This window comes from Erinaceus europaeus, chromosome 11, assembly GCF_950295315.1.
Source record: "Erinaceus europaeus chromosome 11, mEriEur2.1, whole genome shotgun sequence".
NCBI lineage: Eukaryota > Metazoa > Chordata > Mammalia > Eulipotyphla > Erinaceidae > Erinaceus > Erinaceus europaeus.
Genome location: NC_080172.1, coordinates 53,131,233 through 53,253,128, shown reverse-complemented (window position 1 = coordinate 53,253,128; position 121,896 = coordinate 53,131,233). Strand labels below are relative to the sequence as shown.

Here is a 121,896-nt window from a genome sequence, read left to right as displayed (position 1 = left end):
TCCCCCTCAGCATCTTGGGTGGGCCTGGTCAGAGCTCCTACACTGTGCCAAAGCCTGAGCCCTAATTGCTTATCCTTTTGCTAGACTGTGTGTTCTCAAGAGCTGTAATAAATAGTGTCTTAATTTTCTTATTTTGATGTCTTGGTCACCTTTTCTTCTAATCTTAATATTTTTTTCAATTTATTCTTTTAACAAAAGAGAGAGAGACTCAGAGAGGGAGCCAGGTGGTGGTACACCTTTTAATTGCACACATTACAAAGTGCAAGGATCCAGGCTCAAGCCCCTGGTCCCCACCTGCAGGGGGAAAGCTTCACAAGTGGTGAAGCAGGGCTGCATGTGTCTCTCTGTCTCTTTCCCTCTATACTTCACCTTCCCCTCTCAATTTCTCTCTGTCTCTACCCAATAATAAATTTAATTCAACTAAATTAAATTAAAAGGTTAAAATTATTTTTAAAAAGAAAAAATCAGAGAGAGAGAGAGAGAGAGAGATGAAAGAGACCACAGCACAGAGGTTTCTTTCAATGTGGTGAGGACTGGGATCAAACCTGGGTTGTACACATGGCAAAGCAGCACACTATCCAAGTGAGCTATTTCACCAGCCTTTTCTAAAGATTTGAAGTATTTATTTACAGTTTAAAAATATTTACTTATTTATTGACATGAGAGAGAGAGGAGAGAGGAGAGAGAGAGAGAGAGAGAGAGAGAGAGAGAGAGAGGGAACTAGAGCATCATTCTAGCACATGCATTGTTAGGGATCGAAATTGGGACTTCCTATGCTTTATGCATACATTACCATGCTTCAGGACCTGAGTTTAAGCCTCAGTTCTCACCTGCAGGGGGAAGCTTCGTGAGTAGTGAAGCAGTGTTTCTTTCTTTCTCCTTTTTATTTTTTATTTTTCTTTTATATTTTAAATAAATCTTTTAAAAATATTTATTTATTTTCCCTTTTGTTTCCCTTGTTTGGTTTTTGTTGTTGTTGTTGTTGTTGTAGTTATTATTGTTGTTGTTATAGATGTCGTCGTTGTTGGATAGGACAGAGAGAAATGGAGAGAGGAGGGGAATACAGAGAGGGGGAGAGAGAGAAAGTTAGACACCCCACCTGCAGACCTGCTTCACCACCTGTGAAGTGACTCTCCTACAGGAGGGGAGCCGGGGGCTCAAACCAGGATCCTTATACCGGTCCTTGCACTTTGCCGCCATGTGCACTTAACCCACTGCGCTACTGCCCGACCCCCCCTTTTTATTTATTTATTTTTATTTTTAATTGTTTAACTTCTATTTTTTAATATTTTATTTATTTACTAATGGGAAATATAGGAGAGAGAAAGAACCAGGCATCACTCTGGTACATGTGCTGCCGGGGACTGAACTCAGGACCTCATGCTTGAGAGTCCAATGCTTTATCCACTGTGCCACCTCCTGGACCACCTTTTTTTTTAATAGTTCTCTTTTTTAACTTTTCTACTTGGTATATTATATTATATTATATTATATTATATTATATTAATTTGATAGGGACAGTGAGAAGTTGAAAGGAAGGGGATATAGAGAGGAAGAGAGAAAGAAAGGCACCTGTAGCCCTGCTTCACCACTTGTGAAGTTCCCCCCTACAAGTGAGGGCTGTGGGCTTGAACCTGGGTCCTTGTGTATTGTAACATATTCGCTCAACCAGATGTACCACCACCGAGCACCTAATATTTTTTTTTTTTTTTTTGTTAAGTATTTTGTTTATTTATTAATGAGAAAGATAGGAGAGAAAGAACCAGACATCACTCTGGTACACATGCTGCTGGGGATTGAACTCAGGACCTCATGCTTGAGAGTCCAATGCTTTATCCACTGCGCCCCCTCCTGGGCTGCATATTTACCTATATTTGAATGGGCAACACATTCATCTGTCTATAAACCACAAGCACCAAAAAGGTATGTACTGAAGAATTTGCCTCTCATCCCTGTCCCTTACTCAGCTATCTGGGCCCACTCCCCAGAGACAGCCAATGCTATCAGTTTTTTTTCTTTCTTTCTTTCTTTTTTTTTTTTTTTAAAGATTTTATTTATTTATTCATGAGAAATGATATGAGAGAGAGAAAGAACTAGACATCACTCTGGTACATGTGCTGCCGGGGATTGAACTTGGGACCTCATGCTTGAGAGTCTGAAGCCCTATCCACTGCACCACCTCCCGGACCACTGCTATCAGTTGCTTATGAATCCTCAACCATGCTCTCAGGCTCATCTTTGACACAGAAATGGCACCATGTTTACAGACTATACAGCTCCTTGTATTCATTAACTCCACACAGTAGCCAGATCATTCCACTTTAGTTACTGAAGAGCCTCTTCATTCAGATGCAGTTATTCTGTTTCCTATTATGGAAGGGTCATAGTGTCACCAATGAACATCAGATCATGACCAGTCTTTTGTCAATACAAGCAGTACGGCAATGACTGATTTTACAAATATATCATTACACACAGATGCCAGTGCCACAGTAGGACAAACTCCTACTAGTGGAGCCTCCATGAGAGCTTTAGATACCTTATTTATTTCAGTATCTCTAGTTACTATTATGGAGTGGAGAAAAGTGTAGGCATTCAAGACCTTTTATTTTACTTTATAGGAGAGGGAGAGAAATTGAGAGAGAGGCGGAGATAGAGATACTTGCAGAATTGCTTCATAGCTTATGAAGCTTCCCTTTGCAGGTGGGGAATGGGGGCTTAAACCTGGATCCTTGCTCATAGTAATGTGTGCACTCAACAGGGTGCACCACTACTCAGGCCCCAAGGAAACTGTCAAGAGGAGAAAAAAAAAAGAGAGGCCCCAGCTATGCAAAATAAAAAAATAAGTTCAATTAAGAGATAGCTCTTTTTGTGAAGACTTCCTTTTTCTCTTACTGAACATCTTGCTTTTTTTGGATAAGTTTCTTCCCAGCTAGTGCTCAGTTCAAGCCAAAAGCTTCAATGTTCAATCCAAATGCCATTATTCTTTCTGAAGTAAAATTCTTCTCCCAACTTCTGTTTATGTGCCTGTATAACTAATGGAGGTTCTTCTTCATTCGCTTGGTTATAAAGGTCACCTTCATTTTTATGTTCTAATATCATAACTTGAAGACCTCATTCCACATTTTTGTGAGATATCTTAATTATTCTACTGGGATTTCCCTCTAAGTAATTACTGGAAACCCTTACAAACTCAACTTTTTTTCTCCCTCCCAGAGCTTGCATATTGCTTTTGAAAGTCACCAGATCTCTGCAAGTTAACTTTTTTTAAAAAAAATTTTATTTATTTATTAATGAGAAAAGACAGGTGGAGAGAGAAAGAACCAGATATCACTCTGGTACATGTGCTGCCGGGGATTGAACTCAGTACCTCATGCTTGAGAGTCCAATGCTTTATCCACTGTGCCACTTCCCGGACCACTTTTTTTTTTTTTGTCACTAGGGTTAGTACTGAGGTTCTGTGCCTGCATGGCTCCACCAGTACCAACAACCACTTTTTCCTTTTTCTTTCTTTGTGAGAGAGGATGAGAGACAGAGATAGACACACAAACAGATAGGAAAGTAGAGCTATATGCAGGAGTGATTCCTTGCTCTTGAAGCTTCCTCCATGGGTGTTGGGACTTATAAATTAACTTTTATAGTCTTTTAATCATATATCCATGCTACTTCTTCTGAATTCATTGTTCACTAATTGTGTGACCTCTCTGTATCTGTCTACTTTAGGGGACAGTATCTGGTTGCAAGGATAAAGTTAGATTATAGATGCAGAATGCACAGAATTGTGTTTGGCAAATAAAAATGTCAAGCAAGACAATCCTTCATGGTCTTACACTCTTCTGGGAATGCCAAGAATGCAAAGTCCTGCCTGCTCCCAACCAGGGTCACTTCACATAGTTGTGTTTATGTAAGCAATACAGAGGGATGAAGAGATGTCTCCTTTCAGGACAAAGAGCAGGTTGGCTTACTGTTTCCTATGAAATGGCAGGTTCCTCAAGCTTAGTGGACCTCTATTGTGGTTGAAATCCATCAAGTGAAATTCTCATTTGAGCGCTTCCTGTCCTCCCAAGGACCTAGGGCGCTAGAGGAATTGGCAGCAGCATGCTGAAGTTTATCTTGCTTCCTATGTTGGAATAAACCTTTATCGTAGACCCAGGAGCCTTGTATCTTCTTTTAAAATCCATGTAACAGAAACAGACTAACCTGTCAGCAGGGTCAAACCAGACATCAGATTTGAGGGTTAAATGCTTAAGTAAGTGATGTATTATTATTGTTCATGATGTCCTTCCTTGCTTTAGCCTGACACTATATAAATTGTCTCTTGTAGCCCAGGAGATGGCACCGGGGATGGGAAACCAAACTCTCAAGCTTGAAGTCCTGAGTTTAACGCCAGCATCACATGTGCCAGAGTGATGCTCTGGTTCTCTCATTGACTAGAAAGAAAATAAATCTTAAAAAAAGAAAAAAAGAAAAAAACAGCGGGGCCAGCTTGAATGCACATGTACAAGGACTGGGTTTCAAGTCCCTGGCCCCTGCCTGCAGGGGGGAAGCTTCACAAAGCAGTGCTGCAGGCAGCTCTTGACACCCAGCTCAGAGGAACAGGGCTTGCTGGCAGAGGGCCCAGGGGCATGAGACTTAATCTTCCCTGCACTGAACACTCCAGTAGCAGTGCAGAGTAGCTGGCTCAAAAGTGACATAACTGCAATAAACAGGCCACTGAAGTCACAGCTAGCTTGCCATGCCCATTCTCAAGCTCTGGGCTCTGTCCTCCCTCCCTAACTGAAGAGCTTACCAAGGCATCTTGTCACCTACAGAATTTCTGCTTATCCCCTGTGGCAGGGCCTGCCTCTTTCAGTGGAGAGATAGCTCTCTCTCTCTCCCTCTTTATCTTCTTCTTTCCTCTCAGTTTCTCTTTGTGTATAGCCAATAAATAAATAAATAAGTAAAATATCACAAAAATAAAACACTGCTAGATTGCTTGGCTAACGTAGTGGCTCTGCACATAGGCCTTCATTCCTGAGGCATCAAGGCTTCAGGTTCAAACCCCAGTCTCACTGTAAACCAGAGGTACACCCCTCTAAGGAAAAACCAAAAACAAAATGACTTTGGGGGTCGGGCAGTGGCACACTGGGTTAAGTGCACATAGTACGAAGTGCAAGGATTAGCTCAAGGACTCTGGTTGGAGCCCCAGACTCCCCAGCTGCAGTGGGTGTTTATCTTTCTCTTCCCCTCTCTCTGTCTTCGCCATCCCTCTCAATTTCTCTATCTTATCCAAAAACAACAGCAGCAGCAACAACAACAATAATAACAACAACACCCAATAAAATGAGAAGAAAAAAAAAGCAGTGGATTCATAGTGCTGGCATCGAGCCCCAGCGATAACCTTGGAGGGGGAAAAAAAACTGCCATTAAAAACATTTCATTTGTTTATTTTGTTGCATTGAGACAGAGAGAAATTGAGAGGGAAGGGTGAGATAGAAAGGCGTTTTTTTTTTTTTTGAAAGGCATCTTTAGTACTCCTTCGGTGCTCATGAAGCTTTCCCCCTGCGGGTGGGGACCAGGGGCTTGAACCTGGATCCTTGTGCAAAAAGCACTGCCGTTTGCAAGGAACCATACCGTGTTGATCGGGGTTAATGAAATGTGGAAGAAAGGGTTACTTCAAAACAATTGCTCAATTGACAGGAACACTTGACTACGCAAATACCCAGTTACAAATCACGGAGACTGCAGTTTTCTCTCTATATGATTTTCCTACTGCTGTGGCATAGTTTTAATGCCCTTGCAATACATGAAAAGAAAAGTTGTGCAACAATAACTTAGTTCCTGTTACTTAATCACCAGATGACTTTGGGCACGCAAAGAGTTCAGTTTCCTAATATGCAAAATGGAGAAAGAAATTCATTTCTGGCTGCCCCACAAAATTGCTAGGGTCCAAAGGCTGCGGGGCGGGAAGAGGGAGAAGGTTATTAGGAGGCTTTGAGGCCCCAGATTCAATTCTCAGCACCAGCATAAGTCAGAGATGAGCAGTGCTCTAATCTCTCTCCTTGCATCTCTCATTAAAATAAATAAAATGTTAAAAAAAAAAAGATTGTTAGGGTCATGGGATAAAAAGAATGTACGTGAACACATAAGGTACTGAAGAAACAAACGAACTGTAATTTAAGACTGTGTGGAATTAGAAACGTCAGTCTGTCCTATTTTTAGAAATTATGAAATGACAGAAGGAACAGAAAAACTAGCTCCACGTCAAGGGCGAAATCGGTCTACCACTCTGGAGCTAGATGAACAGCTCTCAGTCTGACACTTGAAACGCCTCGCAAGGCGACAGCTCGCAAAGTGAACTACAACTCCCAGCAGGCTTTGCTTCTGACACTTCACACAGTCCATTAACCTTCGCGGTCTAGGCATCGCCCCTGAACTACACTTCCCAGGAGGCTCCGCGGCGCCCAACCCTTTGCTTCCCCCTCCCCTCGCCCCCGGCTTCCCCTTCGCCACCGCCCGCTGCTCAGTGGCCGACTGGGAACCCGCGGTCTGCAGAGCGGGCGCGCGCACCAAGGGTCGCGCGGCTGCCGAGCGGGGCGTGCGCGCGCGGGGAGGGAGTGGAGGCGTCAGGGGGGCGGGGGGACGGCTCGCTCGCTTGCTCGCAAGATGGCGGACGAGGACGGGGAAGGAATTCACCCCTCGGCCCCTCACAGGAACGGCGGCGGCGGCGGCGGTGGCGGGAGCTCGGGGCTCCACTGCGCCGGCAACGGCGGCGGGGGCGGCGGCCCTCGGGTCGTGCGCATCGTCAAGTCTGAGTCCGGCTACGGCTTCAACGTGCGGGGCCAAGTGAGCGAGGGCGGGCAGCTGCGGAGCATCAACGGGGAGCTGTACGCGCCGCTGCAGCATGTGAGCGCCGTGCTGCCCGGGGGTGCTGCCGACCGGGCCGGGGTGCGCAAGGGGGACCGCATCCTGGAGGTGTGAGTATCCGGGCAGCCCGCCGCCCTGCCGCGCCCCACACCCCCGCCCCCGGGGCCCGGTTCCACCTGGGGGGGTGACCCCGGCCCTGCCCGCGCCCTGGGTGTCCGCGACCCCCGTCCGCCTCCCGGGCACCTCCGTCCTCTGCCGCTACGCCCCGGCTGCCTGCCCCCCGCCCCCTCCCCGGCTGCTTCCTGCCGCCCAGCACGTTACTTTCCTCCGCCCGCCGCTCGCGTCCCCGCTCCCCGCTCCCCGCTGACAGCACCGGCCCCGGCGGGTCGCCCAAGTTCTCGCGGCCCGGCGCTGCCTCCACGCGGCCCCCCGCCCCCTCCAGGCCCCGGCGGGACCCCGGGTCCGCTCCGCCTGGCCTCGGCAGGGCATCCTCCCGCGCGGCGCCCTGTCGCTCCCCAGTCGCCTTCCCCTGGTGGATGAGCGGCCCCCACCCCCTGCATTATTTTCTATCCTACCGCGTGTCGCTGTCTTCCCTTTTTTTCCTCTCTTTTCTGTATTCGTGCATGTAGTCTACCAGCGTTTCTGACCCTTGCATGCCCCCTCCATTTTTCCTTTTTTTTCCTTTTGCGGGGGGTAGTTGTTTTCAACCCCCCGCAGATTCTCGTAGCCCCCCCCCCCCGCGTTAACACCCCGATTCTCAATGTGCCCCGGCTTCGCCCCTGCACCATGCTCCCACTTCTTTCTCATTAGCTTTACTCGAGGGCTCTTAGCTCCTGGATTTCTCCCATCTACACCCCCGACCCGACCCGACCCGACCCTCCTCTCCTCTCCTTGGGGTCTCTGACTGCCCCACTTTTCCAGGGGAGACTGTTTCCTCGTTCCTCCTTTGCTTGTAAGCCCGCCACTCCCTGACTTTCGCCTCTTCTTTCTCTCCTGTTTTTTCTGTTTCCCCATCCTTCTCTTCATAGGCCCCTTCAGCAGCTGCAACCAACCTCCCGAACTGCTGCAGCCCCTCCCCCCTCCTCCTCCTCCATCCTCCCTTCCCCTCTGCATTCCTTAACGCTCTGGCAGGATGCTACCCGGTCTTGCTATTTCTATGCACCCCCATCTCAGCGCCCCCCCCTCCCCGGTGTTACATTTATGTTCGTAATACTTTGAATTGTGATTATTGGTTACCTGGTAGGTAGTGTATGCTCTTACCTGCATTCCCAGTGATCTTCAGTCCTATTATCACTTTGCTTACTGGATCTGACATATACTTCTTCCCCCACCTCTCAGTGCTTAGGTGTGCTCTCATGAAGCCTTTCTTTTTAAAGTAGATGTTGATTTTTTATCATCATTTCTGCAACCTGAATGACAGTCACCTCTAATAACAGATTTGTGCAAAGTTTCAGACAGGATAGTATCTTGGAGGTCTGACCTGTACAGAAGTCTGTTCCTTTTTATTTATCCTATGCCTCCTGCCTTCTCCTTGATCATCATCATTTCCTCCTCCTCCAGTTTTATTTGTTTGATAGGACAGAAAGAAATTGAGAGGGAAGTGGGAGATAGGGAGAAAGACACCTGCCACACCACTCAGGAAACTTCCCCTTTGCAGGAAGGGGAGGGACTGGAGGCTTGAACCTTCGTTCCTGCATATGGTAGCCTGTATGCTCAACTAGGTGCACCACTACCTAGTCCCATCCTTAATCTTCTTACTATATGCTATCTGCTTATTCTGTTTCTTCCCTTCTCAAGAAAAAGTAGCTTACCGAAGTAAGCATAGGGCATGCTATACCTCTCCTCTCTCTTTACTGTAAATAGACCCACCCTTCTTCCCTGCCTTCTATCTTCTATTTTCTCTCTTTCACATTAAGGTCCTACATAGTCTTTTCTAGAATCTTTCGGCAATACATTCTCAAATCTTTTTTTTGGGGGGGGGCTTAACAGGGCATTCAGAAACAATGCTTTTGCTTTGTATCTGGACACCTAGGGTTTTTTTCTTTTCTAACTCAAAATCTGAGGTCAGTGCTTCCTTCTAATAGAAACTCTGTGGAGTTTTCCTTTCTCTTTGGAAGTTGACTCTAAATCCAGCTGTTTGTTTATTTTAAAATTGGAAACAAAAAGTTTTCACTTAAAATTATGAATTCATCATAATGGTCTCAGCATTTTTCATGGGAGCTAAAAATGCAAATCTAAAGCTTTCTGCAGCTACTATAGTTGGTTGTATTTTTGCTTTTGCTGTTGTACTAGAAAGGAGACCTTCGATGATCTAGGACAGGTAGAAAGTTCCCTGCCCAGATTCCTATCCAGGCCTCCTCCTTCTTCTAGAGACAGTTCTTGCATTTGGGCATTGTCCCTGGTGAGGAGGAACTTTGTATCCTTCAGCAGGCAGGGTGAAAGAACAATCTTTGCTTAGAGGGTGATTCTCTGGAAGCTTGTGATGATGAGACATCTTCCTTGGCATCAGTTTCTCACCTTCCAACTGTATTTTGGTTTCCAAATTACGTGAAGCTTCTCTATACTAGAGTGGAAGTGGTGGTAGTTGCAACAGCGCAGAGCTAATTGGTAAGCTCCCGGAAATCTAAACACTCCAGTTTCTTTTTCTTTCCTTCCACTCTTCTAAAGTCTGTGTCTGTAGGTTTTCAAGTGAAAGGAGGCAGTCAGCAGGCAGACAGACATGATTTTTGATCTGTGTCTGCTGTTTGTTCAGATCCTGGGTAAGTTGATGCTAATTTTCCTAACTCTTTCTTTAGGGAACACTCCCTAGAGTTCTCTTGTCAATTACCCACTTTCATTTATTTATTTTTTAATAGAGACAAGGAGAAATTGAGAGAGGAGGGGGGGATAAAGAAGGGGAAGAGACAGAGACACCTGCAGCTCTGTATCACCACTGGTGAAACTTTTCCCCTGCAGGTGGGGACCAGGGACTTGAACCAGGGTTCATGCGGTGCGCTTAACTGGGTGTGCCACCAGCTAGCCCTTACTCACATTCTTTAACTGTTGTCCCAGGAAAGCTCTGTGTGTTGATGGAAGGGCCAAATGGTGCAGAGTTAGGCATAGGTAGATTATTATCTAGCTAGGGTTTGTATCAAGCACTAGGTGGATGTCTGGACTTGGATACTTGTTTAACTTTTCCCTCCTTTAGATTCTTTCCTCCGAGACTCAAATTATTTTATCCCAATTTTTTTTTTTCAAATTTTTATCTACTGCAGTTGTTTGGACAACTGATAAAAGATGTGAAAGAATGGAGTAACTTTGAGATCTAAAGGGCTATAAGCTTGGACAAAAGTAAAAACATGGATTTCACTGTGTCTCTTTTAAAGTATGCTTACCAAGGCCCAATCCTTAGTAAATCTTGGAACTGGACTCAATGCAGTTGAACTAAATTCAGTGTGGTGCAGTTTGTCTTTCTTCTTCCAAAATGGACTCTTTCTAACTGGCTTGGGAAAGAGCTGCGCTACAGAGCTTGGAACTGCAGTAAAGATGAAGTCCTCTGGGCTGCAAATTCTGCTGCAGATGGAAAGTTTTCTTGACTAACAGTGCTAGTCTCTACCTTGTCTTTTTTTTTTTTCCAGAGTACATTTGAGCGCTTTCCCTTTGATGTGTATATACCTGGAGGCTAATGAGAGAAGGGTGCTTTCAATAAATAAACCAAAATAAACATGCTTCTGCACTAATTATAGAGTATGTGAAGTAACATTTGACTTTAGCTTGATTTTCTTGAGGTTAAAGTAGTTCCAAGGGCTCTTGATTAAATTCTTGAAAGATGACCTGAGGAGGGCTTATGTATGCAGTGAATGGATATGGAACTGCCTGTATTTTTGAGGAATTAGTTTTTAGTAAGTATGACTTTAATAGACATGAACTCTTAAAGATTGCTTGTTAAACGTTCAAAATCACGGTATTTTCACATGGGGCACAAAGTCTGTGTGTTATCTTGATTGTGAAAAGTATTGTACCAATTAAGTTTCTTCTGATTAAGTATATGAAAAAAATCAGCATTTTATAAATGTGCAGGTATGTTGGGATGTCAGGAAAATCATCATGTAATTTTCTTTCTTTTTATCATCTTATTTGATTGGACAGAGAGAAATTGAGAGGGGAGAGGTGGTTAGGAAGAGAGAAAGATGCCTGCAGACCTGCTTCTCCACTTGTGCAGTGTCCCTGTTGCAGGTGGGGAGCAGGGGCTTGAACCCAGGTCTTTTGAGTATAGTACTGTGTATGCTTAATCCGGGGCGCCCTCCACCTGGCCCCCATTTTTCTGTTTCTGTGCAAAAATGTGTCATGACTTTTCCAACAATCCAATATATATACATATAATAGAAAAGTTTATATATATATATATATATATATCAGTTTCATTGAGTGTTAGGAAATTGTGAATATCCCATGAGAATTCTTTTTCACTTTCTGATTTCATTTGATGTGAAAGTTTGGAAGTCATTGAATGAAAAAAGGTCTGCCAAGACCAGCAAGATAGCCCACCTGTATAGTGTGCCTGCTTTGTTATGTGTGCAACCAGCTTCAGACCCGGACCCCACCATATTGGAGGAAACTGTAGTGCTGTAGTGAGTGGCCTTCTCTCTTTTTCTCTTGTCTCCTTCAAAGTTGCCCTGGGGCAGTGATGCCCTTGCTACAACAAGAAGAAAAAGAGATTGATAGTTTTTTTTTTTTTTTTTTGGATAGGACAGAAAAATTGAGAGGACGGGAAGACAGAGATGGGGAGAGAAAGACTTAGTCGGACCTGCTTCACCACTTGTGAAGTGACCCCACCCCCCCCTGCGGGTGGGGAGCTGGGGGCTCAAACCCGGATCCTTGTGCGCTTAATCCGCTATGCTACCACCCAGCCTCTGATATTTATTTATTTTTAAGGTGTGAATCTTCTAACTAAACTAGTATCTTTGCAAGAGCTGCTTTCTCAGTTGTTTCTGAATTCTATTTGGCACACATTTTCGTGGTAGAGTTTGGAAATGGTGTTTGAAATGGTTTTCAATGAAAGGAAAATTTTATGGTACTATTTCTTGGCCATGTGAGTATAAGATTGACTGGGTGTGTTAATGAAAATATGGTTATTTGTGGCTGAGAAATCACTTACCCCCCTGAGTGAGGTTCCCTGCTATGCATGAGGCCCTACTAGGGTCAAGCCCCAACACCATATAGAAACACGTTGGGTAGCACCAGGGGGAGCTCTGTGGTTGGTGGAGCTGTGCTATGATGTCTTTATACAAAAGTGAAGGCAAGAAAATTGGGGCCGGGAGGTCATTCAAGTGTACTCTGCAAAAATAAGGTTTTGAGTTCACTCCCTAGCATAACATTAAAATAAAAAGTATAGGTTTTCAGGCCTACCCTTTAAGAGTTATAATTAGTAGGTCTTAACACGGGCCCCAGAAATCCTTTGTTTCTCACTCTCTTTTCAGATGTAGGGTAATACAACCCACTTACCCACACACCTGGAATGACACTGCAATGACACTACTCTTGAATTCTCAGTTCTGAATTTTAGCTTATATATAATTGCATTTTGAGAGTCCTAAGTGAAGCTCCTCTGTGTCCCAGGAGGTGCTGTGAGGGCAGAGCACCAGACTTGCACGCACGAAGTCCAGAGTTTAAATCGTCTGCCCCTCTTCCTGCTTATACCAGAGTGGTACTCTGGTTTTCTCTCTTCTTCTTCTTCTAGCGTTTGCTCTCCTTCCGTAGCCAGTCAACAGCGTCAGGTTGAGCCTGATGTAGAGTTTCGAGACCTCCTTTGAATCTGGAGAGGTGGCAGTCGTTGACTATGTGGGTCATAGTCTGTCTGTAGCCGCAGGGGCAGTTTTCTCTCTAATTTACAGTAACTCTTTAGGAGAAAAAAGGCCTATACTAATAAGTAGTGACTTGTTTCTTAAATTCCAGCCCTTTGGAAGATCTGTTTAGTAGATTGGGAGCTATTATCTGGTTATTTCTGTTTATTGGTTCTTGCTAAACTATTGTAATAGAGATGAATGGTTAAGAAATAGAACACATTAATAGTAATTATAATTTATCATACCACTGTGATTTATATACTGCATTACAGTTTGTACTGTTTTTACCTCTGATGTTCACAGTAAGTAGCCTTGTGAGAAAGGGGGAAAAATAAACAAACTCTTTGAGTGCAGAGATTATATCGAAGCTTTTTCCCTACTCAGACATCTAATGGCATGTAGGAGATATTAATAAATACTTGCTAAAAGAGTTAATGAGCACTATCTCTACTTTATGGGGGGAAACTGAGTGTTGTGCTAATAATGAATGTTAACTGGAATTAAACCCAGGTCCTGGAATTTGAAAGCTAGTGTCTTTTAGATCTCTTAGTCTCCTCAGCTCTTCTTGACTGTTAATTGTCAGCTATTCTTGACTGTGAATAGTTATTTTTAAAATTCAGTCACATATCTATTAACTTGGATAGCAGTTGAACTTCGGTTTTATTAATGTGAAATTAACTATCTTATATTATTACTATTTTTGGTCTGGGAGGAGTCAGAGGAATAAGGCAGTCATTCTTTGCCTTTTTGCTGGTTTTGCTCTGTTGGTTATTAGTGATGAGAGCACGACAGTCATTAATTTTAACCCCACGAAATACTTTTATTTATTTATTTATTTTTTACCAGAGCACTGGCTTATTGTTTAGTGGTGCTGGGGATTGAACCTGGACATTTGATGCCTCAGGCATGAAAGTCTACCCTATCTCCCCAGCCCAACCCCACGAAATGCTTTAAATTCCACCCATATATAACTGAGAAAGCAAGCAAATAGAAGAACTAAATTTGACAGTTTTACCTTCCTCTTAAAAGTCACTTCTAAAACAGGAAAAACATTTGTTGATAACTTGAAGACTTGTCTAGGGCATATAAGTTATAAATAGTTCCCTTTTCTTTTTTTTTTTTTTTTCCTCCAGGGTTATTGCTGGGCTCGGTGCCTGCACCATGAATCCACCACTCCTGGAGGCCATTTTTTCCCCCTTTTGTTGCCCTTGTTGTTGTAGCCGCTTTGTGGTTATTATTATTGCCATTGTTGATGTTGTTCGTTGTTGGATAGGACAGAGAGAAATGGAGAGAGGAGGGGAAGACAGAGAGGGGGTGAGAAAGACAGACACCTGCAGACCTGCTTCACCGCCTGTGAAACGACTCCCCTGCAGGTGGGGAGCCGGGGGCTCGAACCGGGATCCTTACGCTGGCCCCTGCGCTTTGCGCCACATGCGCTTAACCTACTGCGCCACCACCTGACCCCCTCTTTTTCTTTTTTTTAACCAGAGCACTATTCAGCTCTGGTTTATGGTCGTGGTGGTGGGGGGGGATTGAAGCTGGGACTTTGGAGCCTCAGGCATGAGAGTCTGGTTGCATAACCATTGTGCTATCTACCCTCCACCGGAATAGTTCCCTTTTCAACCACTAACTAGTTTGTTTCAGGTTAGCATTTGTTACCATGCTCTTAAGGATAATTATTTTTCAGACAAGTCTCATGAGAATGATTCTTATGATCTGGTGTATAAGCATAGAGACTCAGTTGGCAAGCAACCACTTACAACTCATGATTACTATACAGTGCTTTGGAAGCATGTGTGGTAAGCTTGTCTGTTATTTGACAGCACTACTGACACAAAGACCGTCTTGGTTTGGGTTGGAGCCAGTTAGAGTCAGTCTGTTCTTCTGCTACTAGCTATATGGATGATTTCTTGTTCTTCTCTTGGGAAGTGAAGAGTCTGTGTATGATATGACTCCTCCATATTTGGAAATTAGTGCTCAGGCAGTTGAAAACAAAAACTTTTTTTTAAAATGCAGTTTAGAGTCAGGAAGATAACAGCTTAAGAGAGTACCAGCTTGTATGAAACTTGCCAGCTTAGCAGCCTAGAGCTGCAACACTGAGGCTGGCTGGCTGAGGCTGGCTGCAGGTTCAGTCGCCAACACCACCTTTTATCAGAGTTGAGCAGTACTATGATCTCTTCTTCCTCCATCCCCCATAGTAAATAACAAACGTCTAATAAGTATACTGAACTACCTGCATTTAAAAAAATGAAACTCACAACAGAGATACATTTTCTATTACAACCCAGTATAAACACCAATAAGAACACCTCATAGACAAGTTGCATGAGACTGTATTTGCTGGTATTATAAACTCTGCTGTTTTTCAGCTCAGTGTTTTGGGTTGTGTTTTTTGAATGCTGATAGTAGCTCGCCATACTCATTTCTTGACTCATTCAGTTGTAATCCACTGCTTGAAAAGCAGTGATTTAGGGTATCGCTTTTCTGATGTTGGCCTCATACTCACGCAGGTTCCATAATTAAACAGAGACTGTGTAAAATACTGTTAGTCTTGTCTGAGTCACAGAATTCCTTCATCCCTGCCCTTGAAGCTCATATTGCAGTGGGGAAGGTCCATGTAAACAGTCTGTGGAGCAAAAATGACATAATGGAGGTCAACTAAACTGAGGAATATGAATGGTTATGAGGAAAGAGTGAATCTGCTTGAAAAGATTGGTGGGTGTGTAGGTAAGTCAGAGAAGGTTTTAAACTGATTGAAGAACAGGTATAATATCAGGAGGCAGAGAAGAGGAAGCTGTTTTTTATAGGCTAAGGAAACAGTGTGACCAAGTGGAAGAAAATGTGAAGAGTTCTCAGGCTAACAATACCTGAGGTTGTTTGTAGATAGTTGTGCTTGAGAAAATGCTAAGAAAATTTGGATTTCATTCTGTTTTGGGGATTAAAATATAGTTGTCTGCATACATAGGACTTCCCATGAATTTAATTCTTTTACTTAATTATTTACCTGAAAAGGTTGAATAACTTTCCCAAGGCCAAAGAGGAAAAATCACTATTAGAAAAAATTTAGAGCACCTAGTCTCTTGTGCTGTCTTGTACTATATAAAGAAGGAGACTAAGAACAACTAAGCTCTGACACCCAGAGCTGGGACTAGCTGGTGGGAATCTGGTTGCCTTAGGTTTGTATATATATTTTATTTCATCGTTTAGTCCAGCTTGTTACATACTTTTTTCTTTTTTGCTGTCTTACATGACTACACTTACTGCTTTACAGTTAAATTTGATTCTAAATGCTTCATGCACACTTGTGTTTTGCCCTACCTATGATATTTGTTTTTCTTTTCTTTTTTTTTGAGAACTGAGAAGGGAATTCTTTTCTTTCTTTCTTTCTTTGCCTCCAGAGTTATTGCTGGGGCTCAGTGCCTGCAGATACTCTGTTTTAACTGTGCTTTCCTCCAATCTGTTCTGTTGATTTGAAAGTACCTTCTTTAATTTAGTTTATTTCCACATACAACATGTTGAAAGTTAAGGGGATTGAAAACAGACAGGGAAAGTAACATATACTAAGCCTTGGGACTCCAGTTGACTTTCAAAATGAAATTGCATACAAAGATCCTTCCAGTAAAGTTTAATGGTTGTGACCACAAGTGAATTTTTGCCTTCTCGCAGTAATGTGAAGAGTTTGCATTTTGTGATATGGTGTTAATCAAATGCTAGGTAGTGTTTCTTTTTGTAGTCTCTTTTGTTTCCTGCTAGTTAAATAGGGATGCCATGATAATCAAGGAAATACACCTATCTTCGTGGTTTTGAAGTTGCAGAGTAAGGAACTGTATTTTGAGTATCCATCTGTGTATCTCCTTCACTGACTTCCATTGCTATGAAAACATCTATTAAAATGCCTTGGTTTTGCTTACGTTATCTGGAACTGCAGATTTTTGTGTCAGATCTCAGAGCAAAAGGAGAATGACACATCTAAGTATTCTGTGGACTTGGAGCGCACAAGTAATTCATGCAGTTCTCTTTGGAAAAGTACAGTTCAGTCTGTAGAGAGTCAGCTTCCTGTGTGGCTATTCTCCCAGAAGCTTGAGAGGCTGATTAGCCTTGCAGAACTGTTTGATGGGATTAACTTGGAAGTTGTCTTGCCTTCATCCCCCAAATGCTGTAGTACTTTATTATGTGTTTGTCTAGTTTTATGTATTATGTGCCTGTCTGTTTTAGTTTCGTTTAAGCATTAACATTAAATTAGCATTTGTAGATCTTGGGAAATCAGTAAAATTTTTGAAAATTTCTTGTACTTATTTCCCATGGTCAGTTTAATCATGTATAAAGTTGGTAATTTTTTTTTTTAATCTTCCCTTTTGTCACCCTTGTTGTCTTTATTGTTGTTGTAGTTATTGTTGTTATTGATGTTGTCATTGTTGGATAGGACAGAGAGAAATCGAGAGAGGAGGGGAAGACAGAAGGGGAGAGAAAGACACCTGCAGACTTGCTTCACCTCTTGTGAAGTGACTCCCCTGTAGGTGGGGAGCTGGGGGCTCTAACCTGGGGGCTCTATCCTTACCCAGGTCCTTGAACTTCGCACCACGTGCGCTTAACCCACTACACTACCACTGGAACCCCAAAGTTGGTAATTTGTAAAGTGTCTGGCTTGTCTTTTGAATGTCTCATGTGGGTATGTACTATATGGGTTACTTAGTTCTTTTTTACTGAATATGTTGGCCATTTTAATTCTGGAAAGCTTAAAAACTCCTTTTCAGATCTGTTTACTCAGTATATGTAACCTGCATCTATCTTTTATTATGTATTTGAGAGTGTTTTGCACGAGATAGACAAGTCTGATCACTATGATACAGGTGGCGCCAGAGACCAAACCTGGAACTTTAGGCATGCAAATCTGATATTCTACCGGTTGAGCTATTTTGCAGTCCACCCGCATATATCTTTACTTAGAAATAGCTATGACTTTTGTTTTCTTTCGTTGGTCTTTTAAGTCCAAGGAAATATGACACTATTAAGCTTCTTTTTTTTTTTTTTAAAGTTTCTTTTGTAAAAAAATTTTTTATCTTTATTTATTTATTGGATAGAGACACCCAGAAATTGAGAGGGAATGGAGGGATAGAGAGGGTGAGAGACAGAGAGACACATGCAATACTGCTTCACCACTTGTGAAGCTTTCCTCCTGTAGGTGGGGACTGGGGACTTGAACCCAGGTCCTTGTGCATTGTAACATGTGCGCTCAACCAGGTGCACCACCACCTGGCCCTACTATTAAGTTTCTTTCATGAGTTATGTGCTGTTAGATTATCTTAGATTTCTCTATCCTACCCAGTTACCCTTTTTTAATTATGCCAATTTTACTTATTATTTCTTTTTTTTCTTTTTTCTTTTTTTTTAACCAGAGCACTGGTCAGCTCTGGCATATGCTGGTGCGGGGGATTGAACCTGGGACTTCCGGAGCCTCAGGCATGACAGTTTGTTTGCATAACCATTATGCTATCTACCCTTGCCCTATTATTTATTTTATTTATATAATTTTTCCAGTTACCCTTTAACTGACTCAGAAAAGATTCAACTGTACTTTTATTCTTGTTCAGTGTGTTAAAATTGACTACATGTTATGTAGTCTGTGGTCCTCAGTTTCCAAAAGGAATTTGGAATTTTTACATTTCCCATCCCCCCAGAACATGCTGTTCAGCTCTGGCTTAAAATGGTACAGGGGATTGAACCTGGGACACATTGGATCATCAGGCATGAGAATCTCTTTGCATAACCATTACGCTGTCTAGCCTTGCTAAATTTGGATTATAAAGTGGTACTTGATTACAGAAAGTAATATCCCTCAGACTTCTATCTCATATTCTTATAAAGGCATTTTAAAATAAATTGTTATCTTTATTTATTTATTGAATAGAGACAGTCATAAATCAAGAGGGAAGGGGGACATAGAGAGGGAGAGAGACAGAGAGATACCTGCAGCACTACTTCACCATTTGCAAAGCTTTCCATCTACAGGTGGGGACTGAGGGCTCAGACCTGGATCCTTGTGCATTGTAACATGTGCACTCAACCATTTGCACCACCACCTGGCCCCCGGCAGTTTTTCATTAATGAAAATATTTGAGTTTTTTTTTTCTTTTTTCTTTTTTATTTAAGAAAGGATTAATTAACAAAACCATAGGGTAGGAGGGGTACAATTCCACACAATTCCCACCACCCAATCTCCATATTTCACCCCCTCCCCTGATAGCTTTCCCATTCTCTATCCCTCAGGGAGCATGGACCCAGGGTCCTTGTGGGTTGCAGAAGGTAGGTCTGGCTTCTGTAATTGCTTCCCCGCTGAACATGGGCGTTGACTAGTCGGTCCATACTCCCAGTCTGCCTCTCTCTTTCCCTAGTTTTTTTAAAAAAAATATTTCTACTAGTGATTTAATAATGGTGCACTGTTGAGAGAGAGGGGTGCAAAGTGGTATTAGTACCATAATAATTACAAAATTAGAAGATTATGGGGGTATAGTTTCATACCACACTCACCACCAAAGTTGTGTACTCCCGGTCCCCCATAATCACCATAGTTTACTGTTTGCAAGACAGTTTGGTTACTTAAAAATTTTTTTTGCAGGTTTGTATGCTTTAATTATTTATTTTTAACCAGAGGACTGCTTAGCTCTGGCTTATGGTTGTGTTGGGAATTGAACCTGGGACTTTGGAGCCTCAGGCATGAGAGTCTCTTTGCATAACCATTATGCTATCTACCCCCACCTATCTATGCTTTTATCTATATTCCACATAGGAGTGAAATCACTTGTTACTTGTCTTATATCCCTTTGTTTCATTAAGCATAATAATCATTGAGAATAATCACCTCCAGCTCCATCCATTTTATCCAGAAGGATACACTATAATCTTTTCAAATTTCAGAGAAGTATTCCATTGAATGTATATTCCATAACTTATTTATCCTGTCATCTGTTGGTGTACATTTAGGTTGCTTTCATACTTTGGCTATTGCAAATAGTGCCACTGTGAACATAGGGGTGCCTATGTCCCTTCAAATTAAGTATTTTCATGTCCTTTGGATTTATGTCCAGGATTAGTATTGATGGATCATAAAGAATTTCTATTTTCATTTGTTTAAGGATTCTTCATACTGTTTTCCACAGGACCCTTTGTACCTCTCCCACAACTTTTTACCAGGATTCCTTTTGTCCACACCCTCATCATTCTTTTCCCGTCCCTTTCCATCTTCCCTTTTTTCTCTTCCCTCTTTTTTCTTCTTCCTTCCCTCTTTTCTTCTTTTTCTTCTGGTCTCTGGCATATGGTATTTCTGGGAATTGAGTCTGAAAATCTTTTTGCAGAACCATTGTGCGATCTTTCTAGTCCAACACTTGTCAATTCTTGTTTTATAAATGTAGGCCATCCTTACAGGTGTGACGTGGAATTTCAATGTGGCTTTAATTTGCATTTCTCTAATGATAAGTGAAATGGGGCATCTTCCAGGTTAGGGTTTTTTTTTTTTTTAAGGAATTTAAATATTTGTAAATATAAAGTTGGATGTGACAATGAGTTACAACTTTAAAATAAAATTTACTTATTGGATAGAGGTAGAAATCAAGAAAGACGGGGAGGTATAGAGAGAGACCTACAGCACTGCTTTACCACTCTTGAAGCTTCCCCCTTCCAGGTGGGGACCAGAGGCTTGAACCTTGGTCCTTGCGCATGGTAACATGTGCACTTAACCAGATGTGCCACCAGCTGACTCCATGAATTATATCTTTATGCTGTGCTAAACCTGGGTAAGAAAGTTGCTGATACTCAAGATGGTTTCCCTATATTAATTCATTTCCCTCTTATGTACACATTTTGTGAGGCTCCTTCATTAAGTTATTCACCAGCAAAACAAACATAATCTGCCCTAAATAATTTTCCAGCACTGACTCTGTCAGAGCTACACTATTGATAATAGCCTCTTTGTCTGGTGTTAAATTTTTGAATGTTAAAATATTGAAAGAGATACTGAAATATTGAAGCTTTTAATACTTTTTAAAAAAATATTTATTTATTCCCATTTGTTGTCCCTGTTGTTTTATTGTTGTATTTATTGTTGCTGTTGATGTCATCATTGTTGGATAGGACAGAGAGAAATGAAGAGAGGAGGGGAAGACAGGGGAGAGAAAGACAGACACCTGCAGACCTGCTTTACCGCCTGTGAAGCGACTCCCCTGTAGGTGGGGAGCCCGGCTCGAACCGGGATCCTTATGCTGGTCCTTGTGCTTGGCGCCACGTGCGCTTAACCCGCTGTGCTACCGCCCGACTCCCCAGATTTTAATACTTAAAAGGCACCAAAGGGTTTGTGAATTAGGGCCCTCCATGGAATGCTAGAAATTATTTAACTTGGTCTCTGTGTAGTTGACATTTGTTTTCTTCTTATTTTCCAAAATTGAAGCTTACAGTGGGCCATTGGATGAGTCAAGATGCTTAGTCTTTTTTTCTAGTAAAACAGCCTGTCAAAATTACTATATTAAAATAAAATGTCATCAAAATGATCTTAAAGATGGAGAAAACTCTTGAGGAGATGAGAGGTTATGCCTGCATGTCAGCAACTGTACTGTAAACCACCCCCCCCCCATAAAATGGGGAAAAAAATCAAGAAAACTGAAGCTGAAATTTTGAGATCCTATAACTTTGATGTTACACCTTTCTTTCTTTCTTTCTTTCTTTCTTTCTTTCTTTCTTTCTTTCTTTCTTTCTTTCTTTCTTTCTTCTTTAGTCTCCAGGGTTATTGCTGGGGCTCAGTGCCTGCACTACAAATCCACTGCTCCTGGAGGCTGTTTTTTCCCTTTTGTTGCCCTTGTTGTTTATTATTGTTGTCATTGTTGGATAGAACAGAGAAATTGAGAAATGGGGAAGACAGAGAAGGGGGGAGAATGAAAGGCACCTGCAGACCAGCTTCACTGCTTGTGAAGCGAGCCCCCTGAAGGTGGGGAGCCAGGGGATTGAACTGGGATCCTTACTCAGGTCCTTGTACTTTGCGCCATGTGTGCTTAACCCGCTACGCTACTGCCCAACCCCCGATGTTACAGCTTTCTTTTTCTTTCCTTCTTTCTTTTCTTTCATTCATTAAAAAAATATATTTTATTTATTTGTTTGTTTGTTTATTTATTTATGAGAGAAATCAGAGGAGAGAACGAAAGGACCAGACATCACTCTGGCACATGTGCTGCTGGGGATTGAACTCAGGACCTCATACTTGAGAGTCCAATGCTTTATCCACTATGCCACCTCCCAGACCACTCCTTCCTTCCTTCCTTCCTTCCTTCCTTCCTTCCTTCCTTCCTTCCTTCCTTCCTTCCTTCCTTCCTCCCTCCCTCCCTCCCTCCCTCCCTTCCTTCCTTCCTTCCTTCCTCTCTTATATTTACTTACTTTTTTTTTTTTTGCATCCAGGGTTATTGCTGGGGGCTTGGTGCCTGCACCATGAATCCACTACTCCTGGAGGCCATTTTTTCCCATCTGTGTTACCCTTGTTGTTGTTATTATTGTTATTACTGCTGTTGTTGTTGGATAGGACAGAGAGAAATCGAGAAAGGAGGGGAAGATGGGAGAGAAAGATAGATACTTGCAGACCTGTTTCACTGCCTGTGAAGCGACTCCCCTGCAGGTGGGGAGCTAGGGATTCGAACTGGCATCCTTAAGCCTGTCCTTGTGCTTTGTGCCACGTACGCTTAACCCACTGAGCTACCACCCAGTCCTCTTGTATTTATTTTTTTATTGGGTAGAGACAGAAAACTCAAGAGGGAAGAGGGGGAGATAGACAGGGGAGAGAAATAGAGTGGGAGAGAGACCTACAGCTCTACTTTGCCACTCCTGAAGCTTTCTTGCAGTTGGGCACCAGGGGGTTGAATCCAGGCCCTTCCACATTGTAACTTGTGCTTAACCAAGTGCACCACTGCCTGGCCCCATCAGTTATTTTTTATATATTTTATTTATTTATTTACATTATTTATTATTGAATAGAGACGGGGAGGAGGAAATAGAGAGATAGACGCCTGCAGCACTTCCTCACCACTTGTGAGGCTTCCCCACTGCAGTTAGGGATCAAGGATTTGAAACCAGGGCTTTGAGCATTTTACATGTGTGATCAACTGGGTGTGTCTCCACCTGGCCCCTGCCCCATCAATTTCCTACTCAGTTTTAACTAGGAAATTGTTTAGGCTGCAGATGGTCATACTAAATCATAAATTAAGGTACATTTTATTTTTTTAATTGCTAGACAGAAATAAATAGGGATACATAACTGATTATTTTGTGGATCTAGCTTGCTAAGCATAAATAAAATGTCTTTTTTTTTCTGATCTGCTTTCGTATCTACGTTTGATCTTTATGGAAGAAAATGATAGCTCACTTCATCCTGTAATTGAATTGATATTCATTTGTCAAGGAGTCATGACTCCTATTTTTCTAATCAGAAAATTTAGTTTCTTATAGTAGGACAGACCCATTTTTTATTTTGTTTTTTATGCCAGTTTTAGATTCACAGCAAAATTGGGAAGAAGTTAGGGATTTCCTACATGGAAAATCCCCCATGAGAGTGGTACATTTGAACTTGCATTGGCACATAATTCTCACACAGAGAATTATACTAAGGTTTTTTTTATTCCCTTTTGTTGCTCTTGTTGTTTTATTGTTGTAGTTATTATTGTTGTTATTGATGTCATTGTTGGATAGGACAGAGAGAAATGGAGAGAGGAGGGGAAGAAAGAGAGGGGGAGAGAAAGATAGATACCTGCAAATCTGCATCACTGCTTATGAAGTGACTCCCCTGTGGGAGCAGGTGGGGACCCAGGGGCTCGAACTGGGATCCTTAAGCTGGTCTTTGCGCTTTGTGCCACATGCGCTTAAACCCGCTGCTCCACCATCCAACTTCCCGGTCATACTAAGTTTAACTCCTGTTGGGGGCACATCCTATGTGTTTGTGGACACATTTTTGATAGCATGTACTTATCATTGTAGTAGTTTCACTGCTCTTAAATTTCTCTTCTGTGTTCTACTTATCCTCCCCAGTCTCAAGTCTGGGCAACTGCTGATCAGTTTATTATCATATAGTTGGAACCATGCAGATTGGCTTCATGTAGTAATAGACATTTGAGTTTCTTTCATGTCTTTTTCATGGCTTATTGTTATGATAGCTCATTTCTTTCTAGTACTGTGTCTGGATCTAACATAGTTTATTCATTCCTCTACTGAAGAATAACTTGCTTGCTTTCAAGTTATGGCAATTATGAATAAAGCTGTCATAAACATCTGTGTGTAGGTTTGTTTGTGGACATACATTTTCAACTTTTTTTGGAAACTGCTGGATTAGATGATGAGAAGATGTTATATAAGAAACTCGGAAATCTCTTCCCACCACACTAGGAATTCTTTTTTTTTTTTAATCAGTAATGTTCTTTTTTTTTTTAAACTTTAAAAAAAAATTTTATTTATTTATTCCCTTTTGTTGCCCTTGTTGTTTTATTGTTGTAGTTATTATTGATGTTTTATTGTTGTAGTTATTATTGTTGTTGTCGTTGGATAGGACAGAGAGAAATGGAGAGAGGAGGGGAAGACAGAGAGGAGGAGAGAAAGATAGACACCTGCAGACCTGCTTCACCGCCTGTGAAGGGACTCCCCTGCAGGTGGGGAGCCAGAGTTCGAACCGGGATCCTTATGCCGGTCCTTGTGCTTTGTGCCACCTGCGCTTAACCCGCTGTGCTACAGCCCGACTCCCAACACACTAGGAATTCTTAAAAGACTTTTTCTTTTTTAGATTTTATTTATTTGTTAATGAGAAAGGTAGAAGGAGAAAGTACCATATATCACCGTGGTATATGAGCTGCTGGGGATTGAACTTGGGACCTCATGCTTAAGAGTTCAATGCTTTATTCATTGCACCACCTCCTGGACCATATGGTAAGAGTTCTTATTACTCCACATACTTGCTAGCATCTGTATATTCTGGATTTTCACAATTCTAGTCATAAAAAATCATTTTGGGGGCTGGGGAGGTAGCCTAATGATTATACAAAAAGACTTTCATGCCTGAGGCTAGGTGGTATTGCACTGGGTTAAATGCACATAGTATGAAGTGCAAGGACCCCTGCAAGGATCCATGTCCGAGCCCCCGGCTCCCCACCTACATGGAGGTCGATTCACAAGTGGTGAAGCAGATCTGTAGATGTTCATCTTTCTCTCCCCTTCTCTATCTTTCCTCTCTCAATTTCTCTCGGTTCTATCCAATAAAATGGAAAAAAGATTTTTATGCCTGAGGCTCTTAAGTCCCAGATTCAATCCCTGCACCATAAGCCAGACCTGATCAATGGCTGGTATTTCTCTCTCTTTCTCTCTCTCTCTTGTTAAAAATAAACAATAAAATGTTTTTCAAAAAATCATTTTTTAACTAACAAAGGGCTGGCAAGATAGCTGGTTTGGATAGTGCACGACCCAGGTTTGAGCCTGGCTCCCATGGCACTGAAAGAAGCTTTCATGCTGTGGTATATTTTACAAAAGATTTTTTGGCAGGGGTAGATAGCATAATGATTATGCAAACAGACTGTTATGCTTGAGGCTCCGAAGTCACAGGTTCAGTCCTCTGCACCACCATAAGCCAGAGATGATCAGTGCTCTGGTTAAAAAAAAAAAAAAAAAAAAGATTTGGAAGCTAAAGAAAAGGAAATCACCTGTCACACTTTTGGTATTTTGGCTGACTTACGTATTTTTATGAAGTTGAAATCACACAACTATACAGCTTGTAATATAAATTTTAAATTAATAGGTTTTATGTTCTAGAACAGTTTTCAGTTTAGAGGAAAATTAAACAGTATGAAATTCCCCTAGATCCTTTTCTATCTCCACCACACAACTCCTCCTGATGAACTGATGTTAGTGATGACACATGGTTAAAATTAATGAAGGGCACTGGGGGAGCACTGGTGAGACAGCGTAGTGGTTATGCAAAGTGACTTCCATGCCTGAGCCTCTGAGTTCCTGGGTTCAGTACCCTGTACCAGCACCATAAGACGGAACTGAGTATAGTACTCTGATAAATTAAGTAAAATAAATAAATATTAGTGAACCAGTGTTGATACATGATTCTCGCCTAAACCCATAGTTTATTCCAGATTTCTTTAGTTTCTACCTAATTTCTTTCTGTTCCAGGGTCTCAGCCAAGATACCACCTTATCTTAAATTGTCTTGTCGTTTTCGTTGCTTCTTGACTGTGACAGTTTCTCCATCTTTGTTTTTGATTACTTTGATAGGCTTGAGGAGTAATCATCAGGTACTTTGTTGAATGTCTGACTATTGGAGTTAGTCTGGATTTCTTTCATTATTAGGCTGTTTTTACTTTATTTTTTAGGAGGAAGACCCTAGAGGTAAAGTACCATTTTTTTAATTGATTTATAGCACGGTACATACTATAGTCATGATTTATGACTATCATGGTTATCACCATGTTTGTCACATTTCTCTGATGTTTTAAAGTTACTCCCTTTTAAAAAATACTTATTTTCCCTTTTGTTGCCCTTGTTTTTATCATCGTTGTGGTTATTATTATTGTTGTTATTGATGTTGTTGTTGTTGGGTAGGACAGAGAGAAATGGAGAGAGGAGGGGAAGACAGAGAGGGGGAGAGAGAGACACCTGCAGACCTGCTTCACCACCCATGAAGTGACTCCCCTGCAGGTGGGGAGCCGGGGGCTCAAACCGGCATCCTTACTCCTGTCCTTACACTTTGCGCCATGTGTGCTTAACCTGCAGCACTACCGCTGACCCCCAAGTTATTCCCATTTTAGAGGACTAATCCTCTCCAAACTTAAGGAGTAGGAAGTGATGTTGTTAGCATTAGAGGCTGTTTCATTTATTTGGAGCTTTCCTGCACAGGAGATTGTCTCTTCTCCATACATTGATCTATTCAGTATAAGCTTGTGGATATTTCATACTTTGGGTTACATAATCAGGTGTCACAACTTTGTTTTGTTGTTCTAGTTGTTCAGGTTTGCCCATTGGTAGTTTTTACAGTTGGTCCTGCGTTCTTTTGCCACACTCCCTCCACCCCGTGTGTGTGTGTGTGTGTGTGTGTGTGTGTGTGTGCGTGTGTGTGTGTGTGTGTTAATATTTTTTTTACTCTCTGGCACTACAAAGTGTTTCAGGCTCATCTTGTGTACTTCCTGCCCCAATACTAGCCTCAGTCTTTTCTTAAAAGGGCCCTGGTTCTTTTTACTGGAGAGCAGCATTTTAAACCAAATCTAGGTACTAAGTGTGTTTCTGTGCTACTAGGGTGTAGTTTGAGTAGCTCCTTTCCACTTTTCCACTTCTCTTAGCCAACAGAGCAGAGAAATACATGTGTACATATTAACCCATGTATTTCTGTATTTTAATATGTAACTATCAGTACTTTATTAAATTAAGCATGAGTTCTTACTGATGTCTCCTGTTTTACTTCATACCATATGGATTGTTGACCTCTGTTTACATTCATGCCAACAGTCACAAAGTTTGTTCTCCACATCCACCATTCATTTATATAACTGTTTCATTCGAGTGTGTATGAAAATATGAGCACTGTTAACCTGTACTCCATGGGAAACAATTTTATTGATAAGAATATAGGACACAGTTGTGTCCCTTTTGCATTTAGTCTTTTTTTTTTCTTAATTTATTCATGAGAAAGATAGAAGAGAAAGAGAAAGAGCCAGACATCACTCTGGTACATGTGCTGCCAGGGATTGAACTCAGTACCTCATGCTTGAGAGTCTAGTGCCTTAGCCACTGCACCACCTCCTGGACCACTAGTCTTTTTTTATTTAAAAAACTTTTTTTTAAGAGTTTGTTAGAGAAGATCAGAGCACCACTCTGGCACATGTAATATCAAGCGCTGGGCTTGAAAGTTCCAACACTGTATCCTCTGTGCCGCCTCCAGAACCACTATTTTAATTTCTTTGCCACCAGCATTATAGCTGGGGCTCGGTATCCATATAACTCCACAGTTCCTGGCAGCCTTTTTTTTTTCCTTCAAGAGAAAGTGAGATAGGGAGAGATACCTGCAATATTACTTCACTTCCTGAAAAACTTCCCCCTAGAGGTGGGGGTTGTGAGGGTTGGGGGGGATGGAACCCAGATCCTGGTCTTGGTAGCATGTGCACTCTACTGTGTGAACCACCACCCAGCCCCCTGCCTTTCCTACTATAGACTTCAATTCAGTTTCTTTAGGTCTGAACCTTTTCCTCCTACTTACTTCAGTGAGATTGTTGAGAAGGTATCAATAAGTTAACTTTTCTTGTCACCCTCTGGAAACCATTCAGTAACTTACTGAATTAAAACATTTTTTTCAGTTTAGGTTTGCTCCTTGTTATAAAGTTCTGTAGATGCTAGCAGTTGTGTTACGCCATGCATACAGTTTACCTGTGCTTCACTTCTCCTCGCTCCCCATTCTAAGTCCCTGGAAGTACACTGACTTCACATTTTCCAGAATGTCATGTAATTGGAATCAGCATTAGATAGCCTTCAGATTGCCTTCCTTCAGCTGTATGCATTTAAGTGTGCACCCCTATGTCTCTTTTTGTGGCTTGATAGAGAGAAAGAAAAAAAGAGAAGAGAAAGATGAGCATATTGCTCTGTTCTAGACTATATGGTGCCAGGGATTGAATCTAAGGACTCAGACATGCAAGGTCTGTGCTCTTACCACTGTGCTATCTCCTAAACACTTGCTTTCTCTCTCCCTCCTTTTTTTTTTTTTTTTAACATTTTATTTACTTATTATTGGATAGGACGGAACTGAAAGGGGAGAGGGGGAGAGGGAGAGAGACAGACACCTGCAGCCCTACTTCACCACTCGCATAGCTTTCCCCCTGCAAGTGGGGACTGGAGGCTCAAATCTGGGTCATAGTAATATGTGCTCAATCAGGTGTGTGACCAACCACCTGCACCCCCCCCTTTTTTTTTTTTAAAGATTTATCTTTTAAGTGAGAGAGAAGGAAAGAGGGGGAACCAGAGCATCACTCTGGCACATATGATACAGGGGATTGAAGTCATATTTGAGAGGCCAGTGCATTTATCCACTGTGCCACCTCCTGGCTGTCAGACCCTCATTTCTTTTCCCTCCCTCTTTCTTTCTTCGTTTCACTCAGGTATATGCAGTGCCAGGTATCAAAGCCAGGACGTGTTGCTTGCACCACTGTTGCCACACACCACCCTTTATTTCTTAACATTATTTATTCTATTTATTCAGAGAAAGTTTTTTTTTTTTTTTTTTGTAGAGAAAGTGAGAGACAGGAGAGAGATAGAGAGGAGGGATACCTGTAGTACTGCTTCACTACTCAAAAAACTTCCCCCTACAGGTGGGGACTTGGGGCTGGAACCCAGATCCTTGGGCATGATAACATATGCACTCTACTACATGAACCTCCACCCAGCCCCCTGCCTTTGCTGCTATATAGCACTATATAGTACCATGTACTATACTTTTATTTATCCATTCACTTAGCAAGGACTTCTTAATTGCTTCCAGTTTTTTTGTGAATTTGTAAGCATTCTTGTATAGGTTTTTTTTTTGTGTGTGTGTGTGTGTGTGTGTGTGTGTGTGTGTGTGTGTGAATATAAGTTTTCAGTTCAGCTGATTAAGTAGATATCTAGGAGTGTGATTGTTGGATCTAATGGTAAGACTATGCTTAGCTTTTTAAAGATAGTGTCTTCCAAAGTGGTTGTATAGTTAGTTTACCAGTGAATAAGTGAGACTGCTTTGTGTCCTTACTATCGTTTGGTTCAGGCTTTGTTTTGTTTTGAATTTTAACCATTCAAATAGGTGGGTAGTGGTAGCATCTTTTGATTTGTGGTTCTCTTGTTGAATCATGTTGAGTTATTTTTCATATTTGTCCTGTGTATCTTTGATTAGGTGTCTGTTAAGATCTTTGTTCACTTATTTTTGGATAGAGACAGAGAAATCCAGAGGAAAAGGAAAGATAGGGAGGGGGAGAGAGAGAGAGAGAGAGACAGACAGACAGACACCAACTGACCGACCAACCAAGAGACCTGCAGCCCTGCTTCACTGCTTGTGAAGCATCCCCTACAGTAGGGACCAGGGGCTTGAAGCCAGGTCATTGTGCATGGTAACTTGTACTCTACTGAATGTGCCACCGCCTAGTCCCGTTTGTAATTTCTTTGTGTTTTGCATTTAACATAAGGACTTTTTTTTTAACTTTATTTATTTTTACTTATTTTATTTGATAGAACAGAGAGAAATTGAGAGGAATGGGGAAGTTAGAGAGGGAGAGACACTTGCAGCTCTGGTCCACTGCTCATGAAGTTTCCCCCTGCAGGTGGGAACAGAGGGCTTGAACCCAGGTCCTTGCACATTGTAATACATGCACTTAACCAGGTGTGCTGCCACCCAGCACCCCCCATAAGAACTTTTTAAAAAAAAATTATTTATTCCCTTTTGTTGCCCTTGTTGTTTTTTTGTTTATTGATGTTGTTGGATAGGACAGAGAAAATGGAGAGAGGAGGGGAAGACGGAGAAAGGGAGAGAAAGACAGACACCTGCAGACCTGCTTCACCTGTGAAGCGACTCCCCTGCAGCAGCAGGTGGGGAGCCGGGGGCTTGAACCAGGATCCTTACACCAGTCCTTGCGCTTTGTGCGGGGTGCACTTAACTCGCTGCGCCACTGCCCGACTCCCCATAAGAACTTTCCTGTGTTTGCGTTTAGTCTTGGTAGTTTTCTTTTTCTCTTTTCTTTTCTTTTCTTTTTCTTTTTTTTACATCTTGATAGTTTTTAAAAGTTGTATTTGTTTGGTGCCCTTAGACGTCTTTGAAGATTTCCCCTGGTGGGGGGGGGGGTTGCGTTGTAGAGCAGTGGGTTGAGTGCATATGGCAAGAAGCACAGGGGACCAGCTTAAGAATCCGAGTTCGAGCCCCCGGCTCCCCACCTGCAGGGGAGTCGCTTCACAGGCGGTGAAGCAGGTCTGCAGGTGTCTACCTTTCTCTCCCCTTCTCTGTCTTCCTATCCTCTCTCAATTTCTTTCTGTCCTATTCAACAACAACAGTGATAAACAAAAAAAGGGGAAAAATAGCCTTCTAGAGCAGTGGATTCATAGTCCCAGCGATAACCCTGGAGGCAAAAAAAAAAAAAAATTTTCCTGACATTAGATATTTGAGCAGATTCTTTTTCAGATTCTTAAGAGAAAAGACCCTAAAGCCGTAAATGCTTATCAGTGCAACAACAGAAATCCAGAGCTCCTAAAACACAAACTCTGGATTCTATTTGTGTAATAATAATAATAATAATAATAATAATAATAATAATAGTAATAGTAATGTAGTCCAGTGTTTGGTGAATTTCACTTTTGTTTCACTTCATGGCTTTAATAAACACAAGGAAGACATTGTTGCTCTTTGACTTCATTTTATAGTCAGTTGCTAAAGTTTTTTTTTTTTAACTATTTATAAGGTTCAGAATACACACCCTGTTGTTTATAGAAGATTAGGACAAAAAGACAATGCAGAAGTGAAGCTCTGGCTTAGTTTCTTTTCATTATTTCCATGAAATAGGCTTGTAGGTCTTGGGAAGTATCAACATTTTAGCTTATTTTTTCACAAAGATATAGGAGGTGAAAGGTAACAGGTGTGTGTTAGTCATTAAAAAAATTCATGTGCAGATAATGTGGTCTTTTTCTTCTCCTTTTGCCTCCAGGGTTTTTTTTTTTCATAGTTTTTTAAAAAATATTTTTTTTTTCAAAGAAAAATGGCAATAGCCAGTTGGAAACCTACTAATTCTTCAACTCCAATAGTTTTCTTTAAATTTAGAAGTGACTTACTGATTACTACTTTAAACAACCCCCCCCTTGCCTCCAGGGTTTTTGCTGAGAGCTCAGTACAGGCACGGTGTATCCACCATTCCTGGCGGCTTCTTTTTTTTTTTTCCCTTCTTTTTTCATTCAATAGGACAGAGAGAAATTCAGAGAGGAGAGAAGATAGAGAGAGAGAGTGAGAGAAAGACACCTGCAGGCCTACTTCACTGCTTGTGAAGTGTCCCTCCTGCAGGTGGAGAGTGGGGGCTTGAACCCAGATCCTTGTGTGGTCCTTGCACATAGCTCCATATGTGCTTAATTTGGTGGGCCACTGCCTGGCCCCCTCAATAATGTGATGTTTGTAATAGCAGAAAATCTAAGTGTAGTTTAAAAGTAGAGTAGAGGTTATTTTTCATTCAAATGATAACCTGCTATTCACATGAATTAGGATATTTTAGAGTGATTTTTATTTTTTACTATTATTTTTACTAGAGTACTGCTTAGCTCTGGCTTGTGGTGCTAGAGATTGAACCTGGGACTTTGTTTTTATTTATTTATTTATTTTTTATTTAAGAAAGGATTAATTAACAAAACCATAGGGTAGGAGGGGTACAATTCCACACAATTCCCACCACCCAATCTCCATATCCCACCCCCTCCCCAGTAGCTTTCCCATTCTCTATCCCTCTGGGAGCATGGACCCAGGGTGAACCTGGGACTTTGGACTCTTAGGCATGAAAGTCTTTTGCATAACCATTATCACTACAGCCCCTTTATTTTGAGATCAATTTTATTGAGGTTTAATTTATATTCAGTTAAATTTACACAGGACTGGGAGTCGGGCTGTAGCGCAGCGGGTTAAGCGCAGGTGGCGCAAAGCACAAGGACTGGCATAAGGATCCCGGTTTGAACCCCGGCTCCCCACCTGCAGGGGAGTCGCTTCACAGGTGGTGAAGCAGGTCTGTAGGTGTCTTATCTTTCTCTCCTCCTCTCTGTCTTCCCCTCCTCTCTCCATTTCTCTCTGCCCTATCCAACAACAACAACAATAAAACAACAAGGGCAACAAAAGGGAATAAATAAATAAAATAAATATTTAAAAAAAAATTTACACAGGACTAATGCACAGTAGAGAGTTTGAGGTTTTTTGGTTTTTTTTGAGGGTTTTTTAAATTTGTTTTTGCCTCCAGGGTTATCACTGGGACTCAGTGCCTGTACTACGAATCCACTGCTCCTGGAGGCCACTTTTTCCCATTTTGTTGCCCTTGTTGTAGTTGTTATTGTTGTTATAGCTGTGTTGTTGGATAGGACAGAGAGAAATCGAAGTCAGAGAGGAGAGAAAGATAGATACCTGTAGGCCTGCGTCACCGCTTGTGAAGCAACCCGCCCTGCAGGTGGGGAGCCCAGGGCTCAAACCAAGATTCTTAGACTGGCCCTTGAGCTTTGTGCCATGTGCACTTAGCACACTGTGCTACCACCCAGCTCCCAAGTTTGAGTTTCAACAAAAGTATTGACTTTTAACCAAATTATAGAATACTTCCACTGCTTCAGAAACCTTTCTTGTGTTCTTTTGTATTCAGTATCTTCTCCCACCCACTACACCTCTTCAAACAGCTACTGATCTGACTCCCACCACTGTAGGACAAGTTGGCTTATTCTAGAACTTCACTTCAATGGAATAAAATCAGATTCCAGTCTCACTGAAGCTCTGTGTATTTGATAATCATCTATACTGTTATGGATATTAGTAATTTGGGCCTTTTTATAGCTTTTTATTTTATAACCCATTGCATCAATATGCCACAATTTTATATCTGTTCACTTTTGAAGGACATTTTGGGCTATTTTCAGTTTTGTACTATTATGAATACAGTTTCCATGGGCATTCATCTACAATTATTTTTTAAAACTTTTTTATTATCTTTATTTATTTATTGGATAGAAACGGTCAGAAATCGAGAGGAAGGCAAAGATAGGGAAAGAGAAAGAAAGACCCTTGCAACCCTGCGTTAGTACTTGCAAAGCTTTCCCGCTACAGGTGGGGACCAGGCCTCAAACTTGGGTCCTTGAACATTGCAACATGTGTGCTCAACCAGATGCACCACCACCCAGTCCCCATCTACAATTGTTTATGTAAACATGTTTCTATTTTTCTTGAAAAATATATCTAGGAGTAGAATTACCGAGTCATGTAGTAAATCTATGTTTAATGTTGTATGAAACTTCCAGATATTTTTTCCTTTATTTTTCCTTTATTTTTTCCATCAGTAGTATATGTGAATTCTAGTTCTTCCACCTTCTTGACAAACTTTGATTTTCCCCTCATTTTTCTTTCAACAATTCTTTTTTTTTTTTTCAACAGTTCTTATGGTGAGCGTCTAGCCGTTGCATTTTAATCTACAAAATGTAAATTATTTATTGCTTTAAAATTTCTTCCCCTTAACTACTTTCTTGCGTGTCAAAGGAGCTCAAAGTAATATTCTGCTTACCACATAGAATGACTCCTTACCCTGGTATATATAGTGATTGGTTTTGTCATAGTTCCATCTATCTATAGTTGTCATCTTACACAGTTTTTATCACAAAGTACATAAGTGCTGACTGTAGAGATGTTTTTCCAGCTTCTGGGAATGTTATATTAGCTTTGGAATTTCCCTAGCTGGCTGACATAATAAAAATCTTACTTGAAACCACACACCCATTAACTAGGTAAAGACCTCTTTGATGGGGTCAAAATTTCATCTTATGTGAAAAATGAGAGTTCTATTATAATTATTAGATGCACCTGTAGGATACATGTGCAGTGGGTATCAGTTTGTTGCCTGAAATATTTATGGATAACTGAAGTTTTGGGTACCCTACCCCCACCATTTTATTTTGAAAATAAATAAATAAGCTTATAGAAAAGTTGAACTGCCACCTAACTACAGACTAGATCACATTTTGCTGTCACTGTTTAATCATATACCTGTTGGAAAGATTGCAGTAATGTATTTTAGCAGCTAGAACCTAGTGAACAATTGGTGCTTTGTGTGGTACAGAACTTGGTGGTTGTCTAAGGCAGTGCTCTCTCTCTCTTTTTTTTTTTTTGAATATTTATTTATTTATTTTCCCTTTTTGTTGCCCTTGTTGTTTTTCATTGTTGTTGTAGTTATTGTTGTTATTGATGTCGTCGTTGTTAGATAGGACAGAGAGAAATAGAGAGAGGAGGGGAAGGCAGAGGGGGAGAGAAAGACACCTGCAGACCTGCTTCATGGCCTGTGAAGCGACTCCCCAGCAGGTGGGGACCCTTACCCGGTCATTGCGCTTTGTGCCACGTGCGCTTAACCCACTACCGCCCGACTCCCGGCAGTGCTGTCTTATGAAGGTAACTCTATCTTATACTGCCTTAATAGGTTGGGAGCTATCATTTATTTTCAAATGAATCCCAGCCAGATTATTAGAGAGAGAGAGAAGGAAGACATGGGAAATTGGTGGAAGCGAGGTTCTCATCAGGAGGCCCAAATTCTACCCAGCTACTAGAAACACTGTCACATGAAATACTGCCATTTATTGAATGGTTACCATGTTCTAGAGTTTTTACCTCATTTTAGTTCTCACAGCCCTGCCAGTTTTTAGTCCTGTTGTATAGATTGGGAAGTTGAGATGAGTAAGGTTAAACAACTTAACCTGAGACTTGGTCTGTTATATAGTACAGTTGATATTCAAAGCAGGTTTGTGACTCCAAAATCCATTTGTGGGACCAGGGATCTTCCATAGTGTCTGGTTTGTCAGGGTAGGGACAACAAAGAATTGGGCAACACAAAACTTTATTTGGGGCGGGGGTGGGGTGGGGAGAAATGACACAGATATGTGCAGGTCATCTGAGAGAAATGGCAAATTGCTGATTTATTTTCTGGCTTTTTATGTCACAACCTTTCTCCTTGGAATGAACTTTTCATTAGTCTGTTTAAACAGCCCAAAACTTTTCTGTTGGTTCTGTCCTCAAGGTGTGCTTTCTCCCAAGGCCTTGCCTTCTTTTTCCTTTCTAAGGCCCTATCTATTCACACACACCCTGAAATTTTGTAGACAAAGACTAAGGCCTGGCAGGTTAGTTTTGTAAAGTCTGTGACTCTAAAATCTTTCCTCTAATGAAAGTTCTTTTTATTGCAGCCTTTATAGTTTGCATTTATTTATATATTCAAAGTGACCAAATTGGGCTCTGCATAATTTGAGCCTAATACAGTCTTATGTGAAAGAAAGGGTGACGTGAACATTTGTGTGACCTCCCCCAAAGACCTCTTAATTCTTGAGGAGGGAGGACTCCTTTACAAAGTCAGATGTCCTGGAGTTGTTACCGACCTCATTTCATTCTCTGAAGAATGAAGGAATTTCCAGCTTTGTAGTAAATTATAGAATGCATAACATTCCTTTTATAGTTGAACCAGATAAAATACTAGCAACTATGTTTAGGCTATGACACTCATAGTCCTTTCTGGTGTTCTTTTTTTAAAGAGATTTTTGGGATGATCACTAATGTGAAGCTTGACCTTCCTTCCATTAATAACAGAAGTGAAACCTAAGCAAGTCCCCTTGCTTCTTGGCTGTTGTTGCAGCACACCCCAAGTAAATTTCCCTGACCGTTTCCAGGGCTTATTTTCTGTGAATGGCTCAGGGAACAGTGAATTCTAACTTGAAGACTGACAGGCTAGAGGTCTGCATTGAAAACAGTAGTTTTTAACTTTTTTTGGAGATTGGACACTCTTTCCTTTTTAAGTTGATGAAACTTTGTCCCCTTTCCCCAGAAGGAAAAAAAAAAAAAAAAAACGTGCACACAAATGCAGTTTCATATACAAGGCCTATGGACAGAGGATACTTGATTAAAAATCCCTTAAGGAAAAATAATGAAGGACTTGAAAAGTAGGAGCTGAGCATCAGTTAAATTTTTGATCTCTAAAGTGTTTTGTAAAGTGTTAGTTTTCCCCATTTTGTGTGGAAAAAAAAAAAAGCCAGGGCTGGGAAAACAGCATAGTGGTTATGCAAAAAACCTTTCATTCCCGAGTTACCAGAGGTCCCACTTTCAATCCCCATCACCACCATATGCCAGAGTAGTGCAGTGCTTTGCTTAAAAAAAAAAATATATATATATATATATATATATATATATAGACACACACACATATAATTATTTGTGAAGAACCTAGTATTCCAGTCCCAAGGATAGAGATTCTCTATGTTGATTTTTCAACCTTTACATTTTTAGTCATATTTCTTTAAAAAATTTTTTTATTATCTTTATTTATTATTGGATAGGGACAGCCAAAAATCGAGAGGGAAGGGGAAAGAGAGGGAGAGAGACACCTGCAACCCTGCTTCACCACTCATAAAGCTTTCCCCCTGCAGGTGGGGAATGGGGATTCAAACCTGGGTCCTTGCACATTGTAACATATGTGCTCAACCAGGTGTGCTACCACCAGATCCCCAATCATATTTTTCTATTATTAGAACTACTAACATAACCAAAGATTTAGATAAAATTCTTTCGCCAGGTTCCAGATTGAGTTTACCATTTTTTCTTTAACCTAAATCTTCTATTCATAACCAGCAGATACATAGTACTTACTAGCTTTTTTTGCCTTCCGATGCAAGTAACAGCCTTTTTTTTTTTAAGTTAACATACTTTACATGACTCTTAACAACAACCTCATTGCATAAGGACTTATTGTTGTCCTTATTTTACAGAAGTGAAAAGCAAGGTGAGAAAAGCTAAATAACTTGATCAGGAACAATTCTTGTACTGATAGGCAAGGCCAGGTTGTTGATCCATATGGACCTGACTTCAGAGTCCATTTTCTTTCTGTTTTACAAACAAAGAATTGATTGTTTAAATTTTAAAAATTATCATCTTTATTTATTTATTGGATAGACAGCCAGAACACAAGAGGGAAGGGGATGATATAAAGGTAGGGAGACTGAGAGACACCTGCAACACTGCTTCACCACTCACAAAGCTTTTCCCCTGCAGGTGGGAACCAGGGGCTCCAACCTGGGTCCTTGCACATCGTAGCATGTGCTCTCAACCAGGTGCACCACCACCCAGCCCCGATCCTTTTTTTTTTTTTAATCAGTATATTAAAAAGTCCCAGATCTGACTATATCTAGATCTCCATTTGCTTAAGAGGCTCTTTATTTTCTTTTCTAACCAACCAGTTATAAAATCACTGAACTCTTAAATGTGTAGGTTAGACTTGGAGTTGGGAAATGTCAGAAATGATCCATTTACTGGCTAGACTGTTAAACTCAAAATCGGGAAGGAGACGCACTAGGCCATCTCCTGCCTGTTGTTTATTTAAATGAATGTTTGAGATACCAGACTCTACAGAGACAGTTCCAGTGATGAGGTCTGTGGGAGACTGGTTACTAAACTTAGCATAATTTTCAGGAAGAGAGAAAGAACCCTAATGGTTTGGGCCTGGGCTAAAAAAAGAGTTCAACTTGAGAAGGTAGATGAGCTTTTATCAAATTGACTAGAGGCCAGGTAGCCATGGGAGGGAACCTCCAGGTCAGCTAGTTGCCTGTTGGGTTTTGCTGGTGCAGCAGACTGGGTCAGCAATCTGGGAAGGAACCTTAGTTTGGCAAGTGAGTTTTGTGAGACTCAGCAACTCTCATAACACATTTTTTTTTTGTTCCCTTAAACCTTATACCTTTCCTGGTTTCACCTCACCCCCAACCCTAGTGAAACGGGAAGGAGAGTGTGCAGGTTGATTTACTGTATAACTTTTGATACAAGTTTGAACAGATCACACAGGACTTCATTTAGCATTTAATTCCTGAGGTGATGAAACCTGGTTTAAAGGAAAATTAAATTGATTAATTTGAGAATGTGGAGCACATCAGATATATGTGTAAAAATATTTTTAAGTCATGCTTTTTGAGGGTATTCAGTCATATTTGTTGAATTACTGGGTTGATGAAAAGTCATGACGTATTTTTCTATTTTCTATGCAAAAATGCATCATGACTTTTCGACAGTTCTATAATTACAAATTAATGGGATGTACTTCGTGAAAATTTTCCTTTAACAGAATTCCCAGGAAGTTTCAAAAGGACAGAGTGCAGTTCAAATGGCAGGATTGTTAAAAGCCACTGTGACTATGTTTGCTTAGTTGGCATGACAAATCTTTAAAAGCTTTGTTTCCTCTTAAGTTTCTCTCTCTCTCTCTCTCTCACTCACCCTTTCCCCCTCCCTCCCTCCCTTCCTCCCTCCTTCTCTCTCATCTTCCTGAAGCTATGCGTAGAGTTCTAGTATAGAGGAGTAGTAGACCCTCTTAACTTGATTCCATTTTTCCCCCTGTCATAAGTACCTTTACTTTTTTTTTCTTCCCTTCATATTATGATCAGTAAAAACAAACAAAAAGCATAGCTTTCCTGGAACCAAATGAATCTTTTGATTTTATGGTCCATTATCTGCATGACCCTGGAGTGGGGCAAGAGGGTGGAGGTGCAAAGTGTTTGGACCCTCCTGGTTTATAGGATTGTCTTTTTCCCTTTTTCCCTGTAGGAACGGCGTGAATGTTGAGGGGGCGACACACAAGCAGGTGGTGGACCTGATCCGAGCAGGAGAGAAGGAATTGATCTTGACAGTGTTATCTGTACCTCCTCATGAGGCAGATAACCTAGATCCCAGTGATGACCCGTTGGGACAGTCATTTTATGATTACACAGAAAAGCAAGCAGTGCCCATATCCGTCCCCACATACAAACATGTGGAGCAGAATGGTGAGAAGTTTGTGGTGAGTGTCAGCCTAACTTGATCCTCAAACATCCAAACTTTTATTTCTTCAGTCTTATTGTTTATGATCAATATTAGAGCATTAGAATGAATGACAGTAGTCTAGGTCAGTTTGTCTACCAGGAAGACAGATCGCAAATACATAAAAAACACTAACCATGGGAGTCGGGCTGTAGCTCAGCGGGTTAAGCGCAGGTGGCGCAAAGCACAAGGACTGGCATAAGGATCCCGGTTCGAGCCCCAGCTCCCCACCTGCAGGGGAGTCACTTCACAGGCGGTGAAGCAGGTCTGCAGGTGTCTGTCTTTCTCTCTTCCTCTCTGTCTTCCCCTCCTCTCTCCATTTTCTCTCTGTCCTATTCAACAACAACAACAATAATAACTACAACAATAAAACAACAAAGGCAACAAAAGGGAATAAAAAAAAAAAAAACACTAACCATGATATATTGCTGGGGATGAACAGAGTCCTACTTTTGCTTATGTATAATTGCATTCCATCTTACATCCACACAGTTTTTTGTTTGTATTCTCATCTGTCATATGTGTGTATGAGTTTGTTTTGCTTGTTTAGTTTCAGTAATTCAGGAGTTTATATGTGTCAGAACCTGCAGGTGCCCCACATGCCTTTTCCACATCTTGATGTCTTTCATTTTCTCTGGAGATATCTGTGTAAGTGACTAATCCTGGTTTTGCTATGAGCTCAGTTCACATGAAAATATACATTTTCTATCTGTTGTTGTAGACATTTAGGAAAGCCCATCTTGAATTCTGGGTCATATATATCAGCCCCTTTCCTGCATGTCTTTGCTCTTCAAAACTCAAAACTATTGCCACAGCAGATAGAGCATAGCATCTGTATGCATGAGGCCTTGGGTTCAATATCCCCAGCACTGTATGCCAGAGCTCTGCTTCGGTCTCGGTCTCTCTCTCTCTTATAAATTCATTAATTAAAAACACAATCTAATTGTCACGGAGAGCCCAATCTAATTTTTCACTTTGTTACAGTATGTTTTATTTTCCTTTAATTATTTTGGAAATGTCGGTGTAACGAGAAATGTTCATTCATTGTAGAAAATCCAGTGGTTTCTGTTAGATGTTGATGAACAGACTACATGTGTTTAAAGCTGACCTTGTGATTAAAGTTGTAGTCCCTGAAACTGGGATTCTTTCCCCTACCCCATATAGGAGTCATCAACTAGACACTTTTTTTTTAGTGGAGAGATTAAGAAAAGGAAGCCAGAAAAGTTCTGATCACATGTTTGATTACATTTGCAATTTAGCTGAGCATGATAGTAGGTAGTGTTACAGTGTTTAGGTTTCATGTCAGCCTAGTCTATTTTCTCAGAATCATTCACACAAGAGTTTTAGAGTTCTCTGTTTCAAATGTGTTATACTTTGAATCATAAAGCATGTAAGAAGTAGAAATCAAGGTCGTGTCCTAAAAGCAGACCAGATTGTATTTTGAGGCCATTTGGGATTTAGGTCTACGATCTTGGGAACCTCTGCAGACTTCAGAAAAGGAGTAAGACTAGTAATTGACCTTTTAAAAAATATATTGAGTATAATTAATCCACATTAATATTACTTAAAGTAGATATCTTCATTCCATGAGTCTTGCTAAATGAACATAGTTTTATGACCACCACCACCACTACCACCATCACTGTCAGGATACAGGATATTTCTTTTCACCCGCAAATTTTTTCTCATTCCACTTGGCAGTTGACTTTCTCCTATAACTATCAGTCTCAAGACCCATCTGCTTTCTGTCACTATATTTTGTTTTTTTCCTAGAATGTCAAATAAGTAGGATCATAGAATATGTACTTTTCATGTCTGACTTTGTACATTTAATGTAGTCAAGAGTAGTTTGTATTGTTGCTTGTGTTAGTAGTTCCTTTTTAACTGCTAAATTACATTAGATGGATTTATTATAATTTGTTTATCCATTAATCTGTTGACCTGAAGTATCTCAACTCCTCTGTCTGTTGTATAAATTAGGTTGCTTATCTTAGTATTGTTTTGCTATAAAAGTTCTTTGTGTATTCTGATTATAAGTCCATTACCATGTGAGTGTTTTTTAAAATATTTCTCCCAATGTGTGGCTTGCCACCTTTTAATTATTTTTTAATTAAAATTTTATTCATTTCATTTTATTTGTTACGACAGAGAGAAATTGAGAGGGGAGGGTGTGGGAGAGAGAAGAGGCACCTGCAGCACTGCTTTAGCACTTGTGAAGCTTCCCTCCTACAAGTGGGAACCAGAGACTTGAACACAGGTCCTTTTGCATTGTGACTTCCACTTAACTAGGTGTGCCACCACCTGGCCCCCATTTTATTTTATTTTATTTTATTTTATTTTATTTTATTTTATTTTATTTTATTTTTTAGTAATGGACAATGGTTTGTGCTGTAAGAACTCTTCTGGTAAAGTTTAGTTGATCATTTTTTTTCTGCCTTAAGTTATGGACAATAGTTTGTTCTCTAAGAACTCTACCTAACCCAAGAATACAAATCCTATGTTTTCTTGTAGAAGTTTTTAATTTGGGAGTCGGGCTGTAGCGCAGCGGGTTAAGCGCAGGTGGCGCAAAGCACAAGGACCAGCATAAGGATCCCGGTTCGAACCCCGGCTCCCCACCTGCAGGGGAGTCGCTTCACAGGCGGTGAAGCAGGTCTGCAGGTGTCTGTCTTTCTCTCCTCCTCTCTGTCTTCCCCTCCTCTCTCCGTTTCTCTCTGTCCTATCCAACAACGACGACAACAACAATAATAACTACAACAATAAAAAAAAACAAGGGCAACAAAAGGGAATAAATAAATAAAATAAAATAAAATATTTTAAAAAAAAAGAAGTTTTTAATTTATTTGGGGGTTGGGAAGGGAAGAACCAAAGTATCACTCTGGCATATATGTGGCTGGACACTGAACTCAGGACACGGGCTTGAAAGTCTTAACATATTAGCCACTACCACCTCCCAGGCTACCTGGTAGGAGTTTTATAGTTCTAGATCTCTGTTTTTATAATAATTTTTAGGGGTAATTCCTATGCCATAGATTCATTCACTTTAAGTGCACAGTTCAGTGAACCTTAACATGTTCATAGAGCTTTCAGCTATCACCAGTCAATTCAGAACATTTTTGTCACTTTAGAAAAAAACCTCATATTAGTTAGCCAGCCTCATCTTCTGCAACCCTAGGTAATCAGTAATCCACTTTTTCTAGGTTTGTCTATTCATGACATCTCATATAAACAAAGTCACTTTTTTGCAAGGTCTGTGTTACAGCACATATCAACCAAATAATATTTCACTGTATGGGTATGCAACATATATTTATTCTTCAGTTATTGGACATTTTTAGCTATTATAAATAATGATATTGAGAGTCCAGGCAGTGGCACACCTGGTTGAACACACATGTTACAGTGTCCCCAATCCCCACCTCCAGTCCTTTCTTGCAGGAGGGAAGCTTAACAAGTGGTGAAGCGGTCCTGCAGGTGTATATCTCTCTGTCTCTCCGTCTCTCCTTACCTCTCCCTTCTCAATTTCTTTCTGTCTCTATCAAGTAAATAAAATAAAATTCAAAAAGTAATGCTATTGTATGTGAACAAGTTTTATGTGGGTGTTTTTATTTCTCTTGTGAGTGGAAATGCTGATTCATATGGTAACTCTTAATTACCTTTTTGAGGAATTGCCAAATTGTTTTATAAAATGATTGTACAGGTCAAGATTATTTATTTATTTATTTATTTGCCTCCAGGGTTATTGCTGAGGCTCGGAGTCTGCTCTATGAATCCACTGCTTCTGGAGGCCATTTTTTCCCCCATTTTCTTACCTTTGTTGTTGTTATTGTTGCCATTGATGTTGTTGTTGTTAGATAGGACAGAGAAGTCGAAAGAGATGGGGAAGACAGAAAAGGGAAGAAAAAGACACACCTGCAGACCTGCTTCACCACTTGTGAAGCTCCCCCCACACACACACAGGTGGGGAGCCAGGGGCTCGAATCGGGATCATTAGGCCATGATCGAGCCTTCGAGCCATGTGAGCTTAACCCACTGTGTTACTGCCGGCCCACGAGGTCAAGATTTTATATGTTGTCATGGGTCAAGATTTATTTCTCCTCATGGAATATCCACTTCTTTCATCAACATTTGTTGAAAAGAATATCCTTTCTCCATTCTGGGCATTATAGTTGCAAATCAATTCATGATATATGTATGGTTCTATTTTTGTACTCTCTTCTGCTCCACTGACTACAGATCTGAAAATTTCAATACTTGTGCAATCTTGAGATTGATCTTTCAGTGTCTTTTCCCATGAAAGTGCTATTTCCTTTCTATTTCTTTGTACACAAGTAATTTTGGACTGTAGTTTGTATTTCAAATTTTACATGTGTATTCTTTGAGTTCTGTGATATTCCCCTGAGGGATATTGATATTTTTGTTTTACTTGGCAAGTAACTGTGACCTGTACCCAAGGGTTGTACTTAAAGCCTCAGTGCAGCTCTTAGCTTTCATGGTGCTGTTTTGAGTCTGTTCTGCATCTGTATCATTTAGGGAGGACTTAACCTGAGATCTATGTGAAGCTCACTGACAGAATTAAGGCAGCTGCTTCTCAGATTCTCTGTCCTGTGGCCTTCTCCACTCATTCTGGTAGCAGTTGTGTTGCCCAAAATTCTTTTTTCTAATGTCCTCCAGCCAGAAAGATGGGCCGCTCTTTATATAATTTTTTTAAAAAGTTCTAGAGAGAGAGAGAGAGAGAGAGAGAACTAGAATATCACTCTAGTATATGCTGTGCAAGGGCTCAAACTTGGCACCTCATGCTTTCCAGTCCAGAGCTCCTCCTGATGTACCAGGTTCTGCACTGTATACTGATTTAACCCCACTCCCTTTAGTTACCTTCTCATTTTGCCAGAAAGATGTTTGGGTTGAGCTTTTGGTTGCTGCTCACTTATTATTGGATAGAGACAGAGAAATGGAGAGGGGAGAGAGGGGGGGGGAAGAGACAGAGACACCTGAAGCCCTGCTTCATTACTTGTGAAGTTTTCTCTCTGTACGTGGGGACCAGGAGTTTGAACCCAGTCCTCGCACACTGTAATGTGTGCGCTTAACCAGGTGCGCCACCGCCTGGATCCTCATATAATAGAATCTTCAGCTATCAGTTCTATATTCATTTTGCTCTTTACCTTTGGATTTCAAAAGTTGGATTTTTATGTGTCTAGGTGGGCATTTCTTCATATTTATCCTACTTTCCAAACTTTATAGATCTGTAGTGTGGTAGTTTTTGTTGTTTTTTTTTTAACCAGAGCACTACTCAGCTCTGGCTTGTGGTGGTACGGGGGATTGAACCTGGGACTGATTTGAGCCTCAGACATGAGAATCTCTTTACATAACCATTATATTATCTACCCCTGCCACAGTGTGGTAGCTTTTATTATTTTTTTTCAAAACAGTATGTATTCAGATTTTTTTTTCTTTTTTTTTTTGTATTCTTTTTGTTGTTGTTGTTAGTATTATTGTTGTATAGGACAGAGAGAAATGGAGAGAGGAGGGGAAGACAGAGAGGGTGAGAGAAAGATAGACACCTGCAGACCTGCTTCACCGCCTGTGAAATGACTCCCCTGCAGGTGGAGAGCTTCTTTCTCTCTTAAAACTTTAATGATAGTTATTGTTTTAGTTGTCACCAGGGTTATTACTGGGGCTCAGTGCCAACACTATGAATCTACCACTCCCGCTGGCCTTTCCTTTATTTGTTTTTCTGTTATTTTGACAGAACAGAGAGAAATTGTGTGTGTGTGGGGGGAGACAGAGAAGGTGAAGACAGACACATATAGACCTGCTTCACCACTCAGGAAGTGTCTGTCCCCCTTGCAGGTGGGAATCCAGGGCTTGAACTTGGGTCCTTGCACATGGTGATATGTCCGTATTCAGATTTTAATTGCTGTTAGATTGTTTGATATTGTGTTGTAGTTTTGGGATGCTCTGTTCTAATTTTCCTCCTCTTTATTTGCTTCAGTTTAGTTTTTATTGACTAAGTCTGATGATTGTTTCATTTATTTATATATATATATATATATAGTTTTTTATTTATTATCAGATAGAGACAGAGAGAAATTAAGAGGAGAGAGGGAGAAGATAGAAAGACAGAGATATCTGCAGAACTGCCTCACCATTTGTGAAGCTTTTCCCTTGCAGGTGGGGACCAGGGGCTTGAACCTTGTCTCTGTGCACTGTAATATATGTATGTGCTTAACCAAGTACTCTACCTCCTGGCCCTTTAAATTAATTAATTAATTAATTATTGTATTTATATTAGAGACAGAAATTGAGAATAGAGGGGGAATAAAGAAGGGGAGAGAGACAGAGAGATACCTGTAGCACTGCTTCACTGCTCACAAAGCTCCCTCCCCCCCACAGGTGGGGACTGGGGACTTGAGCCCCCAGTCTTTCGGCATGGTAATGTTTCTACCAGGTATGCCACAACGAGGCCAGCCTGCTGATAGTCAATTGGACAGATATTCATCTCTGACTTTATTATTTTTATTTCTAAAAATATATAATATATGCATATATATATATATATATATATATATATATATATATATATATATATATATTGGTTTGGTGCCTGTTGAAATTTCTCCACTTGTAAATGTTGTCCAGTTTCCACTAGACCTTTAGCAGATGAACTGATTTTTTTTTTCTTGGTTTTTGGTTTGTCTTTTTTTTTTATTTTTATTTATAAAAAGGAAACACTGATAAAAACCATAGGATAAGAGGGGTACAACTCCACACAGTTCCCATCACCAGATCTCCATATCCCATCCCATCCCCTTATAGCTTTCCTATTCTTTATCCCTCTGGGAGTATGGACTCAGTGACATTATGGGATGCAGAAAGTGGAAGGTCTGGTTTCTGTGATTGCTTCTATGCTGAACATTGGTGTTGACAGGTTGATCCATACTCCCAACTTCTCGCTCTCTCTCTCCCTAGTGGGGCGGGGCTCTGGGGAAGTGGGACTCTAGGACACATTGGTGGGGTCATCTGTCTAGGGAAGTCTGGTTGGCATCATGGTAGCATCTGGAATCTGGTGGCTGAAAAGAGAATTAACATACATAGCCAAACAAATTGTTGGGTTAATCACAAATCTAAAGGCTGGAATAGTTCATAAGAAGAGTTGGGGAGTCTCCATTTTGTAAATAGTTAGTAGTCCCATTTTAGTTATATTCCAAAGAGCCCTGTGACTATACTAGCTTTTTTTTTTTTTTTTTTTTTTCCTGAGCCTGACATCTGATATGCAGGTGGACCCAAGTTATTGTCTGGGGGACATGATATCCTGGCTAGAAAAAGGACCAAAAAGCTGGATCAGGGAAGAAAGTAGCTCCCAAATATAGGAAAGGGGTATAAATATTGTTGACTGTAAACCCCATCAATTTGATGTGATCTGGGGCCCATATTCAGCTTAGAAGCCTTTGTGACCTCTGCATCCCTGTAGATCTGAGCTCATATTCTGTGGTCATGAGTAGGAATGTTCCAGGCTGCCCCAATTTCAGGACCTATCTTCCTCAGGTGTATGATAGAGTATATTGTCCAGCCTCCCATTGGAGGATGGAACATTCTCTACCGTTGTTGATCCATGCTGAGGGTAAGGTCCTTTAGGGGCCCACAAAGGGGTCTACTGTGTTGTTCCTGATAGAGATGACCAGTAACAATGGAGAGAGGGATCTGTTCGAGGTCTAGGCCCATCATGTCTGTTTGGGAATCTCAGGACTCCTAAATTGATTCCTTTAAAGCCCCAGTCTGATAGTTTGAACATCTGAGTATCTTTGAGATTGTTTTATTTCTTGACATAAATGATTCTTTGTTTGTTTTGACAGCGTCATGCCTATTTTGTTCTATAGTATTTAATTGAATGCCAAGTGTTGTGCATAAGAGATTAGTGTGACTGAAGTCAATAGGATCTGAGCTGGAACATGTGCAAACCTCTGATGGTAAGGGATTGAGTCAAGGATTGTGTTGTGACTATCAGTGTCTTTATTGTCCATAGATAACCAGATCCTTTCCCTTGTACTTATAGTGGTGACTGGTGTCCTGGAGGGTTTTTCTCAATGCTGTGCCCACCTCTCCCTCTCAGCTTTGAGCTGCCCTTATATGCCTATACCACAGACATGATCTCCCCCACCCCCCACTGTAGACTTCTGTACTTTCACTTGGAATAGATTGTGGTAGAGGTAGGTGGGCTCCACGTTATCTGGTTCAGCCTCAGACTTAGGGCTAGGTCAGTGTTTGAGGAATGACCTATTTCCTTTTCCCTTAGTTTCTCTTTCCTTCCTTACTGTGTGTTTTTTTTTCCTGCCCTTTTAAATATTATTTTATCTTAAAAAGATATATATATATATATATATATATATATAGAGAGAGAGAGAGAGAGAGAGAGAGAGAGAGAGAGAGAGAGGGAGAGAGAGATCAGAGCACTGCTCAGCTCTGGTTTATGGTGGTGCTGGAGATTGAACCTGGGACCTCTGAGCCTCAGACACAAGAATCTTTTTGCAAGCTTCCTCTCCCGTGCTCCCCCCCCCCCCAGTCATAACTGTGCTTTGTAGTTTTGGGAAAGTTTCTTATCATTCCCGTAGCTATAGCAGATCTCTCCTTACTGTAGAAAACTGGACCTAAGCTAACTTCCTGCCTCTTTGTAGGAGTAATAAACTTTTTGCTGTTGCTCTTCCCCTAGAAGCAGTGGGTTTTTGCCTGTTCCCTATGGATGAGAGGATTTCTTTAAAACTTTAGTAGATGTGAAAGATCTGAGAGATTAGGGTGTTGCAGTTGCAGTAGAACAATTGTTGTCACCTGCATAACTGGGCTGACTGTGGTCTCTTGTGAGCACAGTGGAACCCATGGAGAGACTTGTAAGGAACTGGAAACTCTCCTTGTGTCTGGGATGTGACTACTGATCTTTCTGAATGTTAAGCAGACTCAGAAGCTGCCTATGATAGCTACTTAATGTTCTTGTCTATAATTCTTGGATGCCTGCCATTTCCAGGTCATTTCTACTGATTTTTCTCCTGGTTCTACTTTATGTCTAGTAAATTGTGGTTGGACAAAGTGAATTCAGTGTTCCTGGGTACTAGATTCTGTTATATTCCTTTAAACTGCTGGATTTGCCCTTTTTTTTTTTTTTTTTTTTGCCTCCAGGGTTATTGCTGGGGCTCAGTGCCTGCACCATAAATCCACTGCTCCTGGAGGCCATTTATTCCCCTTTTGTTGCCCTTGTTGTAGCCTTGTTGTAGTTATTATTGTTATTATTGATTTCGTTATTGTTGGATAGGACAGAAAGAAATGGAGAGAGGAGGGGAAGATAGAGAGGGGGAGAAGAAAGAGAGACACCTGCAGACCTGCTTCACTGATTGTGAAGTGACTCCCCTGCAGGTGGGGAGCCAGGGGCTCGAACCAGGAACCTTACGCCGGTCCTTGGCTTTGTGCTACGTGTGCTTAGCCTTCTGTGCTACCGCCTGACCCCCTGGATTTGTCTTTTTATTTATTGGATAGAAATAGAAATCATTAGGGAAGGAGGAGAGAGAAAGAGACACCTGCTTCATGGATAGTGAAGCTTCTCCCTTGCAAGTGGGGACTGAGAGCTTGAACCCAATTTCTTTTGCATGGTAACATGTTCTCTCTACCAGGTGTACCAACATCTGGCCCCATATTTTTTTAAATACCTAAGTTCTTTTAAGGATATGTGTAAAGAAGCTTTTCCCCGTAGAGTTAAATTAGCCACCCTCCTAAAGTCTGACGCTTTTGAATTCTCATCTGAATGACCTGTCCATTCAAGAAGACCTCTTTATTCTAGCTAGAGGGAAGTCAAGTAAATGATTCTTCGAGTGGGGGTAGATAACATAATGGTTATTCAAAGAGACTGTCATACCTAAGGCTCCAAAGTCCCAGGTTTAATACCCTGTACTTGCATAAGCTAGAGCTGATAAAAAAAAAAAAATTCTTCATTTTGCAGTTCCTTCTGGTAAACAGTTATTTTTTCAAATTATTATCCAACCAGAGTTCAAGGGGCTTGTTTGCCAGTTTTGGAGCTCTGTCTCTCTTCAGCTCCTTCCTAGGATGCACTCTGATCTGTTGATGGGTAGACAGAGAGAAATCAAGAAAGCAGGGGAAGATGGGGAGAGAAAGATAAGACACCCACAGATCTGCTTCACCACTTGTGAAGCGACTCCCCTGCAGGCAGGGAGCTGGGGGCTTGAACAGGGTTCCTTGCCCCAGTCCTTGTGCTTCCACTATGTGCATTTAACCCAGTGCACTACCATCTGGCCCCCATTTTTTCTTTCTTTTTTTTTTTTTAAGATTTATTTTATTATGAGAGAGAGATTCTCATGAGGCAGAGAGGAGAGAAACAAGCCAGAGCACCACTCTAGAATCTTAAAAGTCAGGAGTCTTAAAAAAACAAAAACAAAAAAAAAAACAGTCTGGTGTCCTACTAATTAAGCTATTTCCCCAACTTCAGATAGTCTCATTTCTTTTCCTTCTTTTTTTTTCTTTTTGTTTTTGCAAATGAGTGTTCAAACCAGTGAAATGAATACTAATGGGTATCTTGATTAATTTTAAAGACACACGAAGATCAAAAGTAGTCTTTGTTGATGTTCCTCATTTCTTTTTTAAAAATTTTTATATTTATTTATTCCCTTTTGTTGCCCTTGTTGTTTTATTGTTGTAGTTATTGTTGTTGATACTGATGTCATTGTTGTTAGATAGGACAGAGAGAAATGGAGAGAGGAGAGGAAGACGGGGAGAGAAAGATAGACACCTGTAGACCTGCTTTACTGCTTGTGAAGCAGCTCCCCTGTAGGTGGGGAACTCGGGCTTGAAATGGGATCCTTATACTGGTCCCTGGCTTCGAGCCACGTGCGCTTAACCCCTGCACTACCACCCCGACGTCCCAGTGTTCCTCTTTTTAAAAATTTTTTTTATTTTCCTGTTGTTGTCCTTGTCTTTTATTGTTGTTGTAGTTATTATTGTTGTTGTCGTCATTGATGTTGTTGTTGTTAGATAGGACAGAGAGAAATGGAGAGAGGAGGGGGAGACAGAGAGGGGAAGAGAAAGATAGATACTTACAGACCTGCTTCACCACCTGTGAAATGACTCCCCTGCAGGTTGGGGCTGGGGGCTCGAACCGGCATCCTTATGCCCGTCCTTACGCTTTGAGCCTCATGTGCTTAACCTGCTGGGCTACTGCTGAATTCCCTGTTCCTTGTTTCTTAAGCCAAGTTAATTTAACAATGGTCTGACTTTTGTGGTCATTCCTTCCTGCATTTAAGTATTACTAAGTTTTACTGTCAGACCTATTGTATTTCTGTTCCCTTTGACATCACAGTTAAATGGGGGCAGCAGGAGTGGGGAGCTTGTTAGAGGTGGGTGAGAGCAGTGTGATGTTCTTCTAAATGAAAAAAATGGAAATAATCCACTTTTAGAGTTCACTGTTAGAATCCCTGCAAAAACTTCTGAAGCTGCAAGGTCCTTTATTCCCTAAGTGATGTTTTACCAGATTTGTGCCCGTTCTTGTGATTACCATTGAGAAAACTCAGTACAGCTGTCCTATGCATTATCAAAGACCCATTTTATGTTTTCTGGGGAAAAAGCTTTGTGGAGCATCTTTGAACTCCCAACGCTGCAAGATAGTTTTGATTCCCTTTCTTCCTTCCTTATGAGAAGAACTTGGGCTGACTATAACACTGATAACCTTGTGGATTTCCATGTTAAACAAAGGATGATGATTGAAAAGTATGTTAGACTGTTCTTTTAAAACAGAGACAGACAAAGAGGCAAAGAGAGTGAAAGAGATCACAGCACCAAAGCTTCCTTCAATGTGGTGAAGGCTGAGCTCAAACCTGGGTCATTCACACACCTTGCAAAGCAACACATTATGCAAGTGAGCTATTTTGCCAGCCTTCAATAGGATTTATTTTTATTTTTTATATATTTTATATAAATTTTTTATTGGGGGATTAATGTTTTATAGTTGACAGTAAACACAGTAGTTTGTACATGCATAACATTTCCCAGTTTTCCACATAACAATACAACCATTAAGTCCTCTGCCATCATGTTCTAGGACCGGAACCCTCCCCTCCACACACCCCAAAATCTTTTACTTTGCTGCAATACACCAACTCTAGTCCAAGTTCTGTTTAGTGTTTCCTCTTCTGATCTTGTTTTTCAACTTCTCTTTTTTAAATTTTATTTATAAAATGTAAATAATGACAAGACTATAGGATGAGAGGGATACATTTCCACCCAGTGCCCACCACCAGAACTCCATCTCCAATCCCCTCCCTTGATAGCTTCCCGATTCTTTATCTCCCTGGGAGTATGGACCAAAGATCTTTATGGGATGCAGAAGGTGGAAGGTCTGGCTTCTGTAATTGCTTCTTCGCTGAACATGGGTGTTGGCAGGTCAATCCATACTCCCAGCCTGTCTCTCTCTTCCCCTAGTGGGGCAGGGATATGATGGGCTTGTCTGCCCAGGCAAGTCAGGTTGACGTCATGGTATCATCTGGAACCTGGTGGCTGAAAAAGAGTTAAGATATAAAGCAGAACAAATTTTTGACTAATCATGAACCTAAAGGCAAGAATATTGTGGATGAAGATTTGGGGTCTCCATTTTGGAAAAAGCTTGTAGGTCTATTTTAGGTATATTCCAAGGGGCCCATGACTTTACTAGTTTTTGCCTGAGCCTGACATCTAATATGCAAGTGAACCCAGGTTATTGTCTGGGGAGATGGTGTCTTGGCTGGAAAAAGGACTAGAAAGCTGGATTAGAGAAGAGAGTAACTCCCAAATAAGGGGAAAGTGTATAAATATTGTTAACTCTAAACCCCATCAATTTGATCTGGGGCCCATATTCATCACAGGAGCCTATGTAACCTCTGCATCCCTGTAGGTCTGGGCTCATATTCTGTGGTCACAGCTAGGAACATTCCAGGCTACATTAATTTCAGGACCCATCTTCCTTGGGTGGTAGATAGAGTATGTTATCCTACCTCCCTAGCAATAACCCTGGTGACAAAAAAAAAAAATGTTGTCTTGGGGAAATTGTTATCCTTTTTATTCTTCTTTACTTCAGAAGACACTGTTGATAATACTTGTTAATATGTGCAGTTCATTACATTACAGTCAATCACATTTTTGAGTGATAGTCACAGGAAGAAAATTCACTGATAAGAGATACATTTCTGGAGGCTTTTTGATAGTGACTAGAAGCTTTTATTTTGGTTGAGGTAGGAATCACAGGAAGGCAGTTGTGACAGAAGAGTTTTGAATTAATGGATTATTTTGTATGTTTGCTTCACACATTATGGATCACAGGAAAGATTCTTAATCTTGAAGGAAAGGCTTTGACTAATACATTCTCAGTGACTAACCCTTGATTATATGATCTGTTTTGTATACATTTAGAAATGTGGATGATTTTTACTAATCTAAGAATGAATTTGGGCTCACTTTTCCATATCTACACTATTATATGTATTATTTTCTTAAATTTTTTATATTTATTTATTTTCCCTTTTGTTGCCGTTGTTTTTTATTATAGTTATTATTGTTGTTTTTATTGATGTTAATAGGACAGAGAGAAATCAGGAGGGGGGAGAGAAAGATAGACACCTGCAGACCTGCTTCACCATCTGTGAAGCAACTCCCCTGCAGGTAGGGAGGCGGGGGCTTGAACTGGGATCCCTACACTGGTCCTTGTGCTTCGCACCACGTGCGCTTAACCTGCTGCGCTACTGCCTGACACCCTATTTTATATATACTAAGAGTATTGGGTGAGCTAGGTTATTTGATGTTTTTATTTTTTTTCTTTTTCTTTTTTTTGACTTTTTAAATTATTTTTTAATTTATATTTATTTATTTAAGAAAGGAGACATTAACAAAACCACAGGATAAGAGGGGTACAGTTCCACACAATTCCCACCACCCAATCTCCATATCCCATCCCCTCCCCTGATAGCTTTCCCATTCTCTATCCCTCTGGGAGTATGATCCCAGGGTCATTGTGGGTTGCAGAAGGTGGAAGGTCTGGCTTCTGTAATTGCTTCCTCGCTGAACATGGGTGTTGACTGGTCGATCCATACTCCCAGTCTGCCTCTCTCTTTCCCTAGTAGGGTGGGGCTCTGGGGAATTGAAGCTCCAGTACACATTGCTGGGGTTGTCTGTCCAGGGAAGTCTGGTCAGCATCTTTCTGGTATCCGGAACCTGGTGGCTAAAAAGAGAGTTAACATACAAAGCCAAACAAATTGTTGAACAATCATGGACCTAAAGACTGGAATAGTGCAGATGAAGTGTTGGGGGTATTCCCTGCATGTTCTTGTGTACTTCTGCTTTCAGGTATATATTTTTTCCTAGTTTATGGCCACATGTGAACCTATGCTCTATCTCAGGGGACCTGGACTATATCTAGGTTTGGGGACTTTATTGGGGAGTGGTCCACCTGGAATGGAATTAGAGAATACTATGAAAGGAAAGGTCTCGCCCGAGTTATGAAGCTAAAGGGTTGTCATTCCACACCTGAAGTCTCTATATACAGTCTGAAGTGAAGCATGCTGGGGTGGCACTCGTTGCGTTGATTGGGTTGCAATCCACGGATGCAATATTATTTGGTTTGAATTGAGAGCAGCATGCAGGAAAGTGGTCCCCACCCTAAGGTTCCAGGACTGGGGGAAATATAGGCTCTATAGTGGAAATGTGAGGTTCCTGCTGTCTTAGGGTTCAAGAAGACAATGGATAGTTATTGTTATAATTTGATGTTTTTAGATTACATTTTCTACCACATAACTCAGAAATGCATGTGTATGTATTAATTTTCATGAAATATTTGCTAGATACCTACTATATGTTCTACTTTTTTAAGTTAGTTTTTTTTATTTGATAAGACAGAAATTTAGAGGGGAGGGCAGGGGTAGGTAGCATAATAATTATGCAAAGAGACTCTCATGCCTGGAGCTCCAAAGTCCTAGGTTCAATTCCCTACACCACCATAAGCCAGACTAAGCAGTGCGCTGGTGAAAAATTAAAAAAATAAAAATACATTTAAAAAGAAGTTGAAAAAATATTTTTAAAGGGGGGGAGAGGGGGAGATAGGGAGAGAAACCTACACTGCTTCACCACTCTGAAGCTTTCCCCTGTAGGTGGGGACTGGATATTTGAACCTGTGTCCTTTTGCATGGTAGCATGTGTGCTCAACTTTGTACACCACTGTCTGGCCTCCTTATTGTATCTTCTGTAAGCTTGGCCTGCATCTGTAAATATCAGAAAAATACCTTTCTGCTTCTTGATAAGGATTATTAATTTGTTATTGTTATAAAGAGGTTCTATGGGTACATTTATTTAGATTTTTGCTACTCTGGAAGGAAGTAATACAAATTTGATATATCTGGGGCAGGGGAGACAGCATAATGGTTATGCAAACAGACTCTCATGCCTGAGGCTCCTCAGTCCTAGGTTCAATCCCCCGCACCACCATAAGCCTGAGCTGAGCAGTGCTCTGGTGTTTCTCTCTCTCTGCATCTCTCTCAAAAACAAAATTAATAAAAAAACAAATTTGATATATCTGACTTCAGTAAAGGGGTTATTATAAAAATTCTCTAATGGCTAATAAAGAATGCCACCATTGCTTGTGGGTTTGAGGCCCAGATAACAGTCACATTGCTATATAATCAACCCCAACTTTTATTTATTAAGATTTATTTTATTGATTACATAGAAAGAGTTTTACAATGAGCCAGAGGCAAGGAAAGAAAAGGCCAGTGCAGATTCTTTTGCATGTGGTGCTAGAAACAGAACGAGGAACCTCAGCCATGTAAGTCCAAAGTTCTTACCAATTGAGCTAGCTCTCCAGTTGCATTCAGCCCCAGTTTTTTTACATCTATTTCCACATTTGCTTACTTTGTCATTCAAATGCCTTTTAAGGCTTTGAAAATAAAGTCCATCCTTAAAAGCTGTTAATTTTCTTTGAAGGTATTCAAAATAGTTTGCTAGAAATAATTTTAGTAACAAAAATTAGATCACAGGCCCATTGAAGGGAATCCATGTAACTTCTGGTGTGTTCGTTATTATTTTTATTTTATTATCATTTTTTTTTCACTAGAGCACTACTCAGCTCTGGCTTATGGTGGTACGGGGGCTTGAACCTGGGACTTTGGATCCTCAGGCATGAGAGTCTGCATAACCATTATGCTGTCTACCCTCCAGCCATTAAGTCTCTTTGCAGTCACTTGAACATGTTTTCTCTTTCTCTCTCTCCTATCTTTTATTCTGATAGGACAGAGAAATTGAGAGAAATGGGGAATATAGGTAGAAAGTAAGAGAGACACCTGGAGCATTGCTTCACCACTCAAGAAACTTCCAGCAGGCAAGGAGCAGGGGCTTAAACCTGGGTCCTTGCACATAGTAATGTGTGCTCAATCTGTGTGTACCACTGTCTGGCTCCCCACAATTCTCTCAAGTGTGTAGGAGACTACAGCTAGTAGCCACTACCAATCTGAACCTGCCTGACTTCCAGATGCTTTCATTTGTAGTAATTACACTTTCTCCACTTCTCATCAGGTGTACAACGTTTACATGGCGGGGAGGCAGCTGTGTTCTAAGCGGTACCGGGAGTTTGCCATCCTACACCAGAACTTGAAGAGGGAGTTTGCCAACTTTACATTTCCTCGACTTCCTGGAAAGTGGCCGTTCTCCTTATCAGAACAACAGTTAGATGCTCGACGTCGAGGATTAGAAGAATATCTAGAAAAGGGTAAGCTGGTTTGATAAATGGTACTTACCTCAGTGTTCTAGGCATATATTGTATCTGGCACTGCAGAGCTAAGTTTCCTGTATCAATAGTGAAAGCAAGTCAAGTTTCTGACTACAGGTGTTGAATGATCTGAGTTTTGAAGCCAAAACTGAAATGTCCAATACAGTGATTAATAGCCTATTTTATTGGCTAGTCAAACATTCAACAACAGAAAAAATCCGTAATTAGGGTTTGATGTATTAAGGGCTTTTATCTCTAGGGTTATGTGATATAGACGGACTCATTAATAAGCTGAATTAACTTGGGAACTAAATGAACAGTTTTTAATATGTATTTTATTAAAATGATTCATGGCTCACTGGCATATCCTACATGAAAACATCTTACTCCTTTTACAGGTGTCTGTAGATACAAATTGTGAGTAAACTTAGGTCCACATGTTCTAAGCAAATTATATGTAGAAAAATTGAAACTTGCTTGTTGCAACCTGGGAGGTGGTACAATAGGTAAAGTATTAGACTCTCAAGCATAAGGTCCTTAATCAGTACCTGGCATCACATGTGCCTGATGTTCTGGTTCCCCCCCCCTTTTTATTTTTGCCTCCAGGGTTTATTGCTAGGCCTCTGTGCCAGCACTATGAATCTGTTACTCCTGGCGGCCATTTTTTTCTCTCTTTCTTTTTCTTTTTTTCACAGGATAGGACAGAGAGAAATTGAGAGAGATGGGGAAGATAGAAAGAGGGCGAGAAAGACCTGCTTCACCGCTTATGAAGCGACCACCCTGCAGGTGGGGAGCCATGGGATAGAACCAGGATCCTTGTTTAGGTCCTTGGACTTTGTACTATGTGCACTTAACCTGGTTAAGTGCCACCGCCAAGCCCCCTGGTTCCCTCTTTTTCATAAATAAATAAATAAACAAACAAATGGGAGGTGTGAAGGAGAAAGAAACGGAGGGGAAGCTGCCTAACCTGTTCTCTTCCCTTTCCATCCATCCATCCATTTATTTATTTGTTCATTCATTCATTGTGGTGGTTTTGAAGCTAAAGTCAGGAGGGAAGAAAGAAATTTGGCTGTTATTTCAGAACTTCTACACAATATTGTAGAACTCTGGATATGAATAAAGAAATGTTTGTTTTTCTGTGAAGGTGGGGAGATGATACAGATCTCTTGAATAAAAGAGTTCATTTTCTGTCTCAGAAGAAATCTTGCTTTGCTACATTATAGAGTCATAATTTATAGGCTGTAACATAGATATTTCTTTAAAATACTAGTAATAGAATAATGTTTTATGTAGTGTCAAAATTTTGTGCCTTTGTATAAAGTTAACTGAACTGATTGAATATTTTCAAAACTTTGCAAGTGGGTGAGATAGCATAACAGCTGTGCAAAAAGACTTGCCTGCCTGAGCCTCCAAAGTCCCAGGTTCAATCCTCTGAACCACCAGTACTCATTTCTGTGTTTCTCTGTCTCTCTCATTAAAAATAAATAAATAAAGTAAAGTAAAATATATTCTTTTTAAAAAAAAATAAACTATTTTCTAAACCTTGGTTAAAAAGCCTTATGCCTAAAGCTAAAAAGATTCCGCTGTAGAAGATAGTTAAACTTCCTCATCTGCTTTTAGCTCCTAACATGTCCTCTAAACATAGCCCTGGAGAAGTGAGAAAAAGTGGTACACTTTTTAAAATCAAATTAAGTAAAATCATCAGTGTAACTTGCCATAAGAATGCCAGGGAATTAACTTTTCCTAGATTTAGACTGTTAGCTACCTACCCTGCTCCCTTCCCTTTTCATCCATCTATTTATTTATTTATTCACTGTAGTGGTGGGTTTGAAGCTAAAGTCAGTGATGTGAAAAGAGGTGCTCAGCTAAATACTTAACAACCTTTTTTTTGTTTTTCTAAAAAGGCTCTAAATTTTTCTATTTCAATAGATCTATAGCTAGACCATATAGTTAACTTTCCCCTTGTAGTTTAATTTGATTTTTGTTGTATTTAAAAAAATTTTTTAATTGATTTAATAATGATTGACCAGACCATAGGATAAGAGGGTTAGAATTTCCACCACCAGAGTTCTGCATCCCACCCCCCTCCACTGGAAGCTTTATCCTTCTTTATCTTTCTGGGAGTATGGACTCGGGATCATTATTGGGTACAGATGGTGGAAGGTCTGGCTTCTGTAATTGCTTCTCTGCTGGACATGGGCCTTGGCAAGTCAATCAGTTCCGCCAGCCTGTCTCTATCCTTCCCCAGTGGGGCAGGGCTCTGGAGAGAGGTGGGGTTCCAAGGCATGCTGGTGAGGTTATCTGCCCAGAGAATTCGGGTTGGCATCTTTTTAAACATTTTTAATGAGGAGCTGTGTAGTGGTGCACCCAGTTAAGCATACATGTTACCATGCAGAGAGGATGCTTCACAAGTGGTGAAGCAGGTCTACAGGTGTCTTTCTCTCTATATCTATCTCTCTTCCCCTCTCAATTTCTCTCTGTCCTGTCAAATAAAATAGGAAGAAAAAATGGGGAAAAAATGGCTGCTGGGAGCAGTGGATTTGTAGTGCCAGCACCGAGCCTCAGCTAACCCCTGTGACAGTAAAAAATAAAAATGAGAGCAAGAACCAAAGTGTCATTCTGGCACCTGTGATACTGGGTATTGAACTCAGGTTTGATAGTTAAACACTAGTTTATTTCTAATTGACTTCACTTAATTACATTAAAGTCATTCACTTTGTCTAAAACTGCAAAATTTGATTTACTTTTATTTCTTTTGGGGGAGGTTGTCCCTTTGCCTATATTAATTCTTTTTTCCACCATGGTTATCACTGGGGCACAATGCCTGCACTATGAATCCACCATTCCCAGTGGCCATTTTTCCTTTTTTAATTTTATACTTATTATTTTTTTAATTTGATAGGACAAACAGAAATTGAGGTGGGGGATAGACACAAGGCAAGAAAGAGAGACACTTACAGACCTGCTTTACCACTCATGAAGCTTCCTACCTGCAGGTGGAGAGTGAGGGCTTGTGCTTAACCATCTGTCCCCTATATTCATTATTTTTAAGAAGCTCCATCTTTGTGCTTCTATTACTCTTCTATTCTGTTTCATATTTATATGTATGTGTGTTGTTCCTTAAAATCATATTAGCCAGGGATGACCTAATACCTCAGCATTTCTTTCTTCTGATGATATGTTCTTAAATCTTGATATGTTCTCATGCCATACTTTCTCTTTGTTTTCTGTAGTGTGTTCAATACGAGTTATTGGTGAGAGTGACATCATGCAAGAATTCCTATCAGAATCAGATGAGGTAGGTGAATATCCCCTGTAGTGACTTAGTCTTTTAGGTTTGTTTTTTTTTTATAAGAGAAAGTAAGAGTATAAGCTATGGATTGAATTACTATGAAATTTTCACAAAGAACTCTTTTTTCCTTCGAATTTTCCTCATATAGGCATCCCTCTTATCCTTCAATACCTAGTGCTTAATCCGTCTTCTCTTTGAAGCCTACCCTCATACTCATTTTTCATACAACCAAAAATTTTGTCATAAAAAGAACTAAATAAATTATCACTTCATAGTTTTAGCTTACTGAAGTGTGGCTTACTTGTAGGTAATAAGAGCCAAGTCATTTTTCCCCAGTTTTGTTGGGTTACACTTGATAAATAGGGTTTGTATATATTGGAGGTACACAGCTTATTGTTTTGACGTATGTAAGCATTGTGAAGTGATTATCACAGTCTAGCTAATTACCTTATAATTGTGTGCCTTATACACTATTTTTTTTTCAAATTCACTGATTATCAGAGAAATGCATATTAAGACAGCAGTGAGTTACTATCTCACCCCTGTGAGACTGGTCTACATCAGAAACGACAGAAAAAGTACTAGCCTGAATATCTTCCTTGGGGAAGTTTCTTTTCAGTTCTTTCTCCTATTTTAATGGGATTTTTTTTCTTGTAGCTGAGTTTTTTTTAGTTCTTTGTATATCTTGTTTATTTGCCCTTTGTCTGACATGGGGCATATAAATATCTTTTCCTATTCTGTAAAGTGTCTGTTTTGGTGATGGTTCCAAAGACCTAATTTTTTATTATCTTTACATTCCTAGTGCCTTACCACAGTGGCAGATATATTGTAGGTGTTTGAAAATATTCACTAAATGATGTATATATAATATAAATACATTAGTCTCTTTTCCACTAATGATATGCATGTCTTATTTTCCCAACTGGATTATAAGTGTCTTACAAAGACATAGAGTAAGTAATGCTTAAGTAGTTTTAAGTAGTGAATAGTGCTTCTTAAAAGAGTGATAAATGAAGATGCATTTGTTCCTAAATAACTATTTCTCTCTGGTAAAAATTATAAGGTAAAAGACCTGATAGAGGAATATATTGATCATCAAAAGCAGTAAAAGAGGGTTTCCTTTTAATTCTGGAAGCTAATTACTTGTTCTTTTCTCCTTTGGAGAAAATTGAACGTCAGACTTAATTCTGGGATTGTCATTCTTTTTTTTTTCCTTTTAAGGGTGTTATTTTTTCAGGAACTCAAAATACTACACGAATCAATCTAGCATGCCATTTAAAACCAAAGAATATTTGCTGAGACCACTGTTTTGGTTTTTCTTTTCTCATTCTCAAGTTCTAAATTTTTGGAAGTAAGCCAAATATGCCCTCTGTGTTTGACCTAGACCCTTCATGTATGTGTTCAGTTTTGAAATGTAACATCCTAGCTTCATTGAGTTTCTCCCCTGCCACCTTTGCATAAGAACTTACTTTCTGCTACATGTTGGGCTGCTGTTTAGCTAACATGCTACAAGGAGAGTGAAGAAATACTGAGTCTTAAATTCTTTCTCTGTATCTTTTTCCCCCAGAACTACAATGGTGTGTCTGACGTAGAACTGAGAGTAGCATTACCAGATGGAACAGCTGTTACAGTCAGGGTTAAAAAGAACAGTACTACAGACCAAGTATATCAGGTAAGTTAATCTTGACCAAGCTCATGGGATAGTTTAAAATTAAAGAAGATGGATGAGTTAAAATACTTGGAATAGGGAGTTGAGCGGTAGCGCAGGTGGTGTGAAGCGGAAGGGCCAGCGTAAGGATCCCGGTTCGAGCCCCTGGCTCCCCACCTGGAGGGGAGTTGCTTCATAAGCAGTGGAGCAGGTCTGCAGGTGTCTATCTTCCTCTTTCCCTTACTGTCCTCCCCTCCTCTCTCCATTTCTCTCTGTCCTATCCAACAATGACGATATCAATAACAATAATAACTACAACAACAACAAAAAAGAAACAAGGGCAACAAAAGGGAATAAATAAATATTTTTTTTAAATCCTTGGGAGTCGGGCAGTAGCGCAGTGGGTTAAGCGCAGATGGCACAAAGCGCAAGGACTGGTGTAAGGATCCCAGTTCAAGCTCCAGGCTCCCCACCTGCAGAGGAGTCACTTCACAGGCAGTGAAGCAGGTCTGCTGGTGTCTATCTTTCTCTCCTCCTCTCTGTCTTCCCCTCCTCTCTGCATTTCTCTCTGTCCTATCCAACAATGATGACAATAATAACTACAACAATAAAACAACTAGGGCAACTAAAGAAAATAAATAAATAAATATTTAAAAATATAAAAAATACTTGGAGTATCTACTGTATACTTAATTGTCCTTGAAAGAAAAATATTCCAGTGGTGGTGATTGTGATGGGCACCTCTTTGCCACCTTTTACTTGTAAAAAAGAAACAACAAACATTATAATCTACGTGAAAATGAATAATACAGTGAACCTTACCATTTTCCTTAGGATTTTTTTTAAGAGTGCATACAAAATAACTTAGAGCATGTGTCTCTTGTTTTCCATATAGGATAAATTCTTTGTTTCAGCCAGCAACCAATGGAGGGGCATCTAGCCCCAGACCGTCTCCCCAGTCAGAGAGCATTGGAATGAACATTCTATTGTTTTGATATCTGAATATTTTTTCATTGGTTTCTTTATTTTAAAAATATTCTTGTATATATCAGAGGGAGCTTCAGATTTGAAAGTTCAGTTCTCTGAGCCAGTTGAGCCGTTTTCCTACCTGCTTCATCAATGTCTAGAGTACTCACAGTTTCTTCCACATCTCTCAATATTGCACTTATATATTGACCATAGTTCCATCAGTTCTTGTTTTTATATAAATCTGCTCGTCCAGTCTGAGCCTGGTGAGACCCAGCGTTTATTCTGCAGTGCTGGTAGATTGTTCTGTGGTTCCTTCCCACTCTCTTCTCTTCCCTGAAACTGATCTTTCCTGTTTGTGCTCTAGGCTATCGCAGCAAAGGTGGGCATGGACAGTACAACAGTGAATTATTTTGCCTTATTTGAAGTGATTAATCATTCCTTTGGTAAGTGCACTGGCTAATAATAAATTCTGTTTGGAAGGTACTTTATTCTAATGCTGAAGCTTTCAGATGCTATCCAGCTGAAACAATTTGCATCAAGAGGATTTTGAGGACAGGAGAGGTCACTCATGAGGACTTTCCAACAAGCAGACCAGACAAATTTCATTAAACTCGAGAAAAATAAGTGTCTGACAACGGATCTTTTTTCCCTTGATGTAACTATAAAATTTACGTGAGCACTTATTGAAGCAGATATTTTAAGGGTTGTTTTACATCAGAGATTTAAGATAAATATTCCACTGAAATCACTCTGAGAAGCTCTAGTCACAACTTGTTTTAGTGTACTTTATGCCTGTTTTCTTATTTGTTTATTCATTTATTTTGAATATTTATTCATTTTTTGGATAGAGACAGAAATCAAAAGGGATGTGGGAGGTAGAGGTGGAGAGAAGAGGGATACGCACAACACTGATTCACCATTTAAGAAGCTTTTCCCCCACAGGTGGGGACTGTGGGCTTGAACTCAGGTCCTTGCACATGTCTGCTCTACCAAGTATGTATGTCACTGCCTGACCCTTTTTGCTTCCTTCCCCTCCCCTGTCCTCCTCTCTTTGCCAGATCACTGCTCAGTTCTGGCTTATGGTCGTGTAGGGGATTAAACCTGGGACCTGGGAACTTCACATATGAGAGTCTGTTTACCTACATAACCATTATGCTGTCACCCCTATCTGGCCCATTTCCTGTTTAGATATTTTAAAATAACTTGTTTTTAGAACTTAGACATGTGTATTGCTTATAAGTCTTTGATTTAGTACTAACATATGCTTCTGGGTGTGCGTTTTGTCACCCTAGGAAATTTGATTGCAATATGAAAGAAAAGTTTCTCTTATATTTTCTTCTTTCTCCCTCCCTCTCTTTTCTCCTCTCGCCTCTCCCCTCCCCTCTTCTCCCCCCCTCCCCTTTTCTCCTTCTCCCCCTTCTTCTCTTCCTCCTCCTCCTCTCTCCCTCTCCCCCTCCCTCTCCCTCCCTCCCTCTCTCCCTCTCTTCTTCTCACCCTCTCCTTTCTTTCTGGAGCGCTGCTCAGCTTTGGCTTATGATGTTGCTGGAGTTCCAACTTGAGACTTCAGAGTGCCAGACATGAAAGTTTTTTGCATATCTCCACTGCCCTCTTATATTTTATAAATGTTAAGGATGCTGGTCACATTAGTAGTGCTAAGACCACAAAAGGTAGAAAGTCTGAAGACTTGCTCCAAGTGGTGTTAATTTCCTCCTCTCTATGGTTCTTTTTATCTCCTCCCTCTTCCCCCCTTTCCCTCCCCCCCCCACGTGCACACACACACAACTGAGGCTAGAAATAGAAATAGAAGTTATTATTGATCAGACTTCCCTCACTCCAGAAAAAGAGAGTCTAGTAGATTCTGGTTATTTGGCTATCCCAAATCAAGGTAAGACAGCTTTAATTCCTCCTGAAGGAGCCATCTTACTAGTTTTTCCAACTCCCTACCATCTGATTAGGCAGGTATAAATGTTAGAAAGCATTGCAAGGAAATCAGTATATTGAGTGTCCTAGTTTTACCCTTTTCTAAACTTCAGTTAGTAAGTGGCATGGGAAATATTAAGTGTCTTTTCCAGACAAAACTAAGCAATCAGCAGTAGAAGCTCTGAGTTGTCAAAAAAAAAAGCTGTTGAGTGGAATTGTTTTTCCCTGTTTGTTCATTGTTAGGAAGAGGAAGTAATGTTATTCCAAAGACACTTTTTAGAGGTCGGGCAGTAGTGAAGTGGGGTAAACGCACATGGCGCCAAGCACAAGGGCCAGCGTAAGGATCCCGGTCCCGGCTCGAGCCCCCAGCTCCCTACCTGCAGGGGGGTCCTTCACAGGTGGTGAAGCAGGTCTGCAGTTGTCTATCTTTCTTCCCCTCCTCTCTCCATTTCTCTCTGTCCTATCCAACAGCAACGACATCAGCAACAATAATAATAACCACAACAATGATGAAACAACAAGAGCAGCAAAGGGGAAAAAATAAAAATAAAAGGGAGTTGGGTGGTAACGCAGTGGGTTAAGCTTACATGGTGCAAAACGCAAGGACCAGCATAAGGATCCCGGTTCAAGCCCCCGGCTCCTCACCTTCAGGGGAGTCACTTCACAGGCGGTGAAGCAGGTCTGCAGGTGTCTTATCTTTCTCTCCCCCTCTCTGTCTTCCCCTCCTCTCTCCATTTCTCTCTGTCCTATCCAACAACGATGACATCAACAATAATAACTACAACAACAATAAGGGCAACAAAAAGGAAATAAGTAAATATTAAAAAATAAATAAAAATAAATCAAATACACTTAATTTTGATGAATGTCTTAAAGGTTTTCCTTTACTTTGGGGGTGTGTAGTAGGGAGTAGTAGAGAGAGCCTTTCAGTTCTTAAAAATAAAAGCAGTTTATTGAGAATTGCCTCATGAGAGACTGAATATACCATAGTTAGATAAATGAAGAAATTTATATATATATATATATAGATATATATCACATTAGTTCCTTTATTAGATAGGCTAGAGATAAATTAAGGGGGGGAACAGAAAGGAGAGAGAGAGAGAGACACCTGCAGACCTGCTTTACCACTCATGAAGCTGGTCCCCTGCAGGCAGGAAGCAGAGGCTCGAATCTGAATGCATACACATGGCTGGTAATGGGTGTGCTCAACCAGGTGTGCCAACATCTGGCCCCAAGGAGAGACTTACTTTATAGATGTCGGCGACATCATTATAGCTCACTGGATAATGGATCAAGTATTTTATCTGAATTTGAAGTGGATAATGTCTATAGAGTCGGCCTACTAACTGCAGTCATCTTGAGACTTGACTGTTCCTTGTCAGAGCTTTGGCAAGAAATTTGTGTTCTCAAGGCAGAACTTGATAAATCTAGACTTGTGTTTTGTTTAATAATAGCCTGCCATTCTTGGTCTTTCTTATACAGTATATACTAGGGAAAGTCCTTATATATCTTTTCTTTGTTTTATCTTCTCTTCAGTACGTAAGTTGGCACCTAATGAATTTCCTCATAAACTCTACGTTCAGAATTATACATCAGCTGTGCCTGGCACCTGCCTGACCATTCGAAAATGGCTTTTCACAACAGAAGAAGAAATTCTCTTAAATGACAATGACCTCGCTGTTACCTACTTCTTTCATCAAGTAAGTGAATTGATCTTCCTAAAAGTCTTTTTTTTTTTTTTTTTTTTTGATAGGACAGAGAGAAATTGAAATTAAGAGGGATGGGGAAGATAGAGACCCACAGACCTGCTTCACCACTTGTGTGCTACCACCTGACCCCCTCTTCCTAAAGTCTTGACTTCTTTTTCTTTTCTCTTTCTCCTTCTTTTAAAAGTAGAGACAGAAAGACAGAGTGAGTGAGATCACAATACCTAATCTTCCTTCAATGCATTTGGGGGGATAGGTTTGAACCTTAAGTGGTGCACATAGTTTGTCTTGCTAACCTATCCATCCAGTGTTTTTACTGCTCTCTGACATGTACTACCTTTTATTCAGATCAGTCACAGAAGTCCTGAATGTATTTAAACTCGAACCCATTCTGGTTTCCTGGTGTTAGTTTATAATTTCTCTTGCTCAGTCCATTCAACCAAGGGTTCCCCAGCAAACTGCAGTCGGCAATAAGCTTTCCTGTGCTGGCTGTATGTGTCATTACTGTCCAAACTATACATTTGTGCTATTTCCCTGTTACTGTTAACACAGTATTATATTCTGTCTTGCAGTGCACTCTCATTGTTTCACATGTTTGAATTAGCCAGAATTTAAATATCTTAACAGGAGAAACCCCTCAAGTACCTAGAACAATCTTTGAGCACATGCCAGATACTCTTTAAAATGCCACTTACCAGTAAGTGAACCCATGTGACAGAGCTTAATGAATATGGTTTAGATGGATGAATTCTTCTGAAAATGAATGTCTCAATTTTATTTTTATCTGGAATGTACTTGATAATTATTTTTATATTTCTTCTGCCTTTGTATTGATGACAGGCCGTCGATGATGTGAAAAAAGGTTACATCAAAGCAGAGGAAAAGTCCTACCAATTACAGAAGCTGTATGAACAAAGAAAAATGGTCATGGTATGTTTACTTCCCCATAACCTCCTTGTAAAAGGCCCCTTATTACCTCTTAATCCTGTTATTCAAAAATGTTTGGGGAAAAATAGTGCAACCTTTGGCTTAACTAAATTTTTAAAAAGATAGCAAAGTAAAGTGTAATGTTAAGTCCATTGTTCATCCACAAGGAGCTTCAGCACACAAAGAGCTTATGTTGGTAGTGTATAAGCATACAACTTTAGGAGTAGACACCAGGCAGTATTCTTTTTCATATACAAGTACTGAAACAAAAAGACATGTCCAGGGCTAGCAAAATAGCTCACTTGGATAGTGTGCTGCTTTGCTGTGTGCTCGACCTAGATTTGAGCCCCTAATTCCTACCATATTTAAGTAAGCTTCAGTGCTATGGTCTCCCCCCCCCCAGTGTATCTTTAAAAAGTGAGATAAACAGCATTAAATATAATGAAGGTAAGATTACTTAAGAATTGACAGTAGAGGGAGTCGGGCGGTAATGCAGCAAGTTAGTAAGCTCACGCAAGCGGCGCAAAGCTCAAGGACCGGCATAAGGATCCCGGTTGGAGCCCCTGGCTCCCCACCTGCAGGTGAGTCACTTCACAGGCGGTGAAGTACATCTGCAGGTGTCTGTCTTCCCCTCCCCTCTCTGTCTTCCCCTCCTCTCTCCATTTCATTCTGTCCTATCCAACAACGATGACATCAATAACAACAATAATAACTATAACAATAAAACGACAAGGGCAACAAAGGGGAATAAATAAATAAACATTTTTTAAAAAAGAATTGACACTAAATTTGATTTAATTTATGTTTTCCAATAGGGCTGTAGCTTGGGCTGAGTACCTGCAAAGCTCTATTCCTCCCAGTTTTGTTTTGTTTGTTTGTTTGCTGTTTTACCAAAACATTGCTCAGTTCTGGCTAATGGTGGTAGGAAGATTGAACTTGAGACCTAGGAGCCACAGACATGAGAGTCTGTTTGCATAACCATTATACTGTCTCCCCTGTCTTTTCTCTCTTTTTCCGGTGAGAGAGAGAGAGAAAGAGAACGCAAAATAGACAAATGAGGTACTGCCCCCACTCATAAAGCTTCCCCTTGTAGATGGGGACCAGGGACTTAAATCTGGGTCCTTGTGCATTCTACTGGGTACACAATTGCCCAGTTCCTGATACTTGGTCTTTTTTTTTTGTTATTTTTTATTTATAAAAAGGAAACACTTGGGAGCCAGGCGGTAGCACAGCAAGTTAAGCACACGTGGCGCCAAGCACAAGGACTGGCGTAAGGATCCTGGTTCGAGCCCCCAGCTCCCCACCTGCAGGGGAGTCGGTTCACAGGTGGTGAAGCAGGTCTGCAGGTGTCTATCTTTCTCCCCCCCCCCCCCCGTCTTCCCCTCCTCTCTCCATTTCTCTCTGTCCTACCCAACAATGACGACATCAATAACGACGACGACAAACAACAAGGGCAGCAAAAAGGAAAAAAAATTAAACAATATAATTCTTTTTTGCAAGTTTATGTGTTTCAATTCTCTGTATTCCATATACAAATGGAAGTATACCTGGTAGTTGTCTTTCACTTTTTTAGTTACTTAACTAAGTACGGTCACCTCCAACATGTTTCTCTCTTTCAAAAAATTTTTGCTTGTTTTTACAAGGATAACTATGTAGATCTCACACCTTACTTTATACAAAAGGCCTTTAAATTTGAGGTCCCACGTGACTTGAAAGCACCATGGACAGCACTGAAGTAGATTCATGAATTGGGAGCATTTGTGTGCTGTCTCTCCCTCTCTTTCAGTCCTCTCACTCCTCCCATATCCCCATGAGAGAAAACCAGCCCAGAGGTGACTCATTTGTGTCCCATATGCACAAGGTACTGGGTTTACCTCCTACCCCCATACCCCTGTTAACCAAGAAAAAGAAATTACATGCATGTACAAACTATTGTATTTACTGTTGAATGTAAAACATTAATTACCCAATAAAGAAATAAAAATTTAAAAAAGAAAGAGAAAAAAAAAGAAAAAGAAATTACAGTAAAACTCAAATTTAGGAATAGGACTAGAAGGGCTAGGGAGGCAGCATAATGATTCTACAGAAGACTTTTCATGCCTGAACCTTTTAAGATCCCAGGTTCAATTGCCAGCATCACCATAAGCCAGAGCTGAGCGGTACTCTGGTCTTTCTTTGTGTATGTCCCATTCATTCATATATATGTAGGGCAAGATAGGTTTTTGTTGTTGTTGTTATTGTTGTTGTTCTTGTTTTGCCTCCAGGGTTATTGCTGGGGCTCAGTGCCTGCACCACGAGTCCACTGCTACCAGAGGCCATTTTTCCTTCCTTTTGTTGACCTTGTTGTCTATCGTTGTTGTGGTTATTATTATAATTGTTGTCATTGCTGTCATTGTTGGATAGGACAGAGAGAAATGGAGAGGGGAGGGGGAGACGGGGAGAGAAAGACAGACACCTGCAGACCTGCTTCATCGCCTGATGTGAATGGCTTGATTTTGGTCTAGATGCTTCTCAAGGAGAAACATATACTAGAGACATTATTGAGATCCTTGTAACTTTTCTTGGAGAAAAGAAGGAAAGAAACTTTAGTTTCTTTTTAGTTATAAGGACTGACTTGTTTCTCAGCCCTGAGGTGAAGTGAAAGCAGAGGACTAGACCAAGTGGCCTTGGGAATCTCCTTCTAGTCATGGGATTCATGGTTGCAGTTTCTCTACTGACTGTTTGAATAGAAAAAGGGTGGGTCAGGGCAGAGGTGGGAATTGGCTGTGGACTCCAGCACTGCTGGGGTGCGTGTGAAGTCAGGCAGCTGGCTGAGAGGACATGCTTGCTCCCTCCTATGAGCTCTTTACCTTGGGTCAGTGCCTCACTAAAACTGCCTCCTCTCTCCATGGTTCTAGTACCTCAACATGCTAAGGACCTGTGAGGGCTACAATGAAATCATCTTCCCACACTGTGCCTGTGATTCAAGGAGAAAGGGGCACGTGATCACAGCCATTAGCATCACACACTTTAAACTGCATGCCTGTACGGAAGAAGGGCAGCTGGAGGTGAGCCTGGGGGACACGGGAGATGAGTTGATACCCACTCACTTGCTATGTTTGACTTCATCCTTCTCGGAAGAATGAACTGAAGACTGTTTTCCTTGGGATGGATGAGTAGGAATTGGGTTTGCAAGGATACATGCCTCCCTTGGATTCACACTGACTTCCACGCCTGGCATGGAAGCCATCCATTTACCCCCACTCATTTCTCTTCTGCCTAGTGCAGAACACTCCACCTAAGCTGCCCAGCATCCTCATGCTTACGCTTTTGTTCTTGGCTGTTTAGAACCAGGTAATCGCATTTGAATGGGACGAGATGCAACGATGGGATACAGATGAAGAAGGAATGGCCTTCTGTTTTGAATATGCACGTGGAGAGAAGAAGCCTCGATGGGTTAAAATCTTCACACCATATGTGAGTGATAGATTGGGTAACATGCCCGGGGAGCAGGGGTAGATCGGGTTTAAAGTTCTCCTTACACTAAATTCCTAAGAGGGGAGCCAAAGATACAGCGGATGAGGAAGTACTGGGTTTTTGAGCATGAGATCAGAGTTCAGTCCCTCTCATCATGTGTGCCAGGGATGCTCTGGTTCTCTCATCTCTCTTCCTCCTTCTCCTAATAAAATAAATATTAAAAAAAGAAGGAGCCAGAGAGAGAGTATGTGTATTTGTCTGGAGATTGGGATCTGTTTCAACCTCCAGGGCCCCTACTTCTTCCTTCTTTCCTGAGTCCAACTGAGATTGTTAATTTTATGGTTAGCATTAAAAGGAGCCAGAGAGTATTGAGATAACCTGTTCCTGCTTTGCTGTTCCTCTTGGCTTTTCTGGGCTGAGTAGATCTGGACTGTGGAGTGACTCAAGGCTAGGAGTTCAGAGGCCCAACACTTTGCTAGTTTTGAGAAGCCAATGAGCATCGTTTTGTTTTGTTTTTCAGTTCAATTATATGCATGAATGCTTTGAGAGGGTTTTCTGCGAGCTCAAATGGAGAAAAGAGGTAACTGTAAACAGTCTTGAATCGACGTCTTCATCTTTGTTTAAAAGGCACAGGCCTCTGTCCAAATGCCTGGGGCCCTCCCTTCCATGGCATTTCTCTGAGAATATGGGTTAGACGGTATCCTCTCTGAGCCAGGACGCGCTTCCAGAGAGGTTAGCCTTCCCATGCTGAATGGACTGTGCAAACAAACAAACAAACAAACCCTGCTTCTTCTCTTTCCTCGAGGGCGGCCACTAGCTGCATTTTGTTCCATCTCCTGACTTCATGGACCCTCTGCTATTTTGATGGTGGTGGTGGTGGTATCTGCTGTTGTCTGTATGCCAGTGCTTGGGCAGAACTTGGATGCTTCTGGCCAGTTAGCTGCCTATTCTCAAAGAAATGGTCTATGTAGAAAGTCCAATTCAGGAACATGAATAATGTACATTATTGGTGTAATAGGAAGATATCAGACACTGGGAATCAGTTCTGGATTATCTCCTAGATTTTTTCCCTCACTGACGACTTTGAGCAAATCACAGTTCCTAGATGTCGACCACAGGAAGGCTGGCCCATGGTAATCTCTAGCCACGGCCCCTTCTATCTCCGAGAGACTGGATTCTAGAAGTGCTCTCTAGGAAGAGGCTAACCAGATGGATCCATCCCACCTCTGCTGATTCTGTTTGAGGGGTTTTCTCCAGGTGAGGAAATGGGGACACCTCAGGCTCCCCAGTAACTCTTTTTTTTTTTCTTCCTTTCAGAACATTTTCCAGATGGCGAGGTCACAGCAGAGGGATGTGGCCACCTAGCCTTTCTTTCTCCCCCTTGCCTTCACCCTCATCATCTCATCCTTTTCATCTCCCATGTAGACAGAGTAACCATTAACAAAAACAAAAAAAGAAGAGAAAAAGGGGGGGAAAAGTTACTATATTCAAAAGCCCTCCACTAAATATTATTAATAATTCTTCTGAACCCCATGTCTCTGCAATTGAGCTGGTAGAGAACAGCAAGGCTGGTCAGCCCCCAGCACCCACTAAGTTAAGGCAGGAAAAGAAACAGCCCAGTCACCTCGCCAAAGGTATCCCTGTCCTCCCATCTGGGCCTCACACCAACAGACCCTCCATGCTCTCTGTTTTTAAAACTGGAACTATGAACTCCATCCATTTGCACTGTTCAGACATATATATGTATGTATGTATGTAAAAAAAAATTATATATACACAAATTAGCTGCACGTATATACATATATATATTTCTTTTAAATTTCATATCGATGGCAGTACCTTTTTTAGCTTGTGTTTTTACACACCTTTCACTAGAATCCACTTCTCTCTCTAACGCTCTCTTTGTTTTGAAACAAACTTTAAAAAAAAGGAAAAAATATATTTTACAGGGAAAAATACCTCTCCTCGTGAAGGACTCGAAAAGTTTACAACCTGCTTGGGTTTTTCCCCTCCTTTATTATTTTTATTTTTTTTTTTAATTTTTTTATCACGTGAAGATCCAGCTTGGTTGCCATGGAGTCTGGGGAGCAAGGAGCTAGTTTCCTTGATCTTCCAAGAGGCTGCTGAACAGGAGAAAGAGCTATGCTTCTAGAAAACAGCAAAGCCACAGGTGTGCAGGGGGGTCTTTAGGCTTGGCATAAGCTCTTGGTTTCAAGGCAGTTTCCCCAGTCCATCTCTCTGCCCCATCTAGCTTCCTGATCAGACCTCATTCTCCTCCTTGCTCCCTAAGGGCCCCTTGAGTGCTTTTCCTAGACTGGCCAAGCAGAGAGGGGAGGAAACCACAGGAACTTAGACACATCACAGTCATCACTGGCCACCTCTCTGTCATGTTTGAAGCAGGTATAGTTTGAGGGATCAGAGCTAAAGCTGATGGCTGCAGGCACAAAGACTGGACTTAGGGAGGGAAAGGAAGAAACGTCCCATGTATATAAACTTTCCCCACTCCACTCTTGCCCAGTAGTCACCCATGACTGTCACTTTCTCTGTGACTTTTTAAACAGTAGGGCTGGAGGCTGACCTGCTAATGTCCCAAGGGCTTGAAAATGTGGAGTGGGTCCGAATCTTTGCCAGCCAAACCATAGCACCCCCACCCCAAGCCAACAGGAAGGAGCAGTAGGGATAGGACTCATTGGGGCTGGGCCTCAACTTTCACTTAAAAGGAAACTGAGGGGAGACCTCTTTGTCTCTCAGAGATCTCCTCCTCTGACCCTGCGGGTAAACCTTTCCAGACCCAGAAGAGCTGGGAGCAGAGGTAACAGGCAGGGCAACATCCTCAACCCAGGCTGTGTTGCTGTGACATTGCAAGCTGAGTCAGGTCCTGATGGAGCTGAAACACATCTTTGAGCCTTCTTTTTCCCTTCTCCACCCTTTGAATAAAAACCTCCACTGGGTGGCACCTCTTGCTTTGTCTAACTGGGAGGTAGCCACAGTTGGTGGTTTGAAATTTTGTTTTTTTGTTTTTGTAGCTTGTTTTTGCACATCACCTTGATGCCACCTCTCCTCCCGTCCCCCTCTGCGATCCTGACAGCTGCTTGCCCCAAGGGATTGCAGCATCATATAGAACCTCCTGTCCTCCCTCCCCTTCTCCATTTCCAGGAGGCATCACAGAACTGCAGACAGCATTTCCCTGATCTGCAGGCTGTCTCAGACTAACTTCAATTGGCTTCCATTGATAATGAGCCAGAAGACCCTGGGAAGGAGCTCTGCTGAGTTCCCATGCCAGGGTGCTAAAGTGGCTTCTGGAGAAAGAAAGAAAAAAAGGCTTCTGACACCAGCTTTGTCCCCCTTGTGAAAATAGCAGTAGCCTGTTCTTCCTCCTTACCATGAGAGAAGTCCCTGTGTCCGCCCAAGTGCTGACCTCCCACGGTGAGATGTGGGGTTCCCTTAGAAGGAGGCCCCAGAAGGGGTAGGTGCTGCTCTGTTCCCTCTCTGGCCAGGCAACTGCATAGTACCTTTGGGCAGAATCTGTGTAGGAACCGACTCTAGTCAATTCTCTTCTTGAGGCTTGGCTGCTAACAGAGTGCCAAGTTGTGGCTGGAGGGGGCACAAGAGGGTGGCCCTGGCAACGGCGCCTTCTTCTGCAAGGTGGCCATTCATTTTGGTGCCTGTGAAGCTCCACAGACTTGAGCTCTTTGCATCAAGCAGTGTTAGTGTAACACTCTTTCCCTACCCCATTCCCCATTTCCTTAGTCTAGTCCCCAACTTGGTCCTGGGTTCTGCCCAAGGCGGCTTCTATCCAGTCTTTGCTCTCTGTTGTTCTCCTTGCCACACTCAGTTTCTAACCTTTGTGGTAAGAGCTAGAATTTCTTTTGTGGATCAGGAGAAGATACAGGCCATGAGAAACGTTCCTTTGGGCCAGACCTAGGGCTTTTTGCTCCCCCCCCCCTTTTAGTTTACTCTCTGTCATTCTGCCCTCCCCTTGCCCAATGCTGAATGTCAGCATAGAGGAGTGCTCAGGGTGGCTCCTAGGCCTGGAAAGAGCTCTCAGGGAGGAATTACGTAGCTAAGGCCTCATCACCCCTTGACTGGCCCAGCTGGCTTCACTGTTAGCCAGGCCAACATCTTGGGCCCTCCCCCTCTTACTGCACCAAACCCCGTGATTGGAGTAGCAAGACAGGACATTGACAGGTGGTGACAACTCCCTCTCTCATTGCAGAATGGGCCAGCTAAGGGGCCTGGCTCCCAGGAGTCCGTTTTCTCAAAGGCACTTGCATCCTAGTTGACATAAAGTCCCAGACCCAGAGGGACTACTGTGCCCTCACCTTTCTCCATCTTGCTGTCAGCTGAGCTCAGCAGAGAAACCGTTTGGTCTGCTGGACTCCAAGTTACTGCTAGGTCCCTTCACCAGATCCATTGTGTCACCTTAGCTTCCTTTGGGAGGAAAGGAGGCTGATGTGTTTGAACACTGAGAGAGAATAGAGGCAGGGGGCCAAATGTGTTAGCTCCCTGCCTTCCTTTCCACCTCCTCCCTTTCTCTAAGTCTGAGCATATCACATCAGCCATGCTCTACCAGAATGGCAACAACTCCTCAGCAATAATCCGGGGTGTGGTGGGGAGCCTTGGACTGGAGGGAAGAGCAGAACTCAGAGGAGGAGTGACTTGGGGTTAAGGCACTGGCCAACTGCTAAACTTGGACATTAGTTTTATATCATGCCCCCCTTCTAAGCCAGTGAGCTGGGCTTCAGTTCCCCTGCCCCACCCTCCACACCCTGGCCATGCACACTTTTAATTTATTTGAGAGAAACTCTAATTGTATTTTCACTGCAGTATCTTGTATTTTTTATTTGTGATTTAAGAAATGTGAAAAGAAAATACACAGACACATAATGGCTAACAGTGTTTCTTTCATTCCTTGTTCTAGAGCTAACCACTCTAAAATTGTTTGGTAATGTCACTTAGTGTAATTAATTGTAACATATTATTTTAAATAAATTGATTTATTGATTAAACTATCCTTTGGTTTCCTAGACTACAAATCCTTTGGGTTGTGTGGTAAGAAGAGAAGAGGGGCCTTTGAGATTTGAGTTAGATTGGCCACTGTGAAAATGGAAAAGGAACATCTATCAGATTTCTTAATGACCAGTCAGATATGGTCTGTCAGAGCCAGGAGACAGAAGGGTGGGAAAAGGAGGAACTATAGCAAGGCCAATGGCCTAAACTTATTTCCAGTGACTCCTAAAAACTCCCCCTCCTCCCTCAGAGCTCAGATCACAGAGTCCACAGAGAAAGCCACAGGCCCCTTCTTCTTGGCCTGGGAGAGAGCATGCCAAGCCTTAGAGGCAGATCTCAGCTCTGTACAGACCACAGCAGTGTGGGCCTGCCTCTTCATTTTCCTGGGAAATCGGGAAGCTTCTTTCTGGACCTTTTAACTGAAAGGAACATCTTGCTCTGGGAGAATGCCTGCATGGTGCTGGGCACTCTGGGTGTCTGTGCCCTCACCCTGCTTCACAAGTGGGTGAAGCAGGTCTGCAGGTCTGCCTTTCTCTCCCCCTCTGTCTTCCCTTCCTCTCCCCATTTCTCTCTGTCCTATCCGACAACAGTGACATCAATAATAACTACAACAATAAAAAAAAAAAGGGCAACAAAAGGGAATAAATATTTTAAAAAATTAAAAAAAGAGACGGGGATTTGACAGTGAAACATGTGCTGTGGTGAAGTGGAGTGGAAGTTGAGATCATACCAGTCCACGCGAACAATAAATAGTCCTGTTTTGTTTGGACCTAGGGTTATGTGCCAGAATAAAATGGGAGAAAAGGCTTTGAAGAGGCTTAAAGCTAGAGTGAAGAACCCTGTTAAAGCGACAATAAATTTTTTTAATTAGCCATAGTTTTAAAAGATCGAGGTTTAAGCATCCACGGAGAAGCATTATTTAGGGACTGGGGAGACAGTATAATGGTTATACAAATGATTTTCATGCCTGAGGCTCTAAAGTCCCAGGTTCAGTGCCCAGCATCACCATAGGCCAGAGCTGAGCAGTGCTCTGGTCTAAAACAACCAACCTTGGGGATCAGGTGATAGCACAGTGGGTTAAGTGCATGTGTCATTTGAGGATCCTGGTTTGAACCCTAGCTCCCCACCTGCAGAGAAGAGTCGCTTCAAAGGCAGTGAAGCAGGTCTGCAGGTGGTCTGTCTTTCTCTCATCTTCTCTGTCTTCCCCTCCTCTCTCCATTTCTCTCTGTCCTATCCAATGACGACATCAACAATAATAACTACAACAATAAAACAAGGGCAACAAAAGGGAAAATAATAGAAAAAATTTTAAAAACTCATTTAGGAGTCTGCTGTGATTAGTTAGTAAGTAGAGGCAGTGATCATTGAAAGGAAAGAAAAGAACATGAGAAAAATTGTGGAATTGATAAGAAAAATGATGCCTTTACATGAGAGGAGTGAAAGTCTCGCTGAGCTTCATGTCTGGGTGAAATTTTAAAAGTTGAAACGGGGGGGGGGGGGCGAATACTTCACTTTTTTGTTACCAGGATTATCTCTGGGGCTCAGTGCCTACATGATTTTACTGCTCCCAGTGGACATTTTTTCATTTTTGCTTCCCTCTGAGTTGAGGGTGAAAAAGAGGTAGAGAGGGAACAAGACAGAGACATGCAGCCTGGGAGATGGCACAGTGGATCAAGTATTGGACTCAGTCATGAGGAGATTTTAATTTTAATTCCTGGCAGTGCATGTGCCAATGTTATGTTCTGGTTCTCTCCTATCTCATCAGTAAATAAAAATCTTGGGACTGCTCTGCCTCTTATGAAGCCTGCCTCCTATAGGAGTGCCTGTGTGGTGTCGGGTTCAAACCCAGGGCCTTGCACACTACATGAAAAACATTTAACTTTTGACCTACTGTGTGGTTAGGCAAAGGCAGGAGATCTGGAGGTAGGTGTTCAGCAGTCATTTCTGAGTGACTAACTGAGCCCCCCCCCCCCAATGTTCTGGGCACTATTCAGAGTTATGGTAAACAGGCAGAGGTGGCACTCTGACTATGTGAACTGCCTTGGTGAGGGGTGGATAGGATGACATTATAGCTTCCAGTGGTGCCAGCACTGTGGGGGTGGAGATGCCAGGAGATCGGTAGTTAATTTGAGAGAGAGAACCGGTAAAGCTTTACTGCTGGATTGGGTCTGAGTAGCGTAAGGGCATAAGTGGCATAAGCAAAGTCTGGGCTTGGGGAAGAACAGAGCAGTGAGAGAAGAAAGGCACTACCAAAACCCAGTCTAAGTGGGAAATTAGGTTCAGGATGCAGGGCTGGCTTGGGGCCTCATGCTGGTGCACCCGGTTGAGTGCACACATTACCGTGAGCAAGGGCCTGGGTTTGAGCCCCTGCTCCCCACCTGTGGGGGATGAGTGGGAAGCTTCACAAATGATGAAACACATCTGCAGGTGTCTTTCTCCCTCCCCTCTCAATTTTTTTTCTGTCCTATCAAATACAAATTAGAAGGAAAAAGGGGAAAATGGCTGGGAACAATGGATTTGTAGTGCCAGCAGCACTACAATAACAATAACCCTGGTGGCAATGACATTTTTTATAAAGATAGAGGGCTGGAAGTCTTCCATCTGACAGGCGAGGAGATGTAGGATACTGCAGGAGAGCTAGCTAATTGCTCAGGAAAACAGACCAGATGCAGAGTCAGGTGAAGCCTGGGGTCAGGGGATTGGGTCTAGGTTACTCAGGCTGTCGGATATGAAGGGGGGGGGGGGAGGGGGCTTGACCAGGAGTAAGGATTCCTTCAATCTCTTGCATACCAATAGCCAGGGCTAAGCAAGGCTGTGAGATTTTCACAATGTCAGGGATACTGAAAGTCAGAAGAGCTCATGGCTCTCCAGCTACCTCTTGCTCCAACTCAAAGGGAGACACTTAGTGTTTGTACATTTCAGAGCTTCCTTCCCCCTGCCATACTCTCATCACTGTAACCCCCCTAGCTGAAGGTCTTGTTCTAAACATCTGTTTCTGACTCTATAAAGTCAAGGCTTCCCCTAACCCCTGCTATTAAGCTGTCAGCTCCACCCTTCTGTGGCTAGAAGCTATTTCTCTCTTCTCATCTCTGTGACATCGTTAACATTTGAACAGTAACCCAATTTTAGAAGAAGCTGATGCTGAATTTCATATAACTTGGTCTGAAGTTAGAACATACTGTCATCACTCCCATTTTCTCCTGCTGTCCCGTTGTATAGCAGGCCTCTCTTGCTAAGAAGAGATGTTAGAAGCGACCCAGGAGGTAGCACAGTGGGTAAAGCATTGGATGAACTCTTAGGCATGAGGTCCTGAGTTCACTCCCTGATATTACATGTGCCAGAGTAATGCTATGGTTCTCTCTCACTCTCATTAAAAATAATCTGATTCTCTTTTTTAATTTTCTTTATTTAGAGACAGTCATAAAATGATGAAAGAGAAAACACAGCAAAGTTTCCTTCAGTGCAGTGGGGGGCTAAGCTGTAGCCTGGGTTTGCACACATGGCAAAGCAACATGCTATCCAAACAAGCTATTTGGCCAGCCCTAATAAGTAATCTTTTCTAAAGAGAGAGCTGTTAGTGAACTTCAGTCACTATTCAACTAGCCCTCCGCCATATGCTCCCTACTCCATGGTTCCTGAAAAATCCTTTAAGAAATGAGTAGCTTCCTCTGCTGACTCAGACAACCACCTAGACTTTATAATGAAAGGACTTGGAAAACTCCAGCCCCAAAAGTTGTTGGGTTCCCTGCAAAGGCCCTGTTGTGCCTGTGTCATCCCCATTCAACTTTACCTACTGGTGTCTACTGTTGTTCTGGAGGGAAAAATCAACCTGCAACCTTGCAGGAAGAGAGACTTCAGTGAGTAGTGACAGACACTAGCCTTCAGCATTCGTATGAATGAGGTCATGGGAGATGCCAGAACAGAGGAGAGGAGACTGCCTCCTCTTGCTACCTCCCAATCCTTCCTCATGATCCAGGTGAATCCCCTCAGCCAGTAAGAAGACACTCTGGCGTGGGTGGGGGATCACCTTGCTCTACAATCTCCCTCTCATCTTTCCATCCTAACACACAAGCATTTCGGAAGCCTCAGTGACGGGAAACATGTAGATGTGGCACACCGCCTCCTGCTGCCCTCCTCACACCCTCTCCTCCTTGCCACCCTACACAGGCAGATACCTCTGTGGACTGGGGGTGGGGGCCCCTCAGGGGTCTGTTCATCTAAAGGCTCTGGCTACAGATACATCCCCACTCTGCTTAACCTGTTGCTTCTTAACCGTTAGTCTGGAGGCGCTGAAGAGAAGGCAGAAGTATGGGGTGGAGGTAGGAATTGACTGCTTTGGCAGGACAACTGTGGCCTGAGCTGGAGCAGGGGCTGGAAGGTCTGCAGACTTGCAAGGAGGGGGCTAAACAAGGGAGGTAGCAGGCTGCTTTCTAGAAACAGATAGCTGTGTGCTGTAGAGTCAAAGCCCCTGAGTCAAGCCATAAAGCATCTTGCAGAAAGGTTCTAGCAACTCAGCAGCCTCAGTGCTCATGCAGTCCGCCTTCTGCTTTTCTTTAGGGGAAAGGGGAGACACTCCATCTACATGCGGGGACGGGGGGGGGGGGTTGCCTCCACCCAGAAACGAAGCACCATGGGCTTTGGAGTCTGACTCACCGAGGCTCATCCTTGAGTGGCTCCGTGACTGGTTGGATCAGCCAGCAAACCTATTTCCCCATTTGTAAATTTATATCTTGCTACAACCTGGGAGGCAGTGCAGTAGATAAAATGTTGATCTCTAAAGCATGAAGTCTCGAGTTTGAACCATGGCATTGCATGTGCCTGAATGATGCTCTGGTTCTGTCATTCTCCACATAAATAAACTGTGGGGGTCGGGCGGTAGCGCAGCGGGTTAAGCGCACGTGTTGTGAAGCACAAGGACCAGCGTAAGGATCCCAGTTCAAGCCCCCGGCTCCCCACCTGCAGCGGGGGTCCCTTAACAGGGGAAGAAGGTCTGCCGGTGTCTTTATCTTTCTCTCCCCCCCGTCTCCCCTCCTCTCTCGATTTCTCTCTGTCCTATCCAGCAATAGCAGTGACAACAATAATAATAATAGCAACAACAGCAAGGGCAAAAAAATGGGAAAATGGCCTCCAGGAGCAGTAGATTTGTAATGTAGGCTCTGAGCCCCAGTGATAACCCTGGAGGCAAAAATTAAAATAAATAAATTGTGTATATATATATATATATATATATATATATATATATATATATATATATATATATATATATATATCATGGGGCCTGGGAGATAGCATAATGGTTATTCAAAAGACCTTAGTGCCTGAGACTCTCATGTCCCAGGTTCAATCCCCAGCACCACCATAAGCCAGAGTTGAGCAGTGTTCTGATAAAATAGGTAGGTAGGTAGGTAGGTAGGTAGACCGATAGACAAAGAAGTCCATGAAGTAGCAAAGTGGATAGTGTTTGACTCTCAAGCATGAGGTCCGGAATTTGATCCCCAGCAGCACCTATACCAGTTTTCTTTCTCTCCTCTTATCTCTCATTAATAAACATTTTTAAATAAAGAATTTGCCCCACAAGGTTGTCCAGAGGTTAAATGAGGAGAAAGACATTAAGAACCCTGAACAGAATCTCAAGAGTAAGTGCTTAAAGCACAGTGGCATTACAGTAAGCTCCCAGTGTCCCCACTGGCTGGTGCAGGACTGCTCCTCACAGTGAACTGAGGTCTGGAATGTGACACCCCCCAATTCCCCAGCCCCCCAGACAGCTGGACTGGGTGCAGGAGGGGGGCTGGCTGGCTGGTTCTTCACTCTGGACCCTGCTGTGCAGAGCGATCCAGAATGAAGCCCCGAAGTAGGGCAAGCGTGCAACCAATCTGGACAACTCCCAAGAACAAGCACGGAGCTGGGCTTCCCAGTGGGGCTTTACTCCCAACCACCTGCCCCCCATCCTCACCACCACCACCCCATCCCACCCCAATGCACACAGCCCTTCTTCCATCAACCTGAGATTCTTGCTGGTGCTTTTAAACTTTTTTTCTCTTTATTTAGACAGAAAAGAGCGACTTTTGAAAAGTAAAATGCAATAAATAAATAAGTTAAGCATAGAGAAGTGTCTGAAACTGACTCCCCATTTCCCTTCAAACTCCCTCCCCCTCCCCATTTTTCTTCCCTAAAACCTCTTCCTAAAGAAAATGCTCAGGTAATAAACCCCTTGTGCCCTCCCCACACCCTCCCCAACACCCAATTACCCCCAAAGCAAAGGGAGAAATCAAGAGAGAGAAAAAGTCCCCGGGAAACATTGTCTAAACTCCCAGAAAGGAAGTGGTGCAGCGCCCAGGCAGGGCAACCGGTAACGCATGGGTGGTCATGGTATGTACACGGAGGGGCCAGCAGAGACTGTAAACATTTTTAGGGGTCAGGGGAGGTTGATTCCTCATGAAAGGAGGAGGGTCTCTGTGGCTGACTGGTGGAGAGGCAGCCCACGGGCCCCCAAACACACATCTTCCCTAGAGGGGGGCCCTTGGGGGAGGCAGTGAGTTTTCCGGGTAAGAGCCCAAGGTCCAGGATACTACCTCTAGCTGAGGGTGGTGGGGAGTGTGAACACCAGCCTCTGAGAAACCCCTAAGGTGGGGGAGAGGCTGGGACAAGGGGCCGGAGGCCCCTGCTGCCCTCTGTGGGGGCACAGGCAGGGAGCAAGTGCGAAGCTGGGCAGCCCTAGCAGAAGGCAGCACCCCTGGCCTCAGACCTGTCCCTTGCTCCCTCAGAAATGCCAAAAGGGCACCTGGAGGAGAGAGAGGCCCTCGGGAGGGGCAGGGTGGCAGGAGTGAGCTGGCGTCTTATGCCCCGGAGCCAACAAGCAGCTGGACCCCACAGCCCAGTCTAGGTGGGACGGGTGTGCAGAGAGGGCTGAGCCAGAAGGGAGAGGCGCTGGGGCCCCTTCTGCTGGTGCGTCCAGACCTGTGGAGAGAGAAAAGGGGTGACACGGAGCCCAGGCAGCTCACGGGCTAGGGCCAGCCCATACAATAAGCTGAACCCTCCAGCCTCCAAGAGGGGCTGGGCCACTGAAGACTGGGAGAGGGGCAGAGGACACGAGAAGGCCAGGAAGGAGCCTTGAGAGGCCAGAGGACAAGCAGATGGACCAGAGAGGCAGAGACAAGGATGGAAACGGGCCAGCAGAGACCCCAGGGAAGTGGGGGGCAGACACCTGCAAACAGTGAGGCGGCATCAAGAGCCAGAGAGCCACCTGGGCTGGAGTCTCGACTCCCCAGCCTCTAGGAGGTGCTCACTTTCCTTTTGGGAAAGGACCAGAGACAGCCAGAGAGCAACGCACAGAACATGGATCACGGTCACCAACCACTGTTGAGCACGCACATCCCGAGAGCAGCCCCTGGCCAGGGGGAAGCCCAGGCCAGGGGGCACTTCCCTCCACTGCCCCCTCCCCAGAGAACAAACAATCAGCTCCAAAGACAACACGCTCGGTCCATGCAACTTACAGGGGCCCGGAGCAGGGGTCCGGGGATGGGGGCTTCGGCCGACAATGGACACGGGCCCTGGGCTGGGGGGGGCCCCCAGGGTGGGGGGGAAGTTAAGCAGCCAGGATTGGGGGGAGAGGGGGGAGAAATAAAAAATGTGGGTATTGTTCTTGGGTTGTGTTCTTTGGGGGGGGGGCCATCAGAAGGGACTTAAGCAACACAAAAAGCGTGATAGCTCACAGCTGTATGGCCATGAGGTTGGGGTGTGGGTAGGCAGGGGGCTTAGAGGACCTATTCAGTGAGTCATAGACTGTCCAGCATCCCAAGCTCCTCCACCTGAATCTAGCGGCTCCTAAGAGGCCTGGACACCCCCTCCCATGCCCCCAGATGGTTATATTCACTCTACAACACCCCACAGAAAGGCTGTAGAGCCCAGGGCATGAGGACCTAGTGTCCTTGTATCCCAGGAGAACAGATGTCCCAGCAGCCCGCAGCTCTAGGCCCCTCACATACCCTAAGCCAGCCCTCTTCTGCAGACCCTGTTCCCATCCCACTTCTTCCCAAAGGAGAACCAGTCGCACACACACACAGAGACTCACAAATACCAAGCAGACAAATAAGACCAGAGACTGAGGGACCCTTGGGGGTGGGGTGTGAATACTGTGTATAGGCTTGCCTCTAACTGAGGCTGAGGTGGCGGGTGGGGAGTGAGCAGAGAGGAGGAGCGAGAAAGACAGGTGGTTAGAAAACAGCTAGAGGCGCTGCTCTGAACCCCTGCTTCAAGTGCCCAGGGCGGGTGTGGGGTGAGCACTTCTAGCAGGGGAGCAGCTGAGCAAGGACCCTGACTGCAGTGAGTCTATGTATTGGGGCGGGGGGGGGAGTCACAGGCCAGAGCTAGGACCCACCTGGGGCCCCTCAGTAGGGCCGGTTGGCATCTTTAGGCCGCTTCAGCTGAACTTTGAGGCGCTTCATGCCGATCTGGAAACCGTTCATGGCCTGGATAGCTGCCTGGGCACTGGCCGGATTGTCGAAACTTACAAAGCCTGAGGGAAGAGGGGCATGAGGCCGGCCTGGCCCACCTAAGCCCTTCTGCCCACTTGGGGCCAGCACCACCTGACTTCCTCCAGGTGTCTCGATTGCCTGGGAACTTCCCAGCCTCCTAGAGGCATTTCTTGATCCTGGAGGATTGATGAGTGAGTCAAAGAATCCAGTCCTGCTGCTTATTCTCTAGCCCATTCTCACCAGTGTCTAGAAAAGAGCGCCTGCTGCAGCCTGGAGAGCTCTGCACCTGTCTATTAAAAGCCCTGCCTACTCCGGCGCAGGAGGTGGCACAGTGGATAAAGCGCTGGATTCTCAAGCATGATCTTCTGCTTCCTTCTGCTCCTAACCCCTTTCTCATTAATTTTTTTTAAGAAGAGAAAAAAAATAATAAATCACCACTTATGCTCTTAACTTCTGGGAGGATTTCCTCTCCAAAAACAGCCTTTCAAAGTTGTGAAGGTGGGACCAGAGAGAGAGAGAGAGCATAATGGTTATGAAACAGACTTCCATGACTGAGGCCCTAAAATCCCAGATTCAATCCCTGACACCATCATAAGCCAGAGCTGAGCAGTGCCCTGGTTAAAAATAATGATAATGGGGCTGGCAAGATAGTTCACTTGGATAGAACTCTGCCTTGCCATGTGCATGACCCAGGCTCAAGCCTGGCCCTTCTTTCACTGCATTGAAGGAAGAAGCTTCTCTTTTTCTCTTTGTCTGTCTCTACAAAATAATAAGTAAATAAATAAATATGTATAGATGACTAGCATCCACTCCCCAACAATTTTTAAACCACACATCCCAGTTCCCAAGCCTCTTCCACTCTCTCAGGGCTAGAATCTGGCCAGTCCTTACATACAAAACCTATGTTAAACCTGAGTCTTTCAGACACAGCCTGGGTCTCAAAGATGGTGCCCACTGCACTCACAAGTGTCAGGCTCCATCCTTACTCAGGTTTTGGCAGGAATGTGCCTGTTTGTTTATTGTTTGTTTTATCTTTGGGACCCTCGTGCTCACCAAAACACTTGCTCTGATTGGTGGCTCGGTCCACAAAGACTTTGGCTGAGATGACATGGCCAAAGGGGACAAACATCTGGAGAATCTCCGAGTCCGTGAACTCCTGGGGCAGGTGGTAGATGAAGATGTTGCAGCCGTCGGGGCCTGGGTGGAGCAGAGATAGAAGGCCTGGGAGGCTGTGCAGTGGATGAAGCCTTGGACTCTAACATGAGGTTCTGAGTCTGATCTTTGACAGCACATGTACCAGAGTTATGCTCTGGTTCTTTCTCTCCTTTTATCTCTTATGAATAAACAAAATCTTTAAAAAGGAGGAGGGGGAAGAGCTAAATGGTGGGAGGCTGACCCCAGGAGCCACAGGAGCAATGGGGGGTGCCCTGGGGAAGCAAAGCGTGGGAGGACCCTCCTATCTCAGTTCCCAGGGGCACTGCCAACCACCGTCTCATCACTCTATGCTGGGATCAGGAGATGGGGGCTCCCAGCCAGACAGACACAGGGCTCCTCTTCCTCTCCATGCAGGCTCCTGCCCCCTTCCCCTACCCCCATGCCCACCTTCCCGCTGCTGCTGCTGCTGGGGGGGGGGTGGGGGCTGCTGGGCGACCAGAGCTGGAGGCTGTGGGAACGCAGGTGCAACCAGGCTGTAAGCCGCTGGGTAGGCTGCTGAGGATACAGAGCAGAGAGAGAGAGCAGTGAGCCCCTGCACGTAGGCCCTGCCATCCAACCCATCCCACCCTGGCCCTGGCTCACCAGTGTAGTGCTGCATTCCCGCATAGGCCTGCTGCAGGGGGTCCACGGGGGCCGCGGGGCTCTGGGCTGAGGAGGGCAGCAGGCACTGAGCATCAGGTCGGCACAGGTGTGACAGGAGGGCAGAAGGGCACAGGGCAGGGCAAGAGAGGAGCCAGGGACTGCAAGACCGCAGACTGTGCCCCCTAAGGCCAGTCACTGACTTCTCCTTGCCTTAGTTTTGCTGACTGAGAAGGGGAGGAGGCTCAGGCCCCTGCCCAGCATAACAGAGGGATGGGGACTCAGGGGCCTGGTTAACTGGGGGGCAGAGGTGAACAGGTTGAGAGCCCCACCTGGGTAGGGGTGGACCCCATTGGGGTACAGAGCATCAGGGGCAGGCTGCCCGCTGGGCTGGGTGGGCACCGGGCTGTAGCCGTTGACACCCAGGGCAGCAGGGATGGCAGAGACAGGCGTGGCAGCGATGGCAGGAGGGGTGCTGGTTCCTGGGGGAGACAGTGACAGAGATGGAGACAGAGGTGGGGAGCCAGTGGTCAGACCTGCAGGCGGAGGGGAGCAAGGGGCTGTGCTGGGGGGGCCTGCCCACTCCCCCATGGCTTTGGGCTCACCTGAGGAGGGGGTGATGGGGGTGGCGATGAGCCCGTTGGCGTTGATGGCAGCCATGTGCTGCATCTGCACGGCGGCCATGGTGGCCATGGGGCTGAGGTAGGCACTGTGGGCCGCTACCAGGGCCGCCTGCTGCTGCATCAGCTGAGGGGAGAAGACAGTGGGGCTGAGCCCAGGTGCCTGCCTGGGGCAGGTGGGGGCCAGGCCAGGGCAGGGCTCAATGCTCACGGCCTGGGTGTAGGCGCTGTAGGCTCCAAACTGGAGGGCGATGGGGCTGAACATGCCCAGCTGGGTGGCCACCTGCTGCATCCGCCGGAGGCCGCGTTCCTTCTCTGTGTCAGCAAACTTCACCACCAGGCTGGACGAAGCACCCTGCCACAGGCCCAAGTCGGGGCTGCAGTGACCAGGTCTGTCTGGGAAGCCACTCCAAAGGGACACTGCCACCCTACTCTCCCCTGGCAGATGGGATGTGAAGGCATGTGCTTACAAAGAGAAAGGTGCTGCTTGGGAGGTGGCACCATGCATGGGTAAAGCACTCTCAAGCATGAGGTCCTGAGTTTGAACCCCATTGTCACATGTGCAAGAGTAGTTCTCTCTCTCCCTCCCCACCCCCCCTCTCTCCATATATATATTATATATATATATTGGCCACCATGGTGCCTGCATGACTCTACTATTCCTGGTACCCAGTTTTTTTTCTGACAGAACTAGAGAGAGAGAGAAAGAGAGACACCTGCAGCACCGCTTCACTGCTTGTGAATCTTCCCCTGCAGGTGGGGGTGGGGTCTTGAACTTGGGACCCTGTGCTTGGTAAGGAGTGTGTACTACTAGGTATACCACCACTTGGTCCCCAAGAAATCTTTTTTTTTTTTTTTTTTTATGTGTGGAGGGACTAGGGAGGTGGCACACTGGTTATACAGAAAGACTTCATTCCAGAGGCACCAAAGGTTCCAGTTCAATCCCCAACATCACTGTAAGCCACAGCTAAGCAGTGCTCTAGGAGAAAGAGAGAGAGAGAGAGAAGAAGGAGGAGGAGAAGGAGGAGGAGGAGGACGAGGAAAAAAAGAAACTGGAAGAAATAGCTTAACTGGAATAACATCAGACTTGCATGCCTGGTTTGATCCTGATCCTCATGTACCAGAGTGATGTTCTGGCTTCTCTCTGTCACATGTGAAACTCTCTCAAAAGTTATAAACAGAAAATCTCATTAAAAAAGAAAAAGAAGGGAGGCTGGGCAGTAGCACAGCAGTTTAAGCACACATAGTACAAAGCGCAAGGACTCACGCAAGAATCCTGGTTCGAGCCCCCAGCTTCCCACCTGTTTAGGGGGAGTCCCTTCACAAGTGGTGATGCAGGCCTGCAGGTGTCTATCTTTCTCTCCTCATCTCTATCTACCCCTTCTCTCTCAACTTCTCTCTATCCTATACAACAACAGTAACAGCAACAACAACAAACAATGGGGGGGGATGGCCACCAGGAGCAGTGGATTCACAGTGCAGGCACCGAGTCCAGCGATAACCCTGGACAAAGAAGGAGGAGGAGAAGAAGGGGAGGAGGAGGAAGACGAAGACCACAAGGGAAAAGCCTACCAGACTATGCAAGCCAACCCAATTTCTCTGAGAGTAAGCAGAGCAGATAGGGAAGGACCTAGGGGGTAATCAGTCACCCCAGAAATGAGATCTCAGCATCCTACTGTGTAGCTGCCCTACTCTGACTCTGTCTGCTGTCTTCAAATCTACTTCCAGCTAGGGAGGCCCCTCACCCCAGGCCAGCTAGTTTCACCTTGGGGGTTTGCTCTGCTGGGGAGCACCTTATGCCTACAGCCAACACACCCAGCCTCTGAGTGTCCTGTCCCCTGCAATGAGGGTAAGGAGAGGGCATGTGACTAGAGATGTGTGTCAGGGCCAGGGATGAGGCAGGGTCCCAGAGCACTCCTTTGGAGTGTATTCAGAGACCCAGCTCTGTGCAGAGCCAGTGGGCAGGGGCCAGGTGGGCTTACCGGCAGGGTCCGGCTGCTGTGGAGGGTATTGATGGCTGCCTGAGCCTCCGCATGGGTCTGAAACTTCACGAAGGCACAGCCTAGGTGGTCAGAGGGGTAGAGGCCAGAGTGAGAATCCACCCTGGGGTTACCCCTCATCTCTCCTTTTCAGGACCGGAAAGCCAGGTGGGGGTGGGGGTTCAGGGGGCTACCTTTGCTGGTGCCATCGGGGCCCCTGAGTACAGTGCACTCGTCAATGGTCCCGAAAGGCTCAAACATCTTCCTGACGTCCTCATCTGTCTGCTGCTTCCCTAGCATCCCCACAAACAGCTTCCGGTCTTCTGGGGTAAGCAAAGCATGAGCACAGTCAGAACCTCCAGATGTGGATACCTGCCCAGCCTTGTTCCAGCTTGGGACAAGCAGGGACCCAGGCCCCCTCTTTGCCATCAGCTTCTCCCCAGCTGCTGACATTGCCCTCCTCCCCCACTTCCTGCTCTTCAGGCCACAGGGGCTCAGGATGGGAAAGGCAGTGGCTGGGGCAGGTGCCTGGCCCTTAGCTTTGGGCAGAATCACACCCCCTCTGATCACTCCAAACTCCTATGGTGCTCACAATGACTGGGAGCTCTCTAGGAGCCTCAAATTTTCTTCCTAAAAAAATACTCCTCACTTGCAGCCCAGGAGGTGGCACAGTGGACGGAGCCTTAGACTTTGAAGCATGAGATCCTGACTTCAATCTTAGCATTGCATGTGCCAGAGTGATGTTCTGGTTCTTTCTCTTCTCTCTCACAAATAAGATGAATCAGAAAAGAAAACATTGCCCCTGTGCAGCCCTAGAGGTGGGTGGTGCAGTGGCTCGAGGAACTCTGAAACTTGAGGTGCTAAGTTCCATCCCTGGCATTGCATGTGCCAAAGTGATGCTCTAGTGCTCTCTCTCTCTCTCTCTCTCTCAATTAATTCTTAAAAGGATGCCCTCAGCTATTCTGAACCTTGGCCCTGGAGGCTGGGGGAAAAGGTCAAGGCCACAGGCAGAACATACCTCCTCGGCTCTCGCTGTCGGCTGGCTTGACCTGGATCGGCCTGTTCATCTAAAAGAGACAAAAGGCAACTGTGGGTGCCTCCTCTGAACACCCCAAGAGCCCTTCCCACTCCAGGGCCTGCAGAACCAAGAGGGTCTGAACCCCAGGCTTTGGCAGCTTCTGCAGACACCTAGCTTCTGCTGGGGAGGCAGAGCCAAGGCCTCATCTTGTCTCCAGGGGGCAGAGGCACGGAGGGTGGAGTTAGAGGTGGGTGCAGCTGCAGGCTCAGGAGGGCTTCTCCCTTGGAGCAGAAGATGGGACCACTTCTAGGATCTGGTCCTGAGCTACAGTCCAGTCCCCGGGTACCCCACCCCCACCCCAGAGCTATCAGCTCTACAGAGTGGCGGCCACCCTACCTGGAGGCACTTAGGACGGCTCTCCACCTAGGGGGACCCCACAGCTTTCCCGGCTTCCTTCTGACCCTCAAAGGTGTGTCCGCCACTCCTCCTGCCCCCCTGCACCCCTTGACCCCCAGGGGAAGGCACTCGGCAGCACAAAGGGAGCAGATGCCCAGTCTCCGTGGCAACGGGAGAATGCGCGCCATGGCAACCGCCCACTCAGCCTGATTTATCCGTCCCCGTCGCCCTGGCGACCGTGGTGACGTCACCACAGCCGTCGTGGGGCGGGGCGGGTGTGGGAACGCGCTCTGCGGGGGGCGGGGCGGGGCGGGGCGCGGAGGGGTCGGTAGCCCCGGGTCTGCCTAGGGGTGGGCGCCCACCTCCCGCTCGCACCCCCGCCCAGCCCAGGCCTAGGGCCCCAGGAGCGGGCCTCCGAGGTCCCCGGGGGGTTCCCCGCTCCTGCAGCGCCTCCCTTTGTTCGGCCTCCTGTGGAAAGGAGCTCCTCCCCCCACAGGCTGGCTCCCACCGTCCAGGCTGGTGGAGAGGGGCCTGGACGTCGCTGCGCAGCAGCTTGAGGGGTCGGAAGGGCTCCAACTCTAGTCTGGTGTCTGTAAAATTTTCTCGCGAGGACTTGGAGCGCTGGGGTCACTCCTGCTCATTTGATGGAGGGGCATCCCTGGTTCCAGGGATCCTCTCCCCAGCCCAGAAACCAGAGAGCACTCATTTGTAGCCCTGGAGGTAGTGGATGGGAATCTCAAACTTGAGGGCCTGGAGGTATCACACATGCCAGAATGATGCTCTTCCTCCCCCCCATCATAAATAAATCAATGAGGAAGAAGAGGAGGAGTTCAGTCACATTCTGGGGTGGGACAAAGCCAGCCTCAGGAACAGCCTTGGGCGCTTTGGGGTGTCAGGACTGGCCTCTCTCAGTGGTGACCTTGAACAAATCTCTTGTCTCCCCTGGGATCAGGCCACCACTAGTCAAGGCTCCTCCCCAGGTCCTGGTGTGTTAGCTCCAGGGACTATGCCATCATCACATGACCCAGGAAGTGCAGAAATGTCAAGAGGCCCCAGGCCTCGCCTGCCTAGTTGTCAGTCTGGCTGGAGCCTGCTGCTGAGGTCTTCCTTCCTAGCACTGGGGCCAAGCCAAATGCCCCCAAGACAACTCAGCGCCCCCCCCCACTTACCCCCCCACCCCCAAATCTGGATCTGAGAGCAGCTGGTAGAGAGAGGATGCCGGTCTGCCAAATCCTCAAACCAATCTGCCCTCGCCTGATCCCCTAGCAAGCTAGGATTATCGGAGTTTCAGTCTCTTTCGGATTCATTTTAGGGGGGTGGGAGCATGGGGGGCAGGCAGGAGAGTAGTCAGATGTTCAGGGCCTCTGATCTGTCACCATTCTTCCTTCCTGTACTCCAGCCAAAACAATCAGGAAGCACGGCCTCCCACCGCCACCCCCCACCCCCCACTCTCCACTACCTAAGAGGCTGAACCACCTGGGTGTGTGTTGGGGAATTCTCCTTCCCAACACCCCACCCACTCGAGTGCCTCCTCTTCCTGCACAGTGCAAAAACAGCCTGTGGAGAGCTGGCCACAACTGGCACAAAGACACACAGAACTCAGCCACAGGAGAGCCCCCCAGCTTCCAAGGTGGCCCCAGCACCTCATCCCCAGCCTCTTTCCAGCCTTTGTTAGCTCAGCACACCTGCCCCCTCCCCTGAGCCCAGCTGGGCTCTGTTTACCTGGCGACAGCTCTGCCTCTCTTCCCTAGCTACCGCCACCGGCCAGGTGAGGAGTCCTTCCCAGGGGCACCTCAAGGAGAAGGGGCTATTTATACTCCACTCTGGTGTCTCCGTGCTTCCGTCACTTGCCAGGCCCTTGTCCTTCCCACCCATAGCAGAGGCCCCACTTCAGGAAGACCTCATCCAAAGCAGAATGGTCCCTGGGGACAGGCACAAGGGCCATATCAGAATCCTATGGCTCACACACAAGTCCTCTCACATGGGCTAGTACCCTTCCCACCACACACACACAAGTGCTTTCAGGGTGAGACTTGGACCCAGAGTACAACAGAGTGGTGGCCCAGAGGGCAGTGCAGGGGTGGGCTTCTGGTCTTATAGGCATAAGGTCCCAAGTTTGATCCCCAGCATTGCATGTGACACAACGATGTTCTGGGGTTTTTCTTTCACTTCCCCGTCTCATCCCCCTCTCCCTCTTGCCCTGTTTCTGTGTTTTGAAATAAATAAAATAATGATGTTTTCTTTGAAATAATGTAATTAATTAAAAGAAAAAAAAGGACCAGTAGACTAGAGGGTGTCCCTCCCACCAGGCTTGGGGGAGGCCACACCCTTTTGTGCTGGTGGAAAGAATTGGGGGAAGAGCACTCAGGGAAACTCTTGGGGAGGAAAGGAAATGGGGACTCCAGTCCTAGTCTAGCCCCCCCTTTCTCTTTGCAGTTCCAGGCATCAGCCTTACATGATGGTGTCTCACCGTTTCTGAGTAATGGGGAGAAAGGAAAGAGAGCTAAAGCTCCCCCCACCCCCCTTGCCCCATTTAACAGGAGCCTGCAGGGGGGGGGGGGCAGGAGGAGGCTGGAGATTAGACCATAAGAAGAACTTTCTGCAGAGCACGGGGACACACAGATGCACACTAATGCTGGCAGAGGAAGGGGACACAATGGTTGCAGGAGGGAAGGCAAGCGGCAGGAGAAAGGACCTGGGGCACAAAGGGTCAGGCGGAGCTGGGTCACAGACATCTGCTCCCCTTCCCCCAGACCTCCAACCCTGAGGGGTTCTGTTGGAGGCTGGAACCCTGCATTTCCTGTTGGAGGCTCTGGAGTCTCTCCCTCAGGACCCTGGCCCCTGGGTGAGCAAGAGCCAGAGCGAAGAAGTCAGCGAGTCAGCAGGGGCAGGGCTAAACAACCATTAATGGGGTGCCATTCTCCCACCCTAGGCTTGATTTCCTGTGGAAGGGGAGGGAGTGCCTCTCCAGGGCTGAATGCAGTCCTGCATGCAGCCCCACTTTGGCACACAGGCGGAAGGAGGCGGAAGCACCCAGAGTGGACAACCCAGCTGGTAGCATGCACCTTGGGGCTCAGCACCACCACCACCCCTAGGCCAGCTCTCTCGCCCATATTCCCCCTCCATGCCCTGACCTCTTTACCTTCCTCCACACTCCCTCTGCTTCCTGCAGGGACTCAGAGAGGGAAAGAGAGAAAGATAGAGAAAGAGCAATGGAAATGTGAAGTGCTGGTTAATGAGGGGCCTCCATGGAGAAAAGAGAGAGAAAGAGTTTTTCCCATGGCCTGGAAGGTGGCACAGTGGATAAAGCATTGGACTCTCAAGCATGAAGTGCCAAGTTTGATCTCTGGCATCACATATGTCAGTGTGATGCTCTGGTTCACTCCATCCCACTCTCCCTCTCATAAATAAATAAATAAACAAATGGAAAAAAGTGTTTCCATAAGAGGCCACAGGGAGCAGGTGGTGTGTGCACCCCCACATGTACTCTGGGGATCCCCAGTCTGGATCCTTCACTCTGTGGGCAGTGGCCCTTCTGGGCTACCTGGCACTCACCAGGCAAAGACCTGGTGGAGCAGGGCCCAATGGGGGCAGGGAGCCAGGTTTGCTTCCCTAGAGGGACTCAAAGTCTGAGGACCTGGGGGGGGGGGGTGTTGGATCACAGACCCCCAGAAGACTTGAAGTTGGGTGTGGGGGTAAAGCTGTCCTAGTCTTCATAGCCACCCCCATCAGTCTGGTTTGTTTCCCATATGGGGGACTGGTGGGCAGCTGTGACAGGTGTGTGTATTCCAGGTGACCAGACAGAGCTCAGCAAATGTTTGCAGGAAGGGAGGGAGGCTCTTGTTCCCCGGGGGGTCTGGGTGCTGGAGGCAGGAAATAAGAGAGAAGAGGCAGCACAGCCTGAGCCCCCAGGCTGATTTGGGGGGTAGGCTGAGAATACAGGAACTAAGACAAAGAGCTTTATTCCTGCTGGGGGAGGGGACCCTGCCTGGGGGCCTCTCAATGGGCCTGGCTTGAGCCTTCACAGAGGTGTTTGTCTACCGGAGTCCTTACTGCCCTCCAGTGACCCCCCCCCAGTTGGGGGTCTGCAGTCATACTCTCAAACTTTCTGGGAGTCTAAGGTGAGACTGACCCAGCTCAGAAGTCAGTGCACAGACAACCATCTATCCAGAAGTCCAGCATCTCTCTGCCTGTCTCCCTGCTGAACTTCCTCGCTAGACCTCAAAAGTGTTCCCTCTGCCCCAAGCAGGCCTCCAAGTTCTCTAGGCCCCCCTACCGTCCAGCTGAGCCCCCAAAGACCCCTCCCCCCAAATGGCATTTTCTCTGCATGGACTGAAGGAGAAAAGGACCTGCTGGGGAGGAGAGGAGGGGCCTGGGAAGGTAGTGACCACCCCCCCCACACACACACACCTTCCCACTCCCAGACTCACCCCTGGAAGTGTCTTCTGTTCGTGCAGGGCGCTCTGGGCCTTCAGGGCTGAATCGCGGGCACAGTAAGTCAGGAAGGCACATCCTGAGGAGGGACAGAGGTGGGCAGAGGCAAGGGTGAGTTCTGGATTCCCCCCCCCACACACACACACAAAAGAAAAAGACAAATACAAAGAAAGGAAAGAAGGAAGGAAGGAAGAAAAAAAGAAAGAGCACTGAGGGCTGGGAAGCTCTTCTTTCTTGCCCTTTCTACCTGCTGGGGTGAGGAGTGTAGCCCCCAAGAAGAGGCTGAGCTGGAAAAAGCTTGGGCTATAGAGGGCAGAGCTTTTGGAGGGTGAGAGTGGGCTCTTTGATGGTCAGACAGGTGCATGTAGTATGGATTCTCCCTCCTTAGCCAAGCCTCCCTCCATCTTGCCCACCAGCACCCCTCTCCCCTATTTTTCCTGTCTCCTCATCCCTCTGCTTCTCCATGAGAAGCTGGAGGAGTGTGAGATGGGGGTGGGGTGGGCTGTGTGTGGCAGAGGAGAGTCCCAGGCCACTGCACTGGGAGGCAGGCATTTGGCCTCTGACCCAGCACCAAGAGCTGTTCAAGTCCTGAGTCTGCCTGCCTCCCCTGCAGGACCACACAGCCTGCTCCCAGCTCCTTACCTCCCCAGCAAGCACACACACTGCCTGGGGCTTGACCTGTTTGTGCTCCACACCCCCTTCCTCAGCCTACAGCCACTGTTCCAGGTGGAACCCCTGACCCCATTCCCAATCCCTATCTCAAGTAGCATCCTAATTATTGAGATCACGACACACACATACACACACACATGCATGTACATGCATACACACACATGCACACGATTGTCCAGCTCTGTATCTCTGGTTGCCCCCATTTTTCCAGGAGTTGATCCACAGCATCCCCCCTCCTGTCTGGATCCACAGCTTCTGTGGTCCCCCTGACCCTCACTCCCCCTTCGTCCCCTTCTCTTCTCCCTGTCTCCCTCCCAGCTTGCCCTGGCATACTTCTCTCCCAGCCGCCCCAGGCATACTTCCTGGAACTCTCTTCCCTCCTGAGGAGCCCTTTCCAGCCAAGCTGTCCTATCCCCCATCCCACTGCCCCTGTCATTCTCCCCCATCCCTCCGCAGCCTGACCCCTCACCCTTGTGCAGCCCGGTGTACTTGTCCTTGATGACAGTCAGCTCGAAGATCCGCCCGAACTGCTCGAAGATGGGCTTCAGGTCCTTTTCCTCCAGGTGCCGCGGGATCTGCCCCACAAACAGCTTGATGGCATCTGGCTCCTTCATTGGGGCGGCTCAGGAGGAGGGGCCGGGGTGCAGGGAGAGGCCTGAAGGCCACGGGGGCTGCCCAGCAAGGAGGCAAGTGGCAGTGGGCAGGGGAGCCCAGCGGGGGGGCTGGCGTTCCCTGTGGCCCCCAATCCCAGTGTCGGGTAGGGGGGGGCAGTTCTCTACACAAAGAAGACCTCGGGAGTTGAGGGCTAAGGGTCAGGGGTGTGGGCAGGCACGGCCATGCCACCAGGGGGCATCGCGTTATCAAAGGGCCCCCTCCCGGAGATTTTCAAATATCCCGGGTTGGGTGGTGGTGGTGGGGTTAGTGCGGCCAAGCGTTTGGAAGGTTAATGGGGAGCGGGGACCTGGAAGTTGGGGAGGCGGTGAGAGCTGGAGGTGGGGTGCAGCGCCTGAAGAGGTGATGGGGCCGAAGGTGAGGGGGTAGAGGGGCGGCAGCACCAAAGCTACTCCTGATGTGGGGCAGGTAAACTGTCCATGGCCTCCCCGGGAGGACACCTCCCCCGTGGCCGATCCTTCTGCTGGCTCCGAAGGTCCCTGGTGCCAGGCGCTGGGTCGCTGACGGCAGCAGGGTCCGGGGGTCCCTCTGTTCCCGCCGCCCCCTTCTGATCCTCCCCTCCGCCCCCCTCCCACCCCACCCCGGCCCCGGGCCTGGGCTACTGCCGGCTGCTCCCTCCGCTGGGGCTGCCTGCCTTCCCGGTCACCTGGGTCCCGGAGCTCTGCTCTCCGGCCGCGCTCTCCTCAACAAAAACCTCCCCCTCACCCCCCCACTCCCACCTCCTCTTCCTTGACAGCGGTGATGTCAGTCTCAGGGGTGGCGGCAAATTCTCCACCCTGGAGAGGGACGCACAATCGACAGCCACGCCCTCTCCCCTACTCTTCTCCCCCCTCTTCTCTCTCTTTTTCTCTCTCCTCTCTCTCTCTCTCTCTCTCTGTGTCTCCTTCCTCCCGGACTCCCTTCCCACCCCAAGAAGAGCAGCTGCTCCTGTAGATAGTCACCCTTCCCCCTCACCCCACCCCCCAGTTTACTCCCCAGTCTGGAGCGGGGGCTAAGGCACTGGGGTGGAGAATTTAGAGAGGAGCCCTAAAGTGGGGTCCATTGTTCCGGGGGCTGGAGCTGTCCCGGGTGCTGAAAGCGAGGGCCCAGGAGGGGGGCGCTGGGGGGAGCGGGAGAGGGGAGCCGGGCCTCGGGGAGCCCTAGGGAGTGGGGCATCGGGGCAGGAAAAGGGTGGTATTGGAGGAGTTGGCTGGGCTGGAGTAGGGGTGGGGCGGGGAGGTGGAGCTGGGGAGAGTAGCAGGTCACAGAGCGTGTGGGGACCGGGCATCCCGAGTCCAGAGAGGAGATAGACAGGCAGGGGGGCCGCGGGGGAGGAAGCGGGGTGAGGAAAGCGCGGAGCGAGGAGCGTGCCTTTTCCAGAAAAGGAGAGAAGCAGAGCCGCCCGTCGTCGCTGGCATGTGTCGACACCCCCTTGTCATCGTACACCCCCCTTACCCGGGGGATTTGTGTACGCGAGGGCGGGGGCGGGAGCTCAGGGATCCAGGGGTCCTGGCTGCACCCGACCTTTCACCTCTGGCAGCGGCTGACGCTGCTTCTCCCTCCTACGTAGTAGGTGCTTTAACAAACATTCCTCTAAAGAATATTAGATGCAAAGAGCCTCAGACAACGATGGATTCGGGATCCCTTGGTGGGAAGAGATAACAGCTGTGAAGCTCGCCTTCAGGGCAGAGGAACCCCTGATAACCCCTCCCTTTGCCCACCTTTGGAGAGAGGGAAGTCTGGACGTACAGTGCTCTCACACGCTGGGGCTGTTCATCCCTCCCTCTTCTCCCGCCCCCGCACACACATACACACACCACCTCTCACAGTGAGTTTGCTCCATAATCTGGAAGGGCTCCCGGGCTCGCAGTTTCTGTGGACCGCCTCCCCCTCCCCCATTCCCTTCTTTGCCCCAGAGTGAGGCTGATGTCTCCACAGTGTCTCTGAACTACACTCTCCCCAGATGCCAGCAGACCCCACTCCTCAGCTGTCACCCAAGGCAGACACCTCTGCTACTGGAAGCCAAATGACAGCAACAGTCCACGCCATGCTACTCAGTTCTCCAGGCTCTTCCCCAAGAGCTTTGGAGATTTACTGACTTGTTAACCCTCAACACTGCCCCCCCCCCCCACGCCAGGAGGAAAGTTCTGTGTTTGAGTAGAGATGAAGGAGCCCCAACACAGAGAGATTCTGTAACTTGCCTGAGGTCTCACAGCTGGGAAGGAATCTAGATGGATTAGCATCACTTGAATAGTGTGCTGCTTTGCTACATGCGTGATCCAAGTTTGAGGCTGGCCTCCACCTCATTTCTTTTTTACCAGAGCCCTGCTCAGCTCTGGCAGTGTGGGGAAACTGAACCTGGGACTTTAGAGTCTCAGGCATGAGAGTCTTTTTGCATAACCATTATGCTATACCCCCACCTCCTTCTTTTCTTTCTTTCAAGACTTTCATTTTATTTATCGGATAGAGACAGAGAAATTGAGAGGGAAAGGGGGAGGTAGGGAGGAAGAAAGAAAGGCACCTGTAGTACTGTTTCACTGCTCATGAAGCTTTGCCTCTACAGGTGGGGACTGGTGCTTGATAACATGTGTGCTACTGGGTGCACCACTGTATCTCCCGTTTTCCCCCCTCCCCTCTCTTAATCTCTGTCTCTCTCTTTCTCTGTTTCTTTCTCATCCTGGACTTCCAGCTCCTGAGTCCTGGGAGTTTAACTCACACAGCAGATGCTCCTCTTGGGACTGGAGGAGTGGTTAAGCCTGACCCCACCCCATCTTGTGTCTTCATAGCACATAGAGAGATGCCCTTCTTTCTGCTACATGATGCTCTGTGGCTACCTTTCATCTTTTGTTGGTTTGTTTCCTGAGACCTGAAACCGTATTTTGGCAGGTGTGTGTGTATCTGAGTGTGCTTATGCATAAACATGATCGCAGAGATGCCCAGATCCTCCCCCCACACCCAAGATGAGGTGTGGTCAAGGGAGAGAGCCCAGAGCTGAGCTGATGATGGTGCCAGGGTATCAAGTGCAAACACATCTGGAAAGTAACTTTCCACTTGACTGCCCTGCCCCCACATCCCCTCGTCCTTGCTTTAATCTGATCTCGGTATTTATGGTGATGCTAAACAGATCACACCCTCCAAGGACAGAGCCCAGGAAGACCCCACACTACTGATCTCATTACTTCGCATCTTGTCAGCAGAACTGCCGCCCTGCTACTCATTCAGGCTGGGATCTAATCATATTAATGGAAATATTAAACATCCACAAAAATGGAATTAAAATGAACTCCCTTTCCTCCTCCCAGTCAGCAGTTGGGGAAATAGCTGCAAGCATCAAAACACCTCTAATCCTTGGCTTAGTTTATGGGCCCAGATGGAAGGAGAGGGGAGGTACAGAGGTGCTCCTTACTGGGAGGCTAAGGATGGAGGTGGGACAAATTTCTGTGTCCCTTTTAGTATTGGGGGAGGAAAACCCTCTGAAGAAGACACCCCATGACTTAAGAGGATGTTCTAGGGAGTTGCTTACCTACTGAAAATGAGGTTTCCAAGCCCATGTAATGCAGGGTACTTAAAAAAAATATTTATTTATTTATTTATTTATTTATTTATTTATCAGAGAGAAAGAACCAGAACATCACTGAGGCACATGCAGTGCAGGGGATCAAACTTGGGATCTCTTGCTTAAGCATTCACTCTTTCCACTATTCCATCCTTCAGGATGCAAAACAAATCTTAAACAAAAAACAAACAACAACAATAACAAAAAGATTGGGTCTGGAGGTGACACAGTGGATACAGCATTAGACTCTCAATTTTGATCCTTGTACCAGATTAATGCTCTGGTGTCCTCTTTCTCCCTATCTCTCTGATTTAATAAATGAAATTTTGAGGGAAAAAGCTGGGCAGTGGTGCTCCTGGTTAAGCACACGTTATCATGTACAAGGACCTGCTCCTCACCTGCAGGGAGAAGCTTCACCAACAGTGAAGTAATGTTGCAGGTTTCTCTCTATCTAACTCCCCCCGCCCTTCTCAATCTCTCTCTGTCCTATCAATAAAGAAGAATAAAAAAAAGCTGTGGTCCGGGAGGTGGCGCAGTGGATAAAGTGCTGGACTCAAGCGTGAGGTCCTGAGTTCAAGCCCCGGCAGCACATGTACTAGAGTGATGGCTGGTTCTTTCTCTCCTCCTATCTTTCTCATCAATAAATAAATAAAATTTAAAAAAAAAAAAAAAAAAGCCATGGAATTAGTGGATTCGTTATGCAGGCACTGAACCCCAGTGATAACCCTAGCAGCAACAACAAAAAAATTTTTTAAAAAAAAGGGCTTGGTAGATGCTCAAAGGACAAGACTATAGGTTAGCAGGAGAACATGCACTGGCTTACTTATGGGAGGGGGTAAAGGACTTGTGTACTTACATGCCAGTTGGGTACACACATGCCAACTTGCCAGTCCAGACCAGCCCTGTTCAGTAGAATGCAAGTCATATAAACAATCACCTGTTTTCTAGTAGCCACCTGAAGAAAGGAAAAGAATGAAATTACATTTTTATTTTATTTTATTTTGAACAGAGACAGAAATTGAGAAGAAAAGGGGAGATAGGTTGAGAGAAAGAAAGATGGGTGGGGGAGATAGCACAATGGTTATGCAAAGAGAATCTCATGCCTGAGGCAGCAGTGCTCTGGTAAAAGAAAGAGAGACTGCTTCACAGCTCATAAACTTTTCTCTTGCAGGTGGGGGCCAGGGACTTGAACTGGGGTCCATGCACATGATAATGTGTGTACTTTACTAGATGTACCACTTCCTGGCCCATGAAATTATTATTATTTAGTTACATACTTATTATTATTTACCAGAGCATTACTCAACTCTGGCTTATAGTGGTGCTAGGGATTGAACCTGGCACCTGGAACCTCAGCTGTGAAAGTCGTTTCTACATAAACACTTGCTATCTCTCCAGCCCCTGGGAAATTATTTTAATAACATATTTCATTTAACTGATCTACCTCAAATATCATTAGCTTTATTTGTGTTATGCTCCACATTTTCAACATACAATCCATATAAAGATGATGATATTTTTTGCTTAATATGTTTTATTAGTATTTTACTTCCCTTGCTTAAAAATTTTAGTCAGTCATTTAATGTACAAAATTATAAGGTAACTGGGATATAATTCCATACCTATACCACCACCAGAGTTCTGTGTCCTCATTCCCTCCATTAGAAACTGCACTCGGGAGTCAGGCGGTAGCTGCACTCGGGAGTCAGGCGGTAGCGCAGTGGGTTAAGCGCACATGGTGCGAAGCGCAAGGACGGGTAAGGATCCCGGTTCAAGCCCCTGGCTCCCCACCTGTAGGGGAGTCGCTTCACAAGCGGTGAAGCGGGTCTGCAAGTGTCTGTCTTTCTCTCCCTCTCTGTCTTCCCCTCCTCTCTCCATTTCTTTGTCCTACCCAACAATGACGACATCAATAACTACAACAATAAAACAACAAGGGCAACAAAAGGAAATAAAAACATTAAAAAAAAAGAGAGAGAAAGAAACTGCACTCATGTGGGCCGGGCAGTAGTACAGCCGGTTAAGCGACCATGATGTGAAGCACAAGGACTGGTGCAAGGATCCCGGTTCACCCCCCCCCACCACCACCTTACAAGCAGTGAAGAAGGTCTGCATCTGTGTCTATCTTTGTCTCTCCCTCTTTGTCTTCCCCTCCTCTCTCGATTTCTTTCTTTTTTTTTAATATTTATTTATTTATCCCCTTTTGTTGACCTTGTTTTATTGTTTTAGTTATTCTTGTTGTAGTTGTTGGATAGGACAGAGAGAAATGGAGAGAGGAGAGGAAGACAGAGAGGGGGAGAGATAGACACCTACACCGCTTGTGAAGTGACTCTCTTGCAGGGGGGGAGCTGGGGGCTAGAACCAGGATCCTTAGGCCAGTCCTTGTGCCTTGTGCTCTTAACCCACTGCGCTACTGCCTGACTCCCCCTCTCTGGATTTCTATCTGTCCTATTCAACAACAACAGCAATAATAGCAATAACAATAAAACCAAGGGCAACAAAAATAGGAAAAAATGGCCTCTGGGAGCAGTGAATTCGTAGTGCAGGCACCGAGCTACTGCAATAACCCTGGTGGCAAAAAAAAAAAAAAAAAAAAAAAAAAAAAAAAAGTAAAGAAAAGGAAAGGAAAGGAAAAGAAGAAAAACTGCACTCGCAGCAGGTTAAGCACACATGAGCAAGGACTGGTGCAAGGAAACTAGTTCGAGCCCCCTGCTCCCCACAAGCAGGGGGATTGCTTCACAGGCGGTGAAGCAGGTTTGCAGGTGGTGTCATTCTTTCCCCCTCTCTGTCTTCCCTCCTCTCTTGATTTCTCTCTGTCCTATCCAACAACAACAACAATGATAAACAACAAGGGCAACAAAAGGGAAAAAATAGCCTCCAGGAGCAGTGGATTCCTAGGGCAGACACTGAGTCCCAGCAATGACCCTGGAGGCAAAAAAAAAAAAAAAGAAAAAAAGAAAGAAACTGCACTTATTCTCCCAAGAGTACAGATATTATTTCTGTAACTATCTATCTATATTTGCCATTTTTTCCCCTATGGTTTTGCCTTCTCTTTCTAATTCACAAATTCCTGATGGAATTGGAGTTCAGAGCCCTCTGGTCATCTTCCCCAAACATTTATCCCTCTGAGATTATGGACCAAAATTCTTTATGGGGTACAGAAGATGGAAGGTCTGAATTCTTTAACTGCTTCTCTGCTGGACATGGGCATTGGCAGGTTGATCCATACCCCCAGCTTATTTATATCTTTCCCTAGCATGTTATTATTATTTTAAATGAGAGACAGAGAGAAAGAGATAGATAGATAGGTAGATAGATAGATAGAAAGATAGAAAGAAGAGCAATGCTTAGCTCTGGCTTATGGTGGTACCTGGCATTGAACCTGGAACCTAGGAGCCTCAGACATGAAAGTCTAATGGAAAATCATTATGTTGTCTCCCCACGTGATTAACAATATATTCAATATTTTATGTTTTTTTTCCCCATCCCAAGTCTTCAGAATTCAGTGTGTATGTTGTATGGGGCACATACTTTGGCTCAGGTGGCTCATGGTCTCTGTACCTGAGACTGTGGCTCTTACTGAGAGGAGGGAGTGGTGGTAAAGACAGGTCCAGGCCACCAGGAACTATCAGCTCTGATTTAACCTCTGCTCCTGCCTGAACAAAATCATTTGTGACAGATGGCAGCTTATCTATCACTCACTCTGTTTACTCCTGAAAAGCAGGCAAGCCACAAATGACAACTAGCCTGGGAGGGGCCCTGGGAAGAAGCTTAGAACTACTCCCTGAACAACCCACCTATCTTTCTTTTTTTCCCTTTCTTTCTTTCTTTCTTTCTTTCTTTCTTTCTCTTCTTTTCTTTCTTTCTTTCTTTCTTTCCTCCTTTCTTTCTGCTTCTCTTTCTTTCTTCCTCTCTGTCTTTCCTCTTTCTCTTTTTTTTTTTCTTTTATATTGCCATCAGAGTTATTGCTGGGATTGGTGCCTGCATGACAAATCCACCAGTGACCATTTCCCCCTTTTTCTTTCTTTCTTTTTCTTTTTGTTTTGTTATTGTTGTTGATAGAGACAGAGAAATTGAGAGGGAAGGGGAAGATAAAGAGGAAAGGAGTAAAACATCCTCAGCACTGCTTCACTGCTTGTGAAGCTTCCTCCTCTGCAGATGGGTACCAGGTGTGAGGTGCAGTTGCCTGGCCTTGCTACCAATTCCCGACTGAAGAATTTCTAATGTTTTAACCTCCTCAATTTTCCTTGAGCAGGGAGAGACAGACAGGGCATTGAGAGACAGGCTTGGCTTCATAATGCTGGGCCTCGCTCTCATGCTCCTCCTTCACTCCTTGGTGCAGTGCACCCACAAGTCTGCAGGCACCCTTCTTTTTGTGTCTTCTGGATTCCCAGAAGCCTCTTTAGGCTCCATCCCTGGGGGCAGGGCTCCACAGCACATGTGCACTTGCAGACTACCTCCTGCCCTTCTCTGGCTTTCTCTTTGATTCCTCCTTAATTAGACACCAGAAGAAAACCTCCTATCACTCACTCTGCTAACTCTCTCCTGAAAAGCAGGCAAACCACAACGGCCTTTTCCCTTCCCCTACTCAACTGCCAATTGAGAAACAACTTAAAATTGATTGATTTGAAATGCTTTTATTTGTTTTATTTTGTCACCAGGGCATGAGGACTTCATGGCTTCTGGTGGCCCTTTTGTTTCTGTCTTGGTTTTTGTTGATAGGGACAGAAAAATAGAGGAAGACAACTTGCCAAACTGTTACACCACTCATGAAGCTTCCCCCCTCCCCTGCTCACAGGTGGGGACCAGGGACTTGAACCTAGGTCTTTGGACATGGTAGCATATGCACTATACTGGGTGTACTATCACATAGTCCCTGCTTTAAATTTTTTAATCTTTATTTATTTATTGTATAAAGACAACCAGAAATTGAGAGGAGGAGGGGAGCTAGAGAGGGAGAGAGACAGAAAGATACCTGTAGACCTGCTTCACCACTCACAAAGCTTCCCTCCCCCTTCCCCCCCATAGGTAGGGACCCAGGGGCCCAAACCTGGGTCCTGGTGCACTGTAACATGTGCACTCAACCAGATGTGCCACCACCGAGCCCCTGGTCCTAGCTTTTTTTATTATTATTATTATTATCATTATTTTTACCAGAGCACTGCTCAGTTTAGGGTGGTTCAGGGGATTGAACTGGGACCTGGGAGGCTTAGGCATGAAAATATTTTGCAGAACCACTATGCTAGCTCACTGGCCCTAAAACGGTTTTTATTTTATTTTTTCCTTTTTTAATCTTTATTTATTTATTGGATAGAGATAGCCAGAAATTGAGAGGGAATGGGGTGGTAGGAAGGGAGAGAGACAGAGAGAGATACCTTCACCACTCTCAATGTGACCCCCCACATTTATTTTTTATGAGAGAGGAAAGTGAGAGGAAGACCAGAGCATTGCTCAGCTATGATATAAGGCACAATTCTGGGAACTGAACCTGCCACCTCTGGGGCCTTTGGTGTGCAAAATGGTGTTTAACCATTTTGAATTTGTGGGTTATACTTCAAATTTTCAACATGAAATCCATATAAAGGGGAGTTGGGTGGTGGTGCATGTGGTGCAAAGTGCAAGGACCTGCCTAAGGATCCCGGTTCTAGCCCCCGGCTCCCCACCTGCAGGGGAATCGCTTCACAGGCAGTGAAGCAGGTCTGCAGGTGTCTATCTTTCTCTCCCCCTCTCTGTCTTCCCCTCCTCTTTCCATTTCTCTCTGTCCTATCCAACAATGACAACATCAATAACAATAATAACTACAACAATAAAAAACAAGGGCAACAAAAGGGAAAATAAATAAATATTTAAAAAATTAAAAAAAAGAAATCCATATGGCGCACTAAAGTAAAAGACTCTGGGGTGGGGGTGGATGGGTGGGGAGAAGACAGGTCCAAGAAGGATGACAGAGGACCTAGTGGGGGCTGTATTGTTATATGAAACTGGGGAATGTGGGCGGTGGGAATTGTGTGGAGTTGTACCCCTCCTACCCTATGGTTTTGTTAATTAATCCTTTCTTAAATAAATAAATAAATAAAATAATAATAATAATAAAAATAAAATAAAAGGAATCTTCCATAAACTTGAGGCTAGGTTGAGTGCCCATGTCAACAACAACACCTCACTTAATACACTGTTAAAGGATTTGAATAAATGTAGGTAATAAAAAAAAAGAAACGGGAATGTTATGCATGTACAAACTATTGTATTTACTGTTGAATGTAAAACATTAATTCCCCAATAAAGAAATAAAAAAAGAAATCCATATAAAGACGTTTTTTTTTTTACTTAATATGTATTATTATTATCGATTCCAAATTATATTCCTCCATGAGGATAATTTCTGGAACCATCCGTTCCACCCCGGTTCCATGGCTGCCAGTTCTTAGCAACATCGCCCCGCCAGATATTCGTCGGGATGCGGCATCATCTAAGTTCATCTCCCACGTCTACGCTCGACCGGACCTGCCAATATACGCGGATATCTTCGCCCACCCTGTCCAACGCTTGACGTCTCGTCACCCAATCTGGTCCCCTACGCCTACACTGAACTTCTCTGTTCCAGACTCTTGGAAACAGAGTTGGCAGTCAGCTGAGGTAAAGAACAAACACCTCATCGCAGACCCCTGCAAGCGTCAACCCGGCTTTGACCTAGCACGTTATGATTGGGCCCTCCTCAATGGCTATCAAACAGGCCATGGCTGGTGCGCCGCTATGTTCCATCGCTGGGGAGCCAGAGACGACCCGAACTGCCCCTGCGGCTACAGACAGACTATGACCCACATAGTCAACGACTGCCCCCTCTCCAGATTCAAAGGAGGTCTCGAAACTTTACATCAGGCTCAACCTGACGCTGTTGACTGGCTACGGAAGAAGGGCAAACGCTAGAAGAAGAAGAATTATTATTAAGAGACAGACACTGAGTACTGTCCAGCTCTGGCTTATGGTGGTGCCAGACATTGAACTTGGAACCTTGGAGATCTTCAGACATCAGCATCTAATGCAGAACTATACAGAGAGCCCGAGAAGGGCAGGAGGCAGCCTGCAAGTGCACATGTGAAGAGGCTTCCTCGAAATGGTGCTGTTAATAACCAGTTAGACTTTATATAGTGCATGTTAAGCTATTTCATGAGGAAAAAACAAAAACTTTTGAGATTGGGGGATAGGCGGTGGTGCACCTGGAACCCCGGTCCCTAAGCTTGGTAACGAGTTGGCTCAACCTTGTGCACAACTTTCAGCATCTTCAGACAGACCCTTGAGCTCCTCTGGAAGGCTGGGCTCGAAATGAGGGCGGGGCCTGGGACTGGGCGTGGTTTGGAACGAGGCGGGGCCTCTTTGCCCGCGCGACCGGTCGCCTTGACAACGCCAGAAGATGGCGACACAGCAGAGCTGGCAGCTGGGTCCGGCCCCAGCGGCCCTGAGCCCAGCACAGTTAGAGATGCTGCGCGACTTCAAGGTGGGTGCAGCTTCATTCACACTGCGGCTCCCCCAGGAGCCTCTGGTGGTAGCAAGGGGGACGCAAAAGGACGGGAGTGAGAACCTGTCCCCAGATAAAGGAGGGAAGACTCAGGCGAGACCCTGGGATTCTGGGTTCTATTTGGAGTCCAAGTGGCTCCTGAAAGTGCAAAAAGAATGAAAACAAGGATCTGGCTAGAAAAGGTGGGCTGAGGGGAGTCGGGCGGTAGTGCAGCGGGTTCAGCCCAAGTGGTGCAAAGCGCAAGGACCGGCGTAAGGATCTTGGTTTGAGCCCCTGGCCCTCCTGTCTCCCCACCTGCAGGGGGGTCGCTTTACAGGCGGTGAAGCAGGTCTGCAGGTGTCTTTCTCTCCCCCTCTCTGTCTCCCCTCCTCTCTCCATTTCTCTCTGTCCTGTCCAACAACGACGACATCAGTAACAGCATCAATAATATCTATAACAATAAGACAAGGGCAACAAAGGGGATATATAAGTAAATAAATATTTTTAAAAATCTTTAAAAAAAAAAGAAAGAATAGGTGGACTGAAACAACTGACCGATTTTTAACTTAGTTGTAAACAAGAACTTTCTGATGGTGGGGACCCAACCTTACATGAAGCCCCTGATCTGAGCAGGAAGCAGCATGGAGACACTGGTGGATGAGAAGATGGAAGTGTAAACTCACTCGTCCTGGGAAAGGCCCTGGTGGCACTCAGGGTGCGGCCACCCACTTCCCTTTACTCTTCCATGGCTGGGACCCTGCCATCTGACTTCATGGCTCCAGACCCTTTGCTTTTGTCCCCTAGATCCAGACTCGGATTGCTAACGAACAGTACCTAAGGACCCACAAAGAAGTGGAGTTGCTCATAAGTGGCTTCTTCAGGTAAGTGATTTTCCAGACAGGTCTTGAGCAACCAGTGGAAATTTTATTTTATTTTACTTATTATTTAGTTATTTATTGGACAAAAACAGAACAAATGTAAGAGGGAAGCACCTGCAGTAGGACTTCACTACTCGTGACGCTTCCCCCCTGCAGGTGTGGACCCTGGGCTTGAACCCAAGTGACTGAGCATTGTAGCATGTGTGCTCAACTGAGTATGCCACCACCTGACCCCAAAAGTGAGGATTTTTTTTACCAGACCTTGCTGAGGATAGATGTATATGCATTCCCTTCTTCCTTAAAAATACCCTCAATTAAGTCAGAAACAGAAGGATGATTATGGGATGAGCTCACTCTCAGGCAGAAGTTGAAAAACAAGATCAGAAAAAGAAAACACAAGTAGAACCTGAAATGGAATTGGAGTATTGCACCCAAGTAAAAGACTCTGGGGTGGGTGGGTGGGTGGGGAGAATACAGGTCCATGAAGGATGATAAATGACATAGTGGGGGTTGTATTGTTAAATGGGAAACTGGGGAATGTTATGCATGTACAAACTATTGTATTTACTGTTGAATGTAAAACATTAATTCCCCAATAAAGAAATAAATTAAAAAAAAAAAGAAGAGAAAACACAAGTAGAACCTGAACTGGAGTTGGCGTATTGCACCAAAGTAAAAGACTCTGGGGTGGGTGGGTTGCGGGGAGAATACAGGTCCAAGAAGGATGACAGAGGACCTAGTGGGGGTTGTCTTGTTATATGGAAAACTGGGAAATGTTATGCATGTACAAACTAGTGTTTTTACTGTCGCATGTAAAACATTAATTCCCCAATAAATAAAATAAAATAAAATATCCTCAATTGCTTCCTGTATGGCCTGAAGATAACACATGGGGGGGTCGGGCGGCAGCGCAGCAGGTTAAGCGCACATGGTGCAAAGCGCAAGGACCGGTGTAAGGATCCTGGTTCGAGCCCCGGCTCTCCACCTGCAGGGGAGTCGCTTCACAGGTGGTGAAGCAGGTCTGTAGGTGTCTTTTTCTCTCCCCCTGTCTTCCCCTCCTCTCTCCATTTCTCTCTGTCCTATCCAATGACGGTGACATCATCAACAACAATAATAACCACAACAACAATAAAAAAAACAACAAGGGCAACAAAAGGAAAAATACATAATAATAAAAAATATTTAAAAAAGAAAAAAGAAAATATCAAATGGTAGATACTCCCTCTCACTCCAACTCTGGAGTTTTAGGACCCAAGATTTTCTCAAAAATATTAATATTCATTCATTTTAGCTGTACTGGTTAATATATACCATATGACACTTGGAAGAGGGAATTTAGCACTTTTTGTTTTTGTTATTGTTGTTGACCTATGCATACAATTTCATTATGCACCAGCCCCCCAGAGTTTTCTTCCTCTACTCTCTCCATAGGAACCCATTGGGTACTGGACACTATTCTCCACTGGAGGAACTTAACAGGATCACTATAACTTAAAAATTCAGGTGTTCTTTGACTTGTTAGGAAATGGAGTGGATAAAGCATTAGAATTTCAGGTATGAGGTCCTGAGTTCAATTCCCAGGACTGCATATGACAGAGTGATGCTGTAGTATGTCTCCCTCCCACTGCCCCCCCCCGTCATAAATAAATTCTTGAAAAAGATATCTGGCCCTTCGCTACATAAGAAGTAGCTGAGCTGGTAGAGTGCAGGTCTTGTATGCCTGAAGTTCCTGCTTTGATCCCTACTGCCTCCTGCACTGGAGCCTTATTCTGGCTTCTCTGTCTGGAACATGTAACTCTCTTCCAGGTATTCTGGAATGTATTCTTTCTTTTCCCCACATCACATTTCAGCGTGGTATTTGTTTAAATGGAAAACTGCTCTTTTTTTTTTTTTTTTAACCAGAGCATAGCTCAGCCCTTTCTTCCCTTCCTTCTTTATTTTATTATTTTTTTAATATTTTATTTATTAATGAGAAAGACAGGAGGAGAGAAAGAATCAGACATCACTCTGGCACATGTGCTGCCAGGGATTAAACTCAGGACCTCATGCTTGAGAGTCCAGCATTTTATCCACTGTACCATCTCCCGGACCACTCTTCCCTTCCTTTTCTTTTCCAGAGCACTTCACAGCTCTGGCTTATGATGGTGCTGGGGATTGAACCTGGGACTTTGGAGCTTCAAGCATGAAGCATGGTTTTTCCATAACCATTATGCTATCTCTCCTTCCCTTGAATGGAAAACTTTGCTAAAGAGATAAAAGGCACAAAAACAAAATAAGGGACCAGAGAATAGCTCACTGGGTGGAGCACATGTCTTGTATGTGTGCAGCCCAGATTTGAGTCCTGGCATCAAATAGGAGGAAGCTCTGGTGTTGCAGTGCATTTATTTCTCACTATCTATCTTAAATGAAAAAGCAGCCTTGAGCTGCACATGTGGGAGGCTCTGGCTCTGGGGAAAATTTTCAGGATAAAAACAAATCATAGAGCAGTAATGGATGAAACCAGTAGAGTTATCTCAAGTACTCTTTGGCTACTGATAAATAGGCAAGGTTTAAATAATAGTAGTGGCTTTATTACGAAGTGCCGAGTTGGTATCATTATAGCATAGTAATTATCAGACTATATTGTATTGCATTGTCAGTCTCCTTTTTCTATCCCTGCGTCAAATCCCTAAGCTAGTGGTGCTATCCTGTGTCTCCAGTGCCCACACAGTGTGTGGCATCTTGGTATATATTTTTTTCCCACCAGAGTTATCTCAGGGACTTGGTGCCTGCATTCCCAGCTGCCATTTATTCCCCCTTTTCTATTTTTTTAAATTTTTTAATATTTATTTATTCCCTTTTTTTGTCCTTGTTGTTTTTATTGTTGTAGTTATTATTGATGTAGTTGTTGTTGGATAGGACAGAGAGAAATGGAGAGAGGAGGGGAAGACAGAGAAGGGGAGAGAAAGATAGACACCTGCAGAGCTGCTTCACTGCCTGTGAAGCGATTCCCCTGCAGGTGGGGATCCGGGGGCTTAACCCCGCTGCGCTACCGCCCGACTCCATTTTTTTTTTTTTTATAGAAGTGACAGAGAGAGAGAGGAGAGGAGAGAGAGCTGTAGAACTGTCCCCCCTACTTGTTCACCTGCAGGTGGAGAACAGGGATATGAACCTGGGTCCTTGCTTATGGTAACGTGTGGGCTTTATTGGGTGCACCATTACCCAGCCCCCTTGGTACATGTTTTGCTGATGCAACATATCTCCAAAAGAGATTTTTTCCTTTAATATTTTATGTTTTCCTTTTTGTTGCCCTTGTTTTTATCATTGTTGTGGTTTTTATTATTGTTATTGATGTCGTTGTTACCAGATAGGACAGAGAGAAATGGAGAGAGGAGAAGACAGAGATGAGGAGAGGAAGATAGACACCTGCAGACCTGCTTCACCACCTGTGAAGTGATCCCCCTGCAAATGGGGAGCTGGGGGCTTGAACCGGGATCCTTGTGCTTTGCACCATGTGCACTCAACCCGCTGCGCTACCACTCGACCCCCCTCTTTCCTTGATAGCGTGTGAGAGATGGAGATACCATTGCACTGCTTCACTGCTCCTCTGTGCAGGTGGTCCCACATGGTAGCCTTGGGCTTGAACCCAGATTAAGCTCACCTGGTAAAGTGTGCACTCTACCAGGTGAGCTATCTCCCAACTCCCAGAAGAGAGATTACCGTTTCCATGCTACAGGTGAAAAAGAAGCCACAACAGATGATGTAACTTCCCAAGTTTCTTGACTCAGGATCCAAACCCCTGGCTTTTCCACTGGCTTATGTAGTGAGCACAGTAACTGGGGAGTCAGGATGGAGATCACCTCTTTGTGTTTGAGCCATTTCTTCCAGTGGCAGCAGTTTCTCAGAGGGTGGGCAAGGAAAGGAGAAAGGACAAGAAGAAACCTATGTTGAAGGTTGTTGGTGTCGGGGACAGGGGGTGAGACTTGAGTGGAGGATAATGAAGAGGTCCCTTGTCATTTCAGCCCTGGGTATCAGGTCATCACTCCTTGTATTCTTTCTTTTTCTTCTCTCTCTCTCTCTCTTTCTTAAAGTTTCTGTATAAGTATTGCACGCTAACCGATTGCGCCACTGGAGCTCCAAGGTTTCTGAATTTATGTTCATGTGCTTTATTGCTATTCATTGACATTTCTTGCACCCATCACTTATTGCATTAAATAAAATGGATTTACAAGCATTCAGCAGAAAGGAAAAACTTCTGTCTCTATTTTCCTTTCTTTCTTTTTTAAAGCAATTTTTAATATTTTTAAAAAGATTTTATTTATTTGTGAGAAAGATAGGAGGAGAAAGAACCCCACATCCTTCTGGCACACGTGCTGCTGGTAATCGAACTCGGGACCTCATGCTTGAGAGTCCAAAGCTTTACCACTGTGCCACCTCCCAGACCGCCAATTTTTAATTTTTTAAGAATTGTCTTTATTTATTTACTGGATAGAAACAGCCAGAAATTGAGAGAGAATGGGGAGATAGGCAGAGAGACATCTACAACACTGCTTCACCACTCGCAAAGCTTTCCCCCGTATGTGGGGACCAGAGGCTCGAACCCATGTCCTTGCGCACTGTAATGTGTTTAACCAGGTGCGCCAGCACTTGGCCCCTCTTCCTTTCTTCCTTCCTTCCTTCCTTTCTCTCTCTCTCTCTCTTTTTTTTCAATTTATTTTTTATTTTTTTACCAGAGCACTGCTCAGCTCTGGCTTGTGGTGGTGCAGGGCATTGAACCTGGGACTTTGGAGCCTCAGGCATGAGAATCTCTTTGCATAACCATTATGCTATCTACCCCTGCCCTCTCTCTCTCTTTCTTACTTGCTTTCTGTATCATTCTTTCTTATATTTATTTATTTATTTCTTTTTTTTGCCTCCAGGGTTATTGTTGAGGCTGGGTGCCTGCACTACAAACCCACTGCTCCTGGAGGCTATTTTTTCCCCTTTGTTGCCCTTGTTCTTCTTTTATTGCCTTTGTTGTTTATAGTTGTTGTTGTTGCTGCTGCTGTTGCTGTCATTGTTGTTTGATAGGACAGAAAGAAATGGAGAGAGGAGGGGAAGTTAGAGGGGGAGAGAAAGACAGACGCCTGCAGACCTGCTTTACTGTCTATGAAGTGACTCCCCTGCAGGTGGGAAGCTGGGGGCTGGAACTGAGATGTTATGCCTGGCTTAACCTCTTGCGCTACTGCCCAGCCCCCCCTTTTTTTTTCTCCAGGGTTATTGCTGGGGCTTGGTGCCTGCACCATGAATCCACTGCTCCTGGAGGCTGTTTTGTTTCCCATTTTTGTTGTCCTTGTTGTTATTATTGTTACTGTTGCTATTGCTGTTGCTGTTGGAAATTGAGAGAGGAGGTCAAGACAGAGAGGGGAGAGAAAGATACCTGTAGACCTGCTTTACCACTTGTGAACTTATATTTATTCTTTTTCTTAAAAGTTTATTTATTTATTTGAAACATAGAAGGAGAGAGAAAGAGCCACACATCACTCTGGTACATGTGCTGCTGGGGATTGAACTGAGGACCTCATGCTTGAGAGTCTGATGCTTTGTTCACTGTACCACCTCTCGGACCACACTTACACTTATTCTTAATGAAAATAAAGGATGACCTGTTTTCATCCTAGGCCTTGGAGTTCAAGTAAGGGATGCCTCTAGCAGGGAGGTTGGGGATGTGAAGAGCCTGCATGAAGCTGTCTGCATTGTATAGAGTCAGGGCTTCCTGGGCAGGTAAGGCCTTCTAGGTTGGTGTAGCCTGGCAGCCACAGCCCAGAGCACCTGTGGCAGATAGCACCAGCCTCGGAATCACAGATTGACTTTATTTACTCACTTTATGAACCTGAGCAAATGATTAACCTGCTGAAGATCTGGCATTTATTTATTACCAGAGCACTGCTCAACTCTGGCTTATGGTGAGTCTGGGGACTGAACCTGGGACTTTGGAATCAGAGGCATGGAAGTCTCTTTGCATAAGTATTATGCTGTCTCCCCTGCCCTATTTTTTTCTTAAAGATTTCCCCCATTTATTTAATTTATTTATAAAATAAACAAATATTGACAAGACCACAGGATAAAAGGAGTATAATTTCATACAATTCCCACCACTAGTGTCTCGCATCCCATCCTCTCCCTTAAAGCTTTCCTATTCTTTATCCCTCTGATAGCATGGCCCCAGGGTCATTATGGAGTGCAGAAGGTGGAAGGTCTGGTTTCTGTAATTGTTTTTCCGCTGAAGATGGGTGTTGGCAGGTTGATCTATACTCCCAGCCTGACCCTATCTTTCCCTACTGGGGCTCTGGAGAGGTAGGGGTCCAGGGTACATTGGTGAGGTCCTCTGTCTGGGGAAGTCAGGATGGCATCATGGTAGCATCTGCAACTTGATGGCTGAAAAAGCATTAAGACATAAAGCAGAACAAATTGTTTAATAGTCAAGAACCTAAAGGCAAGAATATAGTAGATGAGTTTTGGGATCTCCATTTTGGAAAAAGCTAGTAGGTCTATTTTTTTAAATATTTATTTATTCCCTTTTGTTGCCCTTGTTGTTTTATTGTTGTAGTTATTATTGTCGTTGTTGATTAGGACAGAGAGAAATGGAGAGAGGAGGGGAAGACAGAGAGGGGGAGAGAAAGAGAGACACCTGCAGACCTGCTTTACTGCTTGTGAAGCGACTTCCCTGCAGGTGGGGAGCCAGGAGCTTGAACCAGGATCCTTATGCTGGTCCTTGCACTTTGTGCCATCTGTGCTTAACCTGCTGAGCTACCACCCAACTCCCACTAGGAGGTCTTTTTTTTTTTTTTTTTAATTTTCCCTTTTGTTGCCCTTGTTGTTTTTATTGTTGTTGTGGTTATAATTGTCGTTATTAGGACAGAGAGAAATGGAGAGAGGAAGGGAAGACAGAGGGGGATAGAAAGATAGACACCTGCAGACTTGCTTCACCTCCTGTGAAGTGATTCCCCTGCAGGTGGGGAGCTGGAGGCTTGAACCGGGATCTTTATGACGGTCCTTGCACTTTGCACCACCTGCGCTTAACCTGCTACACTACTGCCCAACTCCTGGAGGTCTATTTTAACAATATTCTCGGGGCCCCATGACTTTACTAATTTTTGCTTGAACACGACAGCTAACATGCAGGTGGACCAGGTATTGTTTGAGGAGATGGTGTCATAGTTGGAAATAGGACTAGAAAGCTGTATCAGGGGGCACTTCCAGTAGGTGTGGCCATGGAATAACTAGGACCAAGTCACCTCTCCTGCCAAAACAGCTAATAAATACAACAAGAGAACCAACTGAAGTCATAATCTACAGCTGAAAGTTCTGCAGCCTCAGGTGGGTGTTCGAGTGAGGTTGCAGCAAAAAGGGGTATGGGCACAGGTTGAAGAACGGCAAAGTCAAATCAGAGCTCTGGGTGGCTTGGGTGCTGAGCAGCGCCATTTTGGCGATTTCACCTTAAGCACAGCAAGCAAGTGACGTTGTTTCTAGTGCTGGAAGAAAAGAAACAGGAGCTTAAAACCTCTCAGTCTTTGACTCAGGGGGGCTTTAGCCTTCTGAATTTAAGGCAAGGACATAACATAAAACAGGGTATTTGTGACCACAAGACAGCCCAAAGCAACCATCCCCCTACCTCATCCCACCTTCCGCAGACCATACAAACAAGAGAAACCTAGAGATGACAATAGCACCACCTGCTGGCCATCAATAACGAGCACCAAAAAAAAAAAAAAAGCACAAGTAGAGAAGCAGAACAACCAACTATGCTGTATCAGTCAGATAGAAGTGAAACAGGAAATCCACGGAATTACAGATTTAGAGAGACCAAGAGACAGACTACACAGAGCTCATCATGAGGACTCTCCAAGAAATTAAGCAAGAATTAAAAGAGCATGTTATATGGAATTAAAACACATAAGAGGAACTTATAACAGAGTTAAACTAAGAATCTTCAAATATTGAAAGAAGAACTTCAGTCAGAACTCCAGGGAGTAAAAGTCACTCTAACTGCAATCCATGCTCAGGTAAAAGGCTTATCAAGTAGATCCGCACATTCAGAAGAAATACTCTCCAGTCCAGAAGATACGACCAGCCCACTCTTTCAATTCAAAGATGAGGGAGAGGAATGGTTTAGAAAGACTGAAGCAACTCTCTGCGAAATTTCAGACTCCATCAAAAGATTGAATATAAGAGTGATAGGTGTATCTGAAGAGGAGGACAAGGCCAAAGGCCCAGAGTCCATTTTCAGAGTAATTTTAGCTGAGAACTTCCCTCACTTAGGAAACCATCAGAACATCCTCATTCCAGAGGCAGAACGATCACCCAGATTTATAAATACGAAAAGACCAACACCAAGGCACATTATTGTAAAACTATCAAAAGTCTACAAGGAAAAAATTGTGCTGGCTGCTAGGGAAAGGAAAGAAGTTGAAGGATAAAGAATAGGAAAGCTATCAGGGGAGGGGATGGGATTCAGAGTTCTGGTGGTGGGAATTGTGTGGAGTTGTACCCCTCTTATCCTATGTTTTTTGTCAGTGTTTCCTTTTTTTTTTTTTTAAAGATTTTATTAAAAAAAAAGATTTTATTTATTTATTTATGAGAAAGATAGGGAGAGAGAAAGAACCAGACATCACTCTGGCACATGTGCTTCTGGGGATCGAACTCAGGACCTCATGCTTGAGAGCCCGAAGCTTTATCACTGCGCCACCTCCAGGGCCACTGTCAGTGTTTCCTTTTTATAAATAAAAATTATATATATAAAAAAGAAGGGAGTTGGGCTGTAGTACAGCGGGCTAAGCACAGGTGGCGCAAAGCACAAGGACCGGCATAAGGATCCCGGTTCGAACCCCGGCTCCCCACCTGCAGGGGAGTCGCTTCACAGGCGGTGAAGCAGGTCTGCAGGTGTCTATCTTTCTCTCCTCCTCTCTGTCTTCCCCTCCCTCTCTCCATTTCTCTCTGTCCTATCCAACAACAACAACAATAACTACAACAATAAAAAAAAAAACAACAAGGGCAACAAAAGGGAAAAAATAAATAAAATAAATTAAAAAAAAAAATATATATATATATATATAAAGAAGTTATAAACAAAGGCAGAGCTGTAAGACTTTCATCAGATTTATCTTTATAAACTCTAGAGGCAAGGAGAGTGTGGAGTGACATATTCAAAGTTCTAAAGGAGAGGGAATTTCATCCATGAATATTGTATCCTGAAAAATTATCCTTCAAATAAGAGGGAGAAATAAAGGTTTTCTCAAATATTTAATAACTAAAGAAATTTGCCACAATCAACCCCACCTTACAAAAACTACTGAACCGAGTCCCACAAGAAAGGAGGAAGCAAAGGAATACATGTTCCAAACCCCAAGTTGCAGATGCCACCATGATGTCAACCTGACTCGCCTAGACAGACTACCTCAGCAATGTACCCTGGTACCCTGCCTCTTCAAAGCCCTGCCCCAATAGGGAAAGATAGGAACAGGCTGAGAGTATGAATCAACCTGTCCATTGGAGAGGCAATTACAGAAACCAGACCTCCCACCTTCTGCACCCCATAATGACCCTGTCCATGCTCCCAGAGAAAATAGGAAAGATTCCAATGGCGGGGATGGGATATGGAACTCTGGTGGTGGGAAATGTGTGGAATTTCACCCCTCTTATTCTATGGTTCTGTCAATATTTTCTATTTTTTCTTATTTTACAAATAAAAAGAAAAGAAAAGGAAAGAAAGGAATAGAAGCAGGACCATAGGAAAAAAATTGCCAAATATATATAACAAGAGATAGATAGCTATAGAAATAATAGGGAGTCGGGTGGTAGTGCAGCGGGTTAAGCACATGTGGTGCAAAGCGCAAGGACTGGAGTAAGGATCCCGGTTCGAGCCCCCGACCACCTGTTAAAAATATTTCTTGGGAGGGAGTCGGGTGGTAGCACAGCGGGTTAAGCGCAGGTGGCGTGAAGCACAAGGACTGGCGTAAGGATCCCCGGCTCCCCACCTGCAGGGGAGTCACTTCACAGGCGGTGAAGCAGGTCTGCAGGTGTCTATCTTTCTCTCCCCTCTCTGTCTTCTCCTCCTCTCTTAATTTTTCTCTGTCCTAACAATGACGACATCAATAACAACAATAATAATATCTACAACAACAATAAAAAAAACAACAGGGACAACAAAAGGAAAAATAGGGGCCGGGTGGTGGCGCACCTGGTTGAGCGACATGTTACAGTGCGAAAGGACCCGGGTTCAAGCCCCTGACCCCTACCTCCAGGGGGAAAGTTTTGTGAGTGGTGAAGCAGGGCTTCAGGTTTTTCTCTATCTCCTCCTTCCCTCTCAATTTCTGGCTGTTTCTATCCAATAAATAAAGATAATAAAAAAAATTTTAAGGGAAAATAAATATTTAAAAAAAAAAAAAATATATATATATATATATTTCTCGGGGAGCCGGGCAGTAGCGCAGTGGGCTAAGCAGGTTAAAGCACAAGGACCGGCATAAGGATCCTGGTAAGAGCCCCCGGCTCCCCACCTGCAGTGGGGTGGCTTCACAGGCAGTGAAGCAGGTCTGTAGGTGTCTCTCTTTCTCTCCTCCTCTCTGTCTTCCCCTCCTCTCTCTATCTAACATCGACGACATCAATAACAACAACAATAATAACTACAACAACAACAAAAACCAAGGGCAACTAAAGGGAAAATAAATACATATTAAAAATATTAAAAATATTTCTTACTTATTTTTTATTTATTAACTTTTGATTGAGACAGAGAGAAACTGAGATGGAAGGGGGAGACAGAGAAGGAGACAGACTACTTCTGCAGCATTGTTTCACTGCTCGTGAAGCTTCCCCTTGCCAGTGGGGACTGGGGGCTTGAACCCAGGTCCTTGCACACTGTAATGTATGTGCTCATCCAGGTACCCCACCACCTAGCCCAAATATTTATTTGTGAGAGAGAAGCAAACTGTCACTGTGGCATATGCAATGATGGGAATCAATTCCAGATTCCATGTTTGAGAGCCCAATGCCTGCTCCCCCACCCCTTTTTTTTTTTTTAAATCAGAATACTGCTCAACTCTGGTTTATGGTGGTGCTGGGGATTAACTGGGACCAGTGAGTCTCAGACATGAAGGTCTTTTGCAGAACCATTTTTCTGTCTCCCAGACCTGACTTCTTTTATTTATTTTAAAAATATTTGCCAATGGGAGTTGGGCTGTAGCGCAGTGGGTTAAGCGCAGGTGGTGCTAAGCACAAGGACCCGCATAAGGATGCTGGTTCAAGCCCTGGCTCCCCACCTGCAGGGGAGTCGCTTCACAAGCGGTGAAACAGGTCTGCAGTCTGTCTTTCTCTCCCTCTCTCTGTCTTCCCCCTCCCCTCTCCATTTCTCTCTGTCCTATCCAACAACAATGACAACAATAATAACTACAACAATAAAACAACAAGGGAAACAAAAGGGAATAAATAAATAAAAATAAAAATAAAAATTGCCAATGAAAGAGAGTAAAATCCCCCACACCTATGGACATCTAATCTTTGACAAAGGGGCTCAGACTATTAAATGGGGAAAGCAGAGTCTCTTCAACAAATGGTGTTGGAAACAAACAATGGGTTGAAACATTCAGAATAATGAAACTGAACCACTGTATTTCACCAAATACAAAAGTAAATTCCAAGTGGATCAAGGACTTGGATGTTAGACCATAAACTATCAGATACTTAGAAGAAAATATTGACACAACTCTTTTCCGCATAAATTTTAAAGACATCTTCAGTGAAACGAATCCAATTACAAAGAAGATTAAGGCAAGCATAAACCTATGGGACTACATCAAATTAAAAAGCTTCTTCACAGCTAAAGAAACCACTACCCAAACCAAGAGACCCCTCACAGAATGGGAGAAGATCTTTACATGCCATACATCTGACAAGAGTTTAATAACCAAGATATATAAAGAGCTTGCCAAACTCAACAAGAAGACAACAAATAACCCCATCCAAAAATGGGGGGAGGACATGGACAGAATACTCACCACAGAAGAGATCCAAAGGGCCGAGAAACACATGAAAAAATGCTCCAAGTCTCTGATTGTCAGAGAAATGCAAATAAAGACAATAATGAGATACCACTTCACTCCTGTGAGAATGTCACACATCAGAAAAGGGAACAGCAGCAAATGTTGGAGATGGTGTGGGGTCAAAGGAACCCTCCTACACTGCTAGTGGGAATGTCAATTGGTCCAACCTCTGTGGAGAACAGTCTGGAGACCTCTCAGAAGGCTAGAAATGGACCTACTCTATGACCCTGCAATTCCTCTCCTGGGGATAGATCCTAAGGAACCCAACACACCCATCCAAAAAGATCTGTGTACACATATGTTCTTGGCAGCACAATTTGTAATAGCCAAAACCTGGAGGCAACCCAGGTGTCCAACAACAGATGAGTGGCTGAGCAAGTTGTGGTATATATACACAATGGAATACTACTCAGCTGTAAAAAATGGTGACTTCACCATTTTCAGCCGATCTTGGATGGGCCTTGAAAAAATCATGTTGAGTGAAATAAGTCAGAAACAGAAGGATGAATATGGGATGTTCTCACTCTCAGGCCGAAGTTGAAAAACAAGATCAGAAGAAAAAAACAAAAAAAAACACAAGTAGAACCTGAACTGGAATTGGCGTATCGCACCAAAGTAAAAGACTCTGGGGTGGGGAGAATACAGGTCCAAGAAGGATGACAGAGGACCTAGTGGGGGTTGTATTGTTAAATGGGAAACTGGGGAATGTTATGCATGTGCAAAGTATTGTATTTACTGTTGAATGTAAAACATTAATTCCCCAATAAAGAAATAATTAAAAAAATAAATAAATAAAAATAAAAAAAGAGAGTAAAATAAGGATGGGGGTGTAGCATAATGGTTATGCAAAGAGACTTTCATGCCTGAGGTTCTCAGGTCCCAGCTTCAATCCCCCACACCGCCATAAGCCAGAGCTGGGCAGTGCTCTGGTAAAAAAAAGAGAGAAAAGAGAACAAGCCTGAAGAACGAGGGGAGTCAGAATGTCACTCTGACACGTGTGATGCTGGGGATTGAACTCAGGGCGTCATGCTTAAGAGCCTAGTACACTATCTACTGCGCCACCTCTCAGGTCACATTATTTATTTTTTTCTTAATTTTTTTTTTTTTTGCCTCCAGGGTTATTGCTGGGACTCAGTGCCTGCACCAGAATCCATTGCTCCTGGAGGCTATTTTTTTCCCTTTTGTTGCCCTTGTTGTTTTATTGTTATGGTGGTTATTGTTTTTGTTATTGATGTCATTTTTGTTGGATAGGACAGAGAGAAATGGAGAGGAGGGGAAGAGGAAGACAGAGAGGGGGAGAGAATGATAGACAGCTGCAGACCTGCTTCACTGCTTGTGAATCAACCCCCTGCAGGTGGGGAGATGGGGGCTTGAACCGGGATCCTTAAGTTAGTCTGGCTTCCCGCCCGCCGTGTGCACTTAGCTCGATGTGCTACCACCTGACCCCCTATTTATTTATTTATTTATTTTATTTTTATTTTTATTATTATTTTCCTCCTCCAGGGTTATTGCTGGGCTCAGTGCCTGCACCATGAATCCACCGCTCCTGGAGGCCATTTTTCCCCCCTTTTGTTGCCCTTGTTGTAGCTTCGTTGTGGTTATTATTATTGCCCTTGTTGACGCAATTCGTTGTTGGATAGGACAGAGAGAAATGGAGAGAGGAGGGGAAGACAGAGAAGGGGAGAGAAAGATAGACACCTGCAGACCTGCTTCACCGCCTGTGAAGCGATTCCCCTGCAGGTGGGGAGCCGGGGGCTTGAACCGGGATCCTTACGCCGGTTCCTGCGCTTTGCACCACATGCGCTTAACCCACTGAGCCACCGCCCGACCCCCTATTTATTTTTTTAGTAAGTATTTCTGTGAAAGAGAGAGCAGGAGAACCAGAGCTTCACTCTGGAACAGGCATTGCCAAACTTAGGACCCTATAACTTGAGGGCCCCACAATCTAACCTGATTTCTTCATGTGTAAAATGGGTGGCAGTAGTCCACCACTGTGCCATGGGGGCAGTGTAAAGCGAGCAGACCTTCCTAAACCTTTGTGGACTGCAGGCACTGTCACAGTGTCTGTCCCCTGGGCTGCAAGGCCCACAGTCACCTTCAGTCTATCTCTTCAGCTTTGTTTGCTCTCTTGTTCCTCACCTCATGGAACAAGGTTGTGAGGTCGTGTAGGCCCCACCACATGTGTGCCTCTCAAAAACTAGGTAGCAGTTGCTTTAGCTTTCCTGGCCTGGCTTGGTGTCTAGCTCTGTAAAACTGGCTTACGCAGCCTGGGAGGTAGTGTAGTGGATAAAGTGTTGGGTTCACAGGCATGAAGTCCCCAGCATTGCATGTTAGAATGATGCTCTGCTTCTCTCTCCCTCTCCCTCTCATTAATTCATAAATAGATCTTTGGACTGGGGAGACAGTATAATGGTTAGCAAAAATACTTTCATTCCAGAGACTTCAAAGTCTCAGGTTCAATCATTAGCACATAACCCTCAAAGTAGCTCACTTGGCTAGTGCTCTGCTTTGCCCCAGGTTCAAGCCTGGACTTCAAAGCACTGAAGGAAGCTTCAGAGCTGTGGTCTCCCTCCCCTCACCCGCCCCATATATGTATCTGCTTTTCTACCTCTAAAGAAAAAAATCACTAGCATCACCATAAACCAGAGTTGATAAAGAAAAAATGTGTGTGTGTGTGTGTGTGTGTGTGTGTGTGTAGATATGTATCTTCAATGAATGACAGACTGCCTGGCCACAGCCCAGCTGTCTGGTAAGGTGAGACCTTTTTGCCACTTAGAATGTTCTGCTTCTTTGCCTCAGCCTTTACCCCAAGCCCTCTTGGCTCTGTGCCTCCCACACTGGGTGTGTCTGGGGTCATTCTGCTCCCCGAGAGCTCAGCTTCCCTGCCCTTATCCCTTTA

General features: G+C 44.2%; 3 protein-coding genes across 14 annotated transcripts in view; 2 read left to right on the top strand and 1 right to left on the bottom strand.

The window, feature by feature from the left end:
• Window positions 1-6,497: 6,497 nt before the first annotated feature.
• SNX27 (sorting nexin 27) lies at window positions 6,498-74,978 on the top strand. 4 transcript variants are annotated; one of them, XM_007530660.3, is made up of 12 exons: window positions 6,498-6,956; window positions 39,021-39,252; window positions 55,851-56,043; window positions 59,277-59,341; window positions 60,903-61,007; window positions 62,317-62,395; window positions 65,412-65,575; window positions 66,422-66,511; window positions 69,406-69,555; window positions 69,836-69,964; window positions 70,485-70,544; window positions 71,282-74,978. In XM_007530660.3, the coding sequence occupies exons 1-12, from the start codon at window positions 6,646-6,648 to the stop codon at window positions 71,327-71,329; spliced, it is 1,626 nt and encodes a 541-aa protein (XP_007530722.1). In that variant the 5' UTR covers window positions 6,498-6,645; the 3' UTR covers window positions 71,330-74,978. The 4 variants fall into 4 exon arrangements, with proteins under 4 accessions (XP_007530722.1, XP_016047011.1, XP_060057672.1 ...); XM_016191525.2 differs by having other exon boundaries at window positions 70,485-74,978; XM_060201690.1 differs by having other exon boundaries at window positions 6,745-6,885; window positions 70,485-74,978.
• A 6,014-nt stretch (window positions 74,979-80,992) lies between these two features.
• CELF3 (CUGBP Elav-like family member 3) lies at window positions 80,993-95,867 on the bottom strand. Of its 9 annotated transcripts, none has more exons than XM_060201688.1 (14): window positions 95,753-95,867; window positions 94,831-94,936; window positions 93,686-93,768; window positions 88,860-88,908; window positions 88,036-88,164; window positions 87,845-87,924; window positions 86,074-86,217; window positions 85,848-85,989; window positions 85,575-85,724; window positions 85,246-85,311; window positions 85,051-85,158; window positions 84,502-84,645; window positions 83,352-83,489; window positions 80,993-81,931 (listed from the first exon to the last, which is right to left on the bottom strand). In XM_060201688.1, the coding sequence occupies exons 4-13, from the start codon at window positions 88,906-88,908 to the stop codon at window positions 83,362-83,364; spliced, it is 1,140 nt and encodes a 379-aa protein (XP_060057671.1). In that variant the 5' UTR covers window positions 93,686-93,768; window positions 94,831-94,936; window positions 95,753-95,867; the 3' UTR covers window positions 80,993-81,931; window positions 83,352-83,361. The 9 variants fall into 9 exon arrangements, with proteins under 9 accessions (XP_060057671.1, XP_016047007.1, XP_060057668.1 ...); XM_016191521.2 differs by lacking the exon at window positions 95,753-95,867 and adding an exon at window positions 95,680-95,738; XM_060201685.1 differs by lacking the exon at window positions 95,753-95,867 and adding an exon at window positions 95,680-95,695 and having other exon boundaries at window positions 94,831-95,032.
• A 10,098-nt stretch (window positions 95,868-105,965) lies between these two features.
• Window positions 105,966-121,896, top strand: part of RIIAD1 (regulatory subunit of type II PKA R-subunit domain containing 1) — a 19,284-nt gene continuing 3,353 nt past the window's right edge. The window contains exons 1-2 of the mRNA XM_060201684.1: window positions 105,966-106,060; window positions 106,865-106,941. Coding sequence (XP_060057667.1) covers window positions 105,977-106,060; window positions 106,865-106,941 — 161 coding nt within the window. The 5' untranslated portion in view covers window positions 105,966-105,976. The remainder of the gene's footprint in view (window positions 106,061-106,864; window positions 106,942-121,896) is intronic.

Bases quoted from the DNA above. Each gene is read 5' to 3' on its own strand.
- CELF3 (XM_060201685.1), bottom strand. From the start codon at position 94,975: ATGAAGGAGCCAGATGCCATCAAGCTGTTTGTGGGGCAGATCCCGCGG. The intron at 93,769-94,830 runs GTGAGGGGTCAG...GTCCCTCCTCAG, and splicing joins GTACACCGGGCTGCACAAGG to GATGTGCCTTCCTGACTTAC. The intron at 88,909-93,685 runs GTGAGTCTGGGA...TGTCTCTTTTAG, and splicing joins AACAGAAGACACTTCCAGGG to ATGAACAGGCCGATCCAGGT.
- SNX27 (XM_016191525.2), top strand. From the start codon at position 6,646: ATGGCGGACGAGGACGGGGAAGGAATTCACCCCTCGGCCCCTCACAGG. The intron at 39,253-55,850 runs GTGAGTGTCAGC...ACTTCTCATCAG, and splicing joins AGAATGGTGAGAAGTTTGTG to GTGTACAACGTTTACATGGC. The intron at 69,556-69,835 runs GTGAGCCTGGGG...TTGGCTGTTTAG, and splicing joins CGGAAGAAGGGCAGCTGGAG to AACCAGGTAATCGCATTTGA.